This window comes from Gavia stellata, chromosome 26 (genome assembly GCF_030936135.1).
Source record: "Gavia stellata isolate bGavSte3 chromosome 26, bGavSte3.hap2, whole genome shotgun sequence".
Lineage (NCBI taxonomy): Eukaryota > Metazoa > Chordata > Aves > Gaviiformes > Gaviidae > Gavia > Gavia stellata.
The window spans coordinates 4,372,535-4,515,414 of NC_082619.1; the positions used below are offsets into that span (position 1 = coordinate 4,372,535).

Sequence of the window (142,880 nt, forward strand, 5' to 3'; positions counted from 1 at the left end):
AAAATAACGAAAAAAATAAATATGTATCAATTTTTCAAAAAATCCGGGCCAAAAATAAATAATAATAAATAATAAAAAAAAAATCCCCCAGCCAGAAATAAACCGAAAGAGCCGGGGGATGCGAGGCGGGTGGGTTTGGGCTGCGCGGGGAGATGCGCGCCTTTGAGGCGCGGTGGGAAGGGGGCTCTCGGGCGAGCCAATAGCGATCGGGCGGGCGGGGGGACGGGCCCGCCGGGCCACCCAAACCACCGCCGCGGCGCGGAGGGGGCGCGGAGGGGGCGCGGAGCCGCTCCGGAGCCGCGCAGCCTCCCCCGCGCAGCGCGGGCGCCCTCAGCCCCGGTGCGAGCGGTGGGATTGGGGCATTTTCCCAAACCTGAGTGGTTTCTCCTTTTTTTTTTTTTTTAAAAAGGGAAAAAACTGGGGGAAAAAAATTAGTGGCGCTTTCCCGACCTGTCCCACGCTCGGCTCCTAACTTGTCCCCCCGCAAGCAGCTTGTTCTTTCCGCTCGGGCTATCACCCCGTTGGGGTTTTGTTCCCAGCCGTTCCCGGCTCAGTGTTGTGCTAACACTTCTTTTTTTTTTTTTTTTCTTGGTCTTTCCTCTGTTTGTCTTTTTTTTTTTCCTCCCCCCTAATCTGTAACATTCATTTCCCCGGAGTCAATTTGGTAAAATGAGGGTGATACACCACATCATAGCCGAGATAATTTCGGTTCGCATCTCAGAAAATTGCTCTAATTATTGATGTTAAACTCAGGGAAATTAAAAGAAGGCACTTCTCCTTCATCTCCTGATTTTAAGCTCTAATTTGTTGAAATCGAGTTGTCATCACAATTCCAATCACTACCGTTAATAGTAAAAGTGTTCTAATAGAGCCAGAATTCGCGCAACCCATGCTATTAGATAATTAAGAAAGATGTTAGAAAGGCAAGTGCTAATCCTTGGGCACACGGACAGCATTTCCATCTGATCCAGCAGGTAGAACAAATTAATTACCAGAATCAATTAGTCCGAAAAGTACAGTTCTCCGCGTAAGCCATGTCTTCCATATGGATGAGCTGGTAAATGGTAAATAGATGAGGAAAAACCTTTAAAAGAATAGAAATGGCAATCGTCGGGGTTTAATGAATGCGGAACTCGGAGCGGCCGCGTTCTCCAGCCGTGCCGGCCGGCCGCCGCCGCGCACGGTCACGCGTGGCCGAGGGCACGGGCCGAGACCTCTCCCCACGGCGGGCGGGGCAGCGGATGGCGCGGGGTGTTCAGAACAACGACTCCTAACGCTTTTCAACCCCAGGTGTGGCCCCTCCATCCCCTCCACCGGCCCAAACCCCCGGGGTGGGGGGGACACGGGACCAGAGAGCTCCCCCGTCCCACCGGGAAAACCCAGGGGAGCGTTTTCCTCTCCCTACACCGGAGAAACTCCCTCTTTTTCTCCCGGAAAAAAAAGAAAGAAAGAAAGAAATTGATTCAAGAAAGCTGTTGCGGCGTCCCCTCCCGAAACGCCCGTTTCGCCACCAGCCCCGGATTTTGGCCGGGGGGGTTAAAAATACAGCAGGCTGGCAACTTTCTCCGAGGGGCAAATGAGTAAGAGAATGGATTAACGGTGATGAAACGGGTCTAACACCCGGCTTGTTAACGGAGGGAGCGCAGCCAGCGGCGTGTAAGCCGCTTGACTGGCCATTTCATCAGCTGAGATTGCTTCTCCGGGAGGGCTGGGGCTTTGCTCATCACCCGGGTGTATATATACATACATTTGAGGCAGCTCTGAAAGATTAAAGACCTGTTACTTCAGCCAGATTGGGTCACAGCTTTAGGACTCAGGCAAGAGCTCGCCTGCCTGCCAGCCACATCGAGAGGGGCTGCTTGTCACAGTCCCGCTTTATTTAGGGTACAGCTGGGGAGGGGGGAATGGGGCTGCTGTCTCCGTGTCACCTTCCAGCAACGGCAGCAAAACCCGGCCCCAAACCGGGCAGTGGCACTTCAGGCTCCGCAGCCTCTCCCTGGTGCTAATTCAGGGGCAAGAAGCAGAGGTGATAACGCCCGTCTGTGGAGAAGTCCCCTGAAAGGCAGGTAACCCCCAGGAAGGGGGGACCTCTGTGCTGCAGTCCTCACACCCAGGGATTTTTTAAATTTAACATTTCATGGCTTTTCGTGACAGGAAGGCAGTGCCAGCTGTCGGCAGGGTAACCTCTTTGCCCCACAAGCCTCTTACCTATTTTTCCCCTTTTGGCCCTCCTCTGCAGGTCCCCACGGTGATGGGGACCCAGCAGTACAGATCTCATCCCGGGACCCCCAAACACTCCCAGCCCCGACTGCACCCCCAGCCCTCCCTGAGGAGCAGCCCCCGGATCACAGATTAGCCCTTTTTTCTGGCTGGCCAGACGTACGTGCACAAGCAGATATTGTTACTTATTTTTGCATACGCACACAATTCTACTTGCTGCCAAATTCACGGGTGAGTCGGATCTCCAAAGAGACCCTCTGTGGCCTCCTCTCAACAGAGCAGGGTCCCCTGTTGAGGTGGTCCCACAGCTTTTCCCCAGATTTGGCAGAACCTGCCCCAAACCTGGGGAGAAGCTGAGGTCTCGCTGGGCTGAGTGACACATCTAGGAGAGAAAATGAGAGCGACTGGGGTCAGTGCAAGGTAGGGAGAAGCAGCAGGTTTGGCTGTTCTACTCACTGTGTGTTTCCCTTCCCATGGGGGGACCAGAATGCCCCTCAACGCTGCGCTCTTGCATCCTCCCCTGAACACCTTACAGGACTGCCTGACATCTCAGCCTGCAACCCCAGACGATTCAGTCCTCCTCCAGAGGCACGCATCTGTGAACCCAGGTAGCCACACCACTGTGGAGTTGGTTTGTTGTTTCTTCAATAAAATAAAATAAAATTAAATTATTTCTACAGGCTCAAAGAGCTTTATAAACTTTGCTGGTAGCGATGCACGCATATCCCCCCCATATATGTATACACACACACCCCCTTTCATGATCTAATAACATACATAATACACATGTGCTTTGCTTACATAAACACCAGTTGTCATTACTTGCAGACTTAAGATCATTTGAAGGTACTATGGGGAAATTTTGCCCAAGGAAAAGAGAAATTTATTTGACTTAAAACATAAAGGGTCATTTAAAAGGTCAGTGCAGCTACATTGATGTTACTAGCTTTATTTCCGTGTGTTGCATTAGGGATAAATTTGGTGCAGTTTAAAAATACATGCACTTACCTCCCCGTGGCTCTTGAAGAGGTAAGGTAGCTTGGGAGCCCAGCCTTTTCATGCCTTTCAAGACAAATCCACTCAAAAAGGAAGGGTTAAATTAAAAACAGACAGCCTTGATATGATCAAAATGGGAGCCTGGCTGCAGGAAAGAGGTCTGAAGAGCTCAGTTTGAGTAGCCACACATGTAATGTAGAGAGAGGTCTTTTGAACACAAGCATGGCTTAATGGAGAATGTTCCATGCGTGATGCTTCAGGCAAAACCGCTCCTCACCCCGAAGGAGCGGGGTGCCTCTGCCCGGAGGCTCGCTGGGTGCTGCTGGCGAGAGGCTAAAACATTTCTATGCTTCACTGCAGCTGCTTTCCCCATCCACATCCCGTCTGCCTTTGCCTATCTCTACCCTGTCTCCGCAGGTCTCCAAGACCTGTCTCACCTGGCACCCAACCCTGCCTCCTACCACCCGGCAGACTCGCCGTGGAAAATCGTGGCTCCCAGGAGCGGTGACACTGTGCGGGTGGGGAGAGATTTTATAAATTCAGCTTAACTGACATGACATAAAGGCAGCGATGGGAAGTCCCTTCAGTGCTAAGTTGGGTCTGCGCTGAGCTAGGTCTGCACTAGAAGCTTTTACTGGCATATCAGTGTTGCCACAGATAATATTTTAATGTTGGCCACACTCTAGTATGCCTTGACACCAGCTCAAGTTCGAGGAGAGCTCGGTGGAACGGCTTTGAGGTCCAGTGCTGCCTAAAACAACAGGACCCAGCAGGTTGTCTCAGGACGGATAGCGCGAGCGACAGGGCTGAGAGAGGGTGGGAGGGGAAGGAAAGAGTCAGAGACGAGTTTACCTCCTTACTGAGGTTGGTGGCAGCACCAGGAGAAGATCCAGCCGGGCCTTCCAAGGCTTGTAACTGCCACCCCTTGGCTTTTGCCGCCTCGAGAATACGGCGTCCTGCAGCCCATGGGCTGGCACTCTCCTTCATCTGTAGCTGAGAGGAAGAGAAGACAACAGAATGAGAAATAAAGAAGTAATCAGCCTGTTAATTTTACTCCAAGACAATAAACACTCAGGTTAAAAGCTGGGTCGGTTTTATTCTAACAGAATCACTGACTTTACCCACAAACATCACAGTAATTTCAGGGCTACAATTCTCGGTAAAAAGCACTGGGGGGGGTGGAAGTGTTGCTGATGTGAGGGGACCACATTAAGAAGTGATTGAGACAGGAAGGTGCTTCTGAGGCTTGTATCACTACCAGTAACTACAAGAATTTTGGGGATAAAAAGAGATATGGCATCAATGACAGGCAAAATAAAATTTAAAGAGTAAAAGCTTAGACTGTAGCTTCCTTACACGGCTCCCAAGCCCAGCTATCTATGCCTGGGCTCAGGGGTTCCATTCCTAAATCCAGAATTTTACCCCTGTACTGAAAATTTGCCTCATTAGCTGGTAATCCTGAGCATTTTCTGAAGGCAAGGTACTTAGAAAAAGAGAATGAAAGTATTAACAACGACAGATTTGGTCTAAACGCTTCGCCTAAAATAGTGACTCCTATTAACTAAGACCTAGGATCTTTTTAATTATCTAATATTGTATTCAACTTCAGCAGGGTTATCTGTACTGTTCCAAAACACAGCAAGATTACGGCTTCTTTCTTTCTTTCTTTCTTTCTTTTTGGAACGAGTCAGAAATTGGAAGGGAGGCTTAGAAGTTTCCCTGGGACCTGCCTTCAATTAGTCTTCTCTTAATTCGGTTACATATCAATTCCTCCTCATCGTGTGACCAACCCGTGGGCATTGCTTACTCCCTTGAGGCGAAGGTGATTATTTCACCCAAGACCATCTGTACTTTGGGATCTTGGCTAATCCTTTGCTCTCAAAAAATCCATTCTTGCTGCTGTAGTCACTCCTCTGCTGTCGCCTTTAGCACATTAATGCTTATTCGTTTTCTTTCCTTCCAGCTGTGTAACAATCATCTGCACAACTCAACATTTTGATTCACTTTTTTGTGCTAATGACGCAGAACCTCCCTTGTTTCCCTAATTTCATGACGTATGAACCTTGTACGTCCTTGCTTTTAACCTTCGGGGCAGGATAATCCTCCTTTTCCCTTTCTTATCCATTCAACCTTTATTTCACTCCCATTGTTTTTCTACTGTTCTTGGTGGTTTTCCTCTGATTATTTGCCATACTCTTTCTGTAGCTCCAGGTTCCTCATGAAAACCTCGTATGCCTTTTCTGCTTAGAGGAATGCTTTGAATATATAAACCCCGAGTCTGATCTCAGGCTGGCGTAAGTCAGGAGTAACTTATGTAAAAACCAATGGAGCATATAAATCTAAATGACACAAATACTTTGATTCTTTTCAATTCCGCTCTTTACTTTCCAACTTTGAAGTGTCTCATTTTGAAGCCTTAAAAATAAAAAGCACACAAATGATGCACTGCGAGGTCAGAGGAAGCTACCTCCTGAATCCCACGAGCCAGTTTCACCCAGTAACTCCCGTATCAAACTCAGAAAAAACATCCAACCTAGGTAGCCTGTGGAATAAGAATACCAGTTTTCTAACTCTTTATGTTTGATACATCACAACGTATACACGGGAAATCCCTGTGTATAAATAGGGTGAGTGATTAGCTCTCTCTTATCTCTAGATCTCCAGCAAGCATCTCCATTCTTCTGTATTTATATTTTGACTAGCTCCACTGAAAATCTGTGATTATTTACAAACTCTACACTCAGCTTTTGTAAACACGATTCAGCCTTCAGTTAAAAGGTCAATCTCTACTAGAGAGTAGATTTTATAAATCACTTAGGACAAGCCTCAACACACTGGCTTAGTTTTTCCTCCTAGTTTAAATACACAAATTGTTATGCCATCTTACGCTGAGATACGAGATGTCCACAAATGTCGCGTCTTACGTACATCTCTCACACTGCGTGTGTCACGTGCACAGCGACGGTCCCAAACTGATGCTGTCTCAGCCGATTGTTTTGTTAAAAGAAAAGGAATCATTCTTTATTGAAAGATAATTAAACCTTTTTCTTTCATGTTTGCTCCAAACAGACTGCAAAACTAGTTGGACCTAGTTTACAAAAAAGATAACCTTTTTGATGATCAAAGGAAGAGATTGGTTCCATTACTTGCATTAGTCAGAGTTGTCTGTGCTGTGGCCTTCAGAATAAAGGGAGAAATGTACTTTAGAAAGATCTGAGTAACACACTTTACTCAAAACATTTTTGTATTATATTGCTTCTTGACTGTTTCAGCTTGCTCTGTATCTGTGCACTTTATTTTAAGCACTCCAGAAGTGGATGACAGGTCTGGGGGAAAAAAAGATAGAATCTAGTCAGCATCTCGCAAATGCATCTTCAAATAATGCTTTAAAACTGGAAATTACAGCTTGAAATGGTATTTTGTACGTTTCCAAGGACGAGGTATTCAAATGGCGATATGATGTAATATAATATTGTCTAGTGTTAAAAACACTTTCTCGCATTTCTCAATATTATTTTTAAATGGAAATATTAAAATGCTCTAGGTCATCTGAAACAAGTAATGATGCAGGCGGATGCCTCATAGTAAATTAGTAAGATAATGTTTGCATGATTTTGCCATGCTTCAAAAAATAAACTCAATTTATTTAGTTCTGCAATATTAGATTCAGTCCAGCTATTCTTCACTCTTTCTGATATTTTACTTTAATATGATTTCCTGCTAAAAAAAACGAAGCTTGTACATCCCTCTCTAACTCTCCTCTTTCCCCTTAACCACGGTAAGGTTGTAATGGAGCAGCCAATTTCAGTCAAATTAGTCGGACAATTAGCAGTCTCAAACATACACTTCCCCAAAATGTTCCCTAAGTAAGAGGCTGAACAGAAGGCAGTAGCTTCATTATCGCAGTCTGAGCCTGATCGGCGAGGCTGGAGGAACCACGCAGGCTCTCGGTCCCTGACCCCTCGCTCCCCCAAAACCCGACTGCCTCTTTTGGGTCTGGTGTAGCAAAAGCAAATGCACAAAAACGAGATACTACGGGGATTATAACCGTTTCAGCAACAGGTGAGAGAAATCCAACTGACTTAAAAGCTGACCATAGTTTCTAATGTTGCAAAAAATAAGCAATCCCCTCCCCGCCATTCCCCGCTGCCGAAACGCGGGCACCTAGCACAGCTAACAGGATCCCTCTTCAGCTCCTGGAGAACGGGCGGCTCCTCTGGGGGATAGGGGCTGTATGGCCAGGGCCTCTCCAGGCAATAGGACGGCGCTATAGGATCAGCTTTAATTATTCATTAAAGTCTATAGGTGTTTCTAGGGGGAATGGTAACTTTCCGACAAATGTAACTGGACTACAGGATCAGTTTTGCGTCTTGGATGCGTGCTGAAGAATTCTGTATAGGGGCTAAACACATTCTGGATAACAAAAAGACTTACGTGTTACAAGTTTTTCAAGTCTTCCCCAATTTGAAGAAAAATCATCACATACAGAGTCTGGCATTTTTTTTTAGAACAGAAGCGTCATGGAAAAATGCGCAGACTTAGAAACACGCTATGATTTCTTACTTGCGGGACACACGAATTTGATATTCTTTTTTGTCTTGATTTAGCTTCCACCCAGCTAGTATTTTTAATAATGAGTTATGGGGTTTCCGATTTCATAAATATGTTATCTTCTCTTCGAAGCTAATGTTAGAAGCGATCAATGCAACGCAATCACCAGGTTCACCAACGCAAAGCAAGTGTTTGTTCCCTGCCAAAATCTGCTTTTGTTTTCTTTTGGCTTCGGGGTGATCAAGAATTGGCATTCAACAGCCTACAGCCGTCTTTGCAAATTAGTTTGCCATTTGTTATTATACATGGAAAATTAAACCTAAACGTCCAACAGGTCAAGAGCCATAAGCTTGAACGGAGGAAAACAGCAGCACAATTATGGGAGACAACATATCATACAAAACGTCCTCAAAGCCAAGGGGGTATTTTAGAATATTATAAGCTTGTGCATCTTTCTAACAGGGTCCCAAATAAGAGACGTGTGTGCACGCTTGTGTGTCTGCTTGTCTGTGCATTTCTGTCCAACTGAGATCAGTACTTGAGTCTCAAAATAAGTACAAAAAGGAGAATTTTCTGGTTTGTATCCTCTGGCAAATGCAATTTCTCTCCCAACACGCATTAAATTCATTTAGCCTAGTGCATTTTTAATAGACATTATTCATCTATTACCTTAATGAGCTTGTGGTGAAAGCATATTGCCTCCCAATTTTAACAAAAGCAGTCTAATATTGCTGCAGCTTTTTCCCCTTTTGCCTTCTAAGGCAGCAGCACAGAGGGGGGAAGAAAAAAACTATAGAGACAGATAAGGTTTTTATTCTGTGTCACAACACTACATTAAGAATAAAACCTTCCACTTAAACACTTAAATGAAAACATCGAGAAACTAATTTACCATTTGTAACCACATGATTTAAGTAGGAGCAGCTTTAATTTTCTTCCCATTTTCCTCATATTCAATGTGAGCCCACATTAGATTTCACTGGCTCAAATCACAACACTTAAAGCCACTTTCATTTTCTTTTTGATTAAATAATTGAAATTCCTGTCACTGCCTGCACTTTACTAGCACACAAATTTTATGTGTAAAGATAAATACTCTTTCTTTCTCCCTTCCCTGGCTGTAGGCTTTTTTTTTTCCCCCCTTTTTTTTTTTTTTTTGGTTTAATCTTAAAAGCAGGCAAGGTTTAGTTTATTGATGGTTCCATAAAATGGATCACTACTCCATTCACCTATTTCGTGGAATTATACCGCTCCCATTAAGTGATTGTTTGGAGAAATTATGGAAAGCCATCTTCTCTAATTTAGCTGTCATCGTTGTAAGGTTATTGCTATCCAATCCTAAAAGGACAGGAAGCCTAGTTACTCATGTGCTGTTCTCTCTCCCACACACACATCCATTAATGCCTGAAGCCTTGATTTTTATTTAAGTATTTGTTTCAATTAGGGTAACAAGTTTTATTAATGCTCCCTAATAAGTTACTCTGACAAAATTCAAGACACTTTCCAGCGCAGCTCAGTGAATGGCCCAGTCAATATGCAGCATCAATTGGCAGTGCCTGTAATGAGCAGTGGGCTCAAGCGCGACTTCCAGCTCAAGGGAGAAACACCTGCAAGACTCACCCACCTCGGCCGCTTCGAACACGTCTTGCAGAGCTGTAGCAAAGCCCATTTCCATTTCTTTTGCTTTTCACCTTAAGCCCTGGGAGAGAATTGGCACCCTTGAAAATGCACCTCTAACGCATCCTACCTGCCAGGGAGCAGGCTGAAGGGCCGCTGGCAGCTTGCTGTCTTCGTCCCGCTGGTCTTGGGCCATGAGGGTGGGCAGTTGTCACGTCCCCAGGGGACAGGGAGGGTGGAGGTGCTCGAGCAAGGCAGTTTCACGAAACCTGGGCTTTGTCGTAATTTCTGGCTTAGACTTTGGAGCAAGTGTGACCCTGCACAAGCTGCTTTGGTCTGGGTCCTCCGAAGGATGGAAGGGTCAAACTCTTAGTAACGGGATTTAGATTTGCATGCTTTGGTGTTTCTGTGCTTCGGTTCCTTATATAAGAAGCAGGGATCATAGAGCCCTCTTGCTTTTTTATTTACGGCGACTGTAAGCCGTTCAAAGGGCTCTCTTGGTACCGGCTGCAGCGGGATCCTGATGAGTCCAGGAGTAAGAGCCTCCTACGACCCACCAGCAGTGGTGGATATCACGGGTGCTCTGTACTTTTCAGCATCAGCCTCACGATTTAGCTCTTAACACTTTTTCATGACTACTAACTGCAGGAGATGCGACTCAAAATAGTAGGTGTTGCCCAAAAAGCACAGCAAAAGACCTACAAAAGACATTGAAGTGAATTTAGAGAGACTCTGGAGCCCCTGTTACCTCCTTTACCCAAGTTACAAAGGCTTGTATAAATCTTCATGTGTCCCCCTTCGCGGGCTGATGGAAGCAAACAGAGGAGACAGATCCCGGCTGGATCCACGCTGAGTCCTGCTGTTTTAACCTGCTTTCCTAAGGCGTCAGGTTTCCCTGATCGGGAGGTATTGCAGGGACATGAAGGATGCAGGAGAGGAGCGAGGCTATTGGCATGATGAGGGACAGGGGATATAGACATAAACTGATACGGAAACAGACTTCCATGAACAACCAGCTTCCCTAAGAAACACGCATTACGTTTCCCAGCAAGAAGCGTTTTGCCATTGCACTGCTATGAGTTCTCTCCTAATCTGACACTTTGATTTTTCCTGGGCGATGCTTACAAAGTGTAGAAGCCCTTATGGCATCACGCAGGAGAAGTAGCTACCGGGAGGGGTCATGGGGTGCAGGAAGATTTCTGCTTCTTCTGCAGCAGCACAAACAAGAAGGGCAACGTGTGTTGCCTCTAGAGTGAGCTTTTCACTGATGTGAAATAATACAGACAACCGTGGCCTGAAATGGCAACGGGCAATGTGGATGTACCCGTGCCACCCAGCCGAGCACAACACGAGCTCTCACCTCCAAGAACAAGGGTCTCTCTGCAGCAGTTGTAAATGAAGACAGAAATTAGAGTGCGAGTCTAAATCAAGCCAGATTAAAAGACTGGCAAAGATTAGGGCAATAAAACTGCTCAGATGATACTCCAGCCCATACAAATAGCTTTGTATTAAGTAGGACTGGCAGCCAACTCGAGAGGTCCCCTAGTCCACCTCCCTGCCCCAAACATGCCCTGCACTTCCTACCTGGGAAGGGACGGCTCCGACAGCCTGGCTGCTGGATTCCCCTCCGATTCCTGCTCCCATAATCACCGTGGTTTTTAGATGCACTGTATCAGCAATGCCAACCTAATCAGAAGTTTCATTCCTCAGCAGACAGCAACACCTTCCTATTTTCTTAGAAGGAAAAGTCAGGATATTTTCACAGTTCCCACAGAAGAGCACTGTCTTCCTGCTGACCTCGCACCCCCACCAAAGCAGTGATGGCTTTGAATTCTGTATAGAGTTCTTTGAGAAAAAGTTTGTGAGCTTTGAAGGGTGTCAAGGTTTTCTAACTCTGTCTGCTGAGCTAGTGAAAGATACTGCCTTTCACTACCAACCTGGCCAAGCTCGTCTCATACACCGTCAGGAACAATGAGAACGGTGACTTTTATTTTCGTATAACACGTCAGCCCCTTCCACACAATTTAGAAGCCTTCCTGACAGTGTTGAATAATTTTCTAATGGGGGGAAAAAAAAACCTACAAAAACAAACTCCAGAGGAAAATTTGGCACCAGCATTTGCAAATAAGTTAGGTCTAGAAGTTAGGGACCTTTCTGTGAATAAGGCAATGCAATAGGTCAGCCACAGCTTTTAATTCTGAAAGGAGGTCCAAGAAACAGAAGAAAAACATCTTTGTGATTGCTCCCCCTTTCCCTCTGACTATTCACCCTAGAGGACATTGTTAACATATAATAACTGGGCATGTCAGAATCAATTAGGCAACTCATAATAAAGCAGATGCTGCTATTGTGAAGACGATGCAGTGGAAGTATGGGTATAGGGAGCCCTCAGCGCAGGCCGGGCTAAGCAGATATGATGCTAATTGAATTCTTGCTGGCAATTTTTCACCCCTAAATGAACAAGAAAGAGAGGAATCTTAGAGTCTCATCTGTTTAGCTTGTGAACAGGAAAATGTTTTCAAGCCCAGTAAATGAGCAACCTAATCCACAGGGATGTTAGCAGGAGGGGTTTCTCGAAAAAAAGCAACGCCCCAAAAGCCGGATATGTTGCACAGGAGTTGTGCCCTGTTCCCACAACACCAGCAGTGATCGGGGAGTTGGTTATTTTATTTAACCTTAAGGAAACCGAGCATTTCTGCAGTTTTTCCTTCTCCGGAGGCTGGAGATCCCACACGAGGCAGCGAGAGGGCATCGGCACACCAGCCCGCCACTTGCACCAAGGCACTTTCAGAGCTTTAAGGAGGCTCTGACGGCACAAATACTTCAAACGCGAACAGAAGAAGGACTTAATTGGACCCTGGGCACCCAAATTACTGCTCTTCGTGCCCCTGTACTGCTAAACCCGCACCCAGAAACCTGCCTCTTAAAACTTGCCAATTCTCTCCCCTTTTCCTTTGTAATCCTGCTAGGAAGGGGGAAACTCAGCTTCAAGCCCTGGTCTTTAAACCTGCTCGGATGCCCCTGACCGCCGAGCAGGTGGAGGTACTGTTGGGCAGGAAAGCTGGGGTGCCCGGGGACCCCAGGCTCTCCTCGACAGTGCTCAGCCCCCCGCGAGCCCAGGACAGAGAAAGGAGACCTTTCCCTGGAGGTTTAGACCCAGTTTGAAAGTTAAGCCTCACTAAACTGAAGGTGAGGACTCCCAGATTTTTAGGTGGACTGAAACCTAAATTCCAGGGTTAAACCTGCTGGGTATTATTTTTCGGCGAACAGTCTTGCTTTTTATTACTACTGGCACAAAAGAAGTGATTTCTCCACCTCATAGTTATCAACGAGTAATTAAGTCTTTTCTAGTAACCCTCTGCCAAGAAGGCCTTTTAAATTAAAATATTTTCCATTTGATTTTGTTAGCTGCTAAATGAAGATCGGGAAAAATACGCTAATTACAGCTATCCTAATTAAGCTCCTACAATAACCTATAATTACACCCATACTTATCACCTTTGTGCTGGACACTTTAACCTGTTGTGGTTTGCAATTAGCATCTCTGCACCGAGGGCTGTGAGCGAACGTCTTCTCTTCCCCAGTCCGGCTTGAGTTTTGATTGGAAGTGTGGAAACAAACTCTCTGTTTGTGAAACTGTAATTGGGGTAATTTATGAGGCTTTCTTATTAGCAGCAAACCTAGCTGAGAGAGCTGGGCTGGGTTTTAGCACGCTGGGTGACTCGGAGTGTATTTTATGAAAGAGGAATTGTGACATTACTGCTGAGCAGCACAGACGTGGCCTTTTTGGAGGAGAAGGAAGCGGCAGAGTTTGGTCTCGGATTAATACTTGTGCCTCTGGCTGACCCGCGCTCAGAGCGTTAGCAAGTCACTGCTTGCATTTAGGGGTGAAAAATCTCCTTGTGCCTCAGTTTCCCCACCCATAGAAAGGAGGTAGGCCAGTGATTCAGGGGGCTGAGGCATCACCCACACAGCACCCCTGCTTCACCCCACTTTGCCCCATCTCCACAGCCTGGCACCTCCGGTTATCCGCAGCAAGGGTGAGCCTGCACCGCACTGACGGCGAGCTGCCGCCCTGCCAGGTCAGCCCCAAAAAGCACAGCCTGCCCAGAGGAAAGGAAAAATACGGTGCTTACAGCTGCTCTGGGATGCCCCACTCTCCGTGCAGCGGCCGGCAGGTCTCTCCTCGCTCCCGACGTACACAGCAAGCATTTGCCTTCATCCTTGAGTTGGGAATGTGCAGGAGGGGTCCGGAAAGGTGGGCACACCCCGAGCAAACCCGCATACTCATTCCTATCCTCAGAGGCAACAGGGGGTGGTTAAGGTGTGTAGCTGGACATGGGCACACGTTTCAGAGCAGGGCTAGTTCCAGTTTTTCCAACTTTTACCCTGTTTTTAATCTCCTCTTGCCTTAAAGCACTGTCAGACGAAGGAGCACAGGGCTCAGGCACTGCTGCGTCTCTACCTGCAGCTCCCTGGAGCTGATGACACATTAATTTCAGCTTGTTTTTCCTGTAACAAGGGGGTAATAAAAAGAAAATAAACCACTCACATCCACATGCTAACCCAGAATAATATTTGGGCAGAAATGCTAGATCCAACACCCCAAAAATGCTGGGGAAAGGCTGAAATCCAGCCCGAGCAAACTGCAGGAAATGCCAGCCCCTTTTTGCGGAGGGGAAGATGGATAAGTTGCAAGCGCTCAAGGTGCTGAATGGAAGGGCTTTCCTTCTCCTGGGAGCGCCTGCTTTAGTGGACACACAAGTGGGTTTACAGGGAAAAAGCCCAGAGGAGCTGCGGGTTTTTCTGGGGAGAAACCCAGTTGCCAGCAGCTGCCTGGAGACCCACAGCACAGCTGAGCTGGATATCCCCGGAGCCTTCCCTGGTGCCTGTCTGCGGGAAACCTGAGCGCTCAAAGGGTCCTGTGGCGTAAAACTGCAAAGTGGGGTTTTTTGCGGTTAAAATGTTAGTATTTCACAGGCCCGGAGAGCTGCGGTTACAGGAATGACCTGATCTCTCAGGGTGCTGCAAGTCTTCAACCCAAGGGGAAAACTGCCTGTCCGCGGATGAAGGCTCCCAGACTAAAAAACCACCTTTGCTTCCTCAAAACCCCCAACAAGGTGGGCTTTGATTTCTGAATCCTTTATTACCGCCCTTTTCTTTCTCCCCTGTGGCAGTTGCTCATCCTCCCTGGGTGGTTGGATAATTTCTTTGGCCTTTCTGCCTTAAGTTAAGGGATGTGCTTTCGTGTCCGGGTCCCCTTCTCAGAACATGGGGCAGTGGGGGATGACTTGCCTGTAAAACCATCCAGGCACAAAAAGTTGGTGGCTTTCTAGATGGATAAACTCTCCCTTGATAGACTTTGGGAGCTAAAATACGAGGGGACACGTATGGACTCTGTGTACTGCAAAACCAATGCTATTCTGCCTGTCTCGCCTTACCCAGCTGAAAGAATAAAGAGCCCGCGGTCTGTATGCACAGTGAGATAGCAAATGTGTTCAAACAACAAACTGTTGTCTTCTGATAAAAGCGCATTCGTCTCAATCAGATTGGGGGGGGGGTGCCAGTCTTTTGAGGACAAAGTTCTAGGCAAGCCCCACAATCAAAGCCACAGAGACTTCAGCAGAAACCAATCAGTGCCACAATGCTTATTAGTTGTGAAGTTGTTTATTGTAGGACACGAAAAAAGTGAAGAAAAACGAGGGGTGTGATCTTTGCACTTAAACAGCACTGCCTGTATGGAAATATTCAGAGGAAGGAAGGAAGAAATTTGTTAAATCATGTCATTTTGCTGTTCTGAAATAAAGGGCACCCAGCACTGCTCACACTTACGAGGCCATTCAGGGCTGATTTATCGCTTGAGACCACAGAGACAAAATCAAGCCATTACAACCTTTTAAAAGCCTTCTTGCAACAAACTAAAAATATCCATTGCTGACAGATGCAAGCTGTCAATAAGGAATTTAAGAACTCAGTATGAAGAGTGGAAAGAGTGCAAAGTCTTGATAAACATCTCAAATTGGGTCTTACTCAGTGGGAAACAAGTAGTTTATAGTGGTAATTGTAAAGGGCATTTTACATTGAATCAATTAAATGAAAATCTTTTAAACCCTTTTTAAAAAGAGACCTTTTTAAGTTAACAGGTGATTTTAATTGGAACCATGGGACTTGCATCATGGGAGGTGGGTTGGGTTTTTTTGTTGAGATTTTTTTTTGGAAGCATTCAATATAGGGGAAAATCGATACACTTCCATCAGCATTTGAACTCCTAGCGTCTTGCAAGTTGGATAGTGAAACTAAGCAAGAATTACAGTTTGCTCTGGTTTCGCATGGTTTTTTCTAGCAGTTAAGTATGTCTCCATCACAACTCCTTAATTGTGAAAGGTGCAGGAGAATTTATCAAGACTGAGTTACCTTAGGATAACTATTTTTAGTCAGAATCCTCTGCCATAACCTACTATAAAATACCATAAATTTTTAGAGATCATTTACCTTTAGAGAGGGCGTCAAACATCCCAGCCGACACGATCAAAAGCAGTAATTGCACGTGTGCAGCATTTTAGTTTTAAATTCCTTTTCTCACTTCTTTGCAACCGTAAAGGATGCTCTGCAGAATTAGCAGCAGCGGGCAATGCCTGTGAGCCCAAGGGACTAACGCCAGGAGCAAAAAACCTTCCCTCAAAAGCAAATGACACTTTCAGCAGTTGCTTTTTAGAGCTGGTGAATTCCTTCGCTACCCATTGCTCTGCACTTCATCAAATCTAGCACTACCTGCCCTGCAAAGCTGCAAGGTGTGATCCAGAAACAGCAGCTACCCAGCGGGGAGGGGGCTGGGGAAAACCGGGGGAAGGAATAACACAGGTTCCCCAGGTAGAGACTTGGAATTGGCTCCCTCTGCGGAGCCCCCAGGCAGACATTAGCTGGGTTAAGCTGGGGGTCCTTTCTAACTCGCAAATAAACTTCAGTCTCTGAGTCTCCTCTCCTAAAAGGCGAAGGGCACGGTCTAGTGCATGGCATCCCACCAGGCTGGTGAGGGGTGGCAGAAAAAGCAGCAAATGCATCCCACGACCTACCTGTGGATTCTTCACAGCCACTTAAACGAAAGCTCATCCCTTCCACAATAAACGACTAAGTCTTTGACGGGGCTGCCTTTTGCTAGCTTTAAGCAGCTACTGCACATGAATTTAAACGTGTCCATTAGAGACCAACGGAGGAACCTGTACGGGAGCTGGAGGCTGCTCAGCGGTGAAAGCCGATGCATTACAGAGAGAGAGCTCTTCTCGTAGCTGGGGAAGGGGCTGGCGGAGAAAACTCTGGTCCTGTAATGACTTTCACTGGCCAGGCAGGCACTCAGGGCAGGGGGGCAAGCATGGGCTTGCTCCCCAGCTTTGGGTGGAAGAAAAACGTCAAAGGGGAACCGAGAAGTTCCCCAGGGGAATGCAGAGAGGGGGAGAGCAAGGGCAGGGAGGCTTGCCCAGCAGAGCCGGCCAGCTTCACGCTGCAGGAGGGTCAGCAGCTCCTGGGATTTCACTGTGACCTTTGCAAGAGAGAGTGCGTTCCTTAAAGCATCCCTGGAGTTAGATCCTGATGTTATCTCGAACAAATAAAAGTGTGTAAGTCTCTAAAAGAAGCATTCAGGCCTCCTGGGTGTGGAAAAAAGCCTGGAGAAATGGCCTGGCTGAATGCTAGGAGGAGTTGAAGGAGGCACAGCACTGGGACGGGGCACCCCGGCATCTTCCACCCTTCCCTCCCTCCCTGAACTGTAGGATTAAGAAAAGAGGCCAGCAAGGCTGAAGACATTAGGCATGGCCATGAGTTTATTTACTTTACAGAAGTGTTCGGGTCACGGGAAACACGAAAGCCCCCCAAGTATCAAAACAGCACATTTCTGCTGCCTGCTTGACCGACTGTCGGGGTGGCTTTGTAGCCCTCCTGCCCTTCCCTAACCCTGCAGTGACTTTCTTGCACTTACACAGACAGGATTCCCAAACTGGTGGGCGACAGCGGCTCCAGAAAGCCGGCAAATGCCTTCCACATCCCAGCAGGGCAGGTGGGGAAACTGAGGCACGGCCGGTGAATCACTGCACGGAGGGGAGAAGGCAGCAATCCAGCCTCCGCATCTTCGGCGTCGTGCCCACCCTTCCTCCGTGGAATTGATGTGCTGCTGCCGTGCACTAAGTGATTAGTCTGTGGCTTCGTTGAGTGTAAAGTTATGGAGCGAGAGATCCAATCACAGGCACAACTCCAGTTGTGCTACAGGCCTATTTGAAAGGGTAAGTGTTCTGCATTTTTTTTCATGCCTGCAACAATCTAGACAAATAGGCTTTTAAATTAAGCAGTGATTTGGAATATAAGTGAGTGCATTTAAGCTGCTAAGAGATGGAAAGATCCTAATGGCTGAAATATTTGTCATATCACAAATAAACTGGCTGTATCGGGAGCTACTAATATAACTAATTTTTACCAAATCCTTCACTGCTCTGTGATAGAAAATGAGGTCAGCACAGGTTGAGGCAACATAAAATGAGCAGCTGCCAGAAGGCAGCACAGAATACTGATAAAGGACTCTGCAGAAACTGTATCGCCTGCCCACGTAAAACAGGAATCAGTTTGCTCAAATTAAGATGTAGCTTTTCCAGAGCAGCCAGGGTTTTAATGAAAAGGTGCCAACGAATACAGGCTTTCAATGGATCCGGAATACAAATGCATGCCGAGATGCTTCCTCAAAGCCTCCCTGTCCCCCTAGACCCGGGTTCATCCAGTTTTTCCGCATTTTAATTGTGAGGTCTGTGTGACTTCTGAAAGGCACTTGGGTGTCAGAGAGGGCAGGAGTGTGCTCCGGTGCAGCTGATGAGAGTCCCTGGGCTTTCTACAGTTCCCTTGATTCCTAGGGGGCTTTCCAGTACAGGAATTAAAGCCTGGCTTAATCTGCCACTCACAAGGAGGGAAAGTGCCATGAAGAGGAATGCAGAGGACTTGGCCCGCTCTAATAGCAAAACAAGCCCAAAGCCCACAGAGATAGTGCCTGGCAGCGCCACGAACACCTCTCGCCCCTCTAGAGGTCCAGGAACCACGAGCAGCACCCCAAAATCACCTTGTTTCTGCCATGCCTCCGGGCAATCCCATCACACGGGTACAAGGTGCTCTAAACTGCCAGGTCGAGATTAACACACCCGGGGAAGAGAAGCAAGTGCTCAGTGTCAGAGACGCAGCGACAGACTGTGTTTTGCCTACCGTGTTTTTAAGGCTGCCTCAAACATTTGGGACCAAGTGGGATGCAGCCATGCTCTGGTTTTAGGAGCAGAACATCGTTGTTTCCATTCTCATAAAAAAAAATCAAAACACTGCAAGGGGAATTTCCTCCCTCCTTTACAGGCATGAGAGCCTGTCTTTGAATACGGGGAGGATTTTGGTTATAATAATTGGCCCTTTTCACCCCTAAATGCCAAATGAGTGAAAAAAAGCAACTCACTCCATTGGTCAAATGGGAAATGGAGGCATGGGGAAACTGAGGCACAGAATGTCTTCCATAAGGGAAGAGATTGAGAGTCTTCTCCCCCTGGACAGGGCTGGCAGTATAAAGCAGATTTTCCAGCTTTTCCAGCTTCCCTACCAGCAAACTGGGAGTGACTCCACCATGGCAAAAACAGGTCGGAGAGGGGACCAGGGCGTCCAGTTATTGTTTGGGATGATATGTTAACACAGGCTCACTCACATATAATCCCATCTCCCTGTGCCACGTGAGAGGCCGGCGTTGCTGAGAGCGGCTCTCCCGGGATCAATACGCAGAGAGCCTTGGCAGGGGAAGAGCGACCACTTGGGAGCACTGGACAATTTAAGAAAAATAAGATCGACATGGATTAGCAATAAAACTTAAAGCTCGCTGCATTTACTAAATGGAATGGTAGAAGGGTTCATATTTAATAACCATTAAATGGTTTAATGAAATAATTATAACCCAGACTCCTGAGCCCGGCCACAATCAATAACTATGAGCTCTAAGTAACAGCATGATCCAAGTTCTGCCATTTTCACAGTGCTCCCCAGCAGGCAGAGCATGCGACTATAAATGCGATTGACAGTAAAGTTGCATTAAAACATCCCCATCAAGGGCAATAATAGATTAAAGGCTACTGAGGCGCTGCAGTTGGCTGGTCAATATACTTTATTTTCTGCATCACCCCCAATTTTGCCACCCTCCCGCCTACTATTAGTGGGAGTCAATTTGCTGTCAATGACTAGCCCTGGCAAAAGATGCATTAATGCATGCTCACAAAAGCAGTGCGCATGGCATTATCACTTCACTCGCTTTCAAATTACAGCCTAATGCTGTCTCCAGGCAGCTTGTGACACGTTAGCACTATGTGCGATTTGTTGCTATCGGGCTAAATATTTCATGTCTAAAGATTTCATCAGAGATTTGATGACAGAAATAAACTACCGCCCGGTGGGAAATCACTCCAAATAATAGAATTAGGCATTGTAGGAAAATCGACAGGGAAGGGACGGTGATGCGGGATAGTGGAAGAAGAGCAGAAAAAGCAGGAGGGGAGAAGGAGGGCTGAGCAGAGGGCTGCTGAGTACCCATTTGTCTGCTAATTAAAGGCAGTGTTACTAATAAATCCAGTGACGGGGCAGAGCTTGCAAATCAGGTGATTGTAGGTACCTTGCTCCCAGATACCAGGCCCAAGTGCTCTGTTGCTGCTTTTAAATGTCAAAGAATCCCATGTGATGCATGAAATGCAGGCAGACATGCCCAGAGGTTTGCTTTATTTTCTGCCGAAGCCCATAAAACATGTACACCTGCGCATCCCTCTGCCGCAGGTTGTATTATCCTTTGGAGCCAGTGGGAAGGACCTTGAAAACTGAAGGCATCAACTGGTCTGAGGAAGCGGGGGGCACGCAGCGGCAGAGCAGCCTGCCCCACCGCACACCTCCGGGCTGGCCCCCGGAAAGCGCAGTCGGGGCAGGAATTGGGGGACCCCACCACCTTGCCCACAGCCGCCGCTCAGACGCTGCTCTGCGCGGGGAGCGTGGGCTACACAGCCCTTGGCATTGCGGGACCCGGGGGTTCCCACCTCAGCGGCCAGTCCTCCGGCTGCCTAGCTGCTAGGGAAAGCCTTTATTCGCTGCTGGCTTGGGTGCACAGCTCAAAGGCAGCAAACCTATTAATCCTTGCTTTTTCAAGGCCCCAGGACCTCTGCATTGACTACCTCCTCCAGCAAGCGCTCCTGCCTTTCAGCCTGAACAAAACAGCCACGGAGTCAATCGTGTGATGAAAAAACAGGCACTTGACCAGAGAGAGGAGACAAGTACTGAGGCTCAGCAGTGAGCAGGCTGCTTGGGCTCCTGGTTTAGCTGCATTTTGCTTTTACAGCAAGCCCTTCTACAACGGCAACGCCAAATCACAGCTTTGATTCATGCCCTTTCCTTACAGCCAGCCGTTGCCACCCACTACTGAACATCCAGCTCTCGCTTTTCCTGAGGTGTTTTTATTCTTTTCTTCCTAAGGATTATTTGAAAGAGTTAACAGCACCTTTGCAGTTGCTGGGGGTTAGGCAGTTCCCTCTTCTCCAAGGTAGGAAAGTCAAGCACAGCTTGGTTAATTATCCTTAAGGCTACTGTAGATTATATGCCTGGGTTTACTTGCAAAACATGAGTGTTTAAACCCAATAAACTGTCTTTCAAGAATGCTTTCTTCTTCAAGGAACTGTGAAAGCTTCTTCAAAGCTCCCTTTCTTTGCATTTTGCAGTATGTGTAGGAAATAAACGGAGTCTGACTCCCAGAGCACACACAGTTTTCCCTCCCTTAGTGGCAGAGCACTTAATGTTTTATAATACAGCTGTACAAGGAACCCAGAGCGTTCCTCTTCTCTCTGCTCCCGGACTCCCTGTGTAACCCTTAGGCTGTGGTTTTCCAGGAAGCTGAATTAGGTGCTTGAACAGGACTGCTTGGAAAATCAGCCTGACTCTACTCCAGCTTCGGCTTCCCACCGGTTAGCAAGAATGAATTCCTGCCTTGTGAACAGCTACGCAGCACGTTTGTGTTACCTGCAAGGGAAGCAAGGGTTCCTCCTCAGCAGAGCCAAATTCAGCCTCTTCTAGTGAAACAGCAAGTAAAAACCCTCTCTTAAGCCTATTTACTGAGACATTTTACATGCTTCCCTCTAAGACAGGCAACACTGGTCACTGATAGACCTCAGTTTAACTGGACTTGATCCCACTAACTAATCCTTAGTCTCTAAAGCATTTGAGAGGAGCCGTGGGGAGAGGCTGCCCCTGGACACCAGCTCTTCAGACCCCCTGCACTTCAGTATGAAACCGTGCAGGAGAGCTCTTCCCTCAGCATTTCCATACCGAGCAGAGAGACTTGGAGGAGGTCCTGTGCTCGCCACTGAGGCTCCAGTGGGAAGCTGCAGTGCTAAATTCAAAACAAATGGTCTTTGCTTTGCAATGTTGCTGTTACCGGACTAATGCAACCTAACAGCTTTGGGAGAGGCAACCTGAATGAGACTTCCCAGGGAGGTGAAACCCTGGTAGCTCCTGAGGCCCCCGAAGTAAACTATGAATTAACTTTGCCCTTTCCAGTAAGGCAGTAACCAAAGGAGGTGATTCCAGCGGCCAGCTCTTTCATAGCCCTTAGAGCAGAGGAATAACTGGGCAGATCTTACAAAAAAAGAGCTGAGTGGCCCAAGATGAAGGCATTGCAATAGCTGCTTGGCTGCAAAATTTGCTAGTTAGGAAAGCTGGGAACCTGAATGGGGAGTTTGCCTCCTGCAGAGCTCTCCTGTCACTGCCAGGTGCAGCATCGCTGCTTCTGTTTGCCCCTACAGAGACAGATTTTGCTCATCGGTAAAGAAAACAAAGCTGAATACCCTGCTGCTTTGGAAGAAAACAAGATCCTCAAAAGATGTACAAAATAAGATTGTGTAGATGTTACCTGCATTTATTTCTTTGCCTGTGTTCTCGCATCCCGGGCAGAAGCAGTAGCAGCACGCAACAGAGAAATGCCGACAGCTACGCAGGTGCTTGCCCTTGGCATTAGCCTCACCAGGTACGGCTGGGGAGATTCCAACCTATTACCCAATCTGTGCCTAACTGAGAAACACTGCTAAGAGAGAAAGAAAAGTTGTGAATTTAAGTTTTTTAACAAAAAAAAAAAGGAAAAAATTGAATTCAGGCTTTTAAGGAAAAGGAAAGAACTTGAATTCAAGAACTTCTCAAATTAGCCATACATTAACCTAAAACCTGTTCCCCTGTTTTGCACACAACTCTTCAGGCTTCTTTGCTGTCATGAATGTAAAAATTCACAAGTTTGACACTGTTTTCATTCATTTACTTCACTAGAAGTGCCTGCGCCCTCGTGCATGTGCCGGCGTGACTGCGCACCCCCGCAGCAGCCCCTTCGCTCTGACATCCCCGTGGCCTGACCCTCAGCCCGTACCGCTGCTTGTTCGTGATTTCCACTGTGAAACCTCATCCCTTAGCCTGACAAGGCTGGTAGATTTAAATCAGAGACCTGACAACCCCCAGGAATGCGGTCCTGTGAAAGAGTGCTGGCTTAAGGTGTTCTAAAAATACCCTAAAATACCACTTTCCAAACCCATTTTCATTTAGCCTCCCCTACGGCAATAAAAGCATTACTCACGCTTAATGGGAGACGCTGCTAAGGACGGAATTAAATGCCATAAACATTTTTGGGGATTTAATTCAAAACGGGGGGGGGGGCAACCAAAAAAAGGTGCCTCTGTGCCATTCGGTGGTCCGGTGCTGCCATCCGGTGGCCAAGCGCGGGCTGCCCGGCTCCCCAGCCGGTTAAACGCCTTCAAACGCCGGAGCGCAACCCTAACCCGGCAGCATGGGGCTTTTTCCCGCCCCAGTCTCTCTTGTGAGAAAGTGTAAGCAACGTTTCGCTTATTCCCCAGTTACTATTAGGAAATCAGAGTAGCCTCCTGGCAATGCGAAGGACAGTGCAATCAGCAGGCACAGGTGACGTGGGGTCGCAAAGGGACAGTCCCTAAGGTCACCCGCTGTACCGGCTTTGGCTGGGGTAGAGTTAAAGTTCTTCACAGTGCCTTGTATGGGGCTGTGTTTGGGGTTCGTGACGAAAACAGTGATAACCCAGGGACATGTTAGTTACTGCTGAGCAGCGCTTGCACGGGGCACACGCACACATTCAGTGTGACAGCGTTTGTCTTCCCAAGTCAACATTACACGTGACGGAGCCCCACTTTCCTGGAGATGGCTGAACACCCACCTGCTGATGTGAAGTAGTGGATGAATGCCTTATTTTGCTCTGCAAACACACACAGCTTTTGCTTTACCTATTAAACTGTCTTTATCTCAGCCCACGAGTTTTTTTTTACCTTTCCGACTCTCTCCCCCATCCCGTGGGCTGAGCGAGCAGCTGTGTGGGGCTGAGCTGCCAGCCAGGGTTCAACCACAATGCCTGCCTAGCAGATGAAAGGAAGGCAGGGGATGTAGTTTTTCTGGATTTTAGAAAGGCTTTTGATGCTGTCCCTCACAGCATCCTTCCAGACAAGTTGTCCAGCTGTGAGCAGGTAGGTACGCGGTGCCCTGGTTGAAGAACCGGCCGAATGGCAGGGCTGAGGGGGTTGTAGTGAATAGGGCAACATCTGGCTGGGCATCAGTCACCAGCAGTGTTTCTCAGGGCTTCTTTCTCAGGCCAGTTCAGTTCAGTATTTGTATCAATTATCTGGATGCAGGAGGTGAGTGCATCCTTAGTAAGCATGCTGATGCTATACCGGGAGGCATTGTGGGCTCTCTGGAAAGACAGGACGCCTTACAGGGGGATCTAAATAGATTGGAGCGTTGGGCAGTGATTAATGGAATTGAACAAGTTGAAATGCCAGATCCTGCACCTGGGACAGAGTAAGGGTGGGCACAACTATAAATGGGGAGAGGAGTGGCTGGAGAGCAGCCCTGCAGAAAGGGATCAGGGGGTGCCAGTCGGGAGGAGGCTCAATGAGTCAGCCAGGTGCCCTGGCATCTGAGAGGGCAAACCACATCCTGGGTGCATCACACACAGCATCACCAGCCTGGCAGGAGAGGGATTATCCTGCTGTATTCCATGTTAGTTCCACCTCAAGTACTGTGCACAGTTCTGCTCCCCACAATTTAAAAACGATGTGAAAGTCCTTGAATGTGTCCAGGAGGGCAACAAAGCTGGTGACAGGGCTGGAGGTCAGAGCCTGTGAGGAGTAGCCAAGGGCTCTGCATTTGTATAGTTTAGGGAAAAGGAGGCTGCCTTCTTTAAGGTTTAATGTCATACAACCATTATGTACCACCCCACTTCAGTGCAGCTCTCCCTAGCATAGCCATCTAGGAACATCAGCTTTTAAGTAGCAATGACAATTGCATACCTTCAGCTAGAGAGAGGGTCCAAGTAACCATATGGCCTACATTTTAAGTTTTTAAATTCTTCAGCCCAAGTTTTCAAAATGGGACATCTATAATCTTGGACTGGAAGTGAAGCTTAACCTACACTGCCTTATCTAAAAGTGATGCTCCTGTGTCACCCAAGAGCCTTGTCCTCCAAAAGACAAGGCTCAACACATTAGTGGGGTCCTGAAGACAAAACATGTAGCAGTTAACTGCTCTCAAGGCTGCTTAATCATGCTCAGCCAGTATGTGCTACTTTACTACTTTTTTTTAACAGTGGTCAACATGTACAAAGAAGTGGAGACAGAAACATTGTGATGCCCATTAAATAGTTTTTATTCCTTAGGACATGAATTGCATTTCCACTTGTTTACAGTACTGTAAAGTGCAATGGTATTCATCTGCCCTCCTGTGCACATGTTCAAGTATTTAAAATGCCCAGAAAATGGTTTCTCTTTTTTTATTTATTTTTACAGCAGCTCAGTTATGGAGTTTTAATCTGGCAAAATATACCCAGATGTGCCTACAGGTTTGGGTCCTTCAATCTAACCCCCACCCGGGGGTCCTCCAATACTAACTGCTAGTGGAATGCGTTTCCCCACATCTTTAGTCCACCTCCTCAATGGTTGGTCCAGAAGAAGCTCCGCCAGATGGAGGAGCCCCACCACCGGGGAATCCACCAGGCATCCCACCAGGCATGCCTCCTGCACTCTGGTACAGCTTGGTGATGATGGGGTTGCACACCTTCTCCAGCTCTTTCTGCTGGTGCTCGAATTCCTCCTTCTCAGCCGTCTGGAAGAGACCAAAGCTCAGTACCTGCTGCTCTCACTAAGCAGATCAGGCCAAAATTAACTGGCACGATTTTTCAGCCTGTCTTCAAGCCCCCACATCTAGCATTGTGCTAGACTCAAGAATATTTCTGCTTGGTCTAGCTTTAACAGAACCAACCTACTGATGATGACTCCCTCTAATCACTCCTAGAGCTTACATTGCTCGTGGAGCAACAGGACCTCATTTAAGGTGAGGGAGGATCATCATAGTTGCAAGCTGGCCAGCTTGAATTATGAATTGAAAGCTACAGGCTTGCAAGCTGTGGTCGCTCAGACATCCAAGGAAGGTACTTGGACCAACACAAGTCTTTCGACTTCTGGTGGAAACTACGAATGGCTTTGGAATCACTTTCATCACAGCAACCAGTTCTCCATGCTGAGCTTTCTTGCAGCAGCTCAGTGAGACACCAGAAATAAACACTGACCAAAGAGTGAATATGACATACCTGATTTTTGTCCAGCCAGTTGATGATTTCATTGCATTTGTCCAGGATTTTCTGCTTGTCCTCATCAGAGATCTTGCCCTGGAGCTTCTCATCTTCAACAGTAGCTTTCATGTTGAATGCGTAAGACTCCAGGGAGTTCTTAGAAGACACTTTATCACGCTGCTTCTCATCTTCTGCTTTGTATTTCTCTGCTTCCTGAACCATCCGCTCAATATCTTCCTTGCTCAGCCGGCCTGCAGAACACAGCAGTATTTCAGATCACGTCTTCTAGTCAGAGAATTACAACCTCCCACACATTACAAAAGTCTGCATTTTTGGGCAAGCAGGCAAGAAAAGAGGCCCACTAGCTCTCAGGTGGCCTCATCTTAAACCACTTCATGGGCCTTCTTAGAAACTCATGGACTACTGCACTGAAAATGAGGCGTAAATCAAGGTGCATATGCATTATAACCAAGATTTGATAAAGATATAGAAGGCAAAGTTTGACAAGCCAAACTTGAGCAGCTAGCCAGTCTCCCACCCTCAGAACACATGTGGCTCCTTACCCTTGTCATTTGTTATCGTGATCTTGTTCTCCTTGCCAGTGCTCTTATCCACAGCAGACACATTCAGGATGCCATTGGCATCAATATCAAAGGTTACTTCAATCTGAGGTACGCCTCTGGGAGCAGGGGGAATACCAGTCAGCTCAAACTTGCCCAGCAAGTTGTTGTCCTTAGTCATAGCACGTTCTCCTTCATATACCTGTAAGAACCACCAACAAATTAAGTTGTAAGTTTCACCATACATTATTAAATCATAATGGGGTATTATCCTGAAGTAACATGGTCGCTCAGACATCCAAGGAAGGTACTTGGACCAACACAAGTCTTTCGACTTCTGGTGGAAACTACGAATGGCTTTGGAATCACTTTCATCACTGCAACCAGGTATTTCCTAGCATCCCTTTTAGCTGCAAGAACCCAAGACCACTGGGGCCTAAGATTTGCTTTAAGTATCAACCACTGAAGCACTCACAGGGTCTTGCAATTATGTGAGTGGCATTATCAGTTCACCCCGGTGCTGCTTGCATACCTGGATCAGCACACCAGGCTGGTTGTCGGAGTAAGTAGTGAAGGTCTGAGTCTGCTTGGTGGGGATGGTGGTATTCCGTTTGATCAGGACTGTCATAACACCTCCAGCAGTCTCAATACCAAGAGACAGAGGAGTTACATCCAACAGCAGCAGATCCTGCACGTTCTCAGACTTGTCTCCAGACAGAATAGCAGCCTGAACAGCTTGGGGAGGAGAAAAAAAAAACCATTAAGAGCCCTGCAACAGACACACCACACACTACAATTAAGCCCATGGCTCGCTCAGACATCCAAGGAAGGTTTTGGCCATCATTAGTAGACTTCTGGTGGAAACTACGAATGGCTTTGGAATCTGATTCATCATTGCAAGTTAAAGTAAGCTTCTTACTGCTTTGAAAAGTTTTACTGATTCAGGCGGAAGACATAGGGCCTGCACCAGTACTGCTCTGAGACTTTAGTTCATTTGGTAAGAGCACCACCCAATAATCATAGCATGCAGAAGCTGGAAAAATCAGATGTCAATTTTTGTAATTACCTGCACCATAAGCCACAGCTTCATCAGGATTGATGCTCTTGTTCAGTTCTTTGCCATTGAAGAAGTCCTGCAGCAGTTTCTGAATCTTTGGGATGCGAGTAGACCCACCAACCAGCACGATGTCATGGATCTGCGATTTGTCAAGTTTGGCATCCCGCAGGGCCTTTTCCACAGGATCCAGGGTGCCACGGAACAGGTCAGCGTTCAGCTCTTCAAAGCGAGCTCTGGTAATGGATGTGTAGAAGTCAATACCCTCATAGAGAGAATCAATTTCAATACTGGCCTGCGTGCTAGAAGACAGAGTACGCTTTGCACGCTCGCATGCGGTGCGGAGGCGACGAACTGCTCTCTTGTTCTCACTGATGTCTTTCTTGTGCTTGCGCTTGAATTCAGCAATGAAGTGGTTGACCATGCGGTTGTCAAAGTCTTCTCCACCCAAGTGAGTGTCACCTGCAGTGGATTTCACCTCAAAGATGCCATCTTCAATAGTCAGAATTGACACATCAAAGGTGCCACCTCCAAGGTCAAAGATAAGAACATTCCTTTCAGCACCAACCTGGAAGAGGAGATCGGTTTTCATAATGCAATTCATTTCCTACTGCTAGTTTAGCAGGTTTACTAGTTGGACATCAGAGATAGGAGTCACTCTGTAGCATACCTTTTTGTCCAGACCATAGGCTATCGCAGCAGCTGTTGGCTCGTTGATAATTCGCAGTACATTGAGCCCTGCAATGGTTCCAGCATCTTTAGTAGCCTGACGTTGAGAGTCATTGAAATAGGCTGGTACAGTCACTACAGCGTTAGTAACAGTCTACAGAAAAACACAAGTAAAAAAAGTCAGTTTATATATATATTAACTACTCCCACACAAAGTATTATCTGCTACATTTCACTGAAGTCCTAAACCTCACCTTCCCAAGATATGCTTCTGCAATTTCCTTCATTTTGGTTAAAACCATGGAAGAAATTTCTTCTGGGTAAAAACTCTTTGTCTCGCCTTTGTACTCCACCTGGACTTTTGGTCTGCCAGCATCATTCACCACAGTGAAAGGCCAGTGCTTCATATCAGACTGGACAACAGAATCATCAAATCTACGCCCAATCAACCGTTTTGCATCTGGAAAAGAAGAGTTGGCCACATTAAGTATGTTCATTCACACAAGAAAACTGGCGGAAGTTCTTCCTAAAAAACAATGCACAAAACCCTAGAACACTATACTTAACCTGGAATTATTACTGCCTTGTCAAGACCTTGCTACAGGGTTTCATCTCTTGCATATGCACAAACTCATCAGTACTACCTCACAGCCACCACAGCAATGCTACAGCTGCTGTACCATAAACCACAGTGCAGTCTCAGAACTAGATCGAGACACTTAGTCAAGGCCACTTAACACTAACTGCCTAGAATAACCTGCAGCAAGACAAGTTTTTGAACCATAGGGCATGTACTTCCCCAGTACATAATAAAAGCTTAATTATTAGCAACGCAATTATATTATTCAGACCAAAAACAAATTAGAAGTTTTAATTTCCAAGAGGAAACTTTAACCCTGCCATCAGTCAGTAATTCCTATAACCAGGGAACATCTACCAGCATCACACTAAGCCTCTGCGCATGAAGCATGCACATCTTGCAGCCTTACCAAAAACTGTATTGGTTGGATTCATTGCAACTTGGTTCTTTGCAGCATCGCCGATCAACCTCTCTGTATCTGTGAAGGCAACGTAGCTCGGTGTGGTCCGGTTACCCTGGTCATTAGCAATGATTTCCACCTTCCCATGCTGGAATACACCAACACAGGAATAGGTGGTGCCAAGATCAATTCCGACAGCTGGTCCCTTCGACATCTTGTCTGAGAAAAAAAAAAACAAGAAAAAGATTGGACTGTAAAACTCATCTCAAATGCTTCATTGCTGTTATCCCACGTTTTACCAGCAACTGCTCCTCAGCGCACACGCTTAATGCATTTAAAAGCTGTACCACGTGGTGTCCGGCCGCCGCAGGGTACGGCCTGACCACGTGGTCCAGCGCATGGCCTGGGACTCCATCTCCCGTCATGCACCGCCCCGCTGGATCACGTGGCCGGAGGCGGACATCTTAGGCGCCGGGACATGCAGTCCCCGCTCGGCGCGGGCCGAGCCTCTCAAGGCCGCGTGGCCTGGCACAGCCCCCGTCCTGCTGCGGCACGAACCCCCCCCCCCCCACCGGCACCCAGCGGGGAAACGCAGCGCCCCCCCGCCCCCGCGTGGCGGTCCTGCAGGCCCGCTCCTTCCCCCCGCCCGCCTCCGGGGACTACAAACCCCAGCATGCCCCGTCCGCCCCATGGACACGGCTCCACCTCTCCCCCCTCCCACACACGTCCCCAGGCACTCCCTGTGGGAGATAACATGGGTGCTAAGTCTCTAGCCCTCCACCCCCCCCCCCCCCCTCCCCCGCCTCGGCCGTTTCAGGAGAACAAAGAGAGAGAAATCGGAAAAATCGCCGCCAGGTCGCATTTAAGAGAAAAAGAAGCAACAACGCGCAAGGCTCTGCAGAATGACATCAAAAAAGAAAAACCCACCGCCGCAACGACAAAAGGGCCTCCACCCCACCAACCGTGCCCGATTGCCCGCAACGCAACGGCCCCTCCCGCTGCACGGGCACCTCAGGCGGCGCCCACGCCGGACCACGGCTCCCACCCGCCCTCCCCACGCCAGCAGGCCCCGTTACCTGAGCGGCGCGGACAGGCCCGGACGCGCACAAAGGAAGAAGCTCCCGCTAAGGCTGCTGCTCAATGAGACCGCTCGGCGCCCGCCCCGCCGACTTTATATACCCCCTCAGAACCTTCCAGAAGCGCCCGCCTCTTCTCTCCGCTCCAGCCAATACGCTCGTGTATTCCGCCGCCCCTCTGGCCAATGGGCGCCTGCCGGAACCCGCACCCGTCGTGACGCACACAGGAAGGGGGCGTCACCGCCGGCCGGCCGGTATTCTCGAACCTTCATGCGCTTTCCCCTCTCCCCCGCCCCAACCACCTACCACTCCGCAACGCTCGTCCCCCGCCCGCAACAGACGGGGGCGGAGCTTCGCGTGCGCGGGAGCCAATGAGAGCCCTCCAGCGGCCGCATGCAGGTGACGACACCAGAGAGCGTAGGCTGAAGGAGGGGGCGGGGGCAGAGAAAGAGAGCCAGAGAGGGAATGACAGCCAATCGCAACGCGGCGTCCGGAGGCTCGTTTGCATATTTCGCGCGCGAGGGGGAAGGCGCCAGAAGGCGCTTTGGGGTGGGAATGACCAATCAGATCGCGCGGCTGGCGGGTTGATTTGCATGGAGGGTGGCGGGTTGCGGGAAGGGGGAAGCTGGGGGGGGGGCACAAAATGGAGGCGCCGTGCGGGGCCCGGCGGGGCGCCCCTGCCGTGTGCGGGCCCCGGCCCTCCCCTCGTCCCCGGGCCGCCGGCGCGGCGCCCCCGCCGTGCACACCCCGGAGCCGCCAGAACGCCGGTGCCTGGGGCGGTGTTCGGGTAGCGCCCCGCGCAACGCTCTGCGATGAAACACAGCGAACGGCAGAACTAAGGGCAGGCGGCTCAGACCCGGCCAGGAAAGAGCGTTCGGCTTTCCGATAGGAAAGCTGGCGGTGCACGGGGCCTACCCTGGGGCAGAGCCCCGGGAGATCACCCGCTGCCCCGAGAGGCTTTTCCCTTTTTTTTATGCTCGCGACTCATGGCTTAACGCTTCCCAAAGGCTTCCTGCAGCATGCGCTTCAGCCAGCCTCTCGCCGTACCATGATCTATACCAGCAGTGCATTGCTGCTCCAGTCCTCCATGTTCTGGGCAACAAAGGCCTCTTGGCAGTGCTGATGTCTCCCCGCACCCTCATTCTCGCCCAGGCAGAGGAAACCGTGTTGACCGCTGTGTTTTAGAGCGACACCGGTTCCTCCACAGAGCAGAATCCGCCCTCCGCAGCATCTCCTGTCCTACTTCTTAATCCATCCTAAGTTTTTCTCGTTCATAATCAGTGCTAACGCACCGAACCAAGCTAAGGGACAAGGTGACACCCCTTTGTATGTCAGTGCTGCTCACTGCGTGCTCTCAGCGTGACTTGCTTCAGTGGGAAGGAAACGGAGGCTCTGAACGGTGGAAAACCATGGCTGTTCAGTGTCCTTGGGGATCAAGCGAGCAGATGGATGACCGCAAACATTTAGCTGGTCTCAGCGCCTTGGGCTGAAAGCTGATCAGAGGTCATAAATCATGTAAGGTCAGGCTCTAGCAGGAGTGCTGTGAATTGCATCAAATGTTTACATGGCATAAAATGCCGAGTGGACAAGTCCGAGGGAGTCGCTAGGAGGGCTACACCAAACCCGTATCCTGGCCAGCCTCTGTGACCCTATGCAGTGGGAAAAGGGGCAAAGGAACTTCTATAGTTGGGGGTAAGAACTGCATGAAAAAACATTTCTGGTGCCACCAGGCGCCTGTGGCAGATGCGGTGGGTGTGCTGACTCGTGTCAAGCAACAGTTTGCAGCTCCTATTCTTGCTCTGCCGCACACGGGGCTGGAACCTGAATCAGGACCTTTGGGTGATGGCAGAAGGTGTGGTCTGGAGTTGGAACTTGGGTGTACAAGGTTAGAGAGAGGAGGGGCAGCAGGAAAAGGAAAGGGGCTCCGTATCATAGAGCGCTAGCTGTCACTCTCCTTTACCTTTAAAGATAAGGACGGTCAATACAAACCATCACCCCGTATCTGACCACCTATGCAAAGCACACTCCACCCTGTCCAGAGTACAGGCTGTTGGAGCTCTCAACTCCCAGGTTACACAGGAGATGCTTCTCAGGAGGCATGCAGTGCTAACTTGCTCTGAATACATTGTACACCAAGTCTCACGGGAACCATGCTGTTAGCAAGGGATTGCCTTTGCTTTTTTTTGGTTTTGTTTTTTTTTTAAATCATGGGCTGACTTTCAGTAGGACCTAAGAATAGCACTACCTGCACCTTGAAATTAAATAGTGACATTTAGATGTGCAACCATACTTCGCACAGCAGACTGGTAGCAAGTGAAGGCAGCCTAAAACAACAGTGAGTCAGTGCAGGGAGGAGGGCAGTTTGGCAAATGACTCATTACATTAGAAATTAAAGGCTGTTAACGTACTGGACAAAAGTAGCTCATTTACTGTATATCAGACAAATGAAGGCCCAGCAGGCTGGACATTGACAAGTATTCTCTGTGGAGTTTTTTTAAATTATGAATGCCAACATCATTTTTTGAAGCTAATTTAGTACATTAGAGATTAAGCACTGCTTCTTCTTTAAGTGTTTGAAACAGAATTCTGAAGAGAGTGGAGACTATCAAAGACACACTTCCTATTCACAACAGCAGCATTTGTTATTTATACAACACTTGCATCTGCACCCCCTGGTTGAAGTTTGAAAATCACACATTTCCAAGGCAGTCCCTTTCCTTTCCCACCGTGTTCTCCCCCTTCCGTGTGTCAGTACAAACTGCTCCAGGTTAAAAATAACCCAAGATTCCTGATACCGTAGAAAAGCATGCAATTGCACAACCCCTCTCAAAATGTGTATCGCCTAATCAGGAGCCAGTAATAGCGTTTCCTCATGAATCAGGGACAGACAGAAGGACACACCTATGAGACCACTGTGTTGTCACTGTTTTGTTTTAAATGCTGTGTAATTATGTTGCAATTTTTACTTCCAGATTTCAGTAAAGACGACTGCTGATGCTCGGAGACCTGTGTGCAAAACACCCCCCGGGGAAAGAAGGCTGAAGTACTGCAAGAGAAATCAACCACAGTTACGTTTAGTTACCCTAATTCCACTTACATCTCCCTGACCGGAGATTCCTGTTAGCTAGTTCAAAATGTTTATCTGCAGAGAAGATCTAAACTGTCTGAACACAGCTCTTAGTTGTTAGAGGTTTCGTTGTCATCTCACGCCCAGTTCAGGAGATGAACTGAAACGCACCCACTGGGTGCTTCACAAGTAAGGTCGCAGATGCGGGAGTGGGAGGGCAATGTCACCGGAGGTTTGTATCTGTGCTGTGTCTGCCCTCGCGTTATTTACCATATTAGCTTGAAGCATCTACATCCTCAGCCAAAATATCTCAGGTGAAATAGCTACATGGAAGTCAAAACACCATTTACTTCAATGCACCCAAGGTTTCACATATTTCATACCATGTTACATAATTTAGACTGAAAAAATACCCAGGAAAAAGGCCAGCTTCCCCACACTTTCTACGCAAAGATGCATGTAGTCCTTGTTAGCTTAGAAACGGTGTTTTTGACTCCATACTTTTTGCCTTGGATTCAGCTTGACAGCATGTAACACATCATACCACAGAAGATGTAGCATTAGTACAAGTTTAGTTGAGCTGTAGCACTTAAGCTCCAGCACATTTATTTATAAAACAACCAACCAAAAAAAAAATTACGAAATCATTGATTCAAAGGAATCAATAATAAATATTTGCTTTCCTCTGAGTTGTTCAGACACAGTACAAGTACACCAATTATAGCAGGTAGAAGAGATGTAAGCTTAGTTTAGCTGCTGAGAAACAAAAGAAAGCTACATAACATGGTATGCATTTAATCACACTAGTAATAACTGGTATATGACAGTAAATGCTTTAAGTACACTATTTTACAAAATAGGGTTTGACTTATGGTGCATTTGCTTCCCTTGTGCAACTCCCAATAGTATCACCCAGAGCTCAGAAAATGTCCCTTTGAAAACAGAATTCCTTTGAAATGATCTCTTTCTCCCATTTCCTTTGAGTAATGAACTTTTCCCTTTGGGCTTCATGCTAGCAACTGAAGTGCAGAATTCACTTTGTGTTCACCTGTGAGATGACAGATGCGTGGTCTGAAAAGCACTGCAGCGTTTCAGACTTTGTGATTTTTAAATCACCGTGGTCCCTGCGTTTTCTAACCTGGACCACACATCTTTGCCCCTTTGTTCCATGGCAGGAGAGGGCCTTTTTCTGACACGGTTTGTATGCAAGGCAGTCTGCACATGCCCGGACAGCGGGCATGCATACTGCCTGCTTCCCGACAGGGCTAGGAACAGCTGGGAACGATCACACACACCGGTCTTCAGCAATTGCTTCCGACTAACTTCTTTTCCCCAAGGTCCATAAACCTTTCATCCTATGCAATCAGACAGACAGCTCATATGACAAGGAGTGACTTCTCTGCTCCAGGAGAGTTGGAGACCAGGAGAGGGCTGCCACGGCTGATCTGTCCTGTAGCCTATTCCCAAAGGCCTCCAGGAGAGAGACTGCCAGGAGCGGGCTGGGCAAATTCTCCTAGCTGGCAGCAAGTGGCCTCTGGGCTGTAGACAGAGCATCCTCCTCTTTGCTAATTGCAAGTCTGGCCTGTGACTCAAAGCTAACCTACTGCATTTAGTACTCGAACTGTAGCCAGCTTAACTGTTTGAATTGTTACCCTTATTTTGTGGTAATAAGCTTCTGGTTGCTCAGGCATGTATTCTTTACTGAGAAAAGCACTCCTGTTTTTATATGCATAGAGTAAGTATCCTCAGCTGCAACACAGGTAACATTAAGCACAATAAGCAACCATAGAAGAAGCCAGAAACTACTTTAGCAGTCCTACTCATGCTCTTCAGGACTTTCCCAGCTCTGGAGTACCTTGTAAGCGCTTTGGAGTGCTTAAGCCTTCAGGGTCCAGGAAAAGAGCAACTGCAGAGGAATCACAGACTCTTAAGAGCTGCTGCTTCCAAGCAGTGACAGCCACTACCAAATCCACCAACACACAGCTGATCCAGGAATGTGCCTCCAGGGGAAGCCTGTCCCTATCTCCCATTGTTTCCTATTGGCCTTCAACTTGGAAGTGTAAGACTTCATATTCCTTGGAAATGTTTATTCTGGCTAATTTACTCACAGAAAATATTTTTATGATTCTTGCAATTTTTTAAGAGTCGTGCTAAGGTCAGCAATAGCACATGGGCCAGCATTTGGTGTATAAATGGGACATTGCATACAAATATTTTCTAATGGAAGCAGCATTGTGCTTGTTTACCTGTCCCTGGTGTATTTTCCTCACTACGTGCTCTGTCACTGTCCTTCAGTCTTACCTGGATGCCTGAAGGTCAGCTCAAGAATGCTGTTTGTTCAGTCTTGGGAAGAGCTCTCCATAAGGCTTCTACAGCATGGCTCACCCCAAAACTGGCAAATTCACAACCTGGCAATAGCAAAGATATCTTCCAAATGCTTCGTCCAGGCTTTTTGGTAGATTAGTGACCCTCACTTTTTGAGGTACTGCCTTCATTCCGGATTCAGTGCCCAATTCTCATCACACTAAGGCTCATTTGCCACAGATACCACTCCCGTGGAGTTACTGTGGCTTTGCAGTGCTGACCATAAAAGCAGAGTCAGGCTCCTGGCCGTATCTCTCTGGGTGCATCATTAAGTTTATTCTGGCAATTAAAGCACCTCTGTTTCCGTAACATAAAGGGTCCTTTAGTACAGAGGTTAGTTCAGACACATGCCTTAATACTGCATCTCTTGACCTTTTTGAGTGATCCTTTCATTTCCACTTTAGTTACAGCCTCCAAAAGTGTTTCACTAGAAGACTGAATGCAGAAAACGTGAGGCGTCTGTCAGTTCCCTTTGAGGTTGAACATCAGACTACCCTCAGCAGAGAGTCTGCCTCAAAATCTTCAGATAAGAGAATGCATCTTTGAGAAAGTTCTCCAAAACCAGTACAAGAGACTTTTCACTCCCCACAAAACCTCTGTGGAATATTATGCGTCTTTATGTCTGTGTTGATCCCTTTTAAAAAATCCTGAGGTTTGGCTTTATTTCATTTGTACAGCACTCAGCTGTTGTAGTTTTAAAATGCTCAGTGTTCCATTTCCAAAAAAGTTAATTTAAAAAGAAGGCTCCCTTTTCCCTCAAATGTATCTTTCTTCAAAAAAAAAAAAAAAAAAAAAAATTCTGTATCAGAACCTCAGTGCTGGAAGATATAAGAAAGAGTTGAGTGGGAGGGCTTCTTGTGGTGTGAATAATCACAAGTGATTAAAATTAAGCTGACCAGGAAGATAACTAGCTAATCTAACAATTCCTATGTGGCTGGTGGTATGTGAAGTGTTTCTGGACAGCAGAAGTCTCCAGACAGCTGGTGAGCAGTCACACGGTCTGGAACGCTCGGCTTTGGGCAGGCACCATGACCAGCGTCGCTCCCATTTTCATCAGGTTAGTGTAGTCGACTTTCTTTGGCTCAATTTCTTTTCTTTCCATCTCCCTCTGGTTGTACTGGGGAGGAGTTAGATGGGGAGTAGCTTCCGTTGACAAAGTCCGTTGGCTGCGAGAGGCACTGTTGGCTGTTGACCTGGTTGAGGAGGAACCTGAGCGCGAGCTCCTGGAACCAGAGGAGGAGGAACTGGGCTTGACGAGATGGGCCTTGGGTGCTTCTGCATCTTCTCTGCAATCAAACAGATGACAGGGTTCAAATACTACAAGAACAGAAACACTTGTACGCTTTACCAGACTGAATTGCTGCTGCAATAAGCAGTTGCTCATTGAAGCTGCAAATCACCAGGGCACGTGTGTCCATCAGTTTGAGCAAGATACAGGGTTTTCTGAATTCGTGGACCGAACTCTCTATTGCTCTGCGGAGCTATTGGTCAAATGGATTTAGAATACATGCTGCACGTGACTGGCTCTTTGTGCGCATCTTTGAGGTCTGTGGAACAAATGCCACACATCGGTGCAAACAGTTCAGATAGAACTGTCTGCTCTGTAATCCTTACTCATAATGACAGATCACCTAGACAGGACTAGCTGAGACCAGTTCTTCTAGTTAAAAAAAAATGCGGGTAGCGAAAGAAGTGCAAGAACTGGGCCCAGAAAGAGAGAGAAGAGGTAACAGTCACGCGTGAAAAGGTGATACAAGAGGCTGAAGCTCAAACTAAAAACAGAAAGGCATGCAAGATTTTAAAGCAAAGAGAACAGGAAAAAGGGATGGGAAGAAATCAGCAGAGACTACCTCTTGCTGGCAACCTGACCATCAGGCAGAGTAATCGGCTGCTGAATGGATTATAGAGATGCCTAATAGTACATAGATGTCATATGAGGACAAGGCAGTCTTTTACAAATAGAAACAAGGATGGAACAAGGCAAGGGATTTCTTCAAGGGCGGGAGCAGCTAAAACTCATTCCTAGAAATATCTTTTTCCAGTACTTTCCTTCCTGAGAAGTTTAGGCTCGATTAACTAGAGACCAATCTCTGCTTAGGGGAGTTAAGTGGCAGACCTCACACGCATGTAACAGATGAGTTCAAAGAACATGCGTCAGCATTCTTGGTACACCCACTCAGGGCGAGGCTTCTCAACTCTGCCCACAGCAGCTCAGGGGATTCTTCACCCTGAGCTAAATCCAGAAGCACAGTTGTTCAAAAGACTCAAGAAAGACTGAGAACCTGTCTGCCTCATAGCATTCCCAATAGAAATTGCAACTGAAAGGAAAAAAACAAAAACAAACACAAACCTCTCAGAACCACAATGGACAAGTAGGTTGAATTTAGTACAGGAGAGGATTATGCAAATGCTTTAAAAAATGCTGAAATTGCAAGCCTGAGAGATAATATTCTGTTGAATTTTTTGTTTATTTGTCCTGGGGGAAAAAAAGACATTTTCATCTATCTCATTTTCTGGAAAGTCTTCACAAAGATGATTCTCACAGTCAAGAAATTTGTCACTGGTATTTCAGGGAGACTTTAAAAGCTTTTTAGAACCACCTTTTAAGACACTTATACCTAGGGTTACTTAAAACTGTAGTGAAAAGATGTGTGAAACTGAAAGAAGGGAGTGTGGGAGTTGGGGGATTAAATAAAAGGCGTTACCTAATTTCATTTGGTGCCTCCTCTTCCTCATATCTCTTCTTTTCTTTCCGCCTTATTGTCAGCCTCACCACCAAGAAAAGGAGGGAAAGTCCCACCACCACGCCACAAACTGCTCCAGCGATCATGCCAATATTTTGTGCATCTGTTGTCCAGAAAATAAAGGTGTTAGTCAGTAAATTCTCACTGGGGTCATATGGCCAGATTCTAGTCCACACTACAATTTACAGCACTGGGTATAAATCAGAACAGAATGTATTAGTCTGCTTATTTAGGTGTGTCTCCACACAGAAGTTGAACCAGTTTCTCTTCAGGCATTGGTTCTAAACCTGAGCTAACAGTGAGAAAAGTATTTACCTCTGGAAGGGTGGGATGACAAGCACTATGCCTTCAGCTATGGGTCAAAATTGAAATGAGGAGGAAAAATCCTCCCATAAGAGCACAGAACCACAGAAAGTACAGAGGCAGACAGGACAACCCACATGTGAAACAAAGCACCAAGCAGTTTCCTACATGCAGAAAAGTGTTTGAAGTACAAATGTTTCCCCATGAGGATTTTTCTTCTCCTTCAACTCACTCTGAAATTATTACAATCCACCTGCAGAATTAATTATTCAATTGGGGAAAAAAGTGACCTGAGGGGGTTAGAGAGGAAGGAGGAAAGGAAGACTAAACTGTAGAGGTGCAAGGCATTTTTCATCCAAAATAACAAAGTTAATGAGAGAACACTTCCTAATGTATATGGGTCCTTAGCTGATACTTCATGCCAACCTCTTTTGATAAGAGTGGTTAGGTTGGGTTTGGCTGAAAGTTGTTTCCTTTAGGCTCGTCCCTACGGAGGGTTTAGCAAACCAAAGTGAGGTTTTAAACCAATTCAGTTCAATTGGCATAAAAGCTGCCTGGACGCTTTTACTTCAGATGCCTGAGGCGAACAGGTTTTGCTTGCTACAAGACCATATTCCAGTTATTTCAGGCCTGGCTGGGCAGAAAAATTCCAAAGCTATGGCATCTCCACAGAACAGACTTCGCTATTAGCAGCCTTTTATCACAGCAGTTCCAGCTCCTGCTGATCTCTTCCCAGAGCTGCGCATAAAAACGTCCTAAACTGTATTGTTTGGATTTGTCCTCAGTGCTGGTGCTAAATGCCGCCCTTTTCTTTGCATGTATTCTTTGCAAAGACAACACAGATACCTAGAGATGCACACACCCTTGATGGAGTTAATCAGGTAGGATGTTGATTTTAATCTCTGGTGTTCAGGACAGAATTTATTAAACCTGGATTAAAGCCAAACTATGTCAAAACCTGCTTTTTATTCTGCACATTACTTCATGTCAAAGTCAACCTTTTCAGCTTCCTTTAGATAGTTTACTGTCTCAAGTGCCACAGATAAGTAATTTGGAATTGGAATGATGGACTATCCACACAGAGATTTTATACTTGAGAGTATTGCTCCAGCCAGAGCAAGTACCTCTAAAAGCTGGAGACTCTGGAACCTGCAACTCACCGTTTTTCCCTCGTATTTCATTAGTCATTCTCAAAATCAAAATTTCTAACAGACCAAAACACCTGAGCTCAAATGATGTATTTACCACTTTAGGTTATACAGAGGACTTCTGTGCAAACCGTACGTGCAATAAATAAGAACTGCTTCATATGATTCACATATGAAAGGGCAAAGGTGTAGCACAGAGTTTACCAGTTGAGATGGGGCAGCTGTGAAGCAGCACTGCTCATATGGTGGTGCGAATAGTAGTTATGTGCTAATACTTACGCTGCACTGTCACCTGAACAACGCAGCTTTCTTGTCCAGCCTCGTTGGTGGCAATGCATTGGTATAACCCTGTGCTCATCTGTGTAAGATTTTTCAGTAGGACTTGCCCGGGATTAGAAATGTCTGAAACAGGAAAAGCAACACCGGGATTAATCAAAAAATACTAAGAAACCTTAACAGTGGATAGGACACAGAAGCACAAGTTGAACTTCCAGATCGAATCAGTTCAAGAACAATCAATGATGCCTCACAAAAGATTATTTGTCAACCTTCAGCAAAACACTAACCAAACTCCTTGTGCACTTCCTTGTTCAGGGTGGAGCACACCACAATGTCCAGCTCCAGTAGTGAAAGGTATACTGTTGCTATCATTGCCAACAAGTGATCCCTGTTTAAAAAGCAGGCAAGTGACTGTACATGTGCACGTACATGTGGGTGGTTATCTGGCTTTCAGCGTACCACCGAGAGCCCGAAGAGGAAATGACCTGACTTACTGACTCTTGATGTAGGTGGGAGATGTTCAGCTCTCTCGTCTTCCTCGTTTATGCGCTGCCATCGGTAGGAGATGGGTGCAGTGCCAGAGGCGGAACGGCACTGCAAGGACAGTTCCTTTCCCTCCAACAGCTCCCCTTCTAGCCAGCATTTGGGCTTGGAAGGTTTTTCTAGAAGAAACAGAAGACAGGTCATGCAAATGCAGCAGCCTGTTTTCTCGGTGAAAAACCCTTTCTTTGGCAAAGTATGTAATTTAAGTGGCTTCCAAGAGCTGGCTTCCCTGGAATGCATTAAGGAATTACACCAGTGATGTTTCTTAGGGGAGTTTAGCTGCAACTGTGGGCAACTTCATAGCCTAAGTAGTGGAGCTGGCTGGCTCAGACATAGAAATGACACGGGGCAGCTTGCCTCATGGATACTCCTATCAGTGAAGCTGTATCACTGCATTCCTCTTCTAGGTACTATTTAGAGAACATCCTTCCCCCCCTCCCCCCCCACTTCTTCATTTCTTCCTTCTCCCCACAGGATCTGGCAGGCCACAGTACTTCTTCCACAGGGTGACAATGTACATGCCAAAAGCCAACCAATAAACTGAAATCATGGAAGAGAAATGCTAACCCCGGCAGCTTATTTGTCACCTCCGCTGACTTGGATCAGTTTGGGGTCCTGGGACATGAACCCAGAGTCCTCAGCAGGAGATCTGAACAGGGCGATCACCAGCTAAGCTAGAATATCAGTCTAGTTTGTGTGATGAGATCACAGAGATAAATTGGAAAGAACAGTTCATATGATTTTGCAGGTGATTATACTTACCTCAAAAGAGTTCTTTAGACTCTTCCTGTTTCCCGTCCTTTGCCAAAAAATGCAAAGGCAGATATGGAGCTGGACAGTGAAACCTGATCATGAGATGTCTTTGTATTTATACCCTGATGAAATAAATCTCCCTCCAGGAAATGAGTCTAGGGATTTTTTTTTTTCTTTGGAAGAACAATAAAATGACCTTACCTACAACCTTCAGGGTGATGCGAGCCCATTCGTACTGCCCAGCATTTTTAACCTTACATATGTACTTCCCCGCATCGCTGGACTGCAGGGATATGATTTGTAAGGATGCATCTCCAGCAAGGAAGTTGGATGTGAAGGAAACGCGCCCTTTCTGTTCCTCATTCAGATCATCATAAACACGGCCTCCAGAGTAAGTGATCACCTGAGGAGCAGAGACAGTCACTGATCAGCCAGTTGTAATTTTACTTTCACATAGAACAACGAATCAAAGCATTTCTAGGAACTGCAGACTAAGGTTCTGCATGGATATGTGACTTGCCAAGGGTCACACAGGAAGCCTGTGGCAGGGTGGAAAATGAAACCTGAATTTCAAGTCTGAGACTGATACATAAACTGTGTTTATGCTACAGATTTATACTAGAGCATTTATACTAGTGTCAAAATAGACGTCAGCTTATGCCACAATATATAAAAGCAGTCTTTAATTTTTGCTGCTTTTGGCTAGCTAATTTAAGTTACTGCAGTCTTGATTTTTATAAGTACTAAACTACTATATTTTTTCCTGAAATGAACGTTTCAAAAACTGGGCCTACAAAATCCAAGGTCACTTCTGAAAATGTGAAGGGCAATTCTGAAGTTTATCCAATGATGACTGATTACATAACAGTGTTATTTTAAAGGAAACTCGATTGTGACACAACCTGTTCCAATACAGCATGCATGAATATCAAATAACTTTTATATGGTATAAACCTCTCTAAATAAATCAGCTGTGTTTTCTAAACCCTGCTTACTTCATCAGAATAACTTGCAAAGATCACCACAGAAGTCTCTTTAAATCAGTGGCTGCTGCTGCTGCTGTCAACATAGAAATAAAGACGATTTTCTCAGCAGATGCTAATCATGGCTGAACCTACCGCTTTTTGTACTGTTTCAGAAATGTGCAGCAGCCACTCAATATCCAGGCTTCCTTGCTCCAGAAGGCCCAGGCGGTGGTGACAGGGCAAAGTCACGTTTTCTTCAGCCACTCTCTTAAATTCAGTCTGAGCCTTGGACAGCCAAACGGACCAGGAAGCTGGAAGACAGATACCAGTGGTCAGAGGTCAGGATTAAGGATGCATCTCTGTACCAACAAGTGTTGCAAGCTTAGGTTTCACTGGATCCTTCCTCATTTGCTTCACAGCATCAAAGAAAACCCAACTGCTTGGCTTCCTGGACAGATTGCAGCTGGTTAAAGAGGACCTCTATACATACATAGGCAGTTAGTTTCACACTAATATTTAAGCATGAAGAACAGATGGCTTCACATTCCAGAGCTGTCAATACTAAAGTTGCACACACATCCTCTATGCACTCAAAATTTCAGATAATCTGCTCAGTTTTGCCTTCACCTTATATTACCTTAATTCATAAGCAGTATTCCCACCCAGAAGACTTTCAGAGACCATCGCTTTATTCCTATGTCAGTCTGACAAGGCTTGGAGTCTCTTCCCTAACAGTGGATGATGTTCGTTGTGTGCAGTTAAGCACTGGAAAGAAGAGACCAGCCTGGGAACAAGAGGGTTAACCTTAAGAAAGGGATAGAGCAAGTAGGCTAGTGAAGTGTCTTTGAATAGCAATGTCAAAAAAAAGCGTAACTTGTCAAAAACGGTTTGTCAGGATTTAAAAAAAAATAATTAGGGAAGAAGTTGCCAAGCTGAACCATTAGAGGGAAGCAGAGCCTTCTAAATGTTAGCCAGTAAAACTCAAAATGCATGTTAACTCCCTAAAACCTGGACCAGGAGACGGTAGGTGATGTTCAACGAGAACTGCGTTAGTCACTGTAAAAGTTGCACTTTCTTTCCGACTTTCTTTCTATGCTGCACCCCTGCTAAAACTGAACAAAATCTTTCTTTCTGAGTTTCTTTCTATGCTGCATCCCTGGTAAGACTGAACAAAATCGGGGTTGATTCTTGGCTTTGCCCATCTCCAACTTTTGATAACACATGGACTCAGCATGGTATGTTCAAACTCAGTTAAAACTGACCCAAAAGATCAGAGGTATGGAATATTACAGGCATTTAAGTCAGGAACACCCAGGTCTGCTATGACACCAAACAAAAAATTTTCCAACCAAGTTTCCACGGGGACTTCTGGGGCACAAATGCCATCTGCCTTTTGTGTATTAATCTTCAGAGTACAGTTGGGTTGTTCTTAAGTTTTGGTGTGCAAGAAGGCCTAAAAGCATTTTATTTCCCTGTGAAATGAAGCGAGATGAAATATCTTGCTTCTTGAACCAATTATTGTGAAACTGATGAAAACTGTGAGAGTTGGCAGCACTAGGAAGTCACATGTGTGACTGAACACACAATTCAGTAATTACATAGCAAGATTACTGGCAAGAGCATAAAAAGTTCTAGTTACATAGGCTAAATTTGTTCCTATACTTGTATTTAAATAATGGATCTTTAACCTTTCCTTTGCCTTTAAGTGAAAAAAACCCAGGAAAAATTACATCCAACATGACACTTCCTCAGCTTTTTCTATTTCTTCAGGACCAACTCTGGTTTCAGAAAAGTCATTCTATTCATGCTCCCTTTCTCAGATCTGCCTCTTGAGTTGTTAGCATGACCATCCCTCAGCTCCTCAGCTTCTGATATTTAATCAATACTTGCCAAACACTTCTATAAAAGGTATTATCTACTGTGTGCATGCACATATAGAAAACACCTAGAATTTGGAGGTGGAGTCTTGCAAAGGATTGAGCTCTCCTCCCCTACATGGATCTCTGCATGAATCAATGAGAGTGAAAGCTCCTTTTCAGCCACATTAGCTGCTTTCTTTAAAGGGAAAATTAATCCAGTTTATCACTGGATTCACTAGTCTCAAAGCTCCATCTGCCAAATACAATTATACATTCTGCCTATAATGAATGCCTGCTTTCTCCTACAGCCCACATTGCTGCGGGCTGCCTTCATTAACACGCTGACACTCACTAGATGACCGATCAATAAGTTTAATTTAAGCACCACAATGCTGAGCATTCACACAACATTTGCAACATTTTCAAAGCCCTCTGCCAGCGGAGCACTGAGGTTTTGCGCACACCTCACAGGGTAGTCTACATTTTAAAATGTAGTTTTACATTAAAAGCCTTGATCGGGATTTATAAATGACCTTTTGAGTGAGTATAACAAGCATCATTTTCATTCCTCTCTGGCTTGGACAGGCTGTTTTTAGGAGAGCTCACACCTTGGTCTGTTCTTGTTGTCCCCAGCAAACATGCTCTTGATTTGAGCATAAACTCATCTTCTAAATGGGAGTAAGATCAGGAAGATATCCAGTGAGATAGTGACTGCAAATTTCTAAAGCACCCTTTGTTTTTTCAATCATGCAATCAGAGATAACTTGGAGCTGATTCACCACTGAACTGATAACCAGATTGTCACGCACATTGCGTACTTTTCCATGACTGTCTGTTATTAAAAAAAAAAAAAAAGTAGTCCTTTTTGTCCTTATTAGTTCTTTAATAATGCCCACGAACTCACAAGGAAGTCTGTAAGATTCGCAGGTGTTCTAGACAAAACCCTCACTTCATTTTCTTTCCAGTCATCTATACCTGTACACAGTCAAAAGGAAGCTCAAAACACAGTTTCATAAAAGTACCCAACATATGATGCCAGTTATGGAAATTACCCATGCTAAATCCAAAGAGAGCTCAATGTGAAGAAACCTCGTGCCTTTCAATAGTTTGGGTAGGGTCTCACTGTAGCAAGCAGCGAAGAAATGGAAATTTACCTTCAGATACGTGCTGCAATTTACAGTTATATGCCACAGAAAGAAGAAGGAACTAGAGACCATATCTAAGCCCCCTCTAAGCTATTTTAAGTGCTTTATTATTCAACAAAGAATATATGCCCTCTGAAGTTCTCTTGTATTTGTATAGATGAGACCTAGCAAGAACGGGTGAAAGAAATGAGATTTTGCTCACAGTGCTTTTACCATTTATTTCCCACCACCACCAGTTTAAGTTCCGTTTAAATGAGTACTAAAGGAGAGTGTCTGCTTATGGACAACCCCTTACAGCAGCAAACACCTCCATATACTGGCCAGGACACACATCAGCTAATTTGCAAAAGCAGCTTGCTCCTGGCCAGCACTTTTGCTGTGCTGGATGGGTGTGCAACTGGCCCCATACTTTCCTCCCTTAAGCCACACGAGGGCAGAGCCTACTCAGAGTAAGGTCTTAAGGGCTGGCTCCAGGAGACAATAGATTAAGACAATAGATGATTTTCCCAGAAGTCGGATCCAAGAGACTCGCTCAGTGATGCCACATATATGCAGGCTCCGCAGTTCTTACCCAAAACCCACTCTTCCCCTTCCACATCCTGTGTGTGGCTCTTAACACTGCAAAGAGCAATTGGGGAATTGCTTCTTTCAGCGTTACTCAGGCCTTACTCAGCCCATGTCCCATGACTTCAGAGGGAGGTTGGTTTGTTTTTCCTGCAGAGCAGAAACCGTAAGCTTATTGCAGCTGCAGCATTTTGAAAGCGTTGGCCGTGGACCTGAAAACAAAAGCGTTGGGTGCAGAGCCAGGCTTGCTGACGCACCACAGGCAATGCAATGTTCTGTATTTGGGGGGGAGACCATTGCAATGTTTAAATGTTTGTTCTATTGTTCAGAAGACAATAACTCACCCGATGCCCTGCAGACAAGGGAGAAATATTATTGTCTTTCATCGCACGCTGATGTTTTAAATATCCAAGAAATACAGAGCAACAAATATTTTAAACAATACCAAAGCTAGCACACCTAAACAGGCAATACCCAAAGAGCACAAGCACAGATTTACCACAGGAAGGGGACAAATTGGGTCTGGGCACATAAAGGGATTTTTAGCCCTCTCAATAACAGGCCATTCTGCCTTGCATACACAGCAGATTTTAAAGGAAAAAAAAAATGTGGACAAGATCCTGCATCTTTCTCATGCAAAAAATGTCAGTCTTAAAGTATTTCCCAGAACTCATTTCAACATTTTTAAAGGACTACTGATTTTGAATGTATCCCAGATATTCTAAGAGGGTTTGAATTTCAGAAAAGTCTGCCCTTTGAAATGGATGTAGAGGGAAGGAACAATCTCCTGTGCAATGCAGCAAGTGCTGAGCAAATCGGGACTGTGTATTTGACCTTATCACAGATTATGACCACCGAAAGTAGTGTCTTCATGTCTGAATCCTTAATGTGATCACACATGCTTTTATATACATGCTGTTAGAAAGCTCAGTTATTTTCACATCTATCTAACAACAAGTATATGTATATACACAAATGCACATGTATACCAACATCGTCAAATATACATATCTGCAAGGCACATAAACATACAAGCAGAATCAAAGTGAAAATGAATGTTTTGCTGACATTTTTATTTGTAGGCAAATTCATGTGCTAAAAGCTAAAGAGCTTCCACATTTAAATCTTTCATTAGGTTCAGAAGAAGGTTTGAATTAGGGAGCAATGCTAAATATAGATTATACTTTTTAAAAAGTAATAAGTTGTGCTATATCACTTAACTGCTGAAATTAGGAGGAACAGCCTAGAAAAGTTTCAGAGAACTGAGATACAAGAAATCCATAATGATGCTTTGTAAGCTTGGCCTAAACCGTACCTACACTAAGTTAATTTAAGATGTGAATATCCAAAAAAGGTCTTGAAAAATTTCAGTTGTTCCAGGAACTTCTGTGAAGTTTATTCAGCTACACTTTTTATACTTTATTTTGGCTTTTTATCAAAGATGACATTTGCAACAGACTATTCCAAGACACTGATGTCCAAGGAGACGTAGAAATGCAACGGGTAATTCTTCTGCAATTTGAGACATCCTGTACTAGCACCAGACAGAGGGAAGCAACTCTGGAAGCGAGTGACTCAAATCTGCTGTGGAGGAAAACTTTCTTCAATACAACAGCAAAAGCAGGAACTCCAGTAGTATCTGTGCACACAGTTTATAGCACTGTCTGGACAGTTTCCATTTCACCTGTGATAGGTGCTCTATCTGCTTTTGTTCATTAATATCAAAATGTTTCCTGGATGAAAGTGTGACAGGAACAGTGAATGGCCACTGTTGCCAAGGCACATCACATCCTTTCTGAAAGAAGAACAGTCCCCTACAGACAAGTTTTCTCAAGTGTAACCAATAATTTTCTGGTCTGATTTTGAGTCCTTTTTGGAATACTCTTCAAAGAATTTTTTTCACATCTGTGTGATTCCACTATCTGAAAATGGGGTCCTTCTGAGAAGACAGTTTTGGTCCTGTAGTCATCCGAGTAACACACAGATTCTTCTCAAAATCCAGGTAGGCTGTTGGAAGAAAACACCTCAGCGCATCCAACAGTCCCATGCTATAGCTGGTCTCAACTAGATCTTCAGGCTGAACTGCTTGTCTAAGTACTTCATTTTAGTCAAAATTATCCAAATTAGCAAAAACTTTCTACTTAAACAGTTTAAATTTGCCCCAAAAGAATAAATATCCACAGAATTATTCAGGCTTGTAGTGTTCCTCTAGCTGAATAATCTTCTAGCTGAATAATCCTGCACATTTGACTCACTTGTTGTTGTGCTAAAAACATTTATCCCACTCAAGAAAGTATTTGAAAACAGAGTATCTGTCTAAATTTGATATATACAAGAATAATATATTTGAGAATTTAAGAAACAAAAAGCCCAGGACAGCCTGCCATGTTACAACTTTGAACCACTCCTTCATGCCAGGAATTTAAGACATTTCACATTTGTTAGAGTTTGATCTTGCTACAGTCTTGTAGGAATCTTTTTACGAAGCTTCTTCATGGAAAAGCAAAGGCCTGCCCCCCAGTCTGTCCAGCGGTCATTACAGTGGTAAGGAGCAAAATCCGAGCATTTTGCAATAAGGACATTTAGAATTGTAAATGCTTAAATAGGAGGCTGACAACTGCTTTTATGGCCAAAGAATTACATCTTGAGTAAAACTTTCAGAGATGTTCAAGTGACTTGGAAGCTCAAGTTAGCTAAATGCTAAAGACACTACAGACCCTAGTTCTACGTTAAGTATTTAAGGCTCAGTAGGCTTTAAAATTAATCTCTCTGTTGAGAAACTAAACATTTTCCTCCCCACTATTACTGTTCAGTAATGATGACCGACACACACATATTAAGGCTTTCATCTCCTCTTTGACTCTTTTCCCCAGTTTCTGCTGTGGATAAACCAAGACAGTGGATAGCTATGTAGGTTTGTTCCAGATCTGAAAGGAGAACCCACAAGGTCAACACCCCCTGCTCACCCTCAGACCACACTAGCCCTAACAGTTAGTTACCCTGACGGCATTTTAGGCCAAAATAAATATAAAATGGTGTCTTCTTACAGACAGCTATTTTGCATTCTTTGCGCAAGGGAGGAGAAGCTGGGGGCGGCCAAAGTCTCCTAAGGATAATTAACTCAGCCAAGGCTGTGCTCTGGGACATCTGCTTTCTGTATTCCTTGGCTGGCAGAGACATAAAGGCCAAAGGTCGCCTTCTCCCAAGAGCTCGAGTGCTCCAAGTGACCAAGACCTGGCCCCCAGTGCATGCTGCCTGCAGCCTGCTCCCCTCCGCCTCCCTTTGATTTCAGGAATTTGGTTGTGAAGCAAAAGCATCTCAAATAAGAAAAATGTGAGCTAACAGTCAGCTCCCGCAGGAACAGGCTAGCTGCATTAAAATAAAGAGGTCAGCCTATCCCCATCCATATCCACACAGCATTGCAGAGGTTCTCTGTAATTGGAACCACATGTGCTTGGGGCTGAGGTTTGAGGAGGCTGTTAAAACAGAAAGCAAAGGGGAAGAGTTCTGCATGTTGCCGAGTTTCCAAGTGGTGACGTGAAGCATTTGGAATTGAAACTGCCGAGGAGCTAGGAAGGCCCAAAGAGAACAGAAAAAGCAACGTTTCACAAAGCAAAGCCTTCGATTTTGAGAGGTTTGCAACAGCTAAGGAAGAGTGCAGGAGGGGGCTAGAATTTGGCTGGCGATACACAGGCTCCTACCAACAGAAATACCACCAGCTGCAGAAGCATGGGCAGTTGGCCACCAATCCTTCCCTGGGCAGTCTTGGATGAGCCAGGAAAGCGATCTGTGGGATAGCTGTTACCAGCACAGTGGCAGTGCACATGATGTGTGCTAAATGTACTAAGTCTTCACACCGCCCCTAGGCACAAATGAGGTGGTCCGCCCAGTGCGGGTCTGGGTCTCACAAACGGCCCCAGCAGCAAGGATGCAGTATTCCCTGGGGAAAACTCAGGGTTTCTCTAGTAGATTAAAGACAGATGAAAAACTGATCCTGCAGGCCCCAGTAGCCACCTGCAATCTAAAGATCTTACCTATACATTCCTAGAATCAAGAGGTAAAATTCTGTCCCTGAAAATGCCAGTAGGAAGTTTGCCTTCAGCACCAACACACACGATTGACTCCAAAGCCTGGAGAGACTTTGGAATATTGGGAAAAAATTGAAGCTTTCCATTAGCTGAGTATCTTCACAGGCAGCCAGCAGCTATGTAGGTACTGTGGCTGTCCTTTTTCTCATTGCATTTTAAAGTCAAGTGCAAGTAGGAGATTCTGGGTTTACATCCCTGGAGACCAGAGAACAGAAAACAAGGCATCAGAACTGCATCTTCCTATTTAATGGTTCACAGAGTGTTTGTACAGAGGAATGTGTGAAGTCCCTTAGCCTTTAGTCCAGGCAATTTTATCAGTATGGTCCAGGTGTCTTCTGTTTACAGTAACACAGCTCAGCTAAGCCTTTCAGTAATGCAGCTGGTGATTTCAAGCTGGGTGGACTAGATCTGTACAGAGACCTTGTCAGTACATATCACAGATTCCTTGAGGGCTGAAGCACCTATGGCTGTCTGATATTCCCTTTCTCTGCAAGCATCTCTGGGCTGCTTTGTGTACCTTACTAAGCTTTGTATTGAGGAAAGCAAGAACAAGACATTCCACCCCTAAACATCATAAATTTCACTCCTTTTGCCTGGTTTCAAATGAGGCTTGAAAACATGACAAGATAGATGGTTTCAGTAATAGTTTCTAGGGTGTCTTCTGTCTGAGAAGTATGCTTAGGCCCCAGTCTTCCAGTGAGCCTATTGTTGCTGTCAGTTCACAGACATGAAAATGAAGGCACACAGAAATGAAGCTATCTGCCCAAGGCAGAATCCAGAATACAAACCAAGAGAGACAGCAACAAAACTGTTTTCAAAATAGTATTTGTCCATCAGATCTTTCTTCACTAATTTCAAAATCCAAGGAGTAAGTTGCATCAGCTGAGGTAACTCTCAAAATCAGAGAGAGAGAGGAAGAGACTTGAGGGGTTGATAAAGATTCCCAACAAAACCATTCTTGTACTGAGGATTCCCTATCCTTATCTTTTTCCTTAGCATCAAAGCTTAAGATGTTAACCAGAAAGCACGGAACTGATTGTGCTTTTCTGCTGCTTTTTATCATAGAAGTTCAACTTGTTTTAAGCTTGCCAAAAAAGGTACCAAGAAACCTGGAAGGTATTCACAAGTAAACTACATGCCTTTCTACATCTTTCTCTCACAGAGTTTTTCAAAGTTTGATGTAGTTTTAAGGTATAGGCTTCAGTCGCTATTCAGCACATCCACGTTACCTCAATGAGATGTTCAGTTGCATACTCATAATTGCACATAACATGGTATGACATCTCACTTTTCCACTACAAGCACTACTAATATGGTACAAAATGAATGCCTAATGTATTAGCACTCTGTCACTTTTCATATTCACTCAATCTCAAATCCTCAGCTACAGCCTACCCTAGAGCAGAAAATGAACAGCAGCAGCAGCTCCTCCCCATCACCCCCATAAGTCTTGTGAAAGAGATACATTAAACTCGGCAGCACTTCTGGGATGAATACAAGGTGCAGTCTTCTGGTCTGAGCACAGGACCAGGAACAACAGCAGCTCGACTCTAGAAGAGTTATGGTTACAGATACTGTCTACCCAGCTGTCTGCAGCCTCTATTTCTCACCAATGTGATAGTAGTTAGGATCAATTACTTTGTATTTGCTGAACCCATCAGAGGTTAGAAAAATTAAAGAAACCTCATTCTCTTAATCTTCATCCTTGCACTGGCTTCAGTATGAACCAGAAGGAAGAAAAAAGGAGGATCAGGTTCTTAATTATCTTATCACTACGATTCAACTCCCTCCCTGCATCTTTCCTAGAGTTTGGCACAACAGCATACCAGCTGCAAGCAGACTGAAAACAGATACATCTTTTCTCTCTTTTTTTCCACTGTTACCAGGAGTTATGGCATCTGGACACGTATACTAAGGTCTCAGACGAGTAGAGGCGGAGCTCTGTAAATCCCACTTTCTGAATCAGACCTACAAATTGAGCAAATGGGGATTACCGAGGAATGCAAACCCCACTGTAAATGCTGGAAGAGATGCCTGCCAACTGTATTTTAGGAAGCTGGCATCACGCGGACAATTCACTACATCTCTACGCACTGAATATTAGTTTGCATTGTACTGAAGAAAGTCTGATATTGCATTTGGTGAGGTCCTGTGCTCAAAAGGATCCCGAGGTTCTTCCCAGGAACATTTACAAACCAAAGACTAGACTGAATACTATACTCGTGAGAACTTGCATTGACTTTAAGAAAGACAAGCATAATTTGGAAAGCATTCTCCCTTCAGAGAGACAATTTTCCAAAGTGGAGCACAACAGCTATTTTAACTGACAGCAACACTGCACAGCTGCTGCAACTGATTCTGAAGTTAACAAAAGGACTGAAGAGTCAGACACAGGAAATAAGGAAATGTTATTCAACACAAACTATGATCGATTCCTGCATATATGTATATATTTTTTTTTCCAGTGACTGTCAGGAGCGCAGCTGAACCTAAGGCATTCTTGTGCACTGACGATAGCCAGAGATGAAGTCTGAGGAGGATTCCACTACCCACAGGATTACAGTTTGTGAGCTGAGGGCCAAATCCCAACTTCTGGATCCATTCCACTTGACAACAGCCTACAATCCTAAAAAGGACAGGACTATAAAATAAAGTTACATTAATGAAGTTGGTTAAGTGCAGCAACAATGCTGCAACCTAAGAAAAAACATAAGAAAATTAATTACTCAATTTTTTTGCTTCTGTGAAAGTTTTGGAACATTTAAAAACATGTAGAAAAGCATATTGTTCATTAGTTTTCAACTGTCTACTATTTACTTATAAACCTGTGTTGTTTCTTTTTTAATCTTAGTGTAGATTTATCAAAACCCGTCTTTAAAAGTTCAAAGCATGAATTAAGTTACCATGTAAGATGCTTGGAAAAGGCATAAGGACTAAAACAGAAAGCAGATCCATTTCACTTCCCTCAGAAACAGAAGCATGCTTAAAGTACTGACTTTTCAAATCTTATTTTAACTGGCTTTCAAATATGCAGGTGGAAAGACTAAAACAAAGCTTCAGTATTACTTGAGCTAAATAAAACCTGCAAACTGTTGGGGGGACAACAGGGAGGATACTATTCCAGAGTTAAACAGCTCAGAATCTATCAGAGCTGAACCGCACTGAACTACTTCATTTCTAATGGTCATGTATCAACAAACTGCCTCTGCAATAGGAATGAGATTGGTAGGGAAGCAGATTTTCTTTTCTGCTCACCGCAGGGCTTCAATGCCAGCAGCTGAAATGCGTGTTACATACATTTTGCATGTTTGCAAATACCAAAGCAACAAAATCTGCAAAAGCCTAGGGCCATTGCTAGGGGAAATCCTGAATGAGAACATGCAAGCATCATGCCTGCCAAATATTGCTATGACCTTTGCTCAAAAGAGCAATCTAGTTCTCCTCTGGCACATGTCCCTTTCCGAAAATGAGGGATGCCCCAAGTAAGACTGGAGAGGCAGAGCCCTTTGTAAAAACAGGCATTGGGTATCAGCCTTCTGAGAGGGGAAAAAAAAAAAAAGCCCTGTCTGAGAGCTACAGTACATCATCGAGCTCTGGTGAGCAAGCACAATGTTTCCGAGATACTGAACAGGAAGAGGGGTTTGGAGCAGGGAGGAGGGTAAAAATGGGATTCAGGCAACAGTTGAACAAATCTGCTAATTGGATGTGAAAAGGTCAGGCATCTTATCAAGAAACATACTGTAAAGGTCAGGTGAAGTATACAGAAGTAAGCCTAGGAGGAATGGGTAGCACACATGCCCAGCTCCACCATTGGGACTCTGAATTTCCACCCTCCTTTTCAGTTTATCTAAGAGGTCTGACCAACTGAAAAGCATCACTGAACTTTTCCTGCGTTCTTATTCAGACTGAAGTCCCTACCACAACTTGACCAACTGATTTCCTCAACATCATGAAGTGTTTCTATCAACATCCCTGACTTACCATAAAGCAGGAGATGTTGAAGAAATAATGTAGTGTGTTGGAGAAAAGGCTAGTTTTTGAGAACAAAAAAGACTACACTACATTATCCCTATCTTGTGAACAGCTGTATTTTGGATTTTGTTGTGATCAACATGTGCATGCATCATCTTTCACAGCCACTTTTAAAACTGTGTTAAGGACAACAGATGATATCCATAGCAGCTTACCATAAACTCCTGATATATCAGTTTCATCAGAACTGCTTTAGAACCACAGAATAGTGGAGGTCAGAAGGGACCTCCAGAGATAATCTAATCCAATGCCCTGCTCCAAGCAGACACTCCAGTCCTTTAATCATCTTTGTGGCCCTTAGCTAGACTCATTCCAGTATTTTTGTCTTATACTGGGGAGCCCACATACTTCACATATGATCTCACCAGTGCTGAGTAGAGATGAAGGATCACCTCCCTTGACCTGCTACCTACACTCTTCCGAAGGCAACCCAGGATGCTGCTGGCCGCCTTTGCCACAAGAGCACATGGCTGGCTCACGTTCACCTTGTTGTCCCGCAGAACCCCAGGTATTTTAGCTGCAAAGGGGAAAACATACAAGCTACAGGATGCCAGGATTCCAGAGCTAGTGCAGGGATTCAGGTGTTCCATGGAAACAAGGATCTCAGTGCGTCTGTACAGTCTGACGAGAAGCGATGAAGGAAAAACTTCTACTGAATGATTTGGGAGACTTGGCAGTGGGGAGTTCTCAGGAAATTAATCTAAACTTCCTGGTAGGAAAGCTCAAGCTAGAAAAGGACCTCAAGCCCTGATGCAGAAGTTAGGTTTCCTGGACAAGCTGCAGCTTCTCTGTGCCTCACTTCTGTCCTTTTCAATTTATGTAAGAAAACCTGCATGCCTCAGGGATGCATATGTAAAGCTTAGAGAGGGAACAACAAAATTATAGAGAAATCAGAGCCAGACTTCTCAGAGGTGCACAACGAGTAGATAAGAGACAATAGACAAGTTCTAAAAAGGGGAATTTTAGTGAGATATTAGGAAACAAAATTCACTATGAGAACAGTCAGCCACTGGAACACAGGCTCACAGATTGTGCAATCAGCATCCTTGGAGCTATTCAAAACTGGACTGGCTGAAACCCGGACCAGCCTGACTTAAGCTGCCCCTGCTTTAAGCCAGAGACCTCCAGAAACCCCTTCCAATCCAAGCTTTAAGTCTTACAGCAGGTCAAGGAGAGACCCATGAGACTCAAGTCCCACCACCTAAGACTGAGGCCTTCCTGCTTCCCTGCAACTTCTACACTGCCCGGAAAAAAGCATACAATGCTCCTCTCCCACTGCTGCCTTGGCTACAGTGAAGTTCTCGAGTGCCACAGTTTGGTTTCGGCAGCCATGACACACAAACTGTGTACACAGCTGCTAGATCGAGGTGGTGGGCTCTTCGATGATTAAGTCCATTGTAATGTCTGGCAGCCATCTGTCAGCCACATTTACAGTAAACCCCAGCTCTCCTAGCATGTGTGGTCTGTGGGGATAACTGAGCACATAATTTATTTGATAAATTCAACCTTTTTTTACTGCTGACAGTATCTGTGAGCAGGTCACAGCTGTCTCCAGTTTCACTCCAGTACCAGCTTTTTTTCTCTCTACATGATGGAAAAAAAACAAGCTCTTGTAACTGATCAGATACATCACCTGATATTTTTTCTTGATTGCCTGAACTTGCAAGTAAGGGCATATATATTTAACATTGGGTTTTCCCCAATATTTACTCAGGCAACACTGAAATTTATTTCAAAGAGCCAGAAAAATAACTGAATCATTAACTGACCACAGAAGGTTGCACAAAAAGGGGCAAAGCAAATGTGCTAAGATAAAACATTAATATTTGCAAAGTACTTTACATTATCCAGCAATGCTCTGATTTGTGGAATTGAAGCAAGAACTGGGGAGCTCAAACACTCCAGTTTGCTTCCTTTGTCTCCATACCCTATTGGTGATCCTGGAAATGCATATAAACCCAGGTTTACAGTGAAGTACCCTCTCTGCAAAAGCCAAAAAATATGCTTTCCTGCAAGTTGAAATCAACTTTTTATATTATTGCTATTCAATGTTCCAGTGGGTTAATTTTGTCTTCAAAAATTCCCAATGTTCTTGAGCTAAAATTGACACAAAAAGCCGCCAAAACATTTGGCTAGTTTCTGCAGTACTCATGGGTTTTTGCTGGTTTGGCTTCTCTAGGAAAACCTATTTTCTCTAATAGGAGCTGACACAGCTTCTCCCCCCGCCCCTGCTTTAAGGCGGCGTTTTCAGTCAGAAGTAAGACTAGGTAAAAACACTGTCTGTCTAAACTGAGCACTCCGGTCTTTCTCTGTCTCCCCCAAGCTGCTGTTCACCCTCATACCCTTCACTGAGGGCGTGCACAGCTGCAGGTCTTCAGCACCTCTGCAACCAGCCATCAAAAAATCGCAACTGTAACTTGTTTGTACTTTACCCTGCACATCCAGAACTTGTAGATAATCCAGCCTGTCTATTACTCCTCTGGGTCTTGGATATAACCAAAGAGAAATAGGAAAGTGTAAAGAAAAGGAAATAGTATAGTCAATATAGTCTATCACTCACTTTTTTTGAAGCCTTATGGACTTCATCCAGTGTCAGTCAATTAACTAGGTTCATATTGCATAAGCAAAAACATCCTTAACATTACCTTTCCCCACTGCTGCCCCACAGTGTGACTTGTCCACATTTTGCAATTAAAAGGACAAAATCATGACTCTCCCATTGACCCTTGCATGCCAAGATCTCGTTGTTCTTTTCACAGCCCCATAATGAAGCTCTTAAGTATCATTGTTTTCAGTTTGCAAAGGAAAAAGCAGATACTGAAAGCTCAGTTTGCCCATGGGTAACTAGGGACACAACAAGACTGCCCAAGGTCACAAGGGATCAGTGGCAAAGTTGGGAGTAAGATCTACAATTCACAAGGTCCACACAAACCAAACTACACACTGGAAACACCTCTTGACTGGCTGCTTGCAGAAGGCAGGAGTCCTCAGTGCCCCTCATCACCAGGCCAAGCTTTAACTCCAGCTAATTTAACTCATGGCTCAGTCTTTTTGCTTCTTATAAAAGTTAAGTTACAATGAATCTCATGTAAGTTACCACTCAGCCCTAAGAAAAGTCAATGGAAAAAGGGTATATGCCTGCTGTGCTGACTTGCACAAAGACTGGCACCCTATACAGACCACAGTGTGTGTGGGGGGGGAATCGGCTCATGTCTGCTCATTACTTCTAGTTTCCAAATAGGACAGAAAGTGAAGCCAACACAGAGCTCAAGCTGCAAGGAGGTAGCTGGCTTTTTGCCTAATACATCAGTTCATTTTTCTGAGGCCCCTCCAAGCTTCACATTGCTAAAAAAGGAAGTTGGAAAATGTTATACTGGAAACAAGGAATGATGCATCTCTCCCTCTTGCTCCCTGCCTGGAGGGAACATCTCTAGGTGAGCTTCGGCCACCCAAAGGAAGAGGAGCAGACAGCTATGATTTCACCCAATTCTTGCTTCACAAATGAAGTATGGGAATAGTGACCAGCCATCGGCCATTCCTAACATTCATCATATTTGTGGCTGCTGCTAAAGAACTTGGCTGCAAAATACAGGTGTCAGGTTATACCACTTTCCCTCCAGCTCTTTGAGAAAGTCCAGATCCTGAAGAAAAACACTGTCAGTTTCTTTTAGACTTAGTGCTGGTGCCACATGAGCAGAACTGGCAACTGACAGTGTTTCCTTCTGAACCTTGCACAATTGTTACAAAACCTGAATAGTTTCCCATTATTACTAAAAATGGCAACAAAAAAAAGAGACAGGTTTTCTTGCAAGGCTGCTTCTGCCTGGAACTGCTGTAGCACAGGGAACAAACGCTCCAGAACAACTCCATCAGCTCTGCTGCGAACGTCCCAGTGGTACCTCTCACCTTCAACCTTATGTTGCTGATTAGGAAACAAATGTCGCCAGTACTGTGTTGATTTTGAGAATCTGACACTAGTTCACCGGATGGAGAATAGAACAGCCATTTCACCCCCAGCTACTAAGCAATGAATCCAAGAAAACCCTTCTCCTTTCCGAAGGAATATCCCCTCCCTGCACAAGGTTTCGGGACCAGCGGGTGTGGAAGGCAGTTACATAACTGCTGCAGGAACTGAGGGGGAGAAGAATGAATGTCAAAACTTGCTAAAACATGAACCCGGGAGCCTTGTGGATTCGGTCTCTAACATCCATCAAACATGATTAATTTTAATGTCACAACATTTTAATGTCAATTACTTTTAATGTCACTGCTTCTTCTTTACTAGTGCAACCACATTTTAGAGCTGATAAGAGATTCCCCCAAAGAACTTAAGATCAAATAAATAAACAATCAAAAATAAACACGACAAACACAAGCAGCAGCCTGGTGCCTCCCTGCTATTGTAAGGCTCTTGATGTGGTGAATCTGACTATTTCCAAGGCCAAGGCAGTTGAGAAATAGAGCATCTGAGGCTTCCACTCCTATTTTTCTGACTATATAATTTGGCTAATTGAAGATGTCTGTTAGACATGTGGCTTGGTATTATTTACATTAGGCTAAGCCATCAGACAAGGATATATTTTGTTTAGATGCTGCATGGAGTAGAGAATAACAGTCAGTCATGATTCTGGGTATCTTAAAATTTGTGTATAAAAGAAGAGACAACAGGCAAACTGAGACTGATGAGGAAACTCTTAGAAGAGGACTTGAGACTTAAAGTCTTTAGGTTATCAAGTGGCTGGGGAAAAATTGCACAGCTGAACATTTTTTGCAAAGCAACAGGGATATTAACTTCTCACATAATTTCAAACCCATTCAAATGTTGCAAATTTAAAAGCCTGTACTTGGATTCAAATTCCTCTGGTTTTATATGGTCTTTGGCAGAGACTGAGAAGCAGACGACAGATAGGAAAAGAAATAGCACAGAATATACACAAAAAGAGGGACAATGAAAGAACACACTCTATACCTACATATACATATAGTACTTGCTTGTTGCCTGCTACTTTGGAAAGCAATTAAAGCACCCTCCTCTTGATGCAACATTCAAATAGCTGCTGTATATCCAGAAAGTAATTTGTTTTTAAAGACTTGATTCAGGCTGAAAAAGACTTGTGGGTATAAACAACAGGAAAAATTGATATGTGAACTTCTGTTTAAGCGTTTTTTTAAATAGCTGGAGAGGTTGACAAAGCCTCAAACCCCATGGGGTTTCTCAAAACAAGTCTTGTATGTATCTTTAGAATAAATTACAAGACTGAGGATAAGTCAGGCCTCTATTCTAATATGAAACTTAGATAAGAAAAGATATATTTGGCCAGACAAACTAAAGAAAAGAAAGAAACAGGAGAGTAAGTCAGACAGCTTGCATGGCCTTTTTTAGAGTCTAAGAACTGACTTGGTCTACTCATTATTGATATACACTTGTCTACCCACATTTGCACTTGCCACCTCACTTAATGGTAATGCACTATGCAGCTCTGTGGAACAACTGCAGTTTTACTTCAGAATGCATATTTTAAGCCCGTAACAGTTCAATGGGACATTTTAAGTGCATAATTCCATCAATGTTACCAAATAAAGTCTCAATCCATAACACAGTTGTAAGAATGAAATGCAACATTTATTAATAGATTTTCAAAGCCAGAATAGATGAGTTTTGATCATCCAAGTTTTCAGTACAGCAGACACCACAGAACATCACCATGATGTTTGCACACTTTGACAGCTTGCGTTTCTATCAGCATCTCTTTCCAAGAAACAGCCCTACTTGCTCTACTGATAGACTGCTTCAGTGGCATATTAAACTCCCTGATAATTCCTTGAATCTTAGCTTCTATCTTGCATTTGTTCAATCTGCAAGATTCAACTTCTAGCTACCAGCTCCTTAAGACTCTTGTATTCTAGATAACTGTTCTCAGAGGGCTCTGTAATCTAATAAAGACAGCAGGGTCTGCCCTGATCTTGGGCTCCATCCGGGAAGGGGGAGGTTTAGCATGAACCAGCCCTAGCTGTCAGTTGATGTTAAGATCCAGGGCTCATTCAGAACTGAGGGTGGGATTTACATAACTTGATGTGTTTGATTCTCTCCCTCTTTTCAGGGAATCAATCACAGCACCCTGCCTCTTGATCTGGGCACAGTGTCTATCATGTCATCCTTGTGTCTGTGTTCACCTGGACACATCGGTGCTTATCAAAAAAACATTTACTATAAAAGGTAATCAGGTAAAACACGAGAGGTGCCAAGAGATGCCAGACAGCACATTCTGACAGAGTTTTGTGTATATCTGATAGCCAGCATGGCCCAGAGTCCTCTCCCAGTCTTAAACAGTTCACATTCCTTCCTTGAGCTAAACCCTGCTTGGCTGCATTGTTTCAACAAGCTGAAAAGCAGCCTCGTGCCAGGGGTTTACTGCAGGGACCTTTACCCTGACCCAGACTAAGCAAGAGTCTCCAGGCACAAGCTCCTAAACAAAGCACCACATTCCAATTATTTACATATTTCTTCTGTCCTGAAGCAGCCAGAGAAATGAGCATGACTGTGAGGCTGCAGGGAAATCTGGAAGGCCAGCTCTTCACAAAACCACCTGAGGCTACATTAAACTCTCCACAAAGCCAAAGCTTAAATTCATCAACAGGCTCCCCAGCCTATTTTTGTTTCAAGTCCTCCATCAAGCTGAGAAATGATCCAACCTGTCTTCTCTATTACAGCCAACTCATCAGATTCACTGAAGTTCAGCAATTCAGACCTATATACTCAGCCAGTGTCCATACCTTTTACTTATACTCAGATATTGGCTGTGAAACATATTTTCCAATAAAATCTCAGTAAGCTCACACTGAAACACACCTTAGGCAAGTTTCCTCCTTAGATTAGTTCCCTCTTTTCCACGGCAAGCTGGGTACATCACGTCAAGGATGCGTATATGCTAAATAGTATCCCATTTTTTTCTCTGTGCACATAGTACTCCTGCCATGCACTTAAAATCCCTCAGAAGACAGACTTGCAGTCACAGCGGGCTTGTAACAGAACAGTACACCTGCAGTACCAGCAAAACCTGACACATTGTCCCTTCCCTCAACCAGAGAACAGCAAAAGCAAGACTTGAGTTTGCAGTCCTTTAAACAGACTTCCACCTTTTCTTTCTGGAAAGGTCTAGTCCCACAGGGCAGAGACTACTATTTCTGAAACTGGCATCATTAGTGGCTATTCACCCTTGGTGAGAAGACATGATGGTAAGCACCTAGTGTTGTAATATTACAGACTGGCAAAGGCAGAAGAACCATTTTGTTCAGGAATGCACATTAAGAAATGGAGCATCTGGCTACTAGAAAATAGATTCAAAGTGCTTAACTTCTATTCAGGTACACATTAGATATTTAAAAGGCTCAATCACAAGTTACATTAGATTTATTACTTCAAGTATATAAATACATAATTTTCCCTAACTGCCTAATATTCAGCCATAAGTCTCCCATATAAGCATGTGATTCCACATACAACCCAAGTTATGTGTTTTCTTCTATCTCCATCTGATACTGGACCATTTTGGACGGAAACAGTCATTTAGATAAACTGCCAGTCTCATCTGGTCCAGTAATTCCTAGCTCCGTATTTCCATGTTTGCTCTCAGGCAGGAGGAGTCCGACTCACTGGCTGAATCTGTGTAAGAGAAGTGAAATACTTATGAGGGTTACTGTAGAGTTTCCAAGGCATCTGTCAGAGTCTGATGCAATTGTGACAGCTCACAGAACTGAATCAAAGGCATGAATAACCATGGCAGACCTATAGGCTACTGTAGGAAGTATGGCTAGATGAGTACATTATCCATTTGCTGACTATAAATATCAGGAAAAATCTGGCAGGGGAAAAGTCCCTTTTTTACTCTGTTCCTATATTCTTTCCCTCAGACCAGCTTCCTAATAATAACTGGAAACAAGATAACAAGCTAAATGGGTATCCTAACCCTTATTGTACCTCTTATTCTGTAACACATGCTTATTAGATGCTGGCATTCTGTCTGGGAAACAGTTTTAATGTGTGAATCTTGCACTGACAATTAACATGTCTATTTGCTCTTTGGTTGCTGTATCTAGAGTGACAGGAGATACACATCCCTCATCTCCCTGTTTCAAGCCTGAGTTTACCCTCCCAGCTTCTGCCTCCTCTGTTTTTTCAGCCCAGCAAGCTCAGCAAAAGGAAAAGTTGCAACAGCTTCATTACACTGAAAATAGTTAATTATGTATGCCTAGTAGAAGGGAAAAAACATCAAATGGCTCCATACTGTAGATAACAGCAGTTCATCGGCCCAGACCACACAAGTCTCTGCATCTGGCCCTCATTAACATCTGGAAACGAAACCAAAGTATCCATCTGCCAGGCAATGGGTCTTATTTGACATTTATGCAGAATAAGCCAAATAAGATGTGCCCACTTGTAGGGTCCCGATTGATCTGCAAGGATCATTTGGGATGATTATAGGTACCAGCACGATCAGAGCAGACATAACAGGGTATCCTGAGTGAGATTTACAGTCTGGTTTGTGGTGACACCAATTCCCTTGATCAGCCAGCTGCTTCTGGCATCCTTCAGGATAGAAACTGTTGTTTGGGGGGGATGGTGCAAGCGGAGGGGCATTGTCATGGGTTTGCTCAGAAATGTTTTATTCAGGTTGTTTATCCTCAAAAGAACATTTTCCTTTTAGATTAAATTATCTGGATTCTGTTTATTCTAAACACAGGAGACAGGACTCAAGCATTTCCTCTTTTAGGAAGTAAGGCTGAGTGTATTTCCTACAAAATTTACAAAGAATGGAAGTAAGGACTTGTATGGCTCCTGAAGATTTCAAACTCTTCCTCCCTAAATGCTGAAAGAGCTGGCTCTGTCTGTCAGAGCACAGTTACATCCCAGTGGCATGAAATACAAATGCAAACAGACAGCAGCTATAAGCTCTTTGGAAAAGGAAGGCTGATAAAAACCATAATCAAACTATTTACCAATACTCCACATTGTTCTGTCTGAAGACCATAAACCACACTATATGAGACATTTCCCTTTTTACAGATGGGGAAACCAAGGCTCCAAAAGGACTTGTAAAACCACCTACTGGGATTACAGTTGAGATGAGACAAGTTAATGAACAACAGATCTGAACCTTACCAGCAAAAAGTTTTCATTCCAATAGACTACAGAGTCACCACTGGAACTGGAAGCAAAAATACAGATTTCTGCCTTCCCATCTCTTCTCCTTACAGAGAGTCAGAATTGTAAGGAGAAGAGATGGGAAGGCAGGAATATGTGCTTTTGCTGATATCTATATAGCTACAGCTATAAAGCTACTACCAAGTTTTATATGCCATTTTCCATGCATTAGTCACACTGTACTTCTTACAGGAAGTCTATATCTCCACCTGAAGCACAAGGGCAGTGTCTTGCTCAGTCTTCCAGGGGACCTGAAAGCCAGATAATGAACAGAGTCCTCTGCCCATAGGGCCAACCTGTCTCCACATTCATAGCACAGCTCAGGACTGATGCAAGTCTAACGTTCCAGTATCTTTAATCTCTCACAGCTGCCTAAGACATTTTCCCTGGTATCTACTCTAAATGTTCATATATTATGTACTACTTCTGGATCGGAGCGGGGTGTAGAGAATATATGAAGAGTGACTGCTATTTAAAATGTCTGCAGAAATAACATTTATTGCTACATCGAGTCTTCCCTGTCTGCGCAGTATGAACATAACTGATGGTGGGTGCTTATAAAGCATGCATAATCATTACCTGCTCAATTACTGTTGTTATAATGCATGGTTGGCAGTAAGTGCTGCCCATTGTGGGGCCCCACCAGCTCCCTGTACTAGGGGAATTCTTCATGTTTTGTTTTTAATTCTGCATCATAATCAGGATCTAATTTTATGCATATTAGCTCAGGATATTTTTCCTTTCTTTTACATTGTCAGTCTGCTTGCCACATCCTTGCTGAAGGGGATTCCTCACTTTAAGCCCTTCTCTTGGTAGGGCAGGATGGCCTCTTTTGGTTGAGGATTATAGGCTCTGACAGTGCTGACACAGAAAAATAAACCCCCAGAATGATTTAAAGCAATGAGCAGGGCTGTTCTCTCAAGATCAGGAATATACAGCTACTACTGTCCTTTCCTCCTGTAACTCAGACCCAGTCTAAACCTGGCTACTTACAGACCTTAGCCAGACAGAGCCTTTGACAGCCTCCACCCCATCATGCACTCTTCACTTGCTGATAAGATTATAAGATTTTTAGTAACAAGGAGACCACACACTGTCTCCCCTCCATGAACTCAAGCATTCATGGCCCAGTGTCACAAAAAAAATGATACTAACTGGGACATTAAGGCATAAAGGGATGAAGAGACTTGGGCATACTCAGTAAAAGTCAAGAATGTCACAAACCTCCTAAATCCAGGGCAATTAGATCATACTACCAGGCAGAGCCATACTGAAAGGGTGCTAAAAGATATCTTTTCAAGAAGAGAGTATTGCGTGAGCTCAGCTCCAATACAGATGCTTTAGAAAAAACAGAATTTATTTGCCTTTTTAGTGGACTTTTTTTTTTCCTTCCATTCTGCTTATACAAGATCATCATAAAAAATGAAGAAGCATTTAAATCAGCAGCAAGGATGGAAGAGCAGTGCCAATTCCCCCCTGAATAAGCTCCTCCCATGCAGAAACAGGAAATTGATTTCCCTTCCAAGGGCTGAAGATGTTCCTGTGCCAGACTCACTACATCAGGTGCTTTCAGTGCTGTGACACTGCCAGAATCTGGAGATTTACAGCAAACATCCCAGGCCCCATCAAAGGCTTATGAAGCCCAAAACCACAAGATATGCATCCAGAGTTAAAAGAGCTTCAGCATACTCAAAGCATATCATTGGAATGAAGGATGCCAGCAGCTATTGAAGTTGCTATTTTTCTGGGTAGGCTAGGTTTTCCATGCACATGGTTGCAGCAAAGGAAGTATTGAGAGGACAACCCTGAGGACAGGGGCTAAAAGGAAAGCTATAGCCAGAAGCAAAGCATGCTGCACACATGGTTTTGCACCACATGGCATGGGAGAGGCTGCAACTCTGCACTGTAAGGAGGGAAGACAGGCAGGAGTGGTACAAAAAGGGGCAAGGTTCTTAGATGTCATATGCCACTGCAAAGTGATAAAAAGTATTTGCATTCAAAGGATTCTGGAGAAGAGAAGACTGAGGGGGGATCTTATTAATGCTTATAAATACTTAAGAGGAGGGTGCCAGGAGGATGGGGCCAGTCTTTTTTCAGTGGTGCCCAGTGACAGGATGAGAGGTAACAGGCACAAACTTGGTCATAGGAAGTTCCATCTAAACATGAGGAGGAACTTCTTTACTTTGAGGGTGGTAGAGCACTGGAACAGGCTGCCCAGAGAGGTTGTGGAGTCTCCTTCTCTCAAGATACACAAACTCACCTGGACACATTCCTGTGCAATCTGTTCTAGGTGAACCTGCTCTGGCTGGGGGGTTGGACTAGATGATCTCCAGAGGTCCCTTCCAACCCCTATCATTCTGTGATATTGTCTAACTGGCTAGTTTAAAAACTCCTTCTATATGCATGAGTAATCAACTCTTCTCCCCATCTTAAAGATGTTTCTAAGGAGAAGGTGAGGGGCAAATAAGGAGAGAATGAATCTAAGCAACATTTTAATTCCTTTTAAAATACTAGTGTACAAGTTGTTCTGGGGGCCAAGAAAACCAATGTAAGAACATACCTGAAGAACAGTATTTATGATTTCCTAGATTTAAATGTATCTTTCTATGAGAGGACTGATTAAAGTAACTAAGATATTTTTGAAAATGCCTAGGTACCATGCTTTCAAAAAGGTTTCTAAAGGATCTGTGTTCAAGGCCTAACACATAAAACTCTAAATTAGTCCTGAGCACTTGGCAGAAACGTGTGGTGCACAGCACCCTCAGTGTAGCACAAGTCTGCTCCATGCTACACAAAATCTCTTCTGCTAGCCAAGCCACCATTAAATAAAAAGCACAAGGAGCTCAGGAAAAATAGAGAGGAGAGACATTATAAGAACTGAAACCAGAAATATTCAAGTTATTCAGAAGATGTATAATCTTTGTGACAAGCTGATGGGAGATTTTTATCACCTGAGACCTTCAAACCAAGCCTGGCTGTCTTTCTGGAAGAGAGATTTTACTCAAGTGATTAAAATGAATGCAAGGGGTTACCCTTACAATGATGAAATCCTCCAATATACTCTAGCAATCTTCAACACTGCCCTCAACTTCCTTCTAACTTTACCTTTGAAGAGGGACAGAGTTCTTTGTACAAGACTGCCTGAAAATCCCTGTCACTGCGTGTATATCAGAATATCTCAAAGCTTTCTCAGATACGCCTGTAAGATAGGTTGCTGTTACATTTTCTTCTGTGGCTTTAATGTGCTAAAATGCAAAGATGCTGAGAAGTCCAGTAATCCTAACTGCACACTACATGGCCGCTCAGCAGTCAGGACCATTAGCAAAGTATAATAAACTTGCTAGCAGATACTGCTTTCTGAGCTGGCCAGAACAAGCCCTATTTACATAAGCCCTCAATAAGTAAGCACCCGCAGGACCCCATTTGAATGGGTGTTCAGATGTCTGAGTATCTTGGGTTCCCAACTTTTCTGCCTTCTCACTGCATTAATTTATGCTCTAGAATTACATGAATAGATGTTAACTTGGTGCCTGGCTTGTTTAGACAGCAAGCAGGAAGAAAGCTAGGTGTAAGACATTCTGGATTGCTATGCAAGCTTTCAAGTCTGCAGTGTTGCAGGGACCAGTGCAAACAGGCAAAGAAACAGTCCCTGCCTCAGGGTGCTTACAACCCAGAAAATATCATCCTAAATACTTCTGTCTGGTGCAGGAAGGCCCAGTTTGTTCCACTCGCATTCTGGTTTTGGCTTTCCTCCTCTCTTCTGGTGCTTTCACAGAAGAGGATATGGGGCAGGGGAAGATGCTGGCTGACAACTTGAAAAAGAAACACTGCAGCCTCCTCTTCATTCAATGGCTTTTACTAATGGGTATGTATTCATTGCTATCCCACAATGGAAGCAACACGCCCAGGGCATTACTAAATAGGAAAAAGATGCAAGATCAAGTAATTAGAGGGAAAAGTATTGTGCAATGCAGGATCATTAGCTCCAGAGCAGAGGAGCTCAGAGTTTAGAACTTCTCTTGCACCAGGTCATATTGGGTCTGAATTAACAGCTGCAGAATTGTCTCTGCCGTTTACTCCAGGGATAGCCTTAGGCTAAATGGAAAGAGCTCTGACAAACCCAGATAAGATGGGATCCATTTGCCACACTGAGTGGCACTGATGGGAAGGCTCCTGAACTGCAACATTATCTTCACCCATTAAACTAGTGCCTGACATGTCTTAACAGACTATCACATCGGACTTTTGCAGCTCCATTTCTACAGTGATTTCATAGCATTTTACAGCTCACGAGGGAAAGGTTGCTACACTTGTGAGCGCTCTTACACTTACTCTGCAGAACAGCAGCTGAGGCACAAAGCAGTTGAAACCAAATGCACCCCCAAGACTTTGAATGCTTAAAGGACACCTGACAACACATAGTTGGTATACCCAAGCTCCTGAGTCCCTAGACTTGCATCTTCAGAAGTACTGACCCTTTATAACACTTGAAATGGAGACACTCAAAACTAACAGGCACTTAAAAATGGAGCCTGAATTACTAAATCACTGAGTCACTGGCCAAACCAAGAATGGAATCTAGACATCCTGAATGCTGCTTTGACCAGAAAGCACTCACAATTGCTTAAAATTCCACTTCGGAAAATAAATTTTAAAAAAAATCACAGCATTTGTCAATACAAAAGCTATGTTTTGTCTGGTTGAAATTCCCTTTGTCTCCAAGCAAGAGCTTGAAACAATGGAAACGAAGAGGGCGTTTGCCCACAGCACAGACCACATCAGAACAAGACAAAGCTGTACTGCAGAAACATCCATCCAGACTGGATGGATTCGGTAAAACAGTTCCTAATGTGAAATGCTGAGACTCCTAGGGGATTAGCACCAAGCTCTCTGCAAGTGCCACCTCAGTCACATTCTGTGATAGGTGCTTACAATGGAATTGACCTCCTCCAGGCATCAAAACAGAAAACGCCACAAAAACGTCAAAGCCGATGACCAGGAATACTTTGAAGGTCTCAGAACAAGAATAATGCCAAATTGCTCACATGGAATTGAATTTCTGAACTTTGCTGAGGAAATGTATGTGGTCTGCTTTGTGCTCAAGGGGCAAATAGTGTTTTGTATTAGTGCCCAGTGTTTGTATGTTACAGCAGCATCAGTTCTACAAAAAGACCCACTAGTCTTCCCTTACAGTAAAACAGATGAAGCTGGCACAGGCAGCTCTCAGTGACATCCAACCCTAGGCAGACCAGAATAAACACACGAAAATGAGGACCACTACCACCACTTGAGGAACAACAACAGGGGATTTATGGCAGTAATAAGTAATCACCAGAACTTCATTTGGCCAGATCACTGATACATATCATTCCCATTTTAAAAGTAGAGGGTCATGGATCCTCAGTCACCATAAGCATTCATTTGATGCTGCTTTCAAAACCTGCTCAGGTCCAGTATACAACTCCCATTGTAAATTGACTGAGTTTCCTTAATAACTGGTTCCTAATGTCAGACCAGGTCTGCTGCTCATCATCTATTAGTCCAACGTAAAACAGTCTCCCCAGTGTTTGCAGAGCCCTGATCTTAGCTGGGGCCTTTAAGAACTACTATAAAGCAAGCAGTTGCTAATAATAACCCCTACACTCAGCAGGCCCAGCTTCACTCACAGCCTAGTGCAGTACGACTAAGGGAATGAAAGGCTTCACTAAGTGTGATTGAAAGCTGTGACACCATTTTAAGACTGTTCTTACACTTCAGCAGTCTGAAGTAATGCTACCAGAGACACCTGAAAATTAGGTAGTGCTCCAGCTTCCACTGGCAATCATATCTTGTTTCATTTTTTGAAGGACACAATAGCTCATAGGCTCACCACTGGATAAAACACACTGCACCAAATTCTTCATTTCATGTACCTAGAAGTCAGTCAAGTTCCCTCGGCAGACACTTGGTTCCCATTTTGAGCACACTAAGCTCTTTGCTTTCCATGAGCAGTACTTTTGCATGATCATGTCTTACAAGACCCACAGAGCATTTAGCAGACATTCACTGAAGCTGCATGTTGCTGCACTGAAATGAGTTCTAGTGCCAGTTAATGCCTGGGGAAGATGAAGCAATTTCCTTAATATTACTCAACACGGCAGGATCTACAGCAGGATTCCCAGCACCCTGCCAGCCTCAAGTCTCACTTCAGCAGATTTGCTCTGGAATTACCCTACCACAACAGAGTTTCAAATCTGGCTCTGTACCTTTTTTCTGCAGAGGTTTGATAAATGGTCCTTTGTTCAGAAAAAAGCCCTGATGTTGGAGAATGTGGCTCCTTTTTCCTCTTGTCCCTGGAATTGTGATTGGAAATAATTGGAAGTGTCACTGGAAGTAATCAGAAGTGACAGTCCCTGGGCTACAAGGCTTTTGCTTCAAGTCTAACGATCCCCCTGCAAAACAAAACCTAAATTTAAACAATGAAGTCATAAAGTGATTTGCCTTCAAGGTTGAAAACCCTGCAATATTTTTTTTTAAACAAAAAAAGAAGTGCCTGACTGTTCTAGTTCAATATTCAAGGCTTGCTATATTATATGAAAGACTTCCCCCGTGCACACAAAACCACCCCACCATTTCCTGACACTCTGCAGCCCTACCCTACAGATAAAGGTTCATATCTATATTAATCATTTCTATGGCCTTTAAAATTTTATCAAGCCTTTAAGAAACAAAAAACAGCCTAAGCAGTCTGAGCTATGAGACTCAGCCAGCATGCATCTCAAATATTCCAAATACTGGAAAACCACCTAATTTCGATTTTTTTTTGCTGAGCCACAAAGAGGGGAAGGGAATGGAGCCGCTCTTTTTTCCATGCTGTAGTTCTGGAAAGGCCTCTTACCAGTCCAGTTAGTACTAACTGCCATCCAGGCACATAGAGAAAGACAGTCTCTTTACTGTCTAAATAGCCAAAGTGTAAAAGGCACAATGCAATGGGAAAAGAGCTACAGAGGTATCAACGTGACTTGCCAAGATCTAGAACAGAGCAGGGAACTGCATCCAGATTCCCAGCCCATGCATTGACCGCTCCCTAATGCTTTTCTCAGTTGTTGCTTTTTGTTTTACCCAGATACTCCTGCAAAGTATACCATTTCCCTCTACAAAGCAGCCTTTGAGAGGCATTTCCACTGAGAGTACAATATTGTGAGAGTTACTATGCAACTGCTGCTAATTAAAAGATTATAAGGAGCAGTTCAATTCGAGTGAATGCTGCTGCACATGCTTTAAGACAGACATAAAAATATTCCCCTTTATCAAAAGGCACAGACAAGGACAGGGGACTCCCACCTACCATTTAGTGTAGCTAGCTTCCAGGTTCTGCTCTGCCAAGCAGCTCAGCACAGGATATCTTAACTACGAGTGATTACTCCACAGGTATGTGCTAGCTAGAAGGACTAGATTTTCCTCTTTCATATTCAGAATAAAGTAATTCAGAGACTAAACACACACAGCCCAGAATTTCCTTTCTGTGAGGGCTCTTCTGGTAACACAGCAGTCATTCACACCATGAGTGACATTTCTCAGCACATTGGTACTAAAAAGCCATTAATACTTTATCAAGTATCTCACTACGAAGTAAGGATAAGTCAAGCCTTCCCATTGCTTAGAAGACATCTCTCCAGATGGCAGCTCAAAGACCTCAGCTTGATAAACCATAGCTGATGAATTCAGCTGCTTGTCAATAATCTGCCCATCACTACTTCTACCCATGTTTGACAATAAATTAAAAGGAAAATGGCTTTAAGTCAGAGCTGCAAGGGTTCTAGACATGCAACATAACTGCTACCTTGCCTTTAGGCAGTGTGCACCCACCCATGCCTTGCTTCCTCCTGTTAGATGCGCTTTATATACTTCTCTACTCAATATGGACCTGCTAGACTAAATGAGTTCCCCAAATCTTTATACAAGTGTGACACTTATCACAAAGCATGCTACAAAAGAAGCAACAGTGCAATATTATGGTAGACCAAATGCAGCCTAGTCATGGTCATCAGTTGCCTCTAACTATGCACGCTCCATTTCAAAAGACTGTTTCCAGGAGAGCAGCCTCTCTTCTGCCAGTGCATATTATAAGCACAACAAAATTTTCACTGACCTTTTTCTACCAAAGGCAATTAAACTGCAGGCACTAAGCTGAACTTCAACCTTTCTACCTCATCAGTCAGGAATAAGTCACATACACTAAGGTTTCATACTCATTTTCCAGCCACAAAAATGGATGTCAGCTACACAGGAGAAGAGACAGACTGAAAATATACCGTAATGTCTATTGATTCTTGTAGGACAGCAATTCTGACATCATGAATCTGGGTCTGGCCCATTAAGAGAAATGCTGAGTAGCAACATTTGCCTTTTTAAACTGCCAAATGCTTTCCTAGAGAAGGTGAAGGAGCAGATGAGGATGGGACTTGTTTCACGATCTTCTATCACATTCATCACCTTCGATGCATCTTACAATTGCTCAGCCCTCTTTGCAACTTGTTGCAAAGAAAAGCTAGAACTACCTAATGAGTCAAATGATGAAACCGACGTACCAAAAAAGTGGCTTGAGAAAAGCATAGCAATGGTGCTTTGCTGAGGCAGGGCAGTACCCATCCTCCTCATATTGCCCAGTTGCATTTTCTAGTACTTAGACAGTGAGCTTCTGGGAAAAAGGACCAGCTTTATTCTGGGTTGCTAACCCACTGCTAGAGCTCCCAGTCACTACTGAATACACCTTCTCTGTATTCTGCCCAGGGAAAAAGCATGTTTTAAGCAAGGTTTGAACCCCTGGCTGGGAGGGGTGGTCTGTTATTCCACTCAGCAATACTGAAGAAGCAGACTGAAGGGAGAAGACACTCTAAGAGATGAACAAGATAGAAATTCACCCTCCTCACTTCTGTTGAAATGACCTTCCCTAATTTTGCACATTTTCCATTGTTGTGCTTCCTGCACAGCTATTTCTGCATTCTCCACTATCCTGTCATTTGAGTATCTATTCACAGACCTCAGTGACCTGACTTCACCCTTGGCTTTTTGCTGGGCTGCTTCTGTAAACTAACCATTTCTAAAAACAGATGAAGAAACAGCTTTGGGGGAAAAAAAAAAGACCCATTCATCTTTTGGACAGGGCACCGCGAAGTTCCCACTGCACCCAAAGTAGCCTCTTTTGTAACACATTAGTGCATGCAAGATATGCACAAAATTGTGTGCACATAAGCCAAGCTTTCTCTGCAATGTATAAAATACATTACACCTACACAAGCAATGATTGCTAACACAGGGGACTGATTTAGCTAGAAATCTAAGGTATAGTTTGACTAAGGCACCCCACTTGATTGCAAGTGTGTGTCTAGTACCAATGATTTAGTATGGTATAGCAAGCACACTTACACAAAAAGATTTTTCAAATACACACAAGGCTTTGTCAGAAAGACTGTTTACATTTCTTTTCAGGCAGTTCGTGAAAACTCATACAAATCCCAGACTGCAAACCTGCTAAGTTCCCTATAAAGCCCTGTATTTGCCTTGAGGAAAACAGGGGCGTTTGTTGTGATCCTGAGGATAAACATCAGGATATCTCCAAGCCAGTTGTGCAATGACATTTCTGGGAAGCTTGTGCTGCTCTTATACAAAGTGTCGTTCTGAAGTGGGCCAGAGCACCCCACAGAAACAGACCACTAATTCTACATGGAGGAGACAAGGTCCTGCGTAGGCACAAAGGCAAAACACCAGTTGTTTTCATTAGGAAATTCAGAAAAGTTGCCTCCCCTCCTGCCCTGGCTCTATTTCCCATAAAATGAATTCATCTTCAGAATTTCAACTCAACTTTGGCATACTGCTTTTCCTCACTCTGGAAGGTTACCTTTTTTCCCCTTTTTTTCCTCATGGTAAAAAGGAAAAAACAGAAAGCATTAAAAAAACCACAAAACAAACTTTTTTTTTTAGATGCTAAAAATCCAAACTATTTCATATAAAATAAAGCACTACTAGAGAAAAATAGGCCATTTCTCATCAAGTGTCTTGACAGAAAATATTTGATGCAAACCATCCCTGGCTTTAGAAGAATTTTAGCATCTCACAAGGAGTGTTAACCCTGACATCCTGCCAGATAGCAATTCAATTACGTCTAGCTCCTTTGAATTCCCCATGGAGTGCCAAATGGATACACTGCTTTTCTTCGCTCCCCTTTTCTTAGGTATTCCTAGAGTAGTGTTCTATTAAAGAGCTCTTTGCTCTGTGCTAGAACTAAGTTCACACTACAGTAACAGGCTGAATCTTGCATACAGTTGATGTTTTGTGGACTGCTTTTGGAGTTTTCATGACAGAAATGAATTGTCAATTATCAATTATATGAGGCTGTCCTTGGGAGAATAGTCTTTCAAGCTAAATACACCAAGAAGTTACCTGCATTCCTTCAGAATCCAAGGACACACAGAGAAAATGAAATCCACGCAGCAAAATCACACATAAAATCCCTTTTCACAGCTACAGATTTTTCTTTTTGTATTCCACACCTGAACCAAGGCTTTGTTTTTACATGCTGTAAAAACATGGGGGCAAAATCCTTGTCCCACCAAGTTTCTAAGTACACCATAAAACTAACAGGCAAAGGCAACAGAAGGAGCCATGAGAAAACTAGGAAATAGCAAGTGTATTATATACTGTTAGTTATTGCTGAGAAATTTGGGAAACACCTGGAAAATCAGCAGAAATAAGACCCATCAGCTTAGTTTTCAGGTTGCTTAAAAAAGCCTCCCTTGCTTTTTACTAGTTCCAGGCAGAAGCATTCCATTAAAATGTAAAACTTCCCAGTAACCTCACTGGGAACAGGAGTGCTTTTTTTTTTTTAAATAACATTGCAGTGGTTCTTGGCTTTGCTCAAGTGTAGCCTTGCAAGGGTTTCAGGAGAAGGATCTCAAGGAGATGTGATAGGGCACACTGCAGGTTGCCTGTGCTCTTAAAGCAGGAGAGAAGGCCAGAGTCTGTATACTAGAGCACAGCCCCAGGCTGACCTACTGCTGCTGAATGCTGCAGAGCCGCTTCCATATCATCACCGATTTTCAAGCTAGAAGCCTGGTGAATACCTAGGCAAATGCATGCTGTCAGACCCAATTGCTCATGCCAAGAGGCACTGGAAGGATCTGCACCATAACCTTTTTCCCAGTGCAGTGAGACAATCAGAGTCTTGGTGTTCAATGCAGCAACTGTATACCCCTGGGGCGGTGCTGTAAGAGAGTCATTGACCTCAGAGCTTAGAGGGCAGAGCTCAGCTACATCGGTACAAAAGGCACTTTTGCTATTACAGCTGCACCCACTCTAGCAACATCACCACTGTATAACATACTGATTCTAACACACTAAACACACCTTTGTCAGATGATCACAAGCCAGACTAAATGTGCATTGTGGTGAGCAACCCCTAACACTAATGTAGAGATTCACTGCCAACAGCAGGACACCAGAAAGCTGGATGACTGATTTGGCTTGGCACAGGAACTACTTTGGATCTTGAACCCATCGGTTTCCGAAGGGCAGAGCACACACACTAGCCAACAAGTGAAGAAAAAGCATGTAACACCAGTGTCAAAGCCAGGCATACAAGCATTATCCATGCGAACGCATTTGATTACAATAAAATTAGCTTTTTACTTTAATGGAAGGCTCATTGAGAACATTCAAAATAGACTTGGAGGGGGTGACAGAAGGCAAAGGAGACTTCCAGCACCTGAAAATTTAAACCAATTCAGTAAAACATTTACATGAAAGCATTTACTATTTTTGTACTGGCTGAGAAATGCAACATTCTGTTATGAAGTTTTTACACTCAGAAGTGAAGAATCACAGATATTTCCCTTAGAAATTGCCATTTTGATTTTTAAGAGTGCAGTGTGTTACTCAAGGACTTTGAAACAATTTTGACCAGCTGTGGACTGAGAAGAAAATCAGATGTTCCAAACACTTACATGTAGGCACACATATTACCATGCATCACCTTCCACTCCTCACTCCTTCCTGCTTCATTTACCTAGCCTTTATTAGGGAAGTAAGCATGGTCATGCTCTTGCCCACACTTAGGAAAGTCTTTCATCTTGTCTTGTTTTAAAAGTCTTCTTAAAACTAATTGGCCTCTGTTTCCTGTCTCCTCACACAGCTGTTCACTTGCCCCAGAGAGGTAAACAGTGTAGAAGACAAGGACTGTGTATATTAGCCATGCTATTAGTATGTTTAATAATGAAAACCCCAACCAGGCAACCGTCCTTTCAAGTTTGTTTGGCTTCTCTAAACCCTTTTTTCCACACTTGCCTTTCACTTTGTCAGCAAGAAAAGCAAGCCATTTTTGGCACTTCTATACCTTTTTACTGCAGAAAATCAATTAGACTTTCTCTAGCTAGTAAAAGAGACTCCCTAGCCTCCTTGTTTTCAGGACCATCTAGGAACAGGGAAACACAATACTTCATTACTTCTCCCTGGAACACACTTCTAGTATTGGTGAATTAAGCTAGACACAGAGCAGAAAGACCAAGTTATCTGTTGACAAGACAGGAAAATCAGGGGCAAGACAAGGGGCAGTTCAATGACTAATGTAAACGAAATTCCAGGTTTAGCTGTGAGCTTTGGGGAGGCACTTATCCTCCCCTCACCAGTGCTTGGTCAACTCCCACAGAGAGGCTGAGAAACTCAACTCATGGGTGAGGGCATAAGCTGTTGAGGGCCAGGACTGTCTTTTGTTTTGTGTTTATATATTATTAGCATAGTGGAGATGCCTAGATGCCAAAGACGTAAGAATAATGATGATAAAGCCCATTGTGTTTTATAGATAAAAGCAGCGCTAGTCATGCAAAGGTAAGTTGTCATTACATTACAGCCAAAAGCACCTTTTCTCTGGCAACAGCTTATTTCCTTTTGCTCCAAGCCTTCAACATACAGGAATATTCAGCAGCTGAATAGTTTTGGCGGATCAAAGACTGCAGTTCCCATTTGTGTCCATCAGTGAGGTAAGCAACGTACCTTTGTCTCCTAATTTCCACCAAGCAGCTTTCCTGGCCATTTCTGCAGGGCTAACCCAGCCCAGACACCTCTGGCAGAAGCCTGGCTGTTTATCCTAACCTTGCTGCCTCATCTCCTGGAGTCTTCGTTAAACACTGTCTCCGTATTGAGACACAAATGGCCAAGGCAGATGTGCTGGGGGGACAAACTGCTGCCTGCAGTCCCCCACAGATTCCGCAGCATGTTCAAGCCTCCTGTCACACTCCTACAGATAAAACCTTTGCTAACAGCAATCCCTACAGCAAAAACTCATGCTACCTAGGTATCTGCCTAGTCCACGTTCCACACCTGTGAGGCTTAAGAAACAGGGCTGTCCCCTGCAACTTTTTTTTATAGCTGTCCAAAAACTCTATTCTGCCTCTGCCCAGCCACATCAGTCCACCACCCTGTGGGGCTCAACTCTTCCCAGGGAATCAAAGACCAACTCACTTTTTCACACCTGTACCCATGTTCCCAGGGGACAGGAGGACCCAGGAATCACAGCCTTTGCCTAGCCACACCAGATTTCAAAGCTGCCTGCCTGTCAGCATGATCTGGTGAGCAGAACGGAGACAGAAGCTCACTCATCACATTACGGTGCCTCTGGAAATGCAGAAACCCAGGCTGCTTCTGAGTCAGTCTTGTAGGCAAGCCCCCTCAAAGACACCAGGGCTGCAAACTCTTTTCTCCATAGGCTACGGCTTTAACAAAACAGCTCTCTTCAGCTCTTCTGCCTTCACTCTCCCCTTCCTTTAATATCTCCTTTCCCCTTCTCTGCTCCTCTCCTATTCAACAGCTAACCTCTACCTCTTTTCTTTCCCTTCTTTTAGCAGCCCTCTTTCTTCCCATTTCTTGCCTTCCCCCTTTATCTCCCTTCTCCCATCCTTTTCCCCCCAACTCCTCCCTCTTGCACTTCAACACATCTGTTTCTAATCTTAGGCATCAATTGGAAACAATAATGCCTTTTTATTTTAAAATCTGAACGTTAAATGCCCAAGCAAATCAAAACAGAGTTAAACAAATTTGACACTATGCCTGAAACAAAGACATTTTGTTCACCTTGTTTTGCCAAAGAGGTTCAAGCCCCTCGCTAGTTCATTGCTTAAAAGCACTGCCCTCTTTAAACAAGAAACATACATTCCGAAAGGAGTCTGTTTAACCACGACTTCTAAAAAATGAATCCAGATATTAAAAGATCTCTGGCTATCAATCTGCTAATAAATAAAGCAACAAGAAAAGCATCAGAACCCAAACAACACTTTTCCATAAAAGTTTTTTCTTTACGAAGTCCTTTCTCTAGCTCATCAGAAATTAATTTCAGTCATGCAGAGAGGGCGCATGGAAGTTTGATTAAAAACACTAAACACCACCAAAAAGCCAACCTACCTAAAAAGAGAATTGAAAGTGCAGACATTCCGCCTCCAAGTAAGAGGGACTTTTCCTCCCTTTTTCTTCCTTTCTCCCAGGAACAGCAGGCAAACCTGCACAGGATTCAAAGGAACGCCTCTGGAATGCACTGAGTATAATTGCATCCATGTGCCAGAAAAATAACCAACTTCACTCTTTCTTCCCTTCTGCTATTCAATCTCCTTGTCCATATTCCGTCCAGATTCAGTAGAGCTTTTAAATCTCTGCAGTTGGTAATTCAGGCCCTTGAGTTTCTGGAAAAGAAGAGACAGAGGCAGTGCAGCAAGGAGTTCACATATACGGCAGCACAGAACAATTTCGCTAGTCTGAAAAGAAAAGGAGAGAAGCAGGGGAAAACACTGTGCTCAATGCTCACCACATGGCTGCCTCCCAGAAGAGCCCCTCCCTAACATCAGCTGGGATTAATAGTGAAGACCAGTCATGTGGGTGAGGTAGAGCTAATTTCTAGCAATAATATATATACACACCTTTGGAGGAAAAACAAGAGGATTTCTCTAGTGTCAAAATGGTTAAGTTTGGAGGCAGTAAAAATCCAGCATGGAAAAAAATCAGATTCATCACTCAAGGGCTAGAGAGAGACTCTCGGAAAAAAGCACACATGCTCTTCAGAATGATAAACACACTCACATATATACATTATCTTTATTCTCTTTTGTAGCTAGTAAATTGCAGAAATAGAGCTTTTAGGCTTACTGGAAGACTTTGTCCATTTGCTTCATGGTTTTCTTTGAGTTTCTAGGAGAGAAAAAATTCCTCAAAATTGATTTAATTATGCATTTTATCTGTGCTTCACTGACAAGAGAAAAAGCCAAATCAAGCAGACATTGGTTGTCTACATTTAGTGGCTGGTGGGGGATGCGACTTAGAGCTCACTTCCAACGGCCATTTTAAGCCAGCCCGAGAGACCTTTACAGCCCATCTTCAGCTGCACCCTAGTGCAGTTAGCAAGTTTTAAAAACTAGCTCAGATACTCCATTCCATTTCTGCCATCACAGCAGTGAAGACAAACCTCTCAGTTTCTGGAAGGTGGCTCAAATGTGGTAGGGAGTAGAGTTCACAGAAGATGACTTTGACCATCTGAGCTGAACCAGCCAGAACAGAACTTTTTTATTCTTTAGTGAAACACGTATAAATCTTGCTGCTCGCAGCAAGGCCATGGAAACCGTTATGTTTTACATGTGTGCATATACACAACTTCTCTGATCTATTGCACTTTACAGGTCATGCTTGCACCTTTACATCCATATGCCCTAGGTTACATCTGCTTTTCAGAAAAGCAAAAAGCACTTTCAGCTGGCCTACTTGGGCATTAACAGAAATTAACAGGCTACCTGAAACACTACAGTGGCTGTAGAACCATTCAAGAAGCTGAGTAAGCATTTGGGTGGCTATCCTGTGCTGATCTGGGCATTGCCACAGCTATACAGATACCAGGACCCCAGCGAGTAAGCTTAAATCTCCTAAGGTGCATCTACATGAGCAGCAACTGCATATTTTTCTAAAAAATAGGCATACTCACAAATAAATGTCCATCATACACAGCTGACCGCAAATTGAACAAATTTATCCATTTTGTGCAACTTGGGGCCGAAGGAAAGCTTTGGAAGACAGAACAAAAATCCTTTCCCTTAGGAACACTTATGAAAGTATTTCTAAGACCTAAGAGAAAGAGCAGGCCGTGTGCAAGGCTGCCAACATGTGGTTTGAGACCTCAGACTTCAGTTTCAAGCTGTCTCGTTAGCTCCCTGTGTAACCCCATCTACATGTAGTTTCCAAATACCTCCCTTGTAAAATCAGGACAGTATGCTGCTCTCCCTCTTCAGGGATGAAAACAAATACAGCAATCTTTGTGAAGTCCACAACGAGGGGCACTATGCTTAGAAGATCTATAGGACTTCAGTACCTTAGCTCTTCATTATAGTACAAGCTTTTCAAGCATTTACTGGAAGTCAAGAAACACTGCTGCCCTGGACAAAATCAGACCCTAGATTCAGGTAGATCCCATCAGAGAGAAATAACATAGATAAAAATTATCCCTCTGCATCCTGTTTCATTAGTTTCATTTGCTGCTCCCACCCTCAAATGGAAACAAAACCAGCATTTGGCTCCTCCTCTCCAAAACAGCTGTTCTGTCTGTAACAGTGAAAAAATGTTTTAAACAGCATATTCAACTAATATAGACTGATGATACAAAAGCAATCATTATCGGGTGAATATAACAGTTCCTACAGAGCAGCTGTGTCTATCCCATCTACCCATATCTTAAGAGCAGATTCCTTGACAACTTTTCGCCACACACTTGACCAAACAGACTGCTGGTTTTCAAACAGTTGAGTGGATTTGAGAGAACATCATTGATTTTCAGTACAGGACATAAATCAATGGAGAAAAGTGCATTTAATCCCTTCCCCCGCTCTCCAGAAGCCAAGCAGCACTAAGCTTGTCTCTCTGCATTACGAGTCTGACAGAAGATGTCCCGAACTATGCTGTAAATACCCAGCGTGCTGCTTTGCTTTAATAGAATCAATGCATCAGAAACCAAGACAGAAGTGTTGTCACCCTGCGCTCGCTGCCCAGCCTCCACTGAAATCCACAGAGCTAGGATGTTTGAGGGATGTACATGGAGGAGGGGGGATGTGGAAAATTGAAGAGGAAGCCATGCATGCAAAATCTCCTCTTTATCATCTCAGAGAAGCCATTCCACAGCCTGTTCTCACATTACATTCAGCCCCTTCAGCAAGCTCCTCAAGAGCAAGTTATGCTTTGGGGTTCGGTGGGGATTCTCCCTCTGGTGTTCATACCTATTATGGCAAGGGCATCTCACTTGTTTGCATAACAGTTTCAGTGAGACACTAGTAAGGGCTGGTGTAAGTACATATAAGGACACCGATGCCACTCACACCAGCACATCCTCTCAAGACCTCTGCTGATTTTGTTTGGGGGAATAGGTCCTATCTACAACACATAAGTTTTCCAGAAGGGGGAAATACTTCTAGTAGGCTTGTGAATGCTTTCACCTGCTACTATACAACACTAGCACAGCATGGGAGATATGTATCATGCACTTCCCAGCAGGGAGAATAGTGAAATAGAGAAACTGATGTTTGATATCATAAGCATTAAGGAAAAAGGTTTCATAAAAACCTCTATAAACTGAGGTAGGTTTTTAGGGTTCCTGTACTGCTTGACTTAAGTCTGGGGTATGTTTAGATTAAAATAGCTATATACTGACATCTGTAGAAATCCTCATGGGCCACAGACCAGCTTTTTGGTGGTCTTCCCTGGTGCAGTCTCAGTTTCAGCCCATTTCACATTTGCATGAGTAAGCCCTTTCAGGAAAACATGGTCTTTTAAATCTGCATGCCCCAAGAGCCTGCCCAGCACTTGGTAGCTTGTTCCCGCACCTCAACTAGTAGAAGCATGGGGGGAGAGGGGGATCCTTTCTTTAAACCCTACTAATTTATTTTTTAGTAACAGGTTATTCCTTTCACCTTGCTCTTCCTACTCCAGGGAAACAGCTCCTTGAGATGTAGCTGCCCCCCACTGCTGCAGAGCTGCACACTATTTTCACAACATTAAATGGTGCTGCATGTGCCCAGCAACAGCAGCTCTAACACCCCCATCACCCAAAATATGTCCAAAAGCCATATTTCTTTCCAGAACTGTTATTACATAGCAGTAACACAGGCTATTGCTACTCAGCTACGCTCTTGTGTTGATTCTTTATTAAGTCTGTTCTCGGAGACTCCCAATAAAAACTTATCTCACACAATTTAAGTTATTTAAGCAGCTTATTGATACAGCTAGAAGAAGAACAGGGTTCATCCACCAGGAGAGCCAGATAAGCACTTGGAGTCTCTTGAGCAAAGCCACATTATGTTCAGCTTTTGGCTTTGCAACTGAAAAAAGCACAAAAAAATGCTCTGACAAAGGAAAGGCAAACCACACAAACAAACCAGTCTCTGAACAAGAAAACTCAAAACAGACAACAAGGAATATTAGGGTGGAAAATAAAACCCTTCACCTGGATTTCTTTTCACAATAAGCCACTGGTGGAAAGGTGCTTTGTACTACATCAGGACTCAGATATTGACTTATAAAACAGCTGTTGTTTAAGAAGCTTTCATCTCTCAAGTAGGCTTCAATAATTGATCATAAAAGCACTATTAGTCATTTAGTATTAATAAAAAGCCTCACTTCAACAAGCCTTAGCACACACAGTGTCAGTAAACATATCTCTGAGAAAAAACCCCAAACAACCAACCAAAAAGCTCCTTAAAGCTCTAGCTACTTTGAAGGGCCTCAGTCCCCACAGCTTGTTACTCCAACATTTATTTTTACATTTCTTCTATAGAAATATACCCTTACTACTTTTTTGGATAGTCTTATTTTCTATATAAGCCTGTAACTATAATCTGCATTTATACTTTGAGGAATAAAAAAATAAGGAGCTCCTCAAACACTGAAACACTATTTTTAATCTTTATTAACCTTAAGTTGTTGTTACAATAGTGAAGAACTGAGCACAACAAAAACTACTTACATTGTACTAGTGATTTTATAGCAGAAGGCAAACCAGATCAAAACCTGCAAGGTTTCATTGTTATTAACACCGAAATATTTTTATAATATAAAGGTTTTAGCTTTCAAGCAAAGCCTTAACAGAGCTTTCCTAAGAAGGAAAACATGCCCTCAACTAAAACATTGCCAACCAGCCTAATAAAACACAGAAACATCATAACTCTCCTTTTCCTCAGAGCTTAAACCCCTTCTAACAGAAACAAATGAACTAACTTAATCAAAAATGCTGGGATATATTCCATTATCTCTGAAAAACCTACCAATGAACCACCATGCTTTAATTTCCCAGCTGTGAGATTGGAGAATTGGCAAGTGAAGTTTATCTATGAATCACAGGTGTGAGGCATATGAGATTAAACAGGGAGGATCAGAACACAGGTGTGGAGCACATGAGATTAAACAGGGAGGGTCAGAACACAAGTTAAAAAGCAGGAGAGAAGAGTGGTAAGTTTTTTAGGTGGAGGAATTATGGTAAAAAAAAATTCAGTGGTTCGTAAGTTTGAAGGATTTTTAATTTTTTTAATGTATGTTTTAATATGTATATATAATGGAAGGTGACAGAAAATATTGGAGGCAAAAGTTGAATAAACTAGCCAGGAAGAAGTATGTACGTGAAAGTAATGGCTAAAAAAAACAGAGAAGAAACCTTGCTGCTTTTACTACAAGGTAAGTCAAAACAATGTTGGGTTTTTTAATACTTTAGTATAAGTTTATTTTAATTTAAAAATACTTTTAATAGGAAGGTTGCTTTTTTGTTTGCTTTTATTTGAAGTAAAAAAGACTTGACTTTATACTACTGACCTGCTTGAACCAGTAATCACCAAACATGTAAAGGTGTAAGATCTACTGTATGATAATATTATATGCAATATTTAAATAGCTCCTCTATAAACAGAGTGCAGTAAATAATAATTAGTAGACTACAATGATGCCTAGAGAACTAGAGAAGCTTTCAGGTAATTAAGATAACCTGAGTTTCTGCTACTAGGTAATGGGGTGTTAGTTTTGAGAGATTATCTCTGAGAGTACCTTCTTCCTATTTTATACTTTTAGAGTAAGTACATTTTCCATGTGTTGGGGAATGGTTTGAGCATGTGAACTTAATTTTATTGTAAGTAAAATATAAGAATGCACAGGAAAAAAATGCTTGATAATGATTGAGTGAGGTTGCTTAGGTGTTATTCTGCCTCAACCCTGGTTTAAGGAGCCTTGGATAGCTGTGGTATCTTTCTAGTAAGTACTTGTAACTTCTGAGTGTTAATAGTTTAGTTTTGATGGTACTTTTTGTGTTGGTGTAGCTTTCTGTTGGAGAAGCTTTTGCACTGTTGAAGCTCTTAATGAGGGAAGACACATATACAATTCCTACTAGGTTAGACTCTTAACTACATACCAGGAAGAGGTAAGTAATTTTATCTCTTTGAAATACGAATAGCTCAGTAACTTGGCACATTTGAGTTGATGGATATCTTCAGTCCTTCTTGCTAGCCCTGTCGCTGACCTATTATGTGATATTCAGCACATTACCCTTTTGCATTTTTTCTTTTCCCTGTTTCTTCTGTACTACTTTTACATAGCACAGTAGTTGCTAGTATATTAACTAGCCCTATGGAAACTGCGTCTTAGCCGAAGCCTTCAAATATTGTTGTGAAACAAAAAATAGCAAGTTTGTTTGCCAAGTGTTTTCACTGTACAAAACACTGTGTTAATTCTGGGTATGAGTTCTTTCAGGAATTCATGAAACGGAATGTAAATCAGAAATTTGGTCAGATTCTTAGAAGCAAAAGAAAGCAATAATGTTGTTTACTGCAATTGAACAAATAAGATGTCAATACTGGAGGACAGAAATTTTTAATTAACTTTTAAATATAATCCTATAGTACTAATTAAGAGTCTTTCAAAACTCCTTGTAGCTGTTTTTTATACTTGAGTGTCTTCAAGTACAATAGCGATAAGAAAGCTCATCATGAGTGCTGTCTTGACTCTGTAGAAATTTCCTTCTTCAAAGGACTCAATAAAGGTTAGTAGAGATGAAGTCTGATGTGCAGAAATATGAAGGAGAGAATTCTTTTTGTAACCCCGAAAACAAATGTTTAAGCCTTTTTAAATGAAACTGTTGAAGGTAAAAAGTGAACTTCACATTTGACTTTTCTGTTCTTCTCAGCTTTACGCAAATGTTTTGATACTGTCAATATAAATATCAGTGCTTCTTTTGAACAAATTTGTAATAATATGCTCCAGAATAGCAAGCCATAATGTGCTTCTGAATTGCTTTCAGGTAACTTCTGTCCAAGTACTTCTGCCCTTTTAAATTCTCTTCTGCTAATAAACAACTAGACTGAAGCTTACATTCTTGACCACTTTCATCATAGGATGCAGTTTGTATGACACAGCGTTGCCAGCTGCCTGTAGAAAAGTAAGTCCCTTGGCTTGGTTAACAGAATGTAACATGTTGTGGTTAGCAAAAAAGATTTTCCTCTCAATATTAGAAGGGATTGTTTAGAAGTGCTGACTTAGAAAAGAAGTATATTAAAAAAAAAATCAAGGGGAAGGAAGAAATGCTTTATGAGTTTTCCTATTAATGTGCTTATGAATGCTTAGCAGTGAACTTGAAGTTGCTGTATATAGTAGGCAGGGCAACCTAGGACTACCTATGCTGAGACTGAAACTGCAAGTCCCAAGCCACAGTCTGGTTCTCTTGTACTTCTCATTTACTCAGCCTTAGAGAAGGGGAGAGGAGGAACCAGCAGGTCATTTCCATATGGAAATGGTCACTATGCATTATTTCCACATCCCTGCTATCTTCACTTCTGCTCTCTTACACCAGTTGCTAGATTGTTAGCAGCAGTGTTTAACAACTGGGTAAGATCTTCTGTGACCCTAGGGAAAAGGAAAGATTTGTATCAAACCACAGAAAGCACAGAAACGGCTTGTATCTTGGAAACTTCTCTCTCTCATCTATTACCTTGTCATTAGGGACCATGGCATGCATGAAACTGATCTGTTGACTACTACCCAATTCAACTGGGAAGTGGGCAAAAGTTCTTGATGTGCAGTGGCTGTTTACAGAGCCATAGGAAACAAATTTGAAGACTTAACCCAACTGCTTAGTGGGTGTACTAACCTCACACACTGTTACAATGACTAAGCACAGGATGAAGAGGAAAGGCTGAAGTTAAAATGATTAGTGGAGACTTGTGGCTCATTCTTAAATATCTTTTTCTAGGTCAATGTTGAAAAATACTGTGAAGTGAAAATGACATGGGGGTAATGTGGTTTTGAATGGCAGCCAGTCTGTTGCAAGCCGGGGCCAGGCAGAGACCTTCTGTCCTTGGCGCTTTGTTTTAGTCCTCACTAATACAGAGCTCACTTAAAGTATATGGAATAACTAAAGAGCCTATTTATTCAAGGATAGCAAATATAAAGCATTAACCGGAATGGCACAATGGACTGCTATGGAGATGATTGTGTGGCATTTGAGCACCTGTGGTCCTGGATTCTGTTCTACCTTTTTTGCCTGCTCTCTGAGATACAACAAGCTGTTAAGTCATGCCTCAGTTTACATCTCCATAAATATATTGCAAAAGGGTTTTCTGAGCTGTTAAGAACCTGTTTTTAAGCACTCTGACATTGTAAGATCAAGGTTGCCTGTTTGTAGGTTATAGGTAGTTTGGTTTGATGGGATCTGTTTCTTCTGTTGCTTTGATTGTTGCACTTGAGGTGTATTTTCTTTCTTAGCAGTCAAATTGTCTAACCTCAGTGGCTAGAATGACTAGATAATTTCATTAGGTATCCAGTGTTGTGAGAAACGTTTACAAAGCCATTAGGACAAATTCCTTGTTTGCTAATGCCATGCTGAGTGTGTAGTTCCTCACAGAGTCAATCCTAGGAACTCTCACAATAATATGAGTACTGAAGTACGCGTGTTTCTATTGAAATTGCTCAATATCTAGGTTTAATGACTGTTCATGGCTGTCCTGATATCTTATTGGGTAAGACTGGCATATTTTCCTCTCTTGGTTGGAGTTGCTTGAACACATTGTGGAAATATGTTGTTTGTTGCTATTCAGCTATTGTATCAATATTGTGCAGTGTGCAACTGTGCTGACAGGCTCGAATGTGTGCAGTGTGTTCTAATGTGACCTAAAATTTAAGATATTTCATGTCTGTGTTTGCTTGTTTGAGTCATCATAGCTGGCATTAAAATGCTACCCTTTGCCTACAGTATGAGTGCCATCAGATTTTTTTTCTTCTGCTTAGATAGCCATGTTATTCATTTATTGGGCACTTAAAGTAGGTAGCTCCTGTTATTAGTCCCTTGCTGTGTTTACTGGAGTTAATCCAGCTAGATCTGGGTATAAAATGAAAAAAAAGATTTAGGAAAATACTTGGAAGTGTGCTGTGTGTCAGAGAATGACTTGTCTAGCAGGACATGAACTAAATTTTTTCAAACACTGACTGCAGTTGCATTAACTACCAGGTGAAAAGTTTCACATGTGTAACCCAACTTATTCTCAGTGTATGTGGTGATAAGTTCAAGCTCTGTGTTTTCAATAGGAAACAAATGATGGTGAGCCATGTGGGCCAGAAAAGACAGAACATTGCTAAATCCTGCAATTCCATGGTTATAATAGAATATGAACACTACAATTTCTAAACCTATGTTAGTATGAATTCTGACTTAAAAGAAGCCCTTGTAGAAAGCAGCCCTTGTGCAACCTGTTTGTTGATACCTGTGGCTTAAGTGGGATGTATATGATGATCTGCTAAGAGTGGACTGAGGGCCAGATGCTGAGGAGATGCCGAAATTGAAAATGTCCCTTTGAATCAAAAGGAATTTTGTCATTGAGTTAGAGGTTACCTCCCATGTTTAATGAGTACCAACTTTTGGTCATGAGGCTTGATCTCTGGACTTGGTGTCCTGGTGTTTAAATACTCTAATGCAAGTGTTATTAGACTGCTGCATTAACTGCGTGCTGCAGTACCATAATTGGGCCAACCTGCTAGTGGCTAGAAGTAGAGAATGTGTTGTCAGTGAATTTCTCAGCCTGCTTTTTATCTTAATGTCTTGAACTTGGTGTCCCATTCCTACTTGCAGATGGTTAAGACTTAATCCAGTTTCCAGGACAGTTAAATGATGCCTACATTACTCTGAAAGAATGTCTGGAGAGTCTGAATGTATTTTTCTTTGCCTTTCTACACAGAATGTTATCTCTGGACTTGTTTTAGAGGACTTGGTCTTGTTGCATCTGAGGCTACATTGTGGGTACTTTCTCTCTATGTCACTAAATTCTATATGCAATCCTATGTACAAGGATTGCTTTATTTGATGACAGCTTTATTGCACCAGTTGCTAATGTAGTTAACTTGTACAAGTTGCTGCTGTAGGCTGTATTGCATCATGCTGCTTAACACTATATGTAACTGTAAAACTTAATTACTGCAAACTATGATTTAGTGTACTGTTGCGCTAATAAATAAAGCAAAGCAAACCTCTGTTTACAATTCTCTTAAGATTTCATTAAATCCCTGAGACTTCTGAGTGCCTGACCCAGGAAAACTGATGGTTCTGATTTTTAAGAAAAGCAGTCATGTGCTGATTGCCTGAAAATGGGAGGCCTCCAGCCTGTTCAGAAATGACTGTATCAATAATAAAACGTTGGCTTTTCAGTATGGACTCTTAATGGGTTTGGATTTGTGCCCTGTGTGTCCATATGCTTCAAAAAATGTTGAAGCTTGTGAACTTGCCTGGGCACACTTACCTGTGCAAACATGTTGTTGTACACTCATGCATATATAAGCTACGTAATCTCTCAGCTTTTCTGTTGCAGTTTGCTTGAGGCAAACGTCCTGTGAGGTTATGTTTAAATAATGCCATCTAAGATAATCATTTAATGTATATTACTAATTTAATGTGAGCTGTAAGGAGTGAAGCTTCTAAGACCTGTTCTTTCAGCTCCTATTAAAATGCTAGCGTGGTCACTGTGGCTATGACACTGACTCTGTATGGCTAAAAGACATTCAGAAAGGTTTACTGCTCAGTTGCTAAACCTTTTCTGACAGTCCCAGTTGCACCAATCAAAGCCATTTAAACCCAAAGGACTCTTTTGAGAAGTGATAGGAAGTCTTGAACACAGACAAGGGGCACAGGCCATGGGAACTTATGATGCCAATGCAGGCAACATTGTTAAAAGTTCCTTTTACAGCTCTGCCTTTGTTACCAAGTTGTGACTGGGTGAAATCCACCCCATCCTTCAGAAGAGCTCAAGCAGTGAAATAAAAAAGGCAGTGAATGCTGCAGGCTAATGCAGGAAATCCCTTGACTCTTTCCTCATGGTCCCATGTTCTTGTCTGGTGGTCTGAGTGATAGTCAAATCTTTCAAGCATCAGTGGGCAGTCTGGAAGAATCAGGACCATGATTAACAGGAGTAATTTGATAACTGCTCAGGCTAGTACATCAGGGAACAATTACTTTCTGTACAAGCCAGCTGTCTCACAGGAGGCAGGACCTCAATAGAAGTTGTCTCTCTTGACCCCTGCCTTAGCTTGCTGGAGTTATTTAACAAGAACCTCTATTCTGACATCTATTTCTCTTTTAATCTCCTCCAAGGTGTTATAGCCTGGTTCCTGTTGGAATTTTTTTGTATAGATGTTAAGATCGGTGTGTTGGACTGACTCCCTCCGGGACTGATCAAGTTCTGCATGAGTCTTATTCTCTCTTTGCCTCTTAATGTGGGTCTGATAAATTTCACTTAACAGAGTTACTGTTCTATTCTTCACTTTCTCCCACCTACTGTGACTATTCTTGGGAGATGGCATGGGTTTAAGTACTTGGAAAAGGCTTACCACTCATGTGCTGTGAATTAATCATGTTATTTAATAAGTAATGTTTCTCAAAGGTATTCCTGGCTACTTGAAACTGGATTTCTGTTGATCACTAGGAGTTCTAGTTTAAGGAGAGATAGACAAGATGGGTTTGCTCAGGTTTCTTGATAGCTGAATTACAATAACCTAGCATCTCTAAGGAAACCAATTTTCATGGTCCCAGCAGTAAGGACAGAAGCAGAAGGATTTCCTTCCTGTGTGCATAGAAAAATTCATGAAGATGTTGAGATTGCTAGGCTGGAGTGAGAGCACTCTATCAATAAATAAAGAGCACAAGTATCTTACGACATTAGTGAGGAAAGAATGACATCTCTTTTGCTTTTATTTCCTTCTATTTTAGAACATTCAGGTTATAATATTCTGCTCAAAATGACACTTGAAGCAAGTTTCTGAGAATTTGACTTTAAAATAAGTACTTTGTGTTGCACTAAAGGAATCCATTAAGCTCAGTGGGGGATGAGCAGCTGTGTAAGGCTTCCCTAAGCCCTCTCCATGGGTACCTCTGAGATGTTAGGGCATTCAAACCTGCCAGCCAGCTTTCAGCCTGGAGAGGTCCTGGAGGAATACCAGGAATGCAGGTTCCCCAATAAGCATGTATAGGGAAGGAAGCAGAGTGAGCTGGTGGATTTTTGGTATACTGTCAGGGATGGTAACTGTAGCAGAACTTCAATCCTATTTTTTCAGAAGGATCAAGGTTTTTTGAAGGTAATTAGTTCAATACTAATTAAAAGATGAGCCCTATCTAGCTACTTTGGTATTCGGTAAAATCTTGCTCTCATCATGCAACAACTGTTCTCTTACATAGATAATGAGGGAACCATTTTTAGACTATTCTGTTACTGAGTTTCCTTGAAGAATTCCTTGCCCCTTCCAGACTTCCCTGTTCAAGTGATCTGCTCATTGGCTATTTACTTAAGATTTAGGCAGCCTACAGGCTCTTGCTTGAGTCTTAATCCTAATCACCTGAAAGGCAGTATTATTTTTATTTGGAATTGTCTGCTTTTCTTGTATGAAGAGCTGTACCACTGTAGGCTGGTGGTACCACCTTGCTGATTCTGTCTTATGTAGTCCCCTTCTAAAGAGGAATGCTGGTCTGTCAGTTCTTCCATGCACTATCTCCTCTGCTGGGCTAGAGATCTTGATCTGTGAGAGGGAATGGGGGGGGAGAAATCAAAGTGTTTTGATGTGATTCACTTCTAATCCAAATGTATTTAAACCTAAAGCTGACCAGCTTCCATACAAATGTTGAATATGCCCAATAGTTTCCTGGCTCAAGTAAGCTCTCACAGGTCTTTACATGCTTGTTTCTTTCCTATTTGCAGAACAGAACTGCTCTGGAAGTTCTGATATATAGCACAGGAGAAGGCTGTTCGCTTAGTATAGGTGTAGCCCAGGCTGTGAAGAGCTAAAATGTGTAATCCTACAGGCTTTGTTCCAAAACTGACTTTTTCCAGCTGAGATTCTCCCCTTGAAGATTAATAAGGGAATCTGAGGGCTGCTAAATATCTGGGAAGCTGGAGGTTCCCACATTACTAAGCTTCTGGTATCTCCTCCAGCCCCTGAAATGAGCTGGTTGTTATTGTGAAAGAATTGCAAAGGAGACAGCCTGCTCCATTCCTGCAAAGGAAAATCTCATCAGGATGTCATTAGAGTCCTAGCCTCACAAATATCATCTGAGATGCAGCAATCCTGTCTGCAGGCTGCATGCACCTCCCCTACAGAAGGTTGCCACTGGAAAAGTGATGCTCAGCCTAAGTACACATGGCTGTTGTGGTACATCAGTCGAATGGTGAAAGAGGAGGGGCTTGGCAGACAAACTCCTGTTCTGAATGACTTTACCTGGAGGTAATCTTTTCTGCCAGGCTGAGTCTGACATTAAAAATGGAAGAAGCCGGGGACATTTTCAACCCAAAGCTCAATGGAAAGTGGCAGGTGTCAGATTTTTGCAAATTTCTTTCTCAACTCACAGGCTTCTGCTGACAGGGACTTGAAGGCTCCAACCTGGAAAAGCTCCAAACTAGATTTCTGCAACTAACTTAAAATACAAAATATTTTTAAAAGGGGGAGGGGGAAGGACAGAGAGGTTAGAGGTAGAAATGGAAATTCTTCAGCTTAGAGAAGCAGTGTGGGGGGAAAATCTCATTTGTACACTGCTAGTCAGCTGAAGATGTTCACTTGCATGCTGGTTTAGTAATTCAGAATACTGTGCCTTTGCCAGAAACACTGAACATGGAACAGGATTTTCCTTCTTTTGTCATTCAAGTGCACATGGAGAAAACTGCTCACCAGCCAGGTCCTTGGGCTAAGCCCTCCTGGGTTACCAGCTGCACCTTCTTCTGTGTATTAGATTCAAATATGTGTATCCTGTATGTAAGCTAGTTTTCAGTATCATGTTATTTCGTAGTGTACCATCGGATGAGGAACAGATGCTACAAGAAAGTATATCCCAAATTTAGGTGACTCATTTCCTGCTTTTAACAGATACATGATGGATCTGTCTTGGACAACACTTGTGTCTTTTGTCATGGCAATAAATTTCATGGAATTAATCAACCCTGCAGACTATGACTTGGATAAGATGCAATCTTAAGACTTGAGGCATGCAATGAGGATCCAGTTATTGTGTGTCTGTTGCATGGTGATAGTTACTCATACTCTTAGGCCACTATGATTGCAAGGTTATTCAGCTCAGTTTAGATTGTGATGGGAGACATTCAGTGCTTAGGCTGTGGTGCTTGGGAACCTCTGTATTAAGCTGGTGTTCAAACCAGATCATGCTTAATGTCAGCTGTCAGGCAGCCACTTTGAAGTACTGTGTAAATTCCCACCTGGGAGGGAGTGCTCTTCCCTCCCCACCTCCCACTAGTGCTTTCTTAAAAGAATAAAGTAAAACCAAATATTAAACCTTTGACTTCAGAGATATGTTAGCCTGAGACATGCAACCTAGAATCTGTCTGGGCTCCTTAGGTAGAAGGCTACTGTGTATTGATTGCTTGGAGGAAACTGCTTTGCATAATAACCAGTTCAGTTTACAGCTAGGGGAATTCAACTGTATACAATACCTTAAGAGATATTTGCTTGCACCTGGACGGGAACTAGATGGAGCAACTTGCTTTTGGACACTTTCAGCTTTGGATTACTGCAGCAGAAGAATGTTTGAAGTGAATATTCTGGCTCAATTAGACCTCTGAATGAAAGACTTGTGTTAATAAATATGGGAGATGTATTGCATTCACAGAATGTCAAACTGTTCCTGGTTGGTTTTATTGGGAAGGTTTTCCGGGTATGTCATGGGGTAGAGTCATACAAGAGTGTGCAAGAAGAAACAAGAAAGGGAATCTTTGCTGCCTAACTGACAATGAGATTAATAGGTTTCTTGTACTCTAAGTGAGATATCAGATAACCTGCTGCACTTATTTTTTGCTTTCAATTTATATTGGTTCAAAAATAAAGTTTGAAATACTTAATTAAATAAACTTTTCTGCTTCAACTTCTAATTTCAGCTGGCTATGCAGGTGAATTTTCTTAATGAGGTATTCTTAGCCTAGGATTAGAATTCTCATTCCATGATCAACAGCCATGTTAAAAGAAGAAATAATTCTACATAGAACAATCAGCTAATAACCTGTGCAAACTGAAAGTTGAATTAAAAATTTTCTTATGGTAATGTTTAGTGATATCACTCTGACATTTTGCTACTTAAAGTCACTGTGGTGGTTTAAAACTAAAAAAAAAAATCAGAAAAAGCGAGGAGGAAATACCTCGACTTCTGAAATTAAATGCTCAGGTATTTTTTTTACGCCTCTGTCCCTCACATCTTGTTGGTGGACAGGAATTAAGTAATTGGCACTTTTAATGTTCCTGTGAAACCTTCAGATTTCAGTGATGCTGCCCCCTTTCAAAGGAAGAGCGTTTCATCAGATATATTGCAGCTAGCTGTATGAGCTTTAAGTCCCCTTCTCCAGCTAGAAACTGCATGCAGAGGGTGTTCAGTTAGTAGAATTCCTAGGCAATATTGCTGTTCTGAAAACACTAGAGTTGAGGTTTGGCTGCTTGCCCCTTGATCTGTTTGTTCCTGATGTGTTACTATTGTTTCTTTAGATTATAATTATTTCCTCTAAGTTTGGTAACCTGAGGATAAGAAGTTGGAGTTGAGGGAGGAAGGAAAAAACTAGTTCTTTCCTCTTGGAGAAATGTGTTTTGGTTGCTTTAGTGATAAATGTGTTTAGTGAACTTTTAAACAAGTCACAATGTGCTGCTGTGAAAATTAACAAGACTGTCCCTAAACAGGTTGTACAGTGATAGGAATGTGAGACATGCTGTTACTTTGACAGTGGCCCAAACATAAAAGGTTTTTAATTATACACCCACCCAGCCTCAGCCCAAGAGGAGAGCCTGCTAGTTGAGAGCTCACAAGGTAGCAGAAACCTTCAGGTGAAGAGTGTATGCATGTGTCCTGGTGAGGATGATATTTCTGAAGCAGCAGCACTTTCATCATTTTATCATATCCTATTCCATTACTGCAAGGTTACTTACGAGTCCTGTCTTAGTTGTGGTTGTGGTCATGCACAATAATATTCTCCCAGCCTAGTGGCAGATAAAAATCTAAAGAATAGAAGAACTCTAATTGATCAGAGCAGAAGTCCAGAAATTGCAGTATTCTGTGTGATGCTGGTTGGTAGTAAAAGCTTAATGGATGAGAATAAGAAGCAGGCAAGCACAGTATGACTTTCTGCTTTGCATCACACAGACCTTTTACAAGAAGTGATTTTGGAGATGGCTTGAGCCAGAGGCTGTAACTTCCTCCCAATGTTTGATGGTTGAAAAAATAAGCTGTTTTAACTCAGTGGAGCTGGGGAAATGGTAATAAGATAAAACCTACTGTTTTCATCTAGTCTATTAATGACTCAATACAAGTATATGGCTCAATGTTTTATCTAGCATCCTGTGTCATTGCTTCTGTGATATTTCAGAAAGCATAAACAGTCTTGGGCTTTAATGTGAATCACTGTATGCTTAGTTATGCTTATAACTATGCATTTAGATAAGATGGCCTATCAGCATCTGCTTGTGTCACAGGATAAAGTATGCCTGTACATTACTGCAACTGAACTCCTTTAAGTACCTTGTGTATTTTTGTACTTAGTGTTGCATAATTCCTGTGCTTAAATAGATTTACATAGTAGATGTAATAGCACGCACTACCACATCTATGATTCTCTATTAATGGAAAATAGGTCCTTTAACTCTAGTGTATGTAAAAAAGTTGAGCTTTGCATGTTATTTCAGTATGTATCTCTGAATTATTTATGACTGACCTTCAAAAAGCAAGGAAAAAACCCAGTTAATGGAAATGCTTTAAAAATGTAAATATCTTCCATAAGTACATTGTGTGTCTGTTTGGAACTGAAGACAAAATAACATGTCTGGGAGAGGATAAAGCAAAAGCTCTTTAGAACATAAATTGTAGAACTTGTGCCCTGCTGTCTCTGAGCAGAGGAATGCTGGGTGGTCTGTCACTCAGGAGGGAAGCAAGTTCTGGCATTGTAAAGCATGCAGATGTAGCTTTTCTCTTATGCTGTGTCACATTCTTCATAGTGAGAAGAAAAACAGTGAGATAATTCACTGAAGTTCATTTTCTGGGAAAAGGGGACACTTGATGACTGATACTGCTATAGTTACCTGAAGAGGGGTATTTCTAGTTCTAGATGAAACAGGCTGTTTTTCTCACCCTTGCCTGACATTAGCTCAGAGTTTAAAGAGCAGTGACCTTGGTCTTTCAGACAAAAGGTTTTGGCACCAACTTTTCTATCAGATCTAGTTGGCTCTTTTGACTCTTAGCTTTTCCTGCACCAAAACCTTTTGCTTGGCAGGAGGATTTTGATCACTTTACTGAATAACTGGAGTTACTAATCCTCCAGTTTTGCCTGAGTTTCAGAAGGGGAGTGGGAACAAGAGTGTTACTTTGGGTTCCACCCACAGTTACTCTGCTGGACTGGCTAGGCAGAGAAAGATTGCAAAAAAGCTGACATGCTTGTTAGCACATGCTAGGCCATGTAGTCTGTGGTGGGGGCCTAGCTATGTCCTTCTGCTGAAACAACTTTCTCTTGAGCAAGCAATAATGAATGTGATGGTATCTTCTCTGTTTATGCGTGTCACTCTTCCTTTCCCTGTCGTGTATTTTGTTCAGTCACTTCTAAGTGAAGGCATTGTTGATACTGAGTTATTGGCTGTGAGTTGGCCCTTACCTTGCCTCACTTCAGCTGCAACTTGAATGAGTTCAAGTAGGAATCCTGAGTAGCTAGTGGTTGGGGAGCAACAGCTGCATCAGTGTCTGAAATTGGTGCTGTTTCCCACAACATATGAAATCAACTTGGTGTCAAGGACAGCAGCCTGTTTGTATTCTTCCTTTCATCCTCTTTGCAAGGAGCCCTTAGATTACTTCCCAGACTGTCCCATTACTGTGATATGAAAAATTGTTAACCCCTTAGACTGTGGGGGGCAGGGGTAGGAGGGAACACTGAGGAGTGGAACGGTTGATGTGGAGGGAGCAGCAAATAGTCTCTGATTCTTAAAGATCAGGAATAGCTGTAAAATGTAGACTCTACTCTGCACTGTCAAGGTCAAGTGATTTGTTGCTTGTTCTATTGACTGATGTTCTGTCTTGAAAGTGGATGTTCATTTAAAGTTTGAGATTGACAGCTCTGCAGCCCTCAATTTATCCATTCCTCAGAATAATTTGGCAGCAGATTTGACATAACCTTACTACAGTGGGATGGTTGGATGTCTTGAAGGGAAGAAAGGGGGTTGAAGCACTTAGGTAATAGAGAAGGAAGACAGGAGATTAACTTGAATGTCTCATCTGCTGATCAAAAGTGTGATGTCAGTGTTGCAATGTGAACTGAAGGCTGGATGTGCACCTTAAGAATTGTATTCCATGATGCTTGCTGAGTCTTTTGGGCCTGAATGCTTATGACATGGCTACATGGACCTTTGGGGAGCTGTCCCTTGACATCTGAATGCAGAAGTTCCACACTCTACTGAACATAACTAAAGCCTGTTAAAAGGAAAAATATGTTTCGGGCAGATGTGCAAGTTGTTACAGATAATGTTACAGATCCTGTGGTTTTTTAATGTCTAACTGCAAAAAGGAAAGAAAAATGTTGCTTAATGAATAATTCACAGATCATGCTTTGTTAGGATTAGTGCCTCTAACTGGGCAGATGCCTATCAATATGCCTGGTTTTCTGTAGCTTCTGTGTTGGAATCTTGGTTACTGGATGTTAATTTTTCTATGTTGTAGGGTCAGATGGAGAAACAAATTGCAAAACCAATAAGGATGTGTTGTTATAACCAAACATCTCTACCTTTGTTTTCTAAAGGAGCTGGGTTGTTATAGTGAAAGGTAAGAGCTGAAATTGCTTTATCTTCCAGAAATTCATTGTTGAACAGATCACGAATTCGAGAATTGCAGTGAAAGCCACCCATTAATGTGGCATAGATTCCATGCTGACCAGTGTCACCTGAGAATATTGTTAGGTTCTGTAGCTTGTTTTGATTAGAATTCCCAGTTTTTACAAGTTAATACTCTCTAATATAAGCCAGAAGAAAAGGTCTTCTCCCATTTGTTTTTATTGCCCTATGTTCGCTTGATTTCATATGAGAACAGAACTAGAAGCTGCCGTTGTCCAGGTGTATCTGTGTCTTGGCATTAGCTCACTTTTGCTGTGAGTGTAGATCTAGGTGCCTGATGAGAAAGGACAGGTAATTATGGGGAGAACAGCAGTAGTCTTGGGACTTCTGCAATCAGTGTTCATCTCCTGGCTCTACTACAGAAGTTGTGGGTGATGTGGAGCTATTTGCTTGATCTCTCAGTGCCTAGGTTGCCCATCTGTGAAAGGAGGACTATAATTTCATGTTTCTTACCCCATTAGTGTTTACAGAGCAGACAATTTATAATGGGTACATGGAGTAGTCACCATTCTTGGAAAAGAATTTTGGCCTGTCTGAGGACTCTCTTCCACAGCAGCTCAGGGAAAAGCTACTCCCAAACTGGAAAATGATGGGGAGGAGAAATGAGAACAAAGCACTGGAGGTGTTCATAGCATGCCTTGCTTTCAGGGGAAGGACATTAGATGAGGGAAGCCTTTCATCTGTTTTATGGTTTTAGTGTTTGAAGAATAGGAATTTGATTTGTGTGGGAAAAATCTGAATAAATTTTGGGCATGTTATTTGTCATTCCTCTGGCAGGAAGGCATATCCACCATCTTTCAGAGGGCTTCTGCCATTCGTGCACGTGCACACACACCACACAGTGTGTGGTATTTGTCTGTAAACTTTTTCCTTCAGTTGGTAAGGTGCTTGTGACTGCTGGTAATTTGGGAATGCAACTTACTCCTACTTTGTGTTTTGCACAGTGAAGTAGAAAATGTCACCTTGTTTCAGATTCTCCTCTGTCACATTGATTACAATGGTCTTAGAGAAGGACAGAATGATCCTTAGCAGCAGAAACCCATGATTCTTGCAGCTTTCATGCTCTGCAGGAAACACTAGAAATTGTTCAGCCTGGCTATCAGTATCCAATGGAGTTGGAAATAAGACAATTTTATTTCTACTTATCTAGCAGTAAGACACATTTTTTTTAATTAGGGATACATTCTTTCTTCCTGTTTTGTCTTTAGTGTAGTATTGATGAGGAAATCATCTAAGCAGGTGCCACTTGCACCCTGTGCTCAGACAAGTGAGGTAAAAATGAGGACTGATTTTAACAAACTTTTAATTTCAGCTTTATATCACCTGAAGGTTTTGAAGATGTGGGCTGATTCAAAGGTAGTATCATCATGGCTAGACTGTGTTCTGGAGTTAAGACAGGGTAACATGGGATGTGTCTACCTGTGGATCTCCCACCATAACTAATGTGCTACTTCATTTTATAGCCTACATGGAGAATGTAGGCTTCTAACTTTGATCCTGATCTAGTGGTTTGTAGTGGGTATGATTTTTGCTTACATTAGATACCTGCAGTATATAGTTTGTGGGTATTAACATTGTCTTAGGAGTACTGCTTAAACTGCTACCATGAGAAAGGGGAGAAAAATGCTATCATGTTTTTTGCTAAGGAGAAGTAAGCATGTATCATTAAACTAAATGGAAATGCAATGTTTCTCAGCAAATGCTGGCCACAGCACTTCAACAGAAAATCAGAGCATACTTATTTGGATGTGGAACAGGAAAAATTCTCAGACTTCTAACTTGAAATGGAACAAGGGACATAGAGAAGGAAGACAGTGGTCTATCCCAGTCATTAAATATGGAGGCATATGTCAAGACCAATGAAACTGATGAGAGTGCTTCTGTTCATGTTATTGTTATGAAAATTAGGACTGGAGAGGAGATGCATAACAGGATGAAAGCTCTGGGGCATGACAGACATGGGTTTATTAGAACTAGAGTCCAGACAGTAGCTGTTGTTAACTAAAAATTACACTGAGGCGAGCCTCCATGTCTCATCCTGTCCCTCAGAAGGGGCAGTTGAATGTTGTTTGAGTTACAGTAGCATTGAAGAACCTCACTCAGAGCTGTGCATGTTGACAGTAGGTGCTCTACAAATGCAGAACAGATACTGTTTCTGACTTTATTTCTTTCTCAGTGTTGGTCTAAGGGGCAACTTGTCATTAAAAGGCCACTGTTTCATGAAAATGCGGTTTCCAGCTTCAGTAAAAGCTTGGGGTTTTGTATTTGAGTATTGGTTAATGGATTATGAAATAATGACTTTCTAGGTGCTCATTCTTTTAGTTAACGATGCCACCTAGTGGGCTCGACCGGTGGGAGGGACGGCGGGCTGTGAGGAAGGGGGGGGCAATTGGACTGGCTGAAGCTGGGAACTGAGCAAGTTCCCGGTGCTTTGGAAAGGCTGGTGGTATTTGCCTTTGCCAATGTTCTTATCATTATACAGCCTTACCTAGCAAGAATTTTCTTGTTAACAATTACTTTTTACACTTAGTTGCTATCTGGTTACTTACAACTTCTTGCTGCTGTAGTAAGAGAAGGCCTATTTGGTGGATTTTAATTTGCAGTTTTAAAAGCAGCAGGTAGTAACTTTGAATTTCAGGACACCTCTATCAAATATATCAAAGAAATAAAGTGCCATCAATAGCTTATTCATTGGAAATTTTAGTAACTTGTACTTCCTGAGCACTGCTCCTTTACTCAAGATTTCAAAGGACTTAGCTCACAGGTTGGTTAATGTAGTTAAATCCCACATCCATCTGAGATAGATGAGGTATGGAGAAGTAGCTTCTTGAAAGTTCTTGGTATTTCTAGTATCTTGAGCTGTCCTCTAACCCTTCTACTTACCAATATTGATGAGATGCCTTTGAAGGAGATCACTTGATTATTTTTTTGTGCTGTCCTCAAGTCCTAAAAAAAAAAAATCCTTTTGAAAGATTTGCTATACTTTTCTTCCTCCTAGGGAAAACATCTGGCATGTTTTCCGAGGCGAAGGTGCTAGAGAGAACACTTGGACTCTTTGGCCTGCAGCATCAACAAAAACAGTTGTTATTACATGCTGTGATATCTTGTGACAGTGATGGACAGAAGAAAACAATTTTGTTAATAGCAGAGCACAGGGCAGTTGGATGGAGTTGTTCTACTCATTTGCAGGAGGAAAAAGGATCTTTCTCCCCCCTGTGACTAGGTCTCCTTAATTTTTGTGAAGAAATAAGATTTGAAAAATTCTTTAACTTCATAAAATATCTCTGTCTTGTTAAAGCTAGACTCCCAATGTTTTCCATGCTGGAAGAAGTCTTACTGTTTGGGCTCAAGCCATGAGTCTCATGTCAGAGTTAGTAAATGCAATGGCTTAAAACTGGTGGATCCCATCCATGAAAGGAACAATGTGTACTTTCTGTTATATTCAAGGGGAAATGGTTAGAAAAAGGGGGCTTAGCCAAGAGGCTTTGGCTAACAGAGCCATGTGTATCACTAAACTGGTCATTCACACCTAGTCCTGAACTGGAGTGGGCTACATGTCTCTAACCACTCAGCTGCTGTGTAGGAGCTGACACATGGCAACTCGTTACACCTCATCTACCCAAAACCCCTTAGCACTGATAAGCTTCAATACTGTGGTGGTAGTATAGGCAACACCTTGTCTTTCCACCTCTATTCCTTATCTTTGGTTTGTTAGGAATCCATCTATGCCTCCTTAGGAACAAACCTCTTGTGTGCTGGGTGTGTGATACATTTATACGGTTTTTGCAAGCTGGATCTATGTGGTTCTCTTGCAAAATGTCAGTAGTAGCCTGTAAATTTCTTTGTGCTAACTATGTTCTTGCTGTAAAAGATAACCTAAAGAGTTTATGGCCTGAAAAATTTGTGTACACATACCACTATTCTGATATTTTTTATAGAATTCTATTTTATCCATTGCTTCACTGTAGAACTACCTGGTTCTGAAAGAGAAATAGGTGCAAAAACATTGTATTTTTAACTAAATGCTTGCAGAATCTCACAAAGAATCCTTTTAAATGTAGAGCGTTGGGAGGAAAAAAGGAAATGCCTGCTTATTAGTTCATGCTGCCATTGAAATACTAGATTTCTGTCACAAGAAGCAAGTGTATGTGAAATGAGCTTGTGGGTTGCCTGCAAACCAGAAACACCCCTTCTGTTTTGATTTCATAACAAGCATTCCTGTGGGAGACTGCCAACAGTTTTTACATGTTAGCAACGATTATCTTGATACGCAGAATAAGCGCTGCCTGACAAGGATTTGGGCCCATCAGAAAACATACTTAGTGTAGAAACTAATGCTAAGGGGATGTGAAGGTATGAAGTAAAATAAAACAGAGGAGGGTAGGTGGCTGGGAGCCGTTTGCTCTAGTTTAGAGCTGGAGCCTCTGTTCAAATGTAGCCCTTCTCAGCAGGGGTGGGAAACCACACTTGACTGCTTTGTGAAATGTCTTTCCTTTTGTTCTCGGCTCTCAATCATGAGTGCTCTGGGAAGCATAGATCATGTCAGTCTAGTAGATGAAAAGATGAAATATGAGTTTCAGCAGAGCTCAGAGCCTGAATAAGTACAGGACATCTAGTTTTTGTCTTACCCAGGTGTGTGCCTCTTGGATTTGCAGCTGTATAAAAGTGCTGAATGTATGTGCCAATGCTGCAACTCTCAGAGGCACCAAAACTGCCTCCTAGCTCTTTGTCCCTGCATTGGGATGAAGTGCCACCAGAGCCTGAGGCCTCGCCTCTGTCCCAGTAGATGGAGCCCTTGCTGAGCCTTTCCATTTTCAGTTACTGCTGCATCTGCTAAACACACCCCGGTAAGCAAAAAGTCCGGAAACAGTTGCAAGGCAAGGGTTGGTGGGGTAAGGGAGGAAAAAGCAATAGTTGAAGCTTATTTCTTTGCATGAGCTGATCCAGAAGATAAAGAAATTGCTACACAGGACAAGCAGAGATAAAAGAAATTGTCCTGGTAAACCCATTGCACTTAACAGCTTGAAAAAACTGAAGCAGATTTGACCACAGCCTAGTGCTTCAACCCTGCTAGGAATTTAGGGAAGAGGATGCAGTAGGTTGGATTGTGATCTAACAGTTTATTAAGTCTACTCATGTCATACCACATTAAAGCTTAAATATGTTTCTCCCCAGGCCTCCAAAGAAACTTAATGCCTTTCCCTAGTGCTTTTACCTATCTTTTCCTTGAACTTCAATTATAAGCATTCTCTTTTGCTGCTTTCCACAGTAAATTTTTTTCTAGGTTGTGACTTTTATCTGTCATTGGAAGTTAAGCAAGGTTAGCCTAGGTTAACATTTGAATGAAGAGTTTTAAATAAAACCCATGAAGTCTGAGGAGAGATTATTTATGCTGGATTTCCTCCACATTACTTTTGTGGACAATGTACTACATGAGATGCATTTGTGGTGTAAAAGAATAAGGTCCTGATGGCATATGCTTATTGGTATTAAATAGCGTGTGGTACTTTCTGAAGTTATTTTTGGCTTTATTTCAAAGCAGATAGCATGTTGCGTTCTTGGTTATTCTATCAAAAGGAAATATTGCCTGATCACTCTTCTATTTCTACAGCATTTCAGTGACCTGCACTGGTCCACTGCTGCTTAAAAGACTTCTTGTTAGGAGTGATATATATGCAAAATGTGCTCTTCACAGCATGATAAATGCTCCAGGAAACAAATGTTGTTTTGGTGCCAAATGTCAGGATTTATGCTCTGAAGCAAATTACTGGGTCATGTAGGCTGGCAAAACCAGTATGGTCTGCAGGTATGTCTGCTCATAGAATGGCTATTTCCTGTACATGCACATTTCAGTGGGCATTAACAGGAATATAGCAAAACAGATTGTATAGAAAAGAGATGGCTGCTTCAGCTGCTCACAGATGTCACAGCAATGTCTTAGTGATGTTCTCTACAAATACCTGTGTATGCTTTTATCTGTTACTGGATGCTAAAGGCAAAATGAGGAGCCAGGACTTGTGTGATTAACAAGATTTCATGCAATCATTTGCTTTTTGGGTGAAAGTCCTTCGGTAAGACCGGCTGGGAAGGCTGCTATTTAGCATAAGAGGAAAGCAGATTCAAGCTGGAAGGTGCTTATTAGGCAATGCTAATTAAGAGCTAGTCTGGATGTGTTGTGTGTTGCTGGTGGGGAAAGGAGGTTTTACTATGGAAAGGAATTTCATGCAAGCAAATGTATGCAAATATGTCTTCTGAATTGCTTAACATAAGAGGAATTCAAGAGGCATGGATTTTGTGCTCTAGACTACGTAATAGGCATAAGAGGGCATATAAGGACTGTGGAGTCTCCTGTATGACAGAAGCACAGTTGAGAACTTAGAGCAGGGATGTCTAAAATGAGGGATGTGGTAGAGAGTACACTTACGGTACAGGGTGTTGGGGGAGGAAGAGTGTGACACTGTAAAAGAAGCATTGGCAGGGGTTTTGTATAAAATGCTGTTCTTTGAGTTTGCTAATCTACTTGCCTCACTATTGTAAGTGCCAGAATGTCAGCTTCTTAGGTGGTAGTCAGCAAAAGGCTTTGCATCCCTGAAATGGATGAACAGAAGCTCTGTCTGATGGGTGCTATCATTACAATTTTCCATTTGACCTCAAGAAAGGTCTTTCAAGGGTAAATGGTTGAAAATGGTGTCTGATTGACTTGTCACTCAGAATACCTTGAACCACCTCGCTTCTAACTCTCTTGAGGTACTGTGTTAATCCTCCAGGCCAGAGATACTTCAACAGTAGGGTATATAAATCTATTCCTGTTACCATTTAGCATGGACAAGGAGTCTGTTTTGCTAGGTGCTATATAAACATTGAACAAAAAATAGTTCCTGCCCTGCAGAGTATACTGAATGCAAATTAAGTCAATTACAGAAAGCTTAAAATAACTCTAGCAATTACTGGCATGCTGCAAAGAGGCTAGGCCCTACCACATCCTGTTCACTGGAGTTTTGTGGTTGACATCTGAGCAGCTTCTCCAGGCTGAAAGACACAGAAGACTGGGGAAAAAATGCTGGAGTTCATCTTTTTGAGGATGATGCTGCTTTTCTCAAAAGGGAAAGTTTCTGCTCTGTTACAAGAGAGTAAAATTATACTTCCCATTAGAACTTTTGAATCTTCCCTGAGGACCTGTGGGAAGGGTGGTCAGCCTACGTAAAAACCAAGGTGTGCTGGAATACTCCTTAGTGAAGGGACTATACTTAAAGTGTTTGTCTCTTTTCCTGTATGCATGAAAGCAGTGGCACAAATGATGGAGCTTTGTCAAGTAAAGCCAAAACTTGTAAAGGGCTTTGACATCTTTAGTTGAGCAGTGGTATTAATTTATGAAGATAGTCTAGGTGGTATGAGTTAAGACGTTAAGCAAATATTTCATGCAGGAATGCATGCATGCTTGCACAATGGTGTGAGTTTGTATTTATAGTGTTATGCTCTTGTGTTATGTGGCATGCTGCCTCTGTTCTTTAATACTCCTTCTGTTCTGCAGCTTCTGGTATTCAGTCCTGAAATCTGACTTCCCAGTTGTCAGCAGTGTCCTGCTGGCATCCCTAGAGAGCAGATGATTCATAGTAATCAGTGTTCTCAGTAGCAATCAGTCTGCCTTTCAAGTGGTTGGCAATTCAAGCTGCACTTCAAAAATGTTTGATTGAACATGGAAGGCCGCATATGTTCTTGAGGAAATAAGGAATTCAAAGGCTTGCTCTGAAATTACGTGGTTTGTAAGATTAGTATGAAAAAGCACACCAATTTCTATAGCCCAGGACACATGAGGAAACACTCTCCAGGCTGGAAGCACAACTGAGATGAATTAGAGCACCCCTTAGATGTGGAGTGAGGTTTGAGTGAAGATAAATCCTTTACAGAGAAGCTTTTCTTAAACAAAGTGGAGATCTCAATGGGTGAGGCCTGACATGGCCAGGTGATCTGAAAACAGAGGAGGGATTTGTAGGTGAAGTGGTGATAAACTAGGAATTATACTGATCTTGTCACCTGAATGCAATCACAAAATACTTCATGGAAACATCTTGAAACTTAAGCACAGTGACAGCTACCTCTGTGTGGCAGCTTCTGAATGCAGTGTGGCTATGGCACCTGATAGTTCAGGATGGGAAATTCTGTGTGTCTCCTTGGGAAATAACAAACTACCTTCTGTGTGCTAAGTCCATGTCCTGGTGGAGGTCTCTAGTTCAGTTATAGCTTTTATGTTAAGATCTTGGTATGCTAAGGACATCTCTTCCCTCCAACACCCTTCTGTATGCAATGCCTATCTTGCCTCCCAGTTTTGTACAGTGCAATGTTGTGACTTCTGTAGCAAAGCTCATGCTTTTTCCAGTCTGCATAAATAAACTTAGGTCAGGCATGGATTTACTAAAGGAGGCTAGAAGGGCTAAAGCCTATGACAGAAAACTGTCAAGGTAGTTCATAGTCTCACTTCGCATGATGTGATAGCAGTTCTTCCCCCACTTGGACTGGGGAATGTATCTGCCACTGCCTTTTATAAAATGGGACATTTATCCTTTGGGAGTGCAGTGGATGGGGTTGTGTAATAAAGCCTAGCAGGGAAAGACTGCAGCAGGAACACGAGTCCAGATAATATCAGCACAAAGAATTCATCCTTCTATATTTGATACAGACCCTGTAGCTATGAAAAAATGGTTTGGCATGAAATCTTCATATGAAGGTTTGTAATTTGCCATAGTACTAGAAATAATTTTGATTGTTCCAGTCTGGCAGACCTGCTACTGCTGTAACTCCTTAGTAGTCAAATAAGTATCAGGCTGCTGGTCTTGCCTGCTACATGTTCTGACCCCCAAGGTTTACGATCTCCTACTAGTTTTTCTTCTAGATACTGGAGACCAGCTGAAGACATCCACTTTTCAATTCTAGGAGACGTGGTTTTATGCTTATTGCTATCCAACCTGTTGTCAGCCAGGAAGCTGTTCTTTATCTCACAAAGCACAAATTCTGAAGGAAGGACATGCTAAAGTGAATCACAGCAAGAAGTCTTAGAGTGACTCTCTTTACTCTCTATCTCTACAGACAGACCACACTTGTGTTCTTTAGAGAATTTCGCCTTAGAAAATGGTCTTGGTAAAAGATCAATGTGACCCAAGTGTACATACAAGCACTGTTAATGGAGCCTAAAAATACAATTGAAGTAGGGGGTAAATAAAAAGTTGCTAGTGTATCTTGTGTGGCTTTTTTGGTTAGGTTTTGTTTTTGCTGAATGACTTGGTTGTGGCAAAGGGGAATATCGGCAAATGCCACCACATCTTTTTTTTTCCTCATCTAGGCTGTTTGCTGATAGATCTTGCACAGAATGGTTGCTAAGAATATTCTACTTTGCTGTTCAACGGGCTAAAATACATTACCCCAGGAAACTACAAAATATTAATGCTTTCTATTTAGTGAGCAATGAGTAAATAATCTAAGCCTTGGATCAGAGGTGTTTAGATTATCTGGATCTAGATAATGGAATAATGAATTTGCATGCAATTTTCTTCAATTGGAAAGCTTAAACTTCAAATTCTGCATATCATCCTGGAAGGGACTGTATGTCTGCCAGACTTCTTCAGCTCTTGTATTCAGACAGGCAAGAGGTTTCCCTCTATCAATTCTTGCATGTAAGGACTTGTCTCCTGTATCTGATTATAGAATCCTCAGATTTCACATCAACTTTTCTGACTATTACTGAAATAATCTAATCTTTACCCCAGAAGAGGTAAATTTGCTGTTACACTGAAGTATTTGTTCCCAGTCTATTGTGTTCAGAAATGACTAGACCTTTTGGCTTTCCATAGAACTAAGGCTAGCATGCCTCTCAGTTTTCAGTTAATAAGTTTAAAAGTTCAGTCAAGAATAGCAATTTCCCCCCCTGCCCCCAGTATGTCTCACAGGGGTGTTCGAAGTTTGCAACAGCAGCAACAGGTTCACTCATTTGACAATAGGTATAAAATTTTCTGCTGATGCAGCTTGTGTGTATAAGACTACACAAAGTAGAACTGAGAGACAGGAAAGCTTATTCAACATTTCTCATTCACTGTGTTCCCCTTGTAATTTAAGGGCAGTTTTACAAACTGTGTCCCTAGGGAGATTTACAACTGAGTCCCCAAGGATCTGTAGTAAAATACTGCTTGCTTTACCCCAGCAAAGGCCCCTTACTAGAGAAGAAAGGAAAAGCCAAGCTAAAAGAAAATGAGGATTGGAAAGGAACATGTCATCCTGTGTTTCAGCTTGCCTAAACTTAACTGATACAACTGAGAAACACCAATGGGACTGGTTATTGTTTCATGTAATGGCATCCTGAATCTGCATCTAGCTGTGAAAGAAGAAATTACTCCTGCCTAATGGAAGCAGGCTGTATCTTACTGTTGATTTGAGTCTACTGGAATAATTAGAAAGCTCATACTGTCATCACAACAACATGGTATGACAGAAGAGGTATGACAAGGTAGTTTATTGCGAGGATAAAATGCATATATGCTTGCACATTGTTCTAGCTGAGTTGATTTGCATACCAGACACATGAGACAATTTATTGCCTGCACTCTGAAACCCTTGATAATTGGCAGGTGCTTGATGAGGGTTTGGGTTCCATGACTAGAATCACCTCTATTTGTCCAGCCTTCTGTCCTCTGGTTTATTCTTAATTCTCTGTGCATCAGTGGAAGGAAAGGAAGTCAGAGAATGAACTTGTCCCCTGCCCTTCTTCCAAAGGATAAGATAAAGGAACAGTGGCATATTAGCTCTGCTCTAGTCCCTGGCTGGACACAGCTCTATTACTACTTAAACAAATTGCAAAAAGTTTAAAAGCTCATGGCAACATGATCAAGCAGTTAAAGGAAGATATTAGGAATTCAGCTGAACTCTGACAAGGCTCCCCTGGTGGCACACAGCAAGTCATTAACTTACATCTAGCTTACAGTAATTTTTCACTAAAAATGATTCCTCTCTGGACCCTTTCCAGTGGCAATAGCAGCTCTGACTTAAGAAGCAAGTCTATAGAAATACTTGTGTTTGCTGATCTTGGAAGGCTACCAGTCTCCTCTGCAGGTGCTCCAAGGACCTTGGAAAGGCACTTGTGGAACTGCAGGCTTGGAGGGAAATTGGTATAAAGCAAGCCATTTCCTTACTTGTACCTTGAGTAGGCTAGGTTAGTACTTACTTGAAGTTAGTTTAGGGATGTAATGTGGCAGCAAGGGCAAAAAAAAAAAAAAAACAAACAGGGAAGGTTCTTAATTTGGTAAATATCCATCTAGTGTAATGGGGAAATCAAAAGAAACTTTGCTACTGAAAAATACCTTCAGTGTCTGAGCAAAGGCATTAGCAGTCACAACCAATGCACCTGCTGGAAACCTCCCAGAAAATGCTCCCCATATGAACAGTTAGTTGGGGTCTCCTGTAAGATGGCAAGACAAGGGTTTTGTAGGTGCCCAGCCTGGCAGGAACATGGCCTGCCACAGATGCTGAAGCAGAGGGTTGCAGACTGTAATGGCCAGTTCCACTGACCTGTGTGTGAGGCAGTGTCACTGCCTGAGTAAAAATCTGGCTGTGGGGCATGGTGTGGGGTGACAAAAGGCTGGGGGGGGTTAGGGTGTGTGGTTCTGAAGCCTTTCCTCCCCCTGCCCTCAGCAGGGAGCCTGGGCACAGCTGTGGGGACTCTGCTCCCTGTGATGAGCTGAGAGGACTTACCTGTGCAGCCTTGCCCAGCTGAGGTAATTACGGCTCTGTGGGGGTCCTGCAGTCCAGTGTGCTGTCTCTTCTTGTGGGAGAAGCTGTGTGGCAGTGCCTCTCTGGGAACCAGGTAACTTTATACTGTTTTATAGGAGAAAGGCGGGGAGGGCCGGGGGAGCCCGGCAGCCCTCCAGGGGAATGGCCCCTCAGGGGCAGGTGGGCTCAGCTTCTGGAAGGTTCTGCCTGTGTCAGGTGACCCTCAGAGCCTCATGGGAGGGAGGAACCTCTTCAATGGCTGCTTTGTGCCTCCTGGTCTGTGGTCTCCCTTAATTTCAGGGGTGGTTATACAGAATGCAATACCTTATAAACACAACTTTTTTTCCTATCTGAATCCATCCTGTGTGCTGAGGCCCAGGAGCATGTGTGATGCTGTCTGGGGGTGAAACACCCCTGGACTGTGGGGTGTGTTGGAGGGCTGCCTGCTGTGGCTTCAAAGTGTTTAAAAAAAAAAAAAACATGAGGGTATAAAGGAGACTTTAGGACCCTTGCTTTCGGGGGTCAGGAAGCCTGAGTTCAAGTCTCCGGTTCTATTGGTTCTGACCAGTAAATAATCTATTATTGCTACAGTTCTTGCTTTCTTAGTGACCTCCCAATTGTCTCTGCTGCTATAAATAATATCTGTTATTGGTGGCTGGCTTTTTCCTGTCCAAAAAAGCAGGAGTGTGAAGTAGTACCTCTAGGGTTGTGAGAAGGGGGTATGGTCCTTGAAAAACAAGAACTGTTCGAGTGTCTGAGGTGTCTGATCTTCTCTGTATCTGTTGTTCCCTTCGCCTCAGGCTTGGTGATGTAAATGGTCATAAGTGTCTGCACAAGGAGGAGAAACTGGGAGAAAGGACTTGCTTGCAATTATGCCTTATGATTAAGGGTTGGTCTTGACTCATAGTGTTTAAGGGGAGTTTTAACTTCAACCCTGTTGTCACATTTCAAGTGGGCTCCTTTTTTTTGCCTAGGTTTCTGGAAACTGTTTAGTTGCTGATACAAAACCTAGAGCAGATGCTGTAAATCTGAGTTTAAGTGTTCTGGTTACAAATGCTATAATCTTTGAGTCAAATATTTCATTCCAGGTTTTGAATTGTATTAATTTGTTACATTATTTTTTCCTTTCCTAAGCTTGTGGTTATTAATGCATTTAATAGCAGTAACTGGGCTTCTTTGTTAATCTCTGGAACTTGGATTTGCTTCATAGCTTCAGGGTTCCTTCTGGGCAGATAAAGGCAAGTACTTGCAGTATAAGACTTAGACAGGTTCTCATGGAGGAAGAATGGATTAGTCTTGAAAGGTTTTCTCTTTATCGTATGCTCTGTACATATCTGCATGTTTAAGAAGTTTTTTACTGAAATAATATAGCAGAGGGACATGAAAGTGATGAACCATTGTTATAACACTGCAAATCCCCAAATGTTACTGGTGCTAAAGTAATCAATCTTCTGGTGACTCTGTCAGAATCTCAGTTATAGTACTTTAGTTGGTGTTCTTGGTTTATAATTTGGGCAATAAAAATAGATGCCAAAGTCAATGAATTCAAAGAGCCTTTTGCTCCCTAGCTATTTTAAGGTGCCAAAATTTAAGTTACATTTGTGGATATCTATCTGGAGTAGGCATGCTTAAATAACCCCATGGCAGAGGCCACAAGAGTTGAAAAATATTGTAATCACTGTTTCAGTGACTTGATTTAAGAGGTAGGAGCAGCTGTGGCTTTATTGCTGCATTCTTTCAACTTGACTGTGTGAAATGAAAGTTTAATGCCTTCTGTGTAGGGTTAAGAAACTGCCTTGGTTTGCATAGGTATCAAAAGTCCAGTTTTTAGAGTGGTCCTGCTGAAGCTCCAGGCACCTGATAGTTCTTGTTGCTTAAGCACATGCCCTGGAGTTTAAGGCATAAAGAGTTTAAGTGTAGTGGCTTGGGTTTTGGCATCTCTAGGTAAACCAGTGATAGTCAATAGTATTCTGTGCTCCCAGGGTCAGGCTGGGGAATGTTTATTGTAGTTACTTATATTCCAGAAAGACTAGGAAAGTTTGAGCTTTGAAGGCAGATGCTCTCCCCATATGCTCAATGCAATTTCTTTTCCAGTATCACATTGGATGCTTTCTCATTAGATTATTTTGAAGAGGAGCTGTTTTACTGTTTAGTGGGAATGATGCCCTTGATATACTGGTGATTTTTCACTGGCTTTGTTGTTCTCTTTGCTGCTTTAAAGATATTTTTGAAGAATGCTTTGTGTGTGGAAATGCTAGAAAGAAGGTGAAATTGAAAAGCTAAATTTGGACAATGCATCTATTTGTGTGGAGTGTTCTTGGTATGGAGCAAACATTGTGAATATGCTAAATGACTCTAATAAAACAGGCCCAAGCCCTGCCTCTTTCCCTGAAGGCCTGCCCTGGTAGTTGAGAGCTGTATTAATCTTGCATTTATTATTAAACACCCTGTCCTTGAAAGAAGCCTTGAGGCCACAGTTTTCCTCGTGAACTTTTATCTCTGGTATTTATTGTCTACTGCTGCCTGTCTCTCTCTAATGTAATCTATCAGCTTTATGCTTGTCTTGGCCCTGATGGCAATGACCACTTGGATGGGAGGGGAAAGGAATATAGTGAAGATGTCATGACTCTCTTCTGTGCCTGGCTTCTGGCCTTCAAAACAGAAGTTGGTAACTGTGGCCATTGCTTTGGCAAATGACTCAAATTCTAGCCCAAGAGGGCACACCTCACAACTCTGCCCTAAGGTTAGCAGCTGGTATTTATACACTTCCCCCAATGCACAATGAGCATCTATAAGGAGAAGAAACTTTTTGCTCTGAGTTTGAGCACCAAGTTTGTATCTGAACTTACGTAAGGCTTTTATTTGTGCCCAACATGGTACAGATTTGCCTTTTTACAAAAAATAAAACTCTAAATTGCAAGGTTGGAATTGCAGTTCTAAACCTGCCAAAGTTCTGATGTGTGTCTGAAAGTGGTATTGTTAGAGGATAGGCTTTTGTCATCTGTTTGGATAGCTCCAGATAGTTTAACCTTCTGGGAAATGGGGCCTTTTTCCCTGAGATGTATTAGTTGCAAGTCTTCTTATTGCTGTAACTGTTGCAAGGCTCTGGCTGTATTACACAGTGTGCTTGATCTTCAAGTCTAGCATAGCCTAGTGTCTCAGGAAATGGGAGAGAGTGAAAAGGTTCCTCAAGAGTGTATGAGGTAATGCATGAATTCACTTAATCTAAGTAATAGTCCTAATGTAACTGAAAAAACTTTCAGAGGCATGTTAATGTTGATGAAAGGTATTTGGTTTGATAACTAGTGAGCTGAGACTACTCACAGGCATATCTAAATGAAACTGAAAATGCGATTTCAGGTTTTTCACTGTTCACAAATAGTATCAGAGGCTGAAAGTGGGTAAGTTAGCCATCTAATAATTTCAAAAAGGGCCATGTCAGCCTGCCAAGGACTTGATAGTCTTAATATCTTTGTTTCTTCTCCTTATCAAAGTGTTATGGATTGCAACAGGAACTGATGGTTGAAAAGTTTCACTGATGTGCAGTTCTGCTAGAAGTCTGCCAAATACAAGATACAGAGTCATTTTATAGCATGCAAGACTTAGATAATAGGTTTGTTTACTGAGAAAGGGAAGCTCAAAGCTATCGCATTCTTTGCTGCCATGTCTGTTTTGCCCACCCCTGTTGTTAGGGTGCTAGGGCTTTTAAGACTATACCTTTTTTACATCCAATTACTCATCTGTGCTTTTTCGCTATTTTAAGTGGATAGTCTGAAGTAAACACAAGTTGAGTAGGACGCAATGGTTCACTGAAGAAATTCAGCACCTACAGCTGAGCATTTCTACCAAGAGTATTCAACTGGAGAAGAGATATATCTTTACAAGTCTTGTTCAAATCTGGCCTGACCTCCATAACTTGAAGAACATCTAGTTCTTCTGGTGTAAATGGCATGCAGACCAAGAACTTCATGGAAATGGTTCAGAGAGTAACTTAATTCTATTTTCAAGCTCTCAGCAGTCTACATGTGCTTTAATTTCTCTGCTTCAGCACTCACAGGTACTAAGATGGCTTTTTGTCTTCTGAATTACTTGATGCCTTTATTTGAAACTAGATTTGGTTACATGGGAAAAAAATATGGAAGGAAATTAGGTCAAAACCTAGGACCCTCCTGCTTCAGTAGAAGCACTGTTTCCTGAAGGAACTCTTTATGTTTGTATAGTATTTATTAGCTGACACATTGTAAATTCAACCTTGTGATCGGCTGACCAGTCTTTTTTCTGGGAAGGGTGTTTGAGTAGTTTCAACTTCATAATATGGGCTAGCAAACAGTAAGCTTTTTGCTGAAACATTTTCTGAGTGGTATCTGAGCGTGCTATCGTTTTGCAAGAGAGAAGGTGAATCCATCTTCGGTTGTGTCATTTCACATTAGACTCTCCCAAACACTGGGTTACATATTCTATCAATCTCCGGTGGGGAACAATCCTGCAGAATGCCCAAGGGGACTGAATGGATGTCTAGTGAACTCTTAAATCATATGAAGTCACTTAAATCCCATGCTCTAGTTGCCTTATGCAACACCAGAAGCTGCTCAATTTCTTCTTGAATTTCCTGTCTTTAAGTAGTCTGCTTTCCTTTCTCCCTGCTCCAGTTCACTGGTAACTGGTTTGCATTCAAATTTATGGGTGGTGGGAGGGGGAATAAATTCCACTGCTCTATTTTCTTTTGGAAAAGAAGGGCCAAATTTCACTTTCCTTAAGGTCTCCCCTAAGGACTTGTAAATGAAGAATGAGGTCTTTTTTGGCTTTTCTTTCTAATTGGCAGCTGAAAAAGTAAAAGCTAGTCACAGCAGTTCCTAGCTGGATGGAACCAATTGGAGCTGTAAATGATTTAGGAGTTGTACTTGCGGTGCTGGGCTCCCAACTGCTTTTTCTACTTGGTTCAGGACAGAAATGAACATCTGGTCCTAAACTAATGTCTGCAAAAGGCAAAGCAATAGGACAACTGAAAGAGTTCTCTAGTACAGATAGGGTTTTGGTTCCAAGTTCTAATCCCATCTCTGACAATCTTTTTCTTTTCTTTCTGTTTATGGGATGGTGTACTTGTGCCTTGAGGGGATATTACGGTAACATTTTGAAAGTAGGGAAGACTACATAAGCACTAAGTCTAGTTCTGTAGATTATTTCTCTAGGAGACAGAGGTGCTTTCTGTGCCTGCTCAGAGAAAAAGAATAATACTGTATTTGCATAGTAATAAAGCAGTGTTTGATATTTTTTTTGTGTCAAACAATGTTTGGCAAAAATGAAATGCTGGTTTTACCCTTGAGTCAAGTCTTAGTAGAAAACTTCATATTTGAGGGGAATAAATAAGAAACTTGTGCAATCAGACTTAATCCCATCTCTAGGTGGGCTATTTTAAATGTGTTATTTCTTGTTTGGAAAACTGTTCTCCTTTTGCAGCTTATCAATATCCACATAAGTCTTTGAGGTCAAATTCCATTCTCAGAACCACTGGGTTAGCTTTGTGCTGACTCCCTGCTTGCAGAAGGGAGATTAGAACCTGTGGGAGGTAAAATGGTAGAGTTGGCTGTAGGAGCACAAATTTTTTTTCTCTTCCCAAGGGAACAGATTTAAATCTGAAAATAGGCAGGTGGAAACCTGATGTTCAATTGCATAATTACTGTAAGCACGGGAAGCGTGCTTTTTGGTACTATTACTGTATTTTTTTACCTTTTAAAAGTCAGTCTCGGCTCCTATGGAAATCCCTGGGTAACTTTGTCATCTTAAGAATATTTTAAGTAGTGCATTGACAGTTCTGTTGTCAAGGATGCTTTTCTGAGCCATCAGGTGATGCATGAAGGAGTATGCTTCTGGAAAGCGTCAGCTTTGCTTTTTATAGATGAGCACTCACAACAAGAGAGGTAAAGATAACATAACATGCTTGTTTGAGTAAGGGCTGTATTTGAAAAATAGCTGTAGCCCTGATAAATTTTGGCTTCTGAGCACAGAATTTTTTCTTCAAATCTAGGTAGACTAACCCAAGACACTGATTACAATGTGAAGTTTGCAGTATGTCTGGATGGTCTCTTGCAGACAGACCAGTGCTCATTTCACTTGTGCTACATCAGCCCACAGAACACAGTGAACTTGGGTATACCCGGTTAGCTGAAGAGCAGTGCCTTTTGGTTCTGTGCTTGCTTATGTGTAACAAGGAATGTAGGCAAAACAGTTTCCTCAGTAAAAGGTCAGGAGGTGGGGCTATATTTTGTGGACTATGAGTAGTTTATGCTGTGATGGGCTTAAATGCTGCCTGTGTTCCCAAGAGTACAAGGCAAACTGGCAGGAAAAAGTTCTTTGAGCAAATTTTCTTGCTTACCATCTAGAGAAAAGCAGTTAACTGCAGTTGTTGGGAGGTGGCTGTGTTGCTTGTTAACTGTTACCTTGTATATACATGCTGCTACAACCCAGGGGTAATCACAGCAGTGGTGCATCTTGGCATGTACAATGCTGCTATTCTGTACTAGATCAGAACAATGTGTAAGTTGTACTCTCTGTGAAGGGGGACTTCCATACTGGGAACTGGGGGGAGACTGTCTTTTCCACTTGAAGGAATTGGGAGATGTCAGTTTTTCCTTTTACTTGTGCTGTACATGAGCCAAGTACTCTAGCAGCAGTGTGGGTCATGCTGAGTAGGCTAATGCACCCTGCTGCTCTGTGTCTGTTTAGATTGCATCTGCTATCCAAGATACCCAGGTTATCTCCACTGCAGTGTAGACAAACCTTTAGTCCCTGACTGCAGTTTTGTCTGGCTGCTGCAATACTCCTTTATGCTAGATAAGGTGGTTCTCTCGAAGACTACTTGCTCTTTGGCTAGTCTGTTCACATCCTTGCAAAATGTGATTGCACCCAGTCACATGCCCTCGCAGGTATTAAAGAACAAACACTGGAGTTTGCCAATGTCTGACTTAAAACCATGATAGGAAGGCTGAGGTTTGCTTTGAAAACAAACAGTATAGGAAGCCCTGAATTAAACTGCCTTAAAGGGGGGGGGGGGGGGGGGAAGGGTGTTGGAAATGTTAGGTTTTGTTTTGTGGACATTTTTGGTAATCTGCTGTTTACACCATATGCTTGAAGCTACATTTCATTTCTCTGACCATGGTCTGTTTATGGTATGCATTTGTTTCTGAGGAAATGTGCTGCTCTCTTATTTTTTGTTTTCTGATTAGGGTAGGGCATGTCAACCTACTAAAAAACAGTCCACTGGTTTTCTCTGACATGCAGTGTACAAGTCAGTCTGTCCCCTGAGACTTGTCAACCAGAGCATGGGATCTAGTATTTCTGTCAGAACTGGGCCTCTCAGGTGCTGTACTGAACTGTGGTAAAAAGTAGGCCCAGGTATCTGAGTCTCAGGCTACACAATAGATTTTGACTTGATTACACTTAATTGAGAACTTGGTGTCCAAATCCCTAGGGCATGTTTTTAAAGAAGGAAAAGTTGGTCTATGGTCACTGAAGTAAGACAATGTGCAAAAGCAAAGTAATCATGATAAGGAAAAGAGGGTCACATCAAAGCTGTGAGCTTGTTTTGGCAGAGAAGAGTGCTATGCTCTGCTCAGAAGTGTTTTAATGCTAGAACAAACCTGATTACCCAATAACCTGCTCTAGCTCAGTATCTGTGTCTTCTGTATATAATTTTTGACAGGTATCTATAGTCCTAGTGCCCTAACCTCTCTGATTCTGGGAACAAATAAATACTTAAAGAACTGTATTCTTGCTGCAGATGGCAGGGGCAGATATGCAAAACCTCTGACAAGGTCTAAATCTCCCTGTAAATGGAGGAAGTATAAATATTCAGACCACTCCACTGTAAGATTCAAGCCACTTTCTTTCCATCTCCACTCCTGTGTGTTGGTGGCAATGTGGGTTTCAGTTAGTCTAGGCTCCCTCTTCCCATAGCAGACCCTTGTTCTGCTGGTAATGGGTTTTGTTTGTACCTTCCACATCTGCAGCTCTTTTTCTGGGTTTTTGTTGTTTTGGCAGCCTCTTGTCATTCCTTTAAATCTCTCTCTTTTAGATTATATTGCAAAATCCCACCTGATGTGGAAGAGGGGTTTCTCCAAGAGGGGCTCTGAGAGGATGGATGGGAAAGCACAGGGAAAGGAAGATCCCTTAAGAGAGCTCCTGCTTCCTGCCCTACAGCCAGAAGAGGGTTAACAAGGCGCACAGCTCCCGTGCAGGCAGTGTATGCACTTGGCAGTGAAAGATGTGCTACAGCATGAGAGGAGTGGAGCACCTCTCCGTTCGGTTTGCTGGCTGTCAGACCGACCCTGCGTCTCCGGAGCTGGTGTCCGGCTTGCGTTGAAGGGTCCCCGCCTCCCAGCCCTGCATCCCGCCTCTCTGGAATGGGATCTTCCCCTCTTCCAACGGTGGCGTCTGACCCGGGCATGCTGCTGTGAGGCGCTGGCTGATGAATGAGTGCCCCTCCTAGCAGAGCCAGGTAAGACAGCTTTACTCTCGTTCCTATTCCAGCCGGGAGTCAGCAGCGAACTGTAGGCGCTGGGTTTTCATGGGTTGTGGGTAGCCAGCAGATATGTGATGGTGCTGGTCTCTTAACATGGAATGAAAAGTACAGGTCTTTAGGAACACTGTCATACTGTCCCCTCTGGAGGTGTCTGAGGGGACTTGCATCCTCTTACTAGCTATGTTCCCTATCTGAAGCATTGAAGTTACTGCAAGTCAATAGTAAAGCTATTAACATGGACTGTTAAAAAGGCTGTGATGGGAAAGATCGGCTTGTGTTTTTGGAGGGGTAAGAAATTCTGTTACTTTTCACTTGTTTCATTTCACCAGATTTAAATGTCTTTGAGACAGATCTTTGAGAGTCACGATATTAAAATACTACACACCATGTAAGAATAGAAGGCATGTGTCTTTTCACACAGGAAGGACAGTATGTTCAAGTAACTGTATACTAATAACATACTATTTTGTGGACCTCCTGGATACTGCAAAACACTTTGGCAGATATTGCTTCAATTTTAAAAACAAGCTTTTTGCTCTGTTCTCATCTCTTAATTCTGTGGGTTTTTTCCTCTAGTTTCTTAGTTGTTTTAAAAAGAGCTTTTAACTCTGTCGACATGTATTCCGAGATTGCCTTGGAAATGGCATGCTAAATATGAGTTAGCAGGCTACTGAACACAGCAGGTTAGTCTAGCCTTCTCATTTGGGGTGTCAGAAAAGCTATTGCAACAAATTAATACCAGTCTGACCATACTTTTCATAGCTAGTTGTCTATGTGCTTTTAGAATGAACTTAAACAAGGCTCCTGAACATCTTACATGATTCATACATATACACATCTATGTATGACAGGAGGCATTACTTAGTGCAGTAAACAGAGTTGCCAAAAATCTTTGGCTGGAGTGTGGGCTAAGCTAGACAAGGATTTTGACCACACATTGATTATTCTGTGAATACACTCGGCTCAAAATGTATACCCATGTAATCTTGCTAACAGAGATCCTTCTCGGAAGCAGGCATTAGGCCTTAAAAGATGACACTGTTAATCTTGGTTGTTAGATGGTTGTTATTCTTGGAATATTTGACAAAGAACATTTATAAAATATTAGCCCTGTATGTTTACAAGTATAGAGTGAATGCAGAGATTGCAAACTTCATAAGCCACTGGAATTCTGAAAGAAATGTCAAACTCTGAAAGAAAAAAGTAGGTGAAAGCTTGACTTAAGGTCTAGAAGCATTCCTTCTCTTTTTTGTCTAGTCTTTTCCACAGCTACTTTGTGTCCTGTTGCTTATGGCAATTGCAAGCATGTAAATGGGAATGAAAGAATACAATAATTTGTGACCAGAGCTGATGTGCTTGTCTTTCATTTATCGAATAACAAAATGTTGCATCATGTGATATATAATCCATTTTGTCTGTGTGCATATTTCATGAAAACATGTTGAAGCAAATAAGGAAAAATAAATATAAGGTCAATATGGAAAGATCAGGTGCTGTTACTATGATCTGCTTTTGACCTTTTCCATCTAAGAAGCCTGAAACAATTTGGTAAATCTCAAATAAGATATTTGTTACAGAATTATGAACTTTCATGTATTAAAGAATGACTGTGATTTGGATCTTGCTTTACCTGGATTAGATGACCTCTGAATTGTTCTTGTTTCTGTCCCTTTGCAAACTGTATTCAGTGAATACTAATGACAAGACTGGAGCTCAGGTCTTGGAAAACCAAAAGTTTAAGGCTTGAAGCTCCTGTTGCCTTTTTCCTCCGTAAGCATGGAAGCAGGGGAGTGAAGACTTTAGTCTTTGGCTTATCCTGGAAAGAACATGGTCTCTTAACATTTTATAGCATCAGCTTTCATCTGTGAATGTAGATGATAATCATTAAAATTCACCTGGTAATTTATCAATTACTTGCTAGGAAGTCGGAGATCAAGGGCTCCTAGACAAAAGAATGTTAGGAAGGGAACACAATTAGAGCACCACCTAATAATGCTCTTGAGGGTCCTGTGTGTGCCAAGGAGGCATGCTGTTGAGGTTCCTCTGAGGATGTGTGCAAAAATCTAACACCTCAGGTAATGCCATGTGGCTGGAGTGTCCGTTAGAACAGAACAGGAGTTCCTGACCAGCAGCTAAGAATGTGCACTACTTAAGTAAAAAATATTGCTGTAGTTAACATTCCCTGGCTACCTTGGAATAATCCATGCAGGCTGGAGAAATGTCTGATAGAGTTTCTCCATTTTTGAGATGGCCCTTGCTATGGAAAAGGGAGAATCCCCTTCTTAGCCATTAGCACTGTTTCCCCGGGGCAATGACAGTTAATTGCATCTGTCACTGGATGTAGCTTATGTCCCAGCTATGAAACTGAGTGCTAGTGAAGTCTTGGGAGAGATAGTGTAAATTATTGGGCTAAGAGGAAATGGGAGGCCTGTGCAATGGCATAAAAATGTGTGTATTTGGCAGCAGTGGGGAGAAGAACCTTGAAGAGAGGTTGAAAATGTTAAACTTCACAGGAATGTATGGTCTTTAAGTCACACACCTGCACACCACTTCAAACACCATGCCTTACTGTTGGCTTAAGTGTCTTTTTTGATTTAAATTTCACAAAGGAAAAAGTATTCTGCTTATTCAGCTGAGAAGCAGGAATATATTTTGAGCTCGACCCTCAGTACAAACTGGAATATGTACCATCTATAATAAGTGATTTCTAGAGTGAAGAGATATTTATAGAAAGGCTGCGTGTGCTGCCGAAGGGCAGAAAATGCATGATTCTGATTACATTGCATCTTGAAAAAATTCTCAATCTTGGAGACTGTTATACCCAGGAAGAAAATGAAGCAAGTAAAGTACAACACCTGATAGGGAATGATCTTATTGTATGTTTGGCTAAACATTCTATGAAGGTACTGTTTTTTATAAAAGACAGAGAACTTATAGTTAACTGTTGTCTGGGAAATACTATGCTTGTAGCTAGACTGTAATGTGCCTATATCAGAGATGAATGTAAGCAATGAGTTTGAGAACTTGTTTAGTTCTACATAGAACTACTGTTTACTATTTCTAAAGCATCTGTTCCTCTTTAATTACATGACTGACTTAGAAATGTCTTAACTATGACTATTCACTCTCCATTGGGTTTTTTTTTGCAAACGGACTTCTAAAGCCAAGCTTTTCTCTTAACCAAATTTGCTTTATATCATAAAGGATGAGATGCTGGAGTTCAGGGCTCTTGGTTAAGGAAGAAGCTTAAATTCATTTGGGGATGAGCAGTAATGTGAAACAGCAATAGTAAAAGGCACTGTTGGAGAAGAGGAGAGGCAAAGTGAAGACTTAACTGACCAAAGGAATACAACCATGGCATGTTTTATTTTTTGATCCAAAAAAAATTGCTGATTATACCACCATATTTTTTGCAACATGTGTTTGTCTGGCATGCCTGTGGTTAGCATATTCTTTTAGTCCATCATGCTTAATAAATGCTTCTGTAAGCATTGCTCTTGTGTGTTACAGAGCAAGATGCCACCCCTCTTTCAGTTGTTGCATTTGTCATGCATGCTGCAGTCCTGTGAACTTCTGACCTCTGTATATATTCTCCTGATACTACATATTCATGCTTTCTTGCCCTATGCACTTCATGTGTCCCAAGCTACTTAATGCAAAGGATGTGCTACACAAGTTTATTAGTAATCTACTCTGGAAATACAGAGATCTCGGGTCTCAGAACACAGTTGCATGCTGCAATAAGTTCCTATGGTAATGAAATGCAAATTGGTAACTCTCCTGTGCTTCCATGCTCTGATAAGTCTTTATTGGGGAGGCAGGAGTAGGATGAAGTTAAAGATGATGTTTCAGTCCTGTAGTCTCTGAAATAATTACTTCCTTACAGGAGATAAAATCAAACAATATGTGAGCTCAGCTGGATCAGGTGTGCAGTCAGCAACTGGCTGGGTAAATGTAGTGAATTTCATCGCATTTCATATGTACAAATTAGCAAGTGTGAAACTAACTATGTCCTTGATCTTGAAGGCCTTGGGTTTATCTACAGTCTAGCTACTCATGATGCAGGATCAAGCCTGCTGTTCTTAGATGGCAGATGAACAGTAGGATCTATGTTTTGAACCTCTATTTAAGATGTAATGACAGGTTGATTAGAGAGCTAACAGACACTTGGAGGCTTGAGTTTTGTCCCTGCTCCACTGTAGACTTCTGGAGTTGACAGTAAGTAGGTCATTTCAGGTCAGGCATTTTATGGGTATGCTGATGTTGATTTCAGTGGTACCTGAGTGTCAAAATACTGTTGAATGAGTGTGAGCTGTGCTGGCCCTCAACCTCTGGCAAAGAGGATGCCAGCATCATCCTAGAGGATGTTGTAATGATAAATATAGAACAAAGAGACTGGAGTTATCATTGCTTCTAGACTAGCACTACATTTTTTTCTCTCCTACTCTCCTCCTGACTGCTTAGATTTGCTTCTTTCAGAGACAGTCTCTTCTCTAGCTTGTGGTAGCTATACCAATGACTACCTCGAAGACCTCCCATGTCCTGGACCCTTTTACTAAGCTTTGAACACTTTGAGACTGCTTGCTATGCCATTCCTATGTCTGGTTATGGGATTTGGCTTGAAAGCTTGATGTGAAACAAGATGGTAGCCCTGTTGCCTGTGACAGTGCCTGCTGATGTTGTTCCATTTCAGAGAATTATTCTGTTATTTTTTGTCTGTTGCTTGCCAGCCTTGCACAGCAGTGCTATGGATTTGTAACTATTTGCCTGCCTCTGTGGAGTGCTAACTAATGTTGCTGTGTGGTCTCTTGAGCCACTGAAGATGTATGCTGTATAATCAAATGTGGCATTGTACCACTAGAAGATTGTCAAAATGTAGGTGGTGTCCTATGTAGTGTTGCCTGCCTGTAAGCCAAGAATAGGTGTTATGCTTTTCAGCTGTACTGTTCTGCAGCCTATCTAGTTCCTGTTGATCCACAGTTTTATTTGTTATCAGCTTTATGCTATTTCCAGCACTTCTCACACATGTCCACATCTTTCTGCATCCTTTTTTCCACCCTCCCCTCCTGCCTTGGGTATTTGGCAAGATGGACACCAAAGAATAGGGCTTTTACAAGGATGATGATACTTGGCTTTCTAAAATAGTTTAAAATGGACTCACTTTTGTAAGGGGTGGAAAAGGTCATGCTTCTGGCTGTGTGTCTGTATCTGCTGATGACAAGGAAAAATTTGGGGGTGGGGATGGAGGTGTTTCAGATCTGGCTGTAGAACATGTTACCCTATTCACAGACAAAGCAGAAGTAATAGATGAGAATGACAGTACTATGTTCTAGCCTTGTTGCAGCTGCCATGTTTTGTGCTGTGGTGTGTTAGGCTTTAAGACATACACCCAAATTTTGAACAGTTGCTCTGTATTTGTTTCTACCACCTCTTCCTTGTGTGACAAATAGATCATATAGTGCTACTTGTGTCCTTTGTGTACTCCATTGGACTGAAAAGGGTTTGGAAATGCTATTTGGAGATAATTATGACTATCTTCAGCCCTTATGTCTTCTAAGAGAAACTAATGTAAAAGAACAAGCTGTTGTCTCTGCCTGTGGTGTGACACTCATCGCTGTGACACATGACGCAGCAGAAAGGGCAGAGACCCGCAAGCTGTAGAACCTTGCTGCCCTCCAGCCCTCTTAAGCAAGGAGGGAAACCATCCAAAAAGGAACAGTTTACCTGATCTGACAGGCTTGGTTTTCAAGTTAATTGTATAAAATGTGGAACAGAGCATATACAGGGAAGGAAGATGCATCTTATCCTGTGCCTTGCTAAACTAACAAAGTGGCTCAGAACATGAAACGGTTTGCACCATTCATAGGGATCTTTCCTTTTGGTAGGGCAGAGCATAGCTGCACAGGGAAATGAACTAAAGGCTCAGTGTGCTGGTGTAGGCTATAGTGCTGATTGAATGTGAGATTTTTGCAGCTTTCTCTTAGACATTTCCATTTTAACTAGGTCATTTACAGTAACCATGCCTAGCTGGCAGGCCTGATGACTGCAGTAGAGCCACATGTTTTCTCTATTCCAATTCTTAATGAATAAGGTATTTATTTTAAGCAGCTCTCATGTGAAAATCTGCAGTGGGGGGGTCAGGAAGAACAGAATCAGCAGGCTTGCAGGTCCCAATGTATATATTAAGTTATTTGATGATACCCCAGGAAAAACTTGCTCCTGGAACTGTGTGTTACTCTTTCTTATGTTTTTAATTAACTCTGTGGCAAGGAAAGAGGACAAATAACCTCAAACATTAACAGATAATCTGTGTTGAAATAAAAGATTAATCAAGGTGCACTGCTGTGATTGAAGTGAAACTACAGACTCCAGCTAATGACTTGCTAGTTGGCTGAGGCCTAAGTCTCAGGAAAGAGCACTGTTGGGTTAATATTATTCTTTTTTGTTACCCAAATGCTTCATGATCTTTCAGCTTGCAGTGTTTGCTGGCAGAGTATCTGTAAGTACTAGAAAGGGAGATGGGCAAAGTATGCTTATTCCATCTGAAGTTGCTTGGAGCAGTTATTTCTATACCCAATTATCTATATGCAAGGCACCCAACTGTGACCTTGGATTGCAGTTTCTAGGAACTACCACAGTACAACTAACTGTTTCAAGGGACAATGCAAGTTCAAATAAATGACTTGGCAAAAAGGTGGCTTCTAGACTATGTATGAAACAGCCTACGTAACAGCATCTAGCATGACAACGGGCTAGGAAGATGGCTTTCAAAGGTATCTCAAAGCATCATGTGCAAATATGCATGTATTTTTCATAAGCTTTTTAAAATGTAGGGAGATGTATTGTGTCCTGAAAACAGTTCCCGTTCGAAACATCTGCTAACTACTGTTATGTTTGGTATAGTAGATTTCCTTAAAACATGCTACTACCTTCAAGAAAATAAAGAACCAACTTTACATAAGGGACTACTCACACATGGAATGTTTTAAATTCACCTTCTCAATCTGAATTATCACTTAAGCCTTCAGGTTGTTGATCAGGATACAGGTATTGCTATGTTGTAATCTACAGGTGCAGATTTGTTGGTCAAGTGTTTTCAAGTTCTGAAAGAGGATTTTCATTTCAAAGTACAGAAAGTTATTATTGCTCCTATGGCATCTGTGGATGCACTGCTGGGTAAATGTTTTCTGGCTATGGAAACAGCTTGATCAAGTCTGATATTGTCATGAAAATATCAAAGAGCACAATCCGCTTTTTTACTTGCATGATACTATTAAGGATGTACTTGGATGCATTCTTTGAATACCAGTGCCTTACATCCCAAGTCTGTGTGACATTTTATATGGTATGAGTCTGGGAAAGTTGCATCCAGGTACCATTTTCTGATACAACCTACAATGTCCAGGCTACATGTGATGATGTGCTTCAGGGATTGTGCCCTTGGAACAGTGACTGGGGGACTTAAAAGGATACTAAGTGTGGTTCTGGTAGAGCTTAGGCAGGCTAAGACCTGGCCCTGTGGAGTTGGTGTGATGAGATGAAGAGGGTATCTGTGTTTCTAAAAATAGGAGCTCTGTGTCCAGTAAATATTGCAAGCAGAGAAACCATCGGGCTCGAGTCCTAAGTTGCTCTGAAAACTTCTTTGTTGAATGCAATAAGAAATACTGACACATTCATCCAAGGAAGGCAAGCCTCATGCAGATTTCTTCCTCCTGTGCTGAGAGACAGAAGTAATGTATTTATGGCAAACAGAATGAGAAACTAGCCAAAGCTATTTTTATTGCCTGGCCCCCTGTTCCCTTCCTTTGCTCAATTTTAGTTCCTGTCCCTTCAGCTGTCCTTTCTTTGAAGTCAAGCACACCTTTTTATCACATCTTGAATCTGTTTGGTCTGCATTTGCCTGCTAGATGCAAACCCATTTTGTGTTAGTAGTTTTAGTCTTGCAACTTTAACTTCTAGGGAGAAGAATGAGAGCTCTGTTAGGTTTGGCCTGCATTAGCTACTGCTTTTCAACGATGACACTTTGCCCTAGCACTTATATCTTAATGGCCTCAATGCTTTTGATGCTTTCCCTCCTCTACACAAATGGCTTGCTCTCTCGCTTCACCAGTTTCGTCACCTGTAATGTCAGGCATGTTTAAAGGTCAAATTATGAAAACAAGTTGGAGATGCTTGTTTCTTGATAGAACTTTGTGGCCATTGCTTGTAAATGACTTGTAACTCCTTGTAGCTTCATATTAAGGTGTCCAGAGCTATGTTCTCTTTGCAGTCTGTGGACTTCAGTTTGTGGACTTGCTTGGGTCACTTCCCGTGTTCTTAAGAAGCATTTAAAATATTAAAAATGTCTATGGGTGGTTTTCATAAACTTGCTGTGACATGCTCACAAAGTCAGTTTAGTAATTCTAACCTGCCTTAGTGCAAATTCTGACATTTCGGTGAAATGTGAACAGAACTTGGACTTGCTGTAACCCCATCGTGAGTCTTCAGAGCATTAATACTGGAAGGGCCTAACCTCTTGGCTAAAGAGCAAGTGGTTAATTGGATTAGTAGAGATAGAAATTAATAGCTTGGTGACAGTGTGCTCAAAACCCCAAGCCAACTCGGGTAGGTTTACTAGTAGTCTTGCTCTAGAGAAGGTTTTAAGACTTAGTATCCAGACAACGCCAGGTCAGTGATCATGCTTAGGACTTTGAGACCTTGTGCTAGAAAATGCTGTTGAAACAGGACACCTGGAACAGGGGTCAGCAGGATGGAGGAAATCAGCAGCTTGTTCATTATGCCTATGTGATTGTTTGCTGTGATGTTTTCCATGGTTATGACTAGTCCAACCCTAATGAAAGGCATGGGAAAGATGGCGTCTATCCATAATCAGTTCCACCCTTTGCGCTGGGAAATGGTTACAGAACAATCTGTTTCTGATCACCAGGTCGGAAATTGCAAACTATATCTGGATACTATATCTGGCCTTAATCCTTATTTGTGCCTTAACCCACACACCTCGCTTACCTTTTCATCCTCAAGTTCAGCTGTATTATGACTGAAAGAAACATCCACATAATTGTCTCAGTTCATTTTTATCCTCTTATTCCTTGCTTCACACTCTGGAGACCTCTTTAAACAACTCTGTGTGATGTTTTATCATATGAGTCACTGCAGCTGTCATCCAGCCAAGATGTACACATATAAACTTGTTATTCTAGCTTAATTTATCAATTTCCCCTCTACCTTTTCTGATTTTTTCTTTCTTACACCAGTTTTCTTTTCCCTTCTAGTATTTAGCTTTTCCTGGCTCTGGGGTGGTACCCAATAATTAACCAGTATTTCACACTTTGGTTTTGAAGTCTTATGAGTGGTTGGCGAGATAAAATCAGACTGGAAACACAAGTTCCTCAGGCCAGGGGAATTCTTGTAGCCAAATTACTTGGTTCTGCCACATTTTCCACTTGGTGGCCAAGTTGGCTGGTTTCCTGTTACTTTTTTAACTGCAGAAGCAGTTACCAAATCTATGATATTTTCTTCTTTGGCTTTCACTTGAATCTCTCTCTTTTCATTTCACAGGGTAAGGGAAACCAGTATGTAACATTTGTCTTTAATCTCATCTGAACTGAACATCTGTTCTTCCTTGCCTCTGCCAGAGAAAGCTTTGGGGATCTAGGGTAGATAGAGGGGGGAGAAATCTAATTATTTAGTATTACAGCAGTCTAACTGTTGAAAGACTTACTTCCCCCTTGTATCGCAAGGGAGATAAAAAAAGACTAGTGTGCGTACAGAGGCTCTGGGCTACCTTGGTAGTCTAAGAGAGAAGCTCCTCATTTTATTTTAATGAGACCTTTGGGTACAAAGGCAAGTGTATCTGGTCTGCCACTTAGCAAAGCTGGAAGAGAGCAGTGTCCCTAAAGCTTTTAACTTTGAACTTCTGCGAGGCAGTCTGCTTCTCTGGACTGGGAATGTTTCAGCCTCTGCCCTGCTAGGAGGTCACTTGGTACTCATGTTCTTTGGCTGCTTTTGAGCTGTCTGTGCAGTGCTATATGGGCATCTCAGATCTGGAAATACTCTATCTGCATCTGCACCAAGTGCTGTCCCTGAGCTAACAAGCCTTTAGAGAGCTCAGGGATGTTTGTGCTCCCTTTCCAAGCCCTTCTAATTTTATGGCTGGAGTAAAATGATGCTATCTGTATGTTTATTATTTGTGTAGGTAAGCTTTTTATCTCTTAGTGTATCTTTGAGGAAGGGCCTATCTTTTATGAGTAGTTAAAATTTGAAGACATGGGCCCCTAGCATCTACAGGAGCCTCTTGGCTCTAATGCTGTACAACTAATAGCGTTGTTCTTGTGTAGATATTATCTGTATATGCATGATGGGGGAGATGGACATGAGGAATTTTCTGGGGAACAGGAAATTCAACTGGAGCAGGAAATAAAAATGAGCTTTTTAATCTCAATCACAGTTTACATGCCAAACTGCTGTCTTTTTCCAGTGGAGTACACTTGGTGCTAGAGCACAGATAGATATGGATTGCAGCTGGGGGACATAAAACCAAGGTCCCCACTGCTCAATACTAGCTGATGCAGCTCTACTGAAATCAATGGAGCGGCTCAACTTTATGCCAGCTAAGAACTTTTGCCTGGAGTGATTTGCTTTTTCATGTGGTCCTGCAGGGCTGTCTGTGTCACTGCAAGTCTGTGCTTTTATGTGGCCACATCTTTTCATTGTCTCCTTTGACTGGTAACTGCAGAAACTGAGACTGAACAGAGTAGGCCAGGTGGCAATACTGACAGTATTTCACTGTGTGGGATTAACAAAATGCATGTAAGAGCCTTCCAGAGAAGGAATAAGTGCTTTTGTTTTGCTTTCTGCAGGCATTGCCATTGAAGGCAAAACTTTTCTTTTAAACAGGTCTAGTGCTGTCCCCAAATTGGCTATCTCCTTTGACTTGACTTGCTGAAATGTCAACACCAAAAAAGAGCTGCTTAAATTTGGATGTGAAAGGGGAGATGGCTCGAGATCTCTCAATTTAAAGACTATTGAGTGCTCTCGGTTTTATAACTACGGAGCAGAAGGGTTTAGAGTGGTTGTGGATCTCGGCAATATATGGGCAACAAAAGAAACCTTCTGGATGTGTAAAACATGTTGTGAAGACGCTTTTGCTAAAACGGCTGTCATTTAAGTACTGTGGCTCAAATTCCAGGCCCTTGAAAACCACTCCTAACCCAAATGGGGCACAGTGACTGTTGCTCTGTTCATTTCTAAATGCAGGTTGGTTTTTACACACTTGTACTATGAGATCCTGCAGTGGCTCCTTTAATCTGCTTGTTTCTAAGAAGTAATTGAATTCTGCAAGCAGGGGTTTTAGGCTTGTTTTGTGGCTTCCCTTTCCCCCATTGAGTCTTTTACAAAGTGTAGGAATCTATGGAGTTTAATGCTGCTCTGATGTCAGCCTGTTGTTCTTCTGCAATGTTTATGGATTTTTTTAATCTGCTGTTACTCAGTGAAGGCCTAACAGAAATTATTCTGGGCTATAATTTAAATGTCAAGTGTAATTATTGCTAAAATGATCTGCTTACTAGTGCCCTTCGCTCTTTGGAGACATCCCTTCATCCTGAAGGGTGAACAGAAATTGAGATGAGATTGCTTGAGACCAAAACCTGTAAGCCCTCTCTGCAAGAGAGCATTTTCTCTTGCCCTCTTTGCAATGTGATGAAACTCTATATAGTATGTAATTTATGATTAAAGGGGTATTAGGAGTACAGGAGCAACTGAGTCTCTCTGATCTCTGGCATATCCCTGAAAAAGAGCTGAGGTTAGCTCAGTGTAGTCTAGGGTTTATAGCAGCAATCTGGGAATCAGCATCTCCTGGGTTATGCCTGTCTGAAGATGGGCATTGGTCACTGACTGGATGATTCTGCACAATTCTACACTATGGGTTTAGAGCAGATGCTTCTGGGGTTCTTGGCAACACAAGATTGCTTGAAAATTCACAAATTCCTATCCCTTGCTGCTGTGGCAGCTGTAAGACTACCAGCTCTGCTTCCTTAGTTTTAAAAAAACCCTCCCTATTTAGGAAACCTGTGAAGTGGCTTTCACTTAATATCCATATTAGTATCTTGTGTAACAATATTTATTTATCTATGGTGTATTGGTGCAATGGAGCAGGATTCTACTGAAGTAGCTTAGCTGACTGCAAAATGGCTAGAGAGGATTTGAATCTGTTTTAAAAATGGGAATTGGGCATCTTCATCTGCTGCATGGGTTGGGAAGCATGAGAATGGCAAAGAACATCTTAGCTTTAACCTCTGTGGCAGATAGAGAAAGTACAAGACTCTTGGACTTGTTTCTGTAAGAACTTTGACAAGTTGGCAGAGGCTTCTAAAGGTCACTTCAATGACCACTTCCATGAGCTGGGAGTAAGAAAAGTTTCTGAAGGGGTCTGTTCCTTTAGGTGTCCTTTTCATGGGTTTACATACTGCTTTTCTTTTTCCATTGGCTTCTGGCTCCCTCCGGACTCAAGAGGGAGAAGAAAACTAATCACAGCAACATAGCAAATCCATGTTAATAGTTTTACTATGAGCATGCTCAAAGACATGTGCTGCATGTGTTTAAATATTAAAATAAATGGGGTAGAATTTTGTTGATGGCAAGTAAGCTGCTCTGAGTAACAGCTTGGCGTATTCAAATCCAAATGTGCTGCTTCCAAAATGTCATAAAATGTACGTGTAGCATTTGACTGTCTGTGTGCCATCTGTGTGTTTCCTAGTAAAGCTCTGAATAACTTGCTAATTGTTACTGTATGTTGTTCCTTTCTTTAGCACCCTTGGATTGTAAGCAGAATTCCTGAGATACATTTTTTCTTAGGGTTTTAATTCAGCTGATTATGCTGCTTTACTGGAACTCTTATCTGAGGAGGAAATGAAGTCAGGAACTCCTACACCTACTTGAGTGTTTTGGATTAAGGAGTGATCCCATTAAAAAAGCAAAAGATCCCCACTAAAAGGGGGAAACCTCACTTCTATATGCTGAGCAACAAAAAATGCAAGTTAATGCCTCAGTATCGGACAGAAATGGAAGTAACAGTGATTTGAGAAGGGAAAGAGGGAGAGAACATAATGTAGGCAATTTGGAGAAGATTGCTGAAGAGTAGAACGAATAAATGCTTGAGTAGTCTGTCAAGATAATTCTGTTCAGTGATAGTAGTAAACCTGTTAGAAATGCACCCCTGAAGGATGGTTGCTTCTTTGATTTGAATTTTGATTAAGTTACTGCAAACCTGTGGACAATGTCCCACTGCTTGTAGTTCTAAACTGCCATCTTCATGGCAATAATGGCATACAATTCTGCAATCAGGATGCTACAAACAGGCTATAAAGTCAAGTTCTCCTGTTATGGGAATACTTGAATTGCAATGCTAGCAAGGAATATGGGTAACAAAATGATGAATTTGGAAGAAACTAGGGAATTTACTATCAGGTGCTTGGGTGGGTCTCAGCTGTCATAGTATTGGCTGGGAGATGCAATTAAGGGATACAAATTCTGTACTTCTGAGACTGGAAGGAAAAACAATTTTGTGTATGTATTTCTTTCCAGAGAAAATAGTGGTAGATGTTATCTGAAAATAGCATCTTGCCTGAGGCCCCCTCCAGTGCTTAGCCCCTAAGTGTTGCAGTATATACTGAATTTTACATTTGTGAAGATTTACATTTATGTAGACAAGATAAGCATCCTCTAATATCTTAAATTTTCAGAGCTGGGTAGGCATAAATACTTGGGAGAAGAATATTCCATGCTGAGGATTGGGGCCGAGTAAGCACTACTTGTTTAGCTGTTGTCTTGAATTCTTGGCTATTTAAAGCCACTTAATGGCTTGTTTTTTAAGTTTTGGGAAAAGTGGAAAGGAGTTGGTGAGTAAACTTGAGACAAGCTAAAGAACCTGAAACATTTCATCAGGGAGCTCTGTGATGTAAATTCCCCATAAGTTTAGGACTACAGATGTGTGTGCATTTTTCTCATGTGTAACTGAGGTTGTGACACATGAAAAATTTACCCTTCCTTGTGAATAAAATAGAGCATTACCTTTATGATACTGGCAGAACAGTTGCATCTGAAGTCTTCAGTGCAAGCTGAATTTAAGACAACAAAATGAAACACTCCTGTGAGATGCTACTGGTATTTATAGTCATTGCTACTTGGTATATTTTGACCACATGTTGTCCATGTGGGTGGCTTGCTTCTGAATTAAAGCAGCACACAGGCCGATATCCCAATCTACTTATTGCTGGATCCCTGCACTCCAGTAAATGGGTGCTTCTACATGAGCATTTTAGTGTGGATCAGAAATATACTGCTGAATCAAAACTTCCAGTCTGACTTAGTGTGCATCACAGAGCATGCTATTTACATAGATTGGATTGCTTTCAGACAAAGCTAAATTGTAAGATCTACTCCTTACCACTGAAGTGCATTCAATCCATAAAACCAGATTAAAAAAAAATACATCTGGAATGTTGTCAGGTCCTCAGTACCAACTGTGATTAAGCTGTTTTCACCTGTGGTGCTTGCTAGAGTAGATGCAGCTGGCGAAATAACTTGTGTTATGTAGTCTGTGTGAGGTTTTCCTGCAGGTATGTATGTCTTGTTCTCTTGCTGGTGTCTCACTGATTATTTTCCTACAGTTTTTCTTTGCTGAGAGAAGTAAAATATTTTCATAGAAGAAAACAATTTAATTTGATCCAAAAAAAACATGCAGTCTTCCATGAAGTTTGCCTGGAACTGAGGGGAATCTTGTATTCCATGGAGTAAGACCTAAGTCTTAATGCAAACATATGCATTAAAACTACACAAATTAGCAACTGTGTGGTGGTATTCTTAAGGTCCTCTCTGATAAAGGAATAAAAAGGCTGCTGTAAAGGCAAAACTGAGAAATTCTAGTGATAATAGACATGGGAAAGAATCATCTGTGAAGACTTCACATTGCTGCAGCCTCAGCTGTAGCATTTTTCTGTTCAACACTTTCTGACCTTTTAAGTCATGCTCCAAAACCTTCAGTTAGCTAGAACCTAATCTTCCTACTTTGTCTTTATAAAAACAGACAAAAAGTTAACTTATTCTTCCTGTTCTGCTAAGTTCCTGTAACACACCTGGATTTCAGGCAGGCTGTTTATGCCATGCCCTCACTTTTTTCTGGCTTTTCTGCTGTCCTGCTTCCCCATGGGAAATGTGTTTGTGTGTGAGGCAGAAGCTCTTGTCCTCCATGCTTGTCAGCTTATTTCCAGATATGTGACTCCTGTATTCCAGACAGCACAACTAAAGTGCATACCCTTACAAAACCAAACTATCTCTGAAATGCTTTCAAACTAGTATGCTAGCCAGTACAGTTCCTGTCAGTTCTCCTTCCTTTTGTCATTCCATAGGGCAACTGTCAGCAGGTTGCAGATAAGCATCTATTCAACAGACTGAGTTGGTTCAAAGTAGGATTCCTTCCCCAAAAAGATGCATTTGTATGGCACATAGCTCGTTAATGATGTTGGGTGAAAATGGTTACTTCAAATGTTAGCTGACCTGTTGTTAATTTTCATGACTGTGGATATGCAGTTGGTCTAGGTGTAAAATGTTAGTTCTACTATTTTGATGCCCCTCAGTGTCTTGCTGGAAAGAAAACTGTTAGGTAAACAAATTAACAAATTGCATCTGTTTTCCTAGTGTTTCTGACTTAAACTTTGTAGAACTGCTTGATGCTGCTGCTTGTGCTGGAAAAAAACCAGCTCTGATGTGAGCACCTTCTGACTTCATCTCAACTTAAGTTATAGATGTTTCTTTAACTTCTGCTAATTGTGGCAATGAGAGAAGCACAAGTACAATAGCCCAAGAACTGAGAGTGTTATTCAGCTTCAGTCTGTACAACACTCATGCCTATTTATACAATCTGTGTAGCTGTACGATTGGCAGTCCAAGATAAGCAAGACTTGTTTGTGCTTTTAAGATGTTAAAGAGTAGTTATTAGAGGAGTACAGGTGTCTATTGAAGCTGTACACAGCATAGTTTTATTTGGAAGGTGTTTACTTGAAATTTACTTTCTTGACTTATGTATTTGTTCCTGTTCATTTCACCAACTCCTTATTAAAATTGTTTGAATGAAACCAAAGGCTTCAGAAAGTACTTCAAATTGTAAACTTTGAGTCTAGTTCTTGCTGTAATAATGTTAGCCTTTCAGCCAAACCTCATTTTTAATACTTTTCATAAGCATACAGTGAAAAGCAATTCTGAGCTCCAAAGAGAGAATTCACATAATGCTTGAGTTTTGATGGCTCTGTTCCAGTGAACTGAAATTTGCCTTTTGAGTTTGTCTTTTTTCCCATAGGTTTGATATAACGTTCTGCAGTGGAGAAAGCAGAATTTTCCAGTTGTAAATAGCAGACCTGTTATAAGGGCTGGAGGGATGGTTTAGAGAAATGGATTTGCTGAAAGATAGGATGAGTAAGGCTATTCCTGAGCCTCAGAGAGGGGAATTCTATAAGCAAAGTGTTGTGTGAGTTAGGTTTTGGCAAGCAATGGGGGGTAATGTGAAATTAAGTAGGGCAGGAAGAAGTTGGAGAGTTGTGGTGTAAGGTTGCAAAAACATGAAATAGAAGGGTTTGGAAAGCTGGGGACAGGGCAGGGTATTGTGTGTGCCTTTGAATTCTGCTATTCTAAGAGAAAAGTCTTGCCTCATGTTAACTTAATGAAAAATAGCAATAGCTTCTGTGAGTGCTGTGTGTGACCTCTCTGGCCATGAGTTGTGCTTGTGTGTGGTTTCACAATATTTCACAAGTTCAGGGTTGTGAACTACAGCTGGATGGATTAATGTCAGTTTCCAAAACTGTGTTTGAATACGAAGTTCTTTTCAGGTATAAATATAATCTGAGAGAGAATGAAAAAAGATGAGAAAAAGGCTGAGACTATAACTCTGTATCTCTAACTCCGTACCTTTTGTAACTCTGCATGAAATGTTTCTTCTCAAATCAGTGATACAGCAGCCAGATACTGGAAAAGCTCTTTTTTTTTTTCTAGAAGAATTTGAGGCACTACCATATCTGTTTAAATGTTTCCCATGCTTTACTTACCCTTATCAATGCTTAATGAATGAATTGGGTATTGGCTGAGATAATGTTTCTGTTTTGCAGCTAAGGAATGGAGGTGTAGATAACCAGCTGCTCAGATTGTTTCAAATAAACAGTATGAAATAATTTGACTGAGGTTAGTGGACTAGCATGTGCTGATTAAGGATCAGATTTTACTTATTTGCTCTAGGCTTCTGATCTATTTAAATGCTTATTTCATTGTGAGATATAACAGCGTATGTTTACCTCTGAGTACTATAGAGGGAGCTCAGAGTAACTGCATCAGACTTACCTAGATGTTTAGAGTAGCTGACTCTTAGCTTCGGTGACTAGAGTACAATCCAACAATAATATGCATTGCTATGGTTTAGTCTTCAGTCTTGTGAAGAAAATGGTAATTTCCAGAAGGTTTCTTGCTGTGTCTTGCATTAGATGGTGCCTCTTCCAGAGTCTGCACTTCCAAAATCACCTCAAAGAATAAATACCATCTTTCAAAAGAGGCTCATCTGGTGATCTTTGTAGACAATTGGGATGAGAATTTACCAGAAATCTCTCCATATTTTTCCTTCAGAGCAGGCTTGCAGATTTGTAAGGTTGAGAAGTCGGGGTGTGTGTGTGAGTTTACGTACCACTCCTAACCTTTCTTAGCTTGGATCGTATTTAATTATGCCAGGTTGCACTGGACTGGCTCCTAGGTTTAGTAGTGGTATGGTATATTATAACCATATAGACAGATGTTTGTATACTTCCCAGTGCCTGTGGGTGCTGGAATCACTGGCCAGTGCCTGGTCTCAAGTATGCTAGGGGTTCTTATGCCATTAGGTTTCAATGCCAGTCATGAGGTAGGTAATACTTGAATGACAGCTTGCCTGGTTTGCATGGCTCCTGTTTTGTGTATTTAGATGATGATCATCTTGGTGTGTTCCCACACAAACTCCCTCCCTTCATCTCCTTTGACAGTCAGGGCCTGTTTCCATGGAGCTATTTCATCCATACCTTAGGAAACCTTTTTTCTGTTCCCCTATAGACATAATTTGAGGTTTCTATGGCAACATCTGAGGAGGGAAGGCCCATGATATCTTAAGCAAGTAAGAGCTGATTCTTGGTAAGCCCCATATATGATTGTATGCTCATAACATACATGATGGCAGTGTTCACTGCCCTGTTAGTTATTCTAGCTTATGTCAAATATGGTGGAAAAAAGCCCAAGGGACTGCCTGACTTAATAAAGCTCAAACTCTAAAAGTTATAGTTCAAAAAGAAAAAAAGGAATTTCAAGCAGTTAAATATAACTGTGTCATGCTGTGTATAGCTGTAAAGACATCTGAGATAAAAAATGAATGGTAAATGTAACTTCATTCAGTGTCAGCAAGTCTTCTAGAAGGATGGTAATAGGTCCTGTAAATCCATAAGCTTTTGGTTTTAATATTTAAAAAGTTGTAAAATAATATATTAAAAATTAATTACTTAAAATAATTAAACTGGACGTGTATCTAGAGAAAAAATGTTTTTTCCTTTAAACTTCCAATATTTATTTGGGTGAGGAAGGAAGTAAAATATTCACTATAAATTAGGTGAAGGCCAACACCAACAGCATTGTGTAATTTCAGGAGAACCAGGAAGCGGAGTTCATTTGTGTTGGAAGAAGAGTAGTTATCAGGAAATGACTAGCTGACATAGCAGCGTCTGATCTGAGGCTCTGCAAATGGTGGGGTTGATAAAAAAAAACTAGACTGGAGCTGGTTAGAAAAAGATACTGAACACTTTTTGGGGAAAACATGAAGGCAGGTCTTAGCTACCTGAAACAGTTTTGGCACATTCTCTCCTACAACACCCCTGCTCCCCAGCCAGCTATTTGAACTTCAGTTTGAACTGATTGGAGGTGAGAAGAATATAGGATGTTTAACAATAACTACTGATCTTTTGTGTCATTTAAGACAGATAGTCAAGAATAGATGTGTCCTTCATATGCCTGCATTCCACTGCACTTCTAGAGATGGTTTACTTGGTCTGATAGAGTTGATGAGAGGTTTTGTTGCTTGTAGTGATTTCTGGATCACATCCTGTGACTTTAATCTTGAAAGATCCTTTGAAGAATCCTAGAGAAGAAAAAGGTGCCAAAAACCCTCCGAAGAAACTTAGCCCTGTGTATGTATGTTGGTTCAGTGACTTGGAATTGTATTTTAGTGGTATTAACTGAGAGGAAGATGGGAGGGTTCTGCTAATGACTCATAAACAGAGGGTAGGCTGTGACAAGTTTTCTGAGTTTGGCTGAAGTGCTTTGAGTGTCTGGAGGTGGATTATTAACTATTGCATTAAAGAAATGCCTGAAGAAAAATGATATGAATGTTGGAAAATGTGGGCCTTCAGTCTTCTGTTAGAAAACTAAAGCTCTTTGTATCCTTGTCACTTGCCTTTTCTTGAATTGAAAGTCACTAACATGGAGCATGTTTTGGTAAGGGCTAAGTTTAACATTCATGTGCACCTTTGCTACTTGGATTACGGACAGCTGTTGTTTCACATTGAGCTTCTGTTCACTTTTTGCTCCTGTGTTTCTGTGTATCTGCATAAGCAGTACCTGAGAGTGAAGAAAGTTGCGTGTAAGCCAAATTCCTGCTGCAGTCCAACTGATAATTCTTGGGAGGGGGAAGAAATCCCTTCAGGCATATCCCAGTTCTTACACATTTAGTCAGACTGACCCCTTCTAGAGTGAGAAAGGATGTATGGAATTACTAGTCACTTCTGAAAAGTTGTGTCTTTAGTGTTTTCTATATAAGATAATTTCCTTTCACATTTCTTCCTTCTGTCCTAGGAAGAGGTGCTGCAGAAAAGTTGTCTCTTAGAGGAAGCCCCATGTGAGGACAGAACCTCATCATCTGTGTATGCCTGCAGGCCTGAGACCCACCTGACAGCTGCTCAGTTTCCTTCTGGTCCTTGTGGCAGCTTCTGTAGTAGCAGTTGCTGCTTGCAGTTGCTCTGTGCTTGCTGAAATACTGGAGCAAGCTGTTAATTTACTGCAGTTTCAGACAGATTAGGGCCAATGTTATAAATGTGAACTTTGTTAGTCATAGTCTTGTTTGCTGCCTCTGGCTTTGAAACAGCTCTTAAGGATAGCAGTGGGAAGGGAGGGAAAGAGAGCTACAGAAGATACTGCCTGATTCTCACATTTTATTAGGCAGCATTTCCTATGATCTGGCGGTCCTCCCTACTCCACTTACCCCCTCCCTCTTTTCTGTCCATGTACGAATCCATACAGAGTGTGCCTTCTCTCCAACACCACTGCAGCTCCCAAAGGTGATTAAATGAACCCAATGCTGTGGTTTAGAGGTTTCTCTGAAGATAGCTACAGAAGACTGCCTATGCTCTCTGCTGCTTATTTAACCCTGTAAGTGCTGCACTACCATGTGCATTTCATACTGGCTATTTGAAATGTATACTCTATGGAATACTTAACTGTTCAATCTTGGGCAATTTTAGCTCAAAAAATGATCAGCTAACCAGAAAGGAGAAAAGTTTGAGCAGAGGATGTACAAGAATGGGTATTAAACAGGCTTGTTGATTGTAGCTTGTTTGTTTCATGTGAGGCTGTGTGGAATGATAGCAGCTTCCTTGATGTATTTGTGAAGGAAATGGCAATAAATATGGAGGAGTTTGCTAGTGGACTTGGCATGTCAAAGTGCTATACCATTATGATGGTACATAGGTTGGTTTTGTAAAACAGTGATTCTTGACCAGTGATATACAGGTGAAATGACTTAAATACCATGTGCATACTATAAATAGTAGTCTGCAGTAGAATTGTATTTAGATTAACATGTTAGATGCTCTGTTATCCTGAAAAATAAGGTAAGTGGTGAGTAATTCTTGGTACATATGGAATGGGTCAGAAAAGTGTGAAGGCATCTCAAGAATATGAGTTCATACAAGCCTTTGGTTGTTAGATAAATTGATGTTCACATCTTTTAGCTCATCAGTGGCCTGTTCAAGTGAAATAATGGATTTTGGTCTCCTTTCTACTATATCTAGCTTAGGTTTAGTTTTGTTCTAGGAGGTAAGTATCATTTTCTATGTTGTATAGAGACCTATGGCAAAGATTTGACCGAGGATATGCTGTGTAAGCAGAAATAGAGCTATGCATAAAACCTATGCTTTCAGTGGTTCTTATTGACCCCCAATAAGCAGATCATGCTGATTGTAAGAGGTTGCATATGTTATCAAGTATCAAAGTGGTCTTGGTGTGGCAGTCCTTGGAGAACTACAATTTCAGTTGTCATTTTGTCCTAACTGAATTGATCAGCCTTGATTGGAATGTATCACATACACAAAGGACAAATACATCGCTGAATGCTTCATATATTTGTCAAACTGCAATATAAATGGGAGCGTGGTCTGCTAGTGAAGTTGAAATGTGAAGGTGCTACACAGAATAACTAGTATCAAGCAAATATACCCCTTTGCCTTTTGGGGTCCACCCTTTTTGCAAGTTGAATTGTGAACCATGCTTCACTGCTTAGTACTGAATCTAAGCTCCCTTGACTGGAACTGCTTAAGTCAAAAGGTTGAAAAGACTCATTTGAAATGTCTGGCCCAGAGACAAACTTTTCCTAAAGTTTTAGACAAAAAATCTGACTTCCTGGTAAAGATGATGGTAACGATAAGAATTATACTTGGAAGCAGCTTTAAAAAAAGGCTAAGTTTGATAGTGGCAATGTATTTTGTCAGTACTTCTTATTGAAAGGTTTCACTAGACAAATATTGGACTATAGGGAAACTAGAAAGGGGGAGAGGAAGGGTAAGAATATCCTGTTAAGATATGAGCTGTTCTAGAATACAGTGTAACAGCACTAAAATATTTTGTGTGAAAGCTTAGGATATAGAGTAAGGAAGGGCATACCTAGGTGGGCAGAATATAAATGTACCAATGCTGACATGCTTAACACTAGCAAGACCCATGTGGAAAGTCCAAAATGTGAATTGCCAGCCACAAATGGTCATCACTTAATTTTACATTACCTACTTGCTGCCTGAGCAAGAAAAATGATTAACCATTTGCTGCTTCAGCTGCACCAAAGCCAAATTGAGCCTTGCTTTAAGGATTGTTTTGAGATATTTGAAGTGTGAAATAGTGCTTTGTCTGTAAGCAGTACAGAGCCTTAAGCACATGTCGCAAGGCTTGTCCTTAGTGACTCAGAAGGAAGAAGGCCATGTACTGAGTCTTCATTGCCATTTCTTGCAGAAGCACAGTTTTTCTTTGGCTCTGATCAATTGGATAAAAAAAACCCCACCCTTGATCCAGCTCCTTTATGAAGCTGAGAGCACAGAAGAGGTGTAAAGTACACATGGAATTTTTAAGAATAGCATCCTACAGATTTCAAGGTATTGTATGGATGTAAATCTGGCACCTAAGAGAGTAGTTGTTGTGGGTTGCAGTAGTACAAGTAAATAGTGTAATAACTGTTTGAAGAAAATGCTGCTGTGTGTTTATAAAATCTGGACACTGTTTTTGGTTTAATATACTATGGTCTGTATAGACGTGGAGTTCTGTCGTAATAATATAGCAGATACTTGTCCAGTATTCCTAAAAAAACCTTATCTGATTTGTAAACTATGTAAGCAACACTAAATGAATAACTTGTATTATGCTTATGTTTTCTATATATTGTATGGACAGCTGACTTACTCTTCACAGTGTTAAAAACATAATGCAATTGTCAGCTGATTCCTAGAGGGCTGGGTAACTGCTTAAATTTTGTATTTGGTCTTAACAGTTGATATTTGTTTGAAATATGTTATTTCTGATCCCTTGAACTTCACAAAATCTGGGAGGTATGAACACATTCGAATTCCAGTAAATTAACTTATTCAAATGCTCTGAAAGTTTGCTACTTTTACATGGCTAGAGCACAAGAAATAGAAGGGGGGTTTTGTATCTTGGAGAAGCTTATGATAAAACCCATTAAAAATGTGTACCTGAATATGTTGTGGTTTCTGTTGCACGTTGTTTTTGAGCGAGGTGGGGACCAAAGAATATTTAGCCAAATGGAACTATTGTATGCTCTTGAAACAAGAACAATCACGTGTTTGCCAATAGGATGATGGCTAAAGAGAATTTGCTTTCTCGCCTGATTCTTAACAGTTTAGGATGCTGTGTGGAACACTTGCATGCAACTTTGAGAGGAAATGCTCAAATCTTTCCTGGTGTGCAGCAAGGGACACTCACGACACGTTTTGCTGATAGCTTTTACTGCTGCTCCCTCTGCTGCAGTCAGTGTTGAACCTCCCAAGCCTTCCTTGAATTCGTATTGGCAGCCCAGAGCATCACACTTGAATAACAAATTTAAATTTGTGGTGTCCAAATTCTGCACAGTAGATGAGACAGATTAGTGTCACATCCACTGCTGTCACAGTTAAGAACAACTCTATCTGAAAAGGAGCCTGTGCTGATTCCAGGCATCTTCACAACACTGAGGTCAACTGTGGTTGAGGGAAGGAGCTTGAGATATACTGACTCGGCTTGTGTTAACCTGTGAACAGCTGCAATGCTGTCTCTGGGCATTTTTTTCAGGCTGAGAGGGAACACTGCAAGACACCTCTAATTTTACATCTTCATTTGTTTCCCCTTTCTCTTGATTCCCTTCTTAAAAGAGTGGGTTTTCTTAAAAGTCCTCTGAGACAAGTCATTTGTGGTTTTCCCTTGTTTTGCTCTTAATTTTTTGGCATAGGTTCATTTGAGAAAATGGCTTGTGTAAGCGCCTGCTGAGAAAGTGTGTTCCTACCGTGCTCACTTCAGTAAATACCTAATTCCTGCCATTGCCTTTGAGTTTTATGTGGGGAACACCAGCCAGCAGTGACATGAGATGTAGATTCTCTTCTCCCACGGCAGTGCTGACTTGTTATGTTCACAAGTTCGGTGCAATTCCTCTGGAGAAGGACTGGTTTTCCTAGAGCTGAGAATCTCAATTCTTCACGCATGGAGATTTTGCTTAAGTGATTTGAGACTGACAGATGATGATTATTTTTATTTGTGTGACAGAAACCTTCTGGATGTCTTGAGCAGATGCTCTTGAATCCTCGCTTCTTGAGGGGGAGAGACTCAGCCTGCTCATCCATCTGTCTGGGCTTCTGCCTTGTTATTAAGTGCTCTATATTTTAGACGAAGCGGGCAGATCGTTTTGATCTGAGCTCATGCCCTTTGAGTGTAGGTATTAGTATACCTGATTTGTCTGCCTGTCTAAGTTTGAAAAAACGGAATAACAACTCTTGCATCGCACTTTATTCCACTGAACACAAGTACCTCGTAAAAGGTGCATTAGTAATTATTTTTATCGCAAAAACCTGTTTAGTATAGGAGTACAAATTTCACTGAAAATTAGTGGAAGTTAGTTCTATAACATTTAAGGATTATCTGAAAATCCCATTGAACCATGAGTGTGCAGAACAAAGCATATGAGTACAGGCAAATCGTTTTCCCCTCTGCACCTTAGTCTTATTAGGTAAAAGCTGGTAGAAGTATTAATTACCTATGTTGTGCTGGGGATGAAAGCTGAATTCGCTATCTGCAAACTTTCACTGGGATTCTGATGGTAACTCTATATAGTGGTCTAAGCAAATGCGTAACGCTAACAAGCTGCTTTCCAATGTGCTTAAACCAAGGGACAACTTAAACACACAGTGACCTCAGAGCCAATATCTCATCTTTACATAAAAATCAAAGATGCAACAAGTCCAGTCTCTTAGGTTGGGGATGAAACCTATGATTTTTCTCTCTGGAGGGAGACTAAGTTGTGGAAGAAAAGGAAGATGAACAGGACCCCAGGCTCTGTCCCAAAAGATGGAAAGAAGTTTGCTGTTTTCTTGGTACACACTTAGTATTCAAATAAAAAGCTTTACTCTGAGAACTCTTCAGGTACTGCATCAGCCAATTGGTAGTTGTCCTACTGCTATCAGTACCTTTTTAACTATGCCTAATTATAAAGCCCACTGGTTATTTTAGATCCAAATCAATCACCTAAGCTCTGTGCCTTAGATTTGATTACTAGATGTTATTCACATCGGGGACACTGATTCATCCAAAGTAGTTAGTTGCCAGATTCCAGCGTATTAAAGACATTTCTCATGCATTGCTGAGCTTCCGCTTACCGGGGCTTTTTCTTTTCCGTTTAATCTGGGCTTTTTTATTACAACTTTATAAAGGTGTCATTGTGCAATTTGCCCTAGGCCATCTGATGAGAGGCCTAGAAATATAGTTTAAACAATAATCTAACAAGTGTCATTGTTTGCTCATATCTAATACTGGTTGGCTGGGAAGAAGTGGGAGTAAAACTGCATGCAGGCAAGAATGAATGACAGATATATTTATAACTGATGAAAAGATTCTGCAAGGAACTAAGTATTCATTCCTGCAGAGGTTATTGACTCAGATGCTGAGTCTGGGCTGAATAATTTTGTAACTAAGTCAGAACTTTGGAAATTAAATTCACAGTTCAAAGATTTCATCTCTGCCTGCTTTTCAATTCTGTTGAAATGTAGTGACATCGTTTGCTAGAATTGGCTTTTTCCCCCCACCCCTCACTACAGCTGGAATTCGACCCTGACAATAAGATGGTGTTCTCCATGTAAATGTTCAGTCTTTATATAAGGCTATGCAGTACATTTTAGAAATTAAAAAAAC

General features: G+C 42.6%; 2 protein-coding genes and 3 non-coding genes across 5 annotated transcripts; all 5 read right to left on the reverse strand.

Annotated features, from left to right (window-relative positions):
• Positions 1–25,104: 25,104 nt before the first annotated feature.
• On the reverse strand, positions 25,105–30,430 carry HSPA8 (heat shock protein family A (Hsp70) member 8). The gene is made up of 9 exons (XM_059829806.1): positions 30,384–30,430; positions 29,317–29,526; positions 28,582–28,787; positions 28,329–28,481; positions 27,671–28,226; positions 27,137–27,339; positions 26,608–26,806; positions 26,063–26,295; positions 25,105–25,578 (listed from the first exon to the last, which is right to left on the reverse strand). The coding sequence occupies exons 2-9, from the start codon at positions 29,519–29,521 to the stop codon at positions 25,393–25,395; spliced, it is 1,941 nt and encodes a 646-aa protein (XP_059685789.1). The 5' UTR covers positions 29,522–29,526; positions 30,384–30,430; the 3' UTR covers positions 25,105–25,392.
• On the reverse strand, positions 25,883–25,979 carry LOC132319299 (small nucleolar RNA SNORD14). Its single transcript, XR_009484493.1, has one exon. It is a non-coding gene; the product is annotated as a small nucleolar RNA SNORD14 (small nucleolar RNA).
• LOC132319298 (small nucleolar RNA SNORD14) lies at positions 26,891–26,987 on the reverse strand. The gene has a single exon (XR_009484492.1). It is a non-coding gene; the product is annotated as a small nucleolar RNA SNORD14 (small nucleolar RNA).
• LOC132319297 (small nucleolar RNA SNORD14) lies at positions 27,414–27,504 on the reverse strand. The gene has a single exon (XR_009484491.1). It is a non-coding gene; the product is annotated as a small nucleolar RNA SNORD14 (small nucleolar RNA).
• Positions 30,431–36,667: 6,237 nt separating the features above from the next.
• CLMP (CXADR like membrane protein) lies at positions 36,668–77,946 on the reverse strand. Its single transcript, XM_009807823.2, has 7 exons — positions 77,870–77,946; positions 42,703–42,860; positions 41,786–41,987; positions 40,783–40,950; positions 40,289–40,411; positions 38,520–38,661; positions 36,668–37,100 (listed from the first exon to the last, which is right to left on the reverse strand). Exons 1-7 carry the CDS (start codon positions 77,895–77,897, stop codon positions 36,806–36,808), a joined length of 1,116 nt encoding a protein of 371 aa, XP_009806125.2. The 5' UTR covers positions 77,898–77,946; the 3' UTR covers positions 36,668–36,805.
• Between the last annotated feature and the right edge of the window lie 64,934 nt (positions 77,947–142,880).

Bases quoted from the DNA above. Each gene is read 5' to 3' on its own strand.
- HSPA8 (XM_059829806.1), bottom strand. From the start codon at position 29,521: ATGTCGAAGGGACCAGCTGTCGGAATTGATCTTGGCACCACCTATTCC. The intron at 28,482-28,581 runs GTGAGGTTTAGG...GTTTTTCTGTAG, and splicing joins CAGAAGCATATCTTGGGAAG to ACTGTTACTAACGCTGTAGT. The intron at 27,340-27,670 runs GTAATTACAAAA...CTCCTCCCCAAG, and splicing joins AGCTGTGGCTTATGGTGCAG to CTGTTCAGGCTGCTATTCTG.
- CLMP (XM_009807823.2), bottom strand. From the start codon at position 77,897: ATGTCTGCACTTTCAATTCTCTTTTTAG. The intron at 41,988-42,702 runs GTAGGTTCAGCC...TCTGCTCCTCAG, and splicing joins CTGAAACAGTACAAAAAGCG to GTGATCACTTACTCTGGAGG. The intron at 38,662-40,288 runs GTAAGTATTAGC...TCTGGACAACAG, and splicing joins TGTTCAGGTGACAGTGCAGC to ATGCACAAAATATTGGCATG.